Consider the following 130,679-nt stretch of genomic DNA (forward strand, 5'->3'; position numbering starts at 1 on the left):
CTCTCTCTCTAGCAAGAATCGCGTTTTTCAAAACACTTTAACCACAAAGTTTCTTATGTGGTTACATGGCCGTACTGAAAGTCTGAAATACTATATGGAAGATGAGGACCCGATTTTTTAAGGTAAATTTTGTACATGGGATCGGGATGGCAACACTTAGACCCCCGAACTTTATTTTACCATAAAGACTCTCAGAACTTCTATGTTCTTGCATTTTGCCCCTGATCCCCTAAACGGGTTTGACTGTGACCTTAAATTACTAAAATTATCCATTCAAAATTCATGAATTGATATCAACCAAGGACCAAAGTATTGGTATCGGGTATTGTATCGAATGATTCAATATGAATATGTTTTGGAAATACATGAATATAAACGAAAGATATAAAAATACTTGGATAAGTCAAGGTTTAAAATATTGAGCGATATCGATACCTTTTTTTTTTACTTTTTTTTTTATTTTTTTTCAAAACCGGTTAGGGGGCCCAGTTTAAAGCTCTTTCACCCCCTGAATCGGTCAGAACCTTGATACACCCTCTGTAGGGGCGTATCAGGGAGATCTTGGAACGAAACGTATCAATACTTTGAACCTTGGGATAAGCTAGTGAAATGCATGCAAATCACATAAATACATTAATCATACTAACCAAAAGCTGAATTATCTATAAATAAAATATAAACACATGAAAAATGCATATTTCAATAGGTTATATGAAGAGAAATATTACAATAAACAATACTAGGGCTCTAGAACATTCAAACATTGTACAATAATTATCACTCTTTTAATTTTATAATTATAATTTTCAATTTTTATTAATTTTGGGAATATTTATTAATTTAATATTTTATTTCAATAACAACTATTTTTTTAAATAATAAATATGTTTTCATTTTTAACATATAATGTTTTTATTTTACACATAATTGTAAAATAAAACAATTAAATCATTTAAGGTATATAAAATAAATTATATTTAGTTTTCAGTTTTTATTAAATTTTTTGAGAAAATTAAATCTTAAATTATTTGTTTCAGTTTTTATAATTATAATTTTTCTGTTTTTCATTAACTTTGTTGGGAAGTTTTATTTATTTAGTATTTTTATATAATAACTCTATTTTTTCAAATAATAACTATGTTTTCATTTTTAACATATAATTTTGTGTAAAATAAAATATATAAATCATCTAAGGTAGATGAAATATAATATTTTTATAATTTTTAGTTTTTATTAAATTTTTTGAGAAAATTAAATCTTAAATTATTTATTTTAGTTTTTGTAATACTTTTTTCAACTTGTATTAAAGATCAAAAACAATCCAAAAGTACTCAATGTATAATTTTGTCAAAGTAGACACAGATACACCTCCATATCGGTGGATGTGGCCCAATACGGAGGTGTATCATATTGATACACATGACTCGTAGGATACGTATCCAGTTGTAGCGTATTTTGTATCCATAATCATGGATATGAACAGGATACACCCCGTATTAGGAGTATATTCAATACCTTAATCCTTGAATTATCAACGATGAAAATGGCCATTCTAAATAACAAACTCTCCTTTAAGCATTGATCAACCGATCATTTTAAAGGCCTTCTTAAGATGAACTTCTGTTAAAAGAAAGTTAAAAGAGATATATTTGAGAGTAAGGCTTTGTTAAAAATGCAAAATGGTCTCATTAAACTAAGGTGGTTTTAGAAATATTTGAAGAAACATTTTTTAATTACGGCAGGGACAGAGTGCTGAAATCCAAAAGTTAATGGGTCTTTGTTACAAAATAATGATCAAGGAGATCTTAAGATTTTTTTTTTTTTTTTTGTGAAATAAAAGTTAAGAGAAATGCTTGAGAAATAAGATTTAGAAAAGGGTAGACTGTCTATTAGTGCCCTGTACTTTGGAGCTAGCCTCATTTTAGTATCCAATTTCAAAATGTGCTACTATAATATTTGAACTCTCTGAAATTGTCAATTTAGTCCAAAATCATTAACCGGCTTTAAATGGCATGTGAAAGGATATAAATATCTTTCAAGTTTTGAATAGGCAAGAGAAGCATAATTTTGAAAATGCCAAAATAGCCATATTTAAATCCCTTTTCACTATGATTGGGCACATTGTTAGGACATCATTTTATGCCCTAACCTATTTTTCAAAGAACTAGTGATTCCCACCAGATAAGCTGCACAAAAAAGCGTTGCCGGGGAAGAAAGATTTGGACCACCATCATTGTCAGAGGAGATGAGTAATTCTTACCGTCACCAAGGAAGACAATCAAGGTAAAATGGTTTCAAAAATATTAAAAAGTTAGTTTTGGCATATTTTTTAAAACATTTAAGTCACGCATATCATCATATGATACAAATAACTAATGGGCTACTAATGGCAAGTAATGAATTGACAGTTTTTGAGAGTGCAAGAACTACAGTGGCATGTTTTGAAGTTTGGATACTAAAGTAAGACTAGGCTCAAAGTAGTACTAATCTACAATTTACCCTCTAGAAAAAGAAAAATCTAAGGAGGCATTCTACAACATGAATATTTTGTTTTCATCTTTTTTGAAATCATTCTATCAAGAAAAATAAAAATACGTTTTTGAACTCTATTTTTGTTTTGAAAGATAAAAATAAGTTGGTTTTATTTCAAAAAATAATATCTATGTTTAAAACCATCAAAATAATGGTTTATAAAGAAAAAACAAACTTTAAAGTGTAAAAAATATATGATTTATGAAACATGATATTAAATAATCAAATGACAATATATTATTAAACTAGAAAGTGGATAAGGATCAAGAATAACTAAAAAGGGGAGAAATCCCTTCTTTAGGGCGCTGGTTCCCTATTTATAATAGAACCGGGGAACTAAGCTGCTTGCATGAGATATATATATTATAGAATCTTCTTCATATTAACAAATACTTGGTAGACAAATCCAATTGATTTCTCCTCCATGGAAACATGTCCGGGGCACTACTACGAAACCCTTAGACCACCTTCTTGGAAGTCACTCTGAATGTAACTTGTATTCACATGGACACCAGATATATCACTCCTTATGCTATCCACAAATTATTCCCACATCCATACCCATGAAATACCACGGCTGTGTATTGGGAATATCTCCCGTGAATGATAAGAAAGATATTCTCAATGTACAGCTGTAATTACTCATGGGTAGGGATGTGGGAATAAATTATGGGTAACAGATTTGAACCCTACTTTTACTCATGATTTCCCAAGGTGATCATGCGTCTCTCACCCCAAATACACTCCCAAGGGCCAATAGGGGTGCTTATGGTTTGGTTAATTAAACTGTGGGCCTAATTTTGAAACCGGACCAGTATGTCTAATTCTTGGAAAACTGGTAATCGAAGCCAATCGGTTAACCAGTTGATTAGTTCGGTTTATCGTTTTTTTGGTTTTTTTTTAAATTTACAATATATATTATAAAAATATATAAATATATAATAAAAAACTAGAAATATATATATATATATAGAATATTATATTTTAAATAATAAATAATGTATTATGTATATAATGTATATTTATTAATTTATAATATATAGAATATATATATAATATAAATACATATAAAATATATAGAAATATATATATACTGCTTGGTTCGGTTAACCACCAGTTTTCTATATTGGTTAACCGAAAATAAACTAACCAGTTCAATTAACTGAATTTTTTGTTTGGTTTTGGTTCAGTTTTTCTTGCTCACACCTAAGGGCCAAGGCTTTAGTGGGGTGTGAGCCAGGTTCAAAATATCAATGCATGGAGATACACCGGTAGGACGTATTGGCTTGTATCGGTATTCTGTTTTTTTAGTTTCTTTTTTTTTTTTTTGAATCTAATTCAGAGGAGACGGTCTACACCCTGAACCACTCACCGACCCGAAACACCCCCTGTTCCCCTGTAGGGGCATATCAAAAAGGAACCTTGGGTGTGAGGTTTGATTTAGACTTTACAAGATAATGTTGGTAAGATAACGTGATTCTCTTTCTGCGAGGTTTTCTGTTAGTAGAGTCTTGTCATATTGCGCTTGCAAAATAAGTACAGTCTAAAACTGTTAACAGACGTTAAAGTGGCATGTGAAATGACATAAATGCCCTTTTAACGTTATCTAATTTCTTTTACAATGCCCTTTGTGAAAATGATACAAACGACACGTTTTGAAAAGTCTAATTCATTTTATCTTGCGGTTTTTATTTTTCTGCATAACTTGATGCGAATCCTTGATTTCGGACAAAAAAACAGCTGCAATTAACCCGTGTAACTGATATCTAAAACACATGGTTTTCGAACTGTAGTTAATTCGAACGGTTGGACCGTCTGGCCCAAGAATTCTAAACAATCGATTCTGTTTTACTTCAAATCCGGTCTTTAGCTAAAAATCATTAAATCAGTCAATGATTTGTTGATCCAGGCGATTGAACAGTCGATCTATTGACCCATTCAACAGTTTTGATCATTTTTTATTTTTAATATTTTTGTGAGAATAAATCATCTATTCAAACCAAACGATCAAACCATCAACCCAAAAACTGGTGAATCGATTTTTAAAACCATAACACTAGAAATGATTCCAAACAAAAACGCAACTTTGGAGGCTAAAAACAATTAATGGATCACCTCGTATTCGCTATTTCCAAAATCAATATCTATCCTCTCTCTCTGTCTCCGCTGATCCCAGTGGATGAATATCATCCACACTGGAGGTGGGGACGAAGGCTTCTGCATTCCAGATTTCCACCTCTTTAACGCCTTAACGGTAAGTGGTCCAAAGACCTTACAGAAAAACCACCGTCATCTAGTGGGGAACATCATAAGCAGGAAGTGGGGGTGTGACATAGCCTGAAATGCAGATTCAAGTGTTTTGTGTCGTTTGTTTTTAGGGAAAATAACAACAAATCGTGATACATTAACACATCATGCGGTCCTAAGGAGTCTCTCTACATTCGTCTCCCTTGCTATTCTCTCTCTTTGACTTTGTTTTATTTTGTTGACGAAGAAGATGATGAACAGTTTAATTTCACCAATTTATTATTGGAGCCTTAATAAATTTTTATGTTAGAGGAAGGAAGTAGTTTTTTATTTCTCTTTTGTTTCTTGGGTAAAATTTGAAATTTCAGAAATTTAAATCACATCTGATGCATCAGTTAACTGACGATTAATAACGCTAAGTATTAAATTGATAGTTTTCAAAAATTTGGGTACGACAGTAAAACTACCCCAAATTCAGGGTACTAGACTGAAAATTTCCCATTAAAATCCAAAGAAAGCTTAGCATTCTCCTTGGAAAACTTGGCCGTATCTTATCCACTTCTTTAGATGGGCTCTCTGGTAACGCTGCCCCATCATCCTCGTCGTCTTCTCCTGTAGTTCTCTTCCAATAACAGAACAGAAGAAAAGCTGAGCAAAAAATACGAATTAGAGAGAGAGAGAGAGAAGGGAGAGCAATAACTAAACGAAAATGTCTGTGGCTTCATGTTCAATCCCTTGCATCAAAATCTCAAGCTCCTCTTGTTCTTCTTCAACGCCAACAACTTGTTCTTCATCCTCTTCTTCGTCTTCCTCGTTCAGGTTTTCAGCCACTAAACCTTCCGTTACTATAAGGAGTTCCAACGCTGAAGGACCTTTTCGAAGACCCGTCGCTCCTTCTTTGCGACCACCCTCTCCTCCTCTCAAACCCTCCCCTCCATCTCCACCTCCACCTCCATCCCCGTCTCCTGCCCCATCTTCGGCTCCTTCCAAGCCGGTTTCGGTGGCTGGGGTGCCGCAGGCATCGGACCCGAACGTAATTACTATGGAGTTCCAGAGACAGATGGCTAAGGAACTTCAGGAGTACTTTCGGCAGAAGAAGCTTGAAGAAGCAAACCAGGGGCCCTTCTTTGGGTTCATCAGCAAGAATGAAATAGCAAATGGGAGGTAACTTCATTTTGTGATTCAAGTTTACCTCTTGGTTTACTCATCATCCTTATATTCTAATTGCAGTTTGTAATTGGATTGATATATCTTTTTTCTTTCTCTTTTCAAAACATTCTTCTTTGGGTTTGAATTGTAATGGATACAACAGGGGGGGGGGCACTGGGAATTCAACCATTGAATGTTGCTTTAGGTGGGTTCTTTTATTTGGGGTTTTCTTCTCTGTCTCAGATGACCCCAATAATTATTCGTGTCTCCTTGGATAACTAAACGAGTTTCAGGGAATAAAACAATAGATCAAATGTTGATGTTGTAAGGAAAATTCGAGGAAGAGAATTCCCAACCTACCAGTATTAGCTCTTTGACAATGTGCCATCTAAATCATTCGTATTTGCATTGGAACAAAAGTACAGTTAGTCATTAAAAATTGACAAATGTGACTGAAATGCATGAAGCATGCCAATAACTGATTTCTTTATTGGGGACCTAGTGATTTTGCATATGGGATCTCATTCTACCATTAAAAACCAAGAGAGTAACATTTGGATCTATGTCATAATTTTTTCTTCTGTAACAAATGGAACTTGAATATACTTTGGAAGTGTTCTCTTTGAGTTTCTAAACAGACCACCAACGTCCAGTGAGGTGGTAATTTAGGTTGTCATAGAAAGCTTTATGTCACAAATTAAGCTTTAAATATGCACCACATAGAGGATGCCAACATTTTTTTGCACATAACCATTATACCCGCCTTCAAGACATAATTCTAAGACTGGTTCAAGGTTTATCCTCTTAAGCAATGAATAGGCTTTAGAAATAGAAATCAACTAAACCAACAATCTACTGATCACCCTGCAGATAGTGCTATTGCAGGCAATTCTTTTTAGAAGTTCTTTCACTCTGTTTCTTTAAAGATTCCCAAAGGGCAAAAAAAGGGTTGTTTTATTGTATTTCTTTCACTCTATTAAAAGTGTGAACGATAGTGTGAAACTTTTGTTTGGCTAAAATACCCCTATTTTTTATTTTGGTCCCTCTCTAATTGTGAGAGCACAAAATGTGATTTGAACTATTATATTTCTCCTCATTCAATTCCCTTTCATTAAGTTTTATATTTATGTATTAACTTCCACTCTTTCATTGAATTCTTATTAATTAACCATATTAAAGAAAATAAATGTGACAAAGAATAATTGTTTTTATTGAATATAGAAATAAAATACAAATTTAAAACCAACCCAAAATTGGAGTTATTTTCTTGTTTGGTGGCAAGCCAACAACATAGGTTTCAAGGTGCCAAGGCAAACCCAGGCGACAAGGGAGCACTTAGTCGCCTAGGCGCCCGCCTCAGTGTCGGCGTGTCGCCTAGTGTCTCAAACCTTTTCTTCTGTAATATCTTAGAAATAACCATCACCAAGTAAAAGAAGGGGCTGCTCTGTTTTTGTCATAGAAAAAGAAGAAAAAAAAATCAACAAATAAGGAAAAAAAGGGTGGAGCCGCTTTTTTTTGTCTCCAAAAAGGGAGAGAAAAAACGATAAACAATATGAAGGAGAAGGGGTGAAGCCCCTGTTATTGTTTAAAAAAAAAATGCAAGAAAAAACATGAAAATGATGGCCGTTTCAAAAAACAGAGAAAAAAATCAAATGGAGAACAGAAATTTTAAGGAGTGGAGCCCCTGTTTTTGTTCCAAAAAGGAAAGGAAAAGAATCAGAAATTTAAGGAGAGAGTTATTTCTTATCCCGGAAAAAGAAGGCACTGATCTCTATTTCTGTTCTTGAGGAAGAAGAAGAAGTCGAACATACCTGTGTTCGACATGTGTTACTTGTTGCTTTAAGTCTTCACTCTTTTAAGTCTTCGAAAGTTCAAAGTCTTCAAAATCTTTGAACTTCAGTTCTTTATTGCTTGAAAAATCTTGAAGTCTTCGAACTCCACTGAACTTCAGTTTTTTACTACTTTTTTTGGTAAGGAGCTCTGTATCATTTGAACCCTAATATAAAAAGCTCACAAATGCATATTGATTTATGAAGTAACAAAAACGATATTATGGCGTAGCATGGCCTATTCTAATATTATGAGATAAAAATATAAAAATATTATAGTATAGTATAAGGTTTGATATAAAATTGATTGGCGTTTAGGCAAGGCGAGCAATAAAAAGCGCCTAGTCGCCTTCACAACTATGGTCAATAATTCAATCTTTTGGGTCAAATGTGTCAACCCTAATGTCATAATTTAATAATAATAATAATAATAATTAAAAAAGATGAAAACACACAAAAGTATAAAAATACAAAAAAAAGGGTAAAAGACTTAAACATACCTAGAGTTTTCATAAACTGACTTAAACATACCCTGAGTTTTTTAAAACGACTTAAAATATACCTTGTGGGATGACCTGGACTTAAACATACCTCCATCAATGAAATGGTACATGTAGGGTCATTTAAAATTTTAAAAATCCAATTTTACCCTTTTGAGCAGTAAAAAGACTGGTTCAGTTAATACACACACACAAAGGTAGAAATAAGGGGAGAAGTAAGGAAGTAGATTGGGAAAGTTCAACTTGGAAACAAATTTTTGGGGTTGGGGGAGAGACTCTAGAGAGAAATTCAACGGAAATGTTATCACACCAAGCCTTGGGGTTTAGTAAAAAAGTTTGAAGTGGGGAGGAGGGAAAAAATGAAATGGCTCCTCCGTCTTTGTTCTAAACAGACAGGACCCATGCAAGAGATTTTCTTTTTTTTTTTTTTTCAGGACTCATGCAAGAGTTTCTGTGTTTGCTGGGCCCCATCATTAGAGATGTGTGGCTCCAATTCACAGCGGGTAGAGAGTGGATAGGAAAAGTGAGTAGGAAATTCCGAGTGCCCATCATCAATAACTCACACCTTTTCCCAACGCAGATATTATATTCAGGACCAACCAGGCATCATATGGGTCCCACCTAGGTGGAGCCCTCCAGGGAAAAAATCATGATTAGATGACTCTGAACCATCCGATTAGTGCGTTATTTTTTCTGAACTTTACAAGACCTGTAACAAAAGGCACATGCCTGATGAGTTTGAAAAATTTAGGGTATATTTTGAACCATCATATGACTCTGAACCATCTGATTAGAGGCAGTCTGGTACGCTAGTAGTCCACCACCCACATAAGTTTGAAAAATTCAGGGTATATTTTGAAAATTTGAAAGAAAATGAAAGCTAAAAAGTCACAAGGTATATTTAAGTCTTTTTTAAAAATTCAAGGTATGTTTAAGTACATTTGGACACATCTCTAATATCATATACTCATCATATTAAACAAAAACAAGTGTGACAAATAAGAATAATTTTTATAGACATAGAAATATAAAAAAATTGTTAAAAAACTTTGGAAACATATTATTTACTATCGTCATCATAATAATAAAAAATTGCCATGTGTAAAGCAACATGCACACTTACTAGTTCCCCTAAGCGTCCCCTTTGGCCAACCAAAAGGAAATCAATCACACTCCCTTTGACAGATCCCATCAATGGATGAGTGAAAATAATATCCTCTAAAGCATCTAGCAATAAATTAATGAATAAAGGCGGTTGACATTCTGATGTTTTTTGTACAATCTATTAGGGCTTAAGCTGGCTTCTATCAATTTTCTGATCAACTTCAAGGAACTTACTGAAATAAATATCCAAATGAACTCTTCTGCAATTGGGAGAATAATTGGATGTTTTGCAAATGAATAGTGACTGAAAGCTTCAACAAGGATATGGAATAAGCTAAGCTCTAGCGGTCCAGAAAACAGCAGAGATCTCATCAATATTCCTCTGCTACACTATGTCAAACTTTTGAGTTTTAAACACCATAATTTGAAATAGATTCTATATCCTCCTTTTGAAGCTTGTGAATTTGGTAATCTAATGTGCTAGGGGGACAGAATGCTTTCAGAGGATTGTATAGAGGAGAAGTTAGCTAGTTTGTTAGTCATGTCTGGAAACTTCACTATTTAATCTCAGATAAGTTTTCTATTCTAAATTTTCTTTTGGTTCCTGAAGGGTTCCAATTAATCAGTTTTGTCAGAATCTCGATGAAAAACAAGAAGACTTTTCTACTTTTCTGGCTGAAACAATATTATTGAGAAAAAAAAGACAACAATTGATGACTTTCTTCGATTTAGCTGCTCTCTGGGTATAATTATTTACTCTGAAAATTTTTTCTTGATCTCTTTTCAATTTTAGGTCATTTAGGATCCTAAAATGTTATAACTGGTAAGTGGTATTAATTATTGATTTCTTAACCATATTGGGTTATGAACTCTTAACTCTCCTTCATAAATGCTCAAATTCAACAATTCAGTCCACCTTTGTACAGTACCCTCCTTAAATTATACAAAGACTATGTAATTTTTATCCAACATGACTTTAGAAAGCAAGGATTTTCTTCCTCTTCTTATCTTTTTTTTTTTTTTTTCATTTCCTATGTATTGATTTTCACCATCATGCTTGGACTTGATTTGGGATTCAAATGAAATTGGTTTCTGTTTACTGAATGGTTCTTGTGCAGATGGGCAATGTTTGGTTTTGCTGTTGGGCTTCTAACAGAGTATGCAACTGGTTCAGACTTTGTTGATCAAGTAAAGATCCTTCTCTCAAATTTTGGGATAGTAGACCTGGAATGATTCTGCTGATTGGTCTTCATCACCATCATCTCCATCTTTGTGTAATTGTTGTAGTCATATCCAATGTTTCTCCTGTAATTTCTGAATGAATTACTCTATCATTCTCTTCTGAAGACACCATCATAAATTGTATTGTATCTTCAGTATTCATTTTAACTGTAAGAATAAGCTCCCCTACTTTTGTCATCCAACTGTCAGGGTCCTTTGACTTTTTATTTGGGTTTTTCTTTTACATTTTCTCTTCTACTACTTTAATGTGAGGCCTTCTCAGTTGGTCTCTGAGAATATACATTTTTAGTAGCATAAATCTTGAGATATTCTGAGTTTTCTCAATTTTATGGGTTTATCTTGCCATCGGCTGAAATGCTTAAGTAGAATGAAAACCTTTTCACAGTTGACTAGTCTCTGGTAGAAGTTCACAGTCTATCAAGAAATGCACCTTTTACTTTTTTATTTTTTCCCCACACATACTGCCTACCGAAATGCTGTTATATCCTGTCAATCACTAGCACATTATCATATTTGATGATGATGGTTTCCTCAATGGGTAATCTTGAAGTTATCTCTGTAATCTATTGGCATCTTTAGTAGCATGTCTTCATGTAATGGTCATGAACGATTACAGTAAGAAGACTGCTTTCTCCTGAAGTTTGTAAATCCCCCTAAACCCAAACAGTATGCAAAATCCATCTATGCATATCACCCTGTTATTATTTTACCCTTTACTTTCTCAGTGGTACCATAATTGGGAAATCATTGGGAGGCACATAAAAACCAATAATGCTGAACCATGTTAACTCGTGTGTTCTTTTCAATTTGCATTCTTTTCTTCATGCTTTCTTGGTTTTGTCACGAAATGGAAAGTTCAAACTTGGAATTACAAGTGTAATTTTCCATGAATCACGCACCTAATTTAGCTAACATTACTCTTTTGAGAATTACATAATTAGGCCTATTTACGGGCCGGGTTTCGGACCTAACTTTACACTGTATTGGATTTGGGTTTTGGGTTTTGGGTCTGGGCTTCACGTCCAGATCACCATGCAAAAAATCTAATCTATTTATTTTCCTCTCCCCCATAATGAGGATTAATTTTCTTCGAGTTCATCAAACAACTTTTGTTATCATTACAGCGCTTTGATTCTCAAATTCAATTAATTGAATCACATTACTCATTTTTTGTGTAATGGTAAAGTCTCAATCTAAGAAGGGTGAGAATGTAGGTTCTAAGTGCGAGAGTAACCACTTTTATTTTTACGTTGCCGTACCCAAAGTAGGGGTGCAAGGGCGGGCTCAATCCGAGCCCAGGCTGGCCCAGCCCAAAATTTTACATGGGCTGGGCTTAGATTTTTGGTCCTTGGGTGGGTTGGGCCCAAGTCTCACCCTAGCTAATCTGGACCCAGTTCAACCTTATCCCAACCCGAGCTTTTATATATATATGTTAAATTTTATATTGGGTTCATTAAGTAACTTGAGATCAACCTAGGCCTAAATTCAATCTGAGTGCATCAAATTACAGTGTGGATTGGACAGCTTGGATTGAAAATATTGGACTTGACCTTGGGCCTTAGGCCTAAATCTTAGGGTTGGGCCTGGATTGTCCACATAAACCCAACCCCAGTCCGTCCAACTTGCACCCCTAATCCAAATCTAAAAGTGAAAGGAAAATGAAAGTTGGCTAGTTGGGTGAATTGATTTGGTCCATGACAGCTTGATCCCTAGAGAATTAATGACGAGTTGGATTGGACTGACACCTTCCTGTGTTTTTTTATGGGGCAACAAAGCGGGGATAGCTCATCACCCATGCCCATAAGCCATAACCCCCAACCCGGGTGAAGGCGGACCTCCACGATCCATTCCAAGTCTCCGTTACAACCAGCCAAGCCTGCAAATTTTGGGAGAGAATCGAGTCAACGTGACTAGCCAAGAAGGCTGAGGGTCTGGATGTAGTAGGCACGTTAGGTAAGCACAATGAGTGAGCACCCAATAGCTATGTGACACCTGTCCCAGCTAATACGTCTTTCATCCAAACGCTTTTACACGTTAGGTAAATACAATGAGTGAGCACTAATGTGCCTTACATCCAAACGTTTTTGTTCCGTTAGACATGAATTATTTATTATTTTATTATTTCTATCAAAATAATTAAAAATATAAAACAATTAAAAAGGAAAGCGTCATCATCTTTCAGATTTTTGGGTCGTCATCTTTCAGATCAGCAACAGCGTGGATCACTTGACCTGTCAAATGTCTCTCACCAAGTTAGCCCTCTTGGCCTTGGGGTGAGACTGAGTAAGACTGCAACATTATTAGAGCTTGTAACAATGGCAGTTAATCAGAAAAAAAGAACCTCTACAGAGTAAGATTGTATCAGCAAAGTGCGATTCTGCTCTATCCACTACCACTTTGAATATAATCATATGCTCCAAGGATACAAGGACGATTACAGATCGATTTGTTACCCAATCAGTTGCAGAAAAAATGAAGGCCAGTTTGGCAAGTTTTTTTTAGAAGATTTTTTTGTAGCTCTAACAGTCAATAGACGCATTAAGCTTTTGACATAAGATCTGGGCAGCCTGAAGATCGTTTGGCAGACATGCATCTTTCCGTATGTCGTTTTGGGTCTTTCCGTGCAAGATTAAAAAAACACGGGAAGCTTCATTTGGAGCTTCCCGAAATCAGCCCAAAATGGGCTTTCCACGTCTTTTCAACACCTTATCTTTTTGCGGTGAGATCTTTCGCGTACCAAACAGGAATAAACCGAAAGACCACAAGGAAAGACGAAGATGACTTGATAGCGAAATGTTGCTATGGAAAACGAAAACCGGTGTAGGAAGTGTTGGAAAATGGGCTGAAGAACAAGATTGAGATCCAATGGGCAGAGATTTCTGCGATCCAACGGCCTTTAGAAATTGAGTTGAATCGTCCCCCACTCTTCTTCAAGGAAACAAATCCTCAGCCCCGAAAGCATGCTTTGGATTTTACTGGAGGCCAAGCACCAATATTCAGGAGGCACTTTCTCCAATTCCTTGAAGGAACTCTTGAGAAGCACTATGAGAAGATTCTACAATGCGATAATCGTTTGCTCACGTTGAACCAAAGACCATTCCCTGATTTTAACAGTCCTTACTTTTAATCACATCTGTATGGACTTGAAGACTTCTCCCACGAATTCAACGTGCCACAACTGGAAATACCACCCCAATTTCAGTTTTCCCATTTGGGTTTCCAAAGGCCCGATTCAACCCCTTTTCAATCTGTTGAGAATATCCAGCCAATACAGACTACCCGTCAGTGCCTTTTGTTCAACTTCGCCATTGTCGGCTACCCACCCATGTAAGACAAAGGATATAACCATAGCCAGAGTTCTAATTGGGGACAAAAAACAAACATTGTCGAAAGCATTCAGACAAGAAAAATGGATCCATAATGTTCACCTTTCTCTCGACAGGGTTCTCGTCGCCTACTGACTGAATCGGAACAACCTCCTACAGATAACTGGTTACTCAAGGAGGTAGCTGATCAGTTGCTGAATGACTCACAGATAGTGGTGTTCTGCGATGAATTCTCCAACCTTCTGCCGTTTTGGGTTCTCCCACCTCTCGGTTGACAAAAATAATAAAATAATAGATAATTTTTGCGTAAGGCAATAAAAACGTTTGAATGGAAATCGAGTTCAAATCTGACCCCACTAGATTGCCCAACAACGTGTCACAACACATTCTCACTGTGTCACACAGCTATTAGGTGCTCATTCTTTCTCTTTCTGATTACATCCGCATCCGAAGGTTGAACCTGGTTGAACTCATCAACGGCCGACCAATCCAAATTGAAAAAGGCGCGGCAACCATGAGCAAATCCTCTCTGTTTACCTTACTATGATTTGCAGGTTTCTTACAGATTAAAACCAAATCTGAACGCTAGCCTTTCGACTTCTTCATCTGTTCTAGCAGAAAACCTTGTAAATTTGAAAATCCATAATCAGAGTTTTGAAACCTCGCCGTCTTCGCTGCAGAAGTTGATTGACCGGTACAAAAAGTCTCGATTACGCTTTCGAATTCCGATCTCTTCACCAGCTCCAAGTGAAGAACCGTTTTGTGATTCGTTTTCGTGTTCTGAAAAATACGAGTGCCTAATTCGTCAGTGTGAAGGTTCTTCTAATCCTGAAGATGCTGAACGACTCCATTCTCAAATCATCAAGAATGGGTTTGTCAGTAATTTATTCCTGCGTAATACACTCATTAATCTATATGTTCGAACGAGTAATGTGGCATCGGTCCACCGGTTGTTTGGTGAAATGCCGGAGAAAAATGCGGTTAATCGTGGCAACTTCATACTGTTTAATCATATGATGCAGTTACACCATCAATGCTTCCTATCAAACATCTTGTTTTCACCCATAATCCAGGGGGAAGAAATCTTGCATAACTGCCTTATTTGCAAATTGCTCATTGCAACAGAACTCTTTGTTTTCGTGGTTTGAAGGGTAGTTTCCAGAGGTTTGATGCAGCCCCTCTCTGGCTTTCTGAAGTTTTGAAGTCTGATGTTAGCTTCTGTTTCTCTGGTAGTTAGGTGTTTGTTTCCTCTTTTTTCTTTTTCCTCTCTTTTGGTTTTATTGCTAGTTAAACCCATAAAGAGACGCTATAAATATTTTACTTTTTTTGTTGATTTCAAGAAAGAATCTTTGATTGGCTAGCTCAGCTGACCAGATGGGATAAAACAACTAAGTTGTTCCATAAGTAGTAAGTACATTAGTGTCAAAGATAAAGTACAGAAAGTTCATTCAGTTTAGTTGCCAAGGAATTCAGAAGAAGCGTTTCCCCTCGATGACCTTAGCAGGCATTTGCTAGAAAAGTCTTCATTCTTCTCATTCAGAACCTGCATTGCAATGCCATTGCATCCACCATTAGTTTCCAGAATCAAGCTTTCATTTGATAACATCTTTAGGGGAACTAGAGTTGGTGACATCTTTATTGGGCCCTGGCCCATTTTTCTGGGCTGGGCTCAAAATGATCAGCCTATTGCTACTCTCATAGTCCCTTGTGCCTTAATGATTTTTTTTTTTTTCATTTAAAAATTATTGCCAAAGTAGCACTGTGAAAGCAACAAAATTTGACTTTATCCTTAACGTGAGGTGGAGGGTTTTGACTTTATACTTTATAGTTTTTTAATGTTTTATGGTTAAGCTGTGTTTGGTTTGGAAGAAAAGAAAGGGAAAGGAAGTAGGACTGCAAATGGATTGAATTGGATCGGATATAGGTACATCCAAATTTGATTCGTTTATGTTTAAATTTGATCAGATCATATCCTTCAGATATCTAGCAGATTCAAATTGAATTCGGATTACAATCAGATATTAAATGGTATAAATAAATTAGACTAAAAATTATTAAAATAGTATATATTATTAATAAAATGACTTTAATATTCTATTTTATGAACAAAATGAATTGAAAATTACTTGTATACAACTTGCATATATGATAATTTAGTGAAAATACAACTAGGAGTGGCAACGGGACAGGGTGGGGCTAGGTTTTGCCTGCCCTGTACCTGACCGGAATTGAAATTCCCCACCCCATCCTTGCCCTGAACCCTGGTGGGGCTAAAATTCTTAACCCCATCCCCATCCTTGCGGGACTTTGCCCCATCCCACCTTGATCATTCTTATAGTTATAAATTTATTTTTTTATTTTTTTGAAACCTTCCTATACTATATAATATAATATATATTAGCATATATTAACAATTTATATGTATTCCCCATCCCCAACCTCTAAAGTTTCAGGTTTTTCCCAAACCCCAATTAGTGGTCAAATAAAACCCACGGGGACAGGTCAAATTGTCATCTATAAATACAACATTCAAACCAACTTCAAAAATACATATATTATAAATTTTAAGTATATGTGAGCATATATATTTAGATTGAATCGAATTATATTATATTGGATGGGATAGGGATGTATTCATATTTGATCCAATTATAATTGAATCAAATTTGGATTATACTTGTAACCACATACCATTTGCAACCATAAAAGTAGGAATGGCAATAGGGCAAGGCAGGGGCCGGGTCCCTAACCTTGAACTGAAATGCCTCGTCCCAAACCTCAATAGGACAAGAAATCCTAAACCCACCCCTACCCCTGTAGGGAATGGAGACACCCGAATTTGCCTCATCCCGCCCTTGTCATTCATACTTGTATACTTATAATTTTTTTATTTTTGAAACCTATCTAAAGCTATTTTATATTATAATAAAATATAGTATAATAATAATATAATAATCAAAATTTGTCTAAAACTCACCATCACTTTTCAGCATTTCTCTTAAATTCTCCATAACTTTTCAACATTCCAGTAAGTAAATTGATGTTGAACAAACTAACGGGTATTAATAGATTACCATTTTACCCATTTTTATATTTAACTCGTGATGAGGGCAGATTTGACCCTCCAATGACATCATGATACATGGCATCTTAGAATAGTTGGATGACACGCAAATACCACCTAAGCAATGATTTGGAGTCCCAGATTGCGGTTCGTCTTCGTCCCGACTTGGCAGCTTGCCTTTGTCACCAACCTGGTGACCTCGACCACAACTTAGGCCAGCTAGAAGCACCTCATCTAGGGCCAACCCGTAGCACCTCGTCACCGGCCGAAGTGACCTCGACGCGAGGAGCGACTTCTCTCGAGGGCTTGCCAACCTGATTGAGGTCTAGGTGGCGACCTGCAAGACATGCTCGCCGACCAATTCTGCATGCACAAACCCGTCAATATCGGGCATCTCGAAAGTTGGCCCATGTATCGAATGTTCTGGAGGAGACTGAACAAAGCACGAAGACTGGTCTACGTGTACAACTACCTCTGTGGACTCTGTACCAGTTGGGCACAACCTCTCGGAGACGCCAAGCAACGCCTATATAAAGGCCTAACCTCCAACCTGACAGAAGAAGAAAAAAAAAAAATAAGATGTGCGCAACTCAACTGTCATAGCCCTCTAACCTTTTTACTTTCAACTCTCTCGTAGAATCTCCGATTCATTGACTTAAGCATCGGAGTGCCCATCCCAAGTAAAGAAACCCGAGACACTCTAACATTGCCTCCTTGCAGGGCTCTTTGGAAGGATATACAACTCGCCGGTTTATTCAGCTCGGCACCTGAACAACCCAGTTAGATCGGCCTAGTCAACTCGGCATTCGAGTCATTTCCCGACGAGGAAATTCCCCAACTCGACATCTGAATTACCTCTTAGCAAGGAAGCCACCAGCTTAGCATCCAAGTTGCCACCCAGCTAGGAGCTATTGAAACGTTTATTCTCAATTGGCACCGTTTCGAAACAAAAGGCTAAGTTCTCACCCTTAAAAAGCTGAATTCTCAATTCTGGATTGCTATGTTTTCACCTTCTAATTCCTGATTTTATCAAATCAATGACATTTTTGAGTAGTAGCAACATCAAGAACAAGAATCAATTACTGTGGGGCAAGAGCATCCTTTATGAACCTTGAGACCCCCCCTGTGATAATCAGTAGCAACCACGCCGGACTCAGCACTCCCAGTACCCCAGATAAACACGCCGCTACCTCATGTGAACGCCCTTCTCCCCACGATAGAGCAATCAGTAGTAGTTCCCACCGAGATTAAAGTGTGACAGTTTTATGAGATGAAGCATGGATCTCCAGATGTGGGCACGGGAAGAGCAGTTCTATGCATTCATAAATAGCAACAAGACGACCTCGACAACCAGTAGTCCGACTATAGTAACCTCGGAATGAGGCTGCCCCTATAGGTCGAGCCCTTCGTGGTTCCCGCGGGAGTTGACAGCCAACAAACTATGAAGAAGCCCCACCGACCTCAATTCATTCTACGATCATTCTCAACAACAGTTAGCCCGGACAAAGCCTCATCAGCTCTGTTTCGCGAGGTCGCCTCTACAGGTCGAGCCCTTTGTGGCTCCCGCGGGAGTAGGCAGTCAACGGACTGCACGGACGCCCTTGCAGGTCGAGCCTTCTAAGGCTCCCGGGCGAGCTGGTGACCTATAGTTAGTAGAGCTTCCCCCACAAGTTGAGCTCCCTATGGCTTCGGTATGAGTAGACGACCAGCGGATTGATGTAGTGTAGTTGTGGCTCCAAACTACCAGCCAAAGCCAACGATAACATACAAGGGGAGCAAAACATGAACAACTAGCCGGGCAAGCTTCAGTTATCTAGCCCATATTGTCTCCCAGTCAGAACTGCGAAGTTTCACTACTGTTCGAGCTTTGTATGGCTCCTATGAGAGTTGGAAGCGAACTGGATGTGGAACCGGCCTCACAGGTCAAACCCTTTGTGGTTCCCATGAGAGTAGGTGGCCCATGGACAATAGATACACCCCCTCCAAGTGAGCCTCCCATGACTCCAGTAGGAGTAGGCAACCAATGGTTTCAGGAGCAGGTGCAGTACATGAATGCCATGATCTCGCAAACACCTACCCAGAGAACCCAATCCCAAATGACGACATAGAAGCAACCACCTTTAAAGCTACAACAAAATGACTGTCCACCTCGACGGCAACAGGAAGATTGACCTTAAAAGCTCGGCCCACCCGTTTATATAGCTCGGAAGCACACTTAAATCGATCTCAAAGGATGTCAGCCACCGAAAATAAAAATGAAGGGAAGACTAGTTCATTTTCAGCATCATTGTAGAATCGTTGATCTCTTCACAGTCAACCTCTACCTCGGTTTTAGGCTCCACATCGACCTCACCGGCTACTTTGTCGAGAAACATGCTTGAAGGACATTGCTCGAAGTCTACCTGAGTGGAGCGACCTGACGAGGTAGTCACACAGTTAGAACTCCCTCTTGAAGACGGCATGATGAGCTTTGCTCTTGAGGTACTTAATCGGATTGCAGAACCCCTTGATGGTTGCATCCCTAATAAGGTAGATGTCCTCGGGGTACCTACTCCACCTCTCTTTGAGCGGATGAATCCGCTCTCATGTCCTAACAATCAAGACGGCGAGGTCCTGCGTAAGGCTGCAAACACTTGGACTCTTTCGACCTGAGGAGCAAATTGTACCGATGCTTACGACTACGAGTTTATTGAATTAGTCATTCTGGGCCAAAAGGAACAATCTACTCCTTTTGCCGAGCTACTCTCATCTCGGGAGTGGGGGCAATTGATGAGGGTGGATTTGGCGCTCTAATGACATCATGACACATGGCATCTTAGAATAGTTGGATGACATGCAAACACCACCTAAGTGATGATTTGGAGTCCCAGATCGCGGTTTGTCTTTGCCCTGACCTGGCGACCTCGACCACAAATTAGGCCGGCTAGAAGCACCTCGTCCAGGGCCAATTTGTAGCACCTCGTCACTGGCCGAAGTGACCTCGATGCCAGGAGCGACCTCTCTCGAGGGCTTGCCGACTTGATTAAGGTTCAGGTGGCGACCTGTGAGACGTGCTCGCCAACCAATTCTGCATGCACGACCCATCATTACTAGGTCTCTCGAAAGTTGGCCCCCGTACCGAATGTTTTGGAGGAGACCGAGCAAAGCGCGAAGGCTGGTCTACGTGTATGGCTACCTACGTGGACTTCGGACCAGTTGGGCACAACCTCTCGGAGAACTCGGACGCGATGCGTGAAGCCCACGCTAAGCAACACCTATATAAAGGCCTAACCTCCAACCTAACAGAAGAAGAAAAAAAAGAAGATGTGCAACTCAGATCTCACAGCCCTTTTTACTTTCAACTCTCTCACATTGCCTCCTTGCAAAGCTCTTTGGAAGGATATACAACTTACCGGTTTATTCAGCTTGGCACCCGAACGACCTAGTCAGATCGGCCTAGTCAGCTTGGCATCCGAGTCATTTCCCGGTGAGGAAATTCCCCAACTCGACATATGAATCGCCTCTTAGCAAGGAAGCCACCAGCTCGGCATCCAAGCTGCCACCCAGCTGGGAGCTGCCAAAATGCGCATCATCAACCCGTGTTAGTAACTTCGTCATCGTCTTTGTATCACTAGCCTCTGTATCAAATATGCATCTCATCAACAATAAAGCATTTTTGGGCAGAACGCAAATGCTCACTCTCCCCTCTTCTTCCTTGCCAGCTACCTCTTTTGCTTCTCCTTTTCTCTTCAATGTTAATCACATGGACCATCTTTAGATTCTTCTCTTCTCTTCTTCTCCAATTATCAACTCCTCTTTCCACTTCTCCTTACCCTCCTTTAAGGCTAGCAACCATTGCGCAAAAACAGTCCCACAGGAATTTGTTGGCTTCGAAGCTGGGGAAGTCCTTGCCTTTTCTGCCTTTTCCCTTTTGTTAATCAATGTACACGAGCATCGGCAAGGAAGGAAACAATTGAACCCAGCCCTGGCCCCTGAAAGCTCTTAGAGCCTTGCAAATCGACAAAGGATATGAACCCATCTTTGATTTCTCTGCGGTAAGCACTCCTAATGCTACTGCAGATGAACATTGTCCTGGATTTGCACAGTTCTTCTAAAACTCCCATTCCTACATCGCTTTGATCTCGTTCTCATTTTCTTCCCGTGTTTCTTTGTCTTTATGCAAACTTGGCGAGCAACACAATATCCCGGACATTCCAGAACGACATAAAAATCCATACCATAAATACTATTTGAAGGATCATACCTGATACCCAAATCAATATGCTCTTGAATACCGAAACCAAAGCATCCAGTATAGGGGTGATCATTTCAGCTCAGTCCGAGCCCGGGCCCATATCAGGCCTGCAAGTTTTAGGGTTGGGTTTGGGCTTAATACTTTAAGCACAGCCCGACCCACATATATTTAAACTTACACATCTTGTGTATAATGTATACACATGTATACATGTTATTTTACATTATATTATATATTTTATATATAAATATTATAACATGACATGTATAATTTATATTATATGTAATATTTTATATTATATAATACATAAAATAAAAGTTTGTATGCATGTTATGTCATTTAATATAAAAATATTATAGATATGTAATGTTTTATATATGAAAGGCATTGGTCTGGAATCAGGCCCGGCCTAGCCCGGGCCCATGTAGACCTAGGCTAGGGCTTATGTTACAGGCTCGGAACCCTAGGCCGGCCCGAACCCGGGCCTAAGCTATAGCCCTTATCATAAGTGCAAAACCCAGCCTAGCCCATGATCACCCCTACTCACTGAAGTTCCTCCTCAACCGCTCATATTCCTTGACATTCAACCCACTCTCTAGAAGTTGCATCACCTTCTCACCCCTGACTAACATGGAAAAACTTTAGCTGTTGGGGGCCAACAACCCTTCCTATTGAGAGAGTTTCTAGGTTGGTCATGTTACCATAAGAGTGGGTAATTAGTAATTGTCCATTGATTTATTTTGAGTGAAAATAAAAGCATGCCCGTGAATTGGTGAATTGTCGTGAACGTGTCCAACCCAAAAACTCTCTCAACAAGAAAGGATATTGGCTCCCAACAGCCAAAGTTAACCCTGACTAACATGGCATGCAATGATGCAACCCCGAATTCGAGGTGGGTAAGGCAACCTAGTGGGTTGATCATTTACGGAGGGATTGGGAGCAGTGAAATAGAAGTAGGAATGGCAACGAGGTGGGGCAGGGCCGGGTTTTTCCTGCCCTGTACCCAACCCCAAATTCAAATTCCCAGCCCCTTACTCACCCCGAATACCGACAGAGCTAAAAATCCTAATCCCATCCCCATTCCCTACGGATCCCCGACTTTGCCCCGCCCTATCTCGGTGATTCTTACTTCTATACTTATTAATTATTTTTTAAACTTACCTAGAACTATTTTATACTATGTAATATATATAATGTTATATAATATAGTTGGGGTTGGGGCGGGGTCCTCTTCCCAATCCCAGAGTTTCGGTTTTCTCCTAAACCTGACCCAAACCCCGACCAATGGTAAAAAAACCTGCCACGATCAGGGTGGGGCAAGGTGGGGCCCATGGGTTTGAGTCAAATTTCCATCTCTAGATACAAGAAACCCTTGCAAGCACAATTGGTTCTAATTCTTCTAGTTCATGCCATCAATAAAACTGTAAAAAATTAATTCATTCATCATTTAGGGGTATTTTGGTCATATATATTATTTATTTGCTTACATAGATTATTTTTGTTAATGATCCTTAACTATAATATGATGGAAGGTGAGTTTTGGAAAATAAAAACTCTTTGACATGGGGCTCGGATGTTTTGAAAAGTTGTAGTGAGTTTAAGAGAAATCTATACTACTTTAAAAAGCACAAATGACCTCAAGAATATTTCTGGAATTTTTTGAGGACAAAATTTACCCCTATACATTTAAATTTATTGATAAAAAGTGAGGGCAAATAAGGCGATCGGTTATTGATATTAAATGAGTTGAAAAGAGGTAATTTTATGATATTCAATGCATTCAATTCCCTCTCAATAAATCCAATATTTAATTTATTAACTTGCATTCATTTTCAATGAATCTTATATTTAAGTTATTTTTGTTTATTCTCATCATTGAGTTCTATTAATTAAATCCATACTTAATAAATTAATAATTCCAATAACATAACAACTTATACTTTTAAATCCTAGAAAAAATAGAGCTTTCATCTAGGTGGTGGTAAGAAATTAAACCGTTTTGGGTCAAATGGGTTAATCCATGTTGCCACAATTAAATAATAAAATTTTTAAAAAATAGAAATTAAAAATATTGGAAACATTTTTAACATACATATTAAACAATAATAAGTATGATAAATAAGAAATGTTTTTTATTGATGATGGAAGTTGAATGTAAAATTTAAAACCAATTGAAAATAAAAATATTTTCCTATCCTGAGTCATTAAATCCTATATTTAAGATATATTTTTCTCATCATGAAATTCTTGTAATTAAACCCACAACATTAATTTTAATAGTATAAAAATAAATGTTTTGAAAAGTAATTTGAAAACAAAACCATTTTCTTCCCTCCTAGTGGTGGGCAAGAAATTCAATTATTTGGAGTCAAATGGATTAATAAATAATTTCATAATTAAATAATAAAAAATTTAAAATAAATAAGTATGAAATATAATAAGTATTTTTATTAATGATGAAAATGGAATGCCAAATTTAAAATCTACCAAGAAATGAAATAATGTCATAGTCAATTAATATATTTTTTAAAAATAAAAAATACAAAGAATCACAAAAATAATAAAAAAAAAGATAGAGAAATTTTTGGGCACATATATAATGTTATATATTTATAAAAAATAAAATATTGGGTACATCTCTAATATTATACATTCATTATATTGAACAAAAATAAGTATTATACATAAGATTTTTTTTTCAATGATGGAAATGTAATACAAAATTTAATGTCAACCTAGAAATCAAACTATTTTTTTTTTTTGGTGGTGGGTTAGTGGTTTGGGTCAAATGATATCATGGACAAACAAAAATTAAGTGTGATAGGTCAAAATTATTTATATAATGTAAATGAAATATATAATTTAAAGGAAAACTATAGTCAAAGCCGGTTATACATTTAAAATTAGGTTGTAGGTTGGTCCAAAAACCAACAAAACTTTGACAACCGACTCTACATTTCAAATTATAAAAACCCATTCCATGTCATCAGAGCCTTATGTGGTTGTAGACGACATGGGACTCTTAATCCTTGTTGGACACAAAAAAGAGCCTATTCCAAAAATAGGTTTTCAATTTCTCTCCTGCTTCCTCAGTCTCTCGATCTCCCTCAATTATCTCTCACTCTCGCAGTCATCTCTCAATCACTCACTCTCTCAGCTTTGGTATGTAGCCAAATCAAACCTACCCCTCTCTCTCTCTCTCTCTCTCTCTCTCTCTCACACACACACACACACACACACATTCTTCTTTCTCACTCTCCATCTCGGTTAATATCTCTTCTCCCTCAATCTTTCTCCCGCTACCTTTCTTGTTTTGTTTTTTATTTTTTCTTACAAACTTTTATAGTATTAATCAAACCGTATAAAAGAACTAAAGGGACCAACCACTTGTACAATCAAGTTGGTGTAAATTTCATAGCTAGTAGTTTCTTATGAACTTTTATCAAATTGGTGTAATGAATTTTGAACTATACCAAGTTTGATCACATGTTCTTTTATACAATCCGATTAATACCATATAAGTGTGTAAGAAAAAAAAAATAACAAGATAATGAGTGTGAGAGAAACTGAGGGGGAATGATATAAATTACAAGTGAAGGAGATATTAACCGAGAAAGAGAAAAAGAGAGATTGGGAGAGAACGATAGGTAGAGAAAGAATGAGAGAAATTAATAGAGAAAATGCAAATATAAAAATTGAAAACCATTTTTATTTGTTTTCAAATCACACAGTCATTGAGCAGAGAGAGACGACTCTATGAGAGAAAAATGACTCTGCGAGAGAAAAACGACTGTGTGTGTGTGTGAGAGAGAGAGAGAGAGAGGGGGGGAGAAACTAAAAACCATTTTATTATTTTCCAGTCACCTAGCATTAAAGGGCAATTTCAGTATAAGCTTTGTGTTATGTCCAACATGGATCAAGAGCCCCATGTTGGCAATAGCCACATAAGCCTCCAATGACATGGCAAGGTTTTTTTTTTATAATTTGAAAAGTAGAGTCCATTTTCAAAGTTTTGTTGATTTCTAGACTAACCTGTAGCTTAATTTTAAATATATAGTCAATTATGACTATAATTTTCCCTAATTTAAAACTAATTTGAAAACAAAGTTATTTTCTTATATAGATGGTGGGTCAATAATCCAACTTTTCTAAGAAACCCATGATGTCATAATTGAATAATAAATAGTTAATAAAAGATAGAACACCAAAAAATGAAAATGTACAGAATTTTGTCAAGAACATTTTGAGAACATTTCTAATGTTATATTCATCATATTAAATGAAAATAATTGTTAAAATAAAAGTTATTTTTATTTATGATAGAAATGGAACACAAAATATAATAATAATAATAATAATAATAATAATAATAATAATAATAACAGTTATTTGGTATAAGCATTTAAGTTTATTTTTAATTATATTGTTACTTTTGTTAATTTTCAATTTCTATCTTAACTATGATATATCTAAAATTCAAGTAATTAATCTGAAAAAAAAATTCTCACATGCAATGCATGTACTTAATCAGTAGTGCTAAAAAGTGATGGAATAGTGAGTTTTAAACAATTTCCTTATAATAATATAATATAATATATTAATATATATTATGTTGTATAATATAATTGGGGCAGATGGACAAATACCATCCCCCTTCCCCAGAATTTCAAGTTTTCCCAAACGCCCCCCAAACCCCGATCAGTAGTAAAGAAACTGCCCTATCAATAAAAGGGAGGGAAAGGTCTTTTATAGGTTTCTCTATATTTTATTTCTTTCCCTATATTTTATTTCAAACCAAATACAACTATACAACCTAGAAGCGTTACGTTGCTTGCGCCACGGGAGTGAGCGAGACAGCACGACAAAATCCTTTTAAGGGCTGTTACGTCTTCTTATTTTGTGATTTTAGGCTGTCGTGGCGCTCACTCCCCCTGATGTTAGCACAGGTCTTACAAAGAAGCGGCAAATTTGTTTTTGGGAAAATTTTGTTGGAAGCCGCCTTATTTAAAATGAGTGAGTGAACCAGGGGCGGGAGGAGCGGAGCAAATTCTCCAAACATATCCTTTGTGGCTTCTCTTTGCCTTTCACTTTCTTCCCGCCATCCATTCGTCTTTGGAAATTGTAACTTGGAAGCGAGGGATTGTGGGAGTTTGAGATTTTTTTTTTTTTCTGATCCTCTGAACCGCTAAGATCGAGAGAGGTATGCAATCATTTTCTCTAACTGTTTTCTAGGATCCCGCTTAATCGATTTCGAATGCAACTTATTCCATTTTGGTACATCTTGAATTACTTGATTGTAAGTAGCAAGGTTTTGGCCTTTAAGATCACGTTGGTTGAATGAGATTTTTATATACAATTATAAGAAGTAAAAATGGATTCTTCTGCAATTTCGTAAGGTCGAATTTGGTTATGAAGACACTAAAACTAGTATCGGTTGTGAAATGAAGTGAAAACCTGTAAATACAAATGGGCTTTAACATAGATGTGAACGGATGCAACATAGAGGTTGGCGGTTTGCTCTGGTTACTAGAATATTGAATGTACGTGTTAGGTAAATACTTTCTTTTTCCCTGAAACCCTCATCTAAGGAAATTTTTAGGGTTTTCATTAAGTTGTGGTGGTGTATTTAGAAGTGTCAATCTTGGGCTATTCGTTCAGTCTCGTCGCGGCGTCGTCCAAAAAAATGGAATATCGAAGAGGAATTGAAAGTGGATGTAGAAGCCTTAATTTGTTACTTTATTTTAGAGAGTTTTTCTTTTCGTTGTTTTTTTTTTTTTGGGGGGGGGGGGGGGGGTAGAAGGAAAAAGAAATTAGCTTCTAAATGTGACTAAAATTATAGTACTGAAATGTGATCCGACTTTTATGATGAAAACATGATTAAGGTATGAATCGGTAATGGGGTAATGGGGCCGTTACATTAAGATTGCTGTCTGTTTAGGGTTTGCAATTTTAGATTATAGGGAAATGTGGTTACCGGTGTTCAGTTTTTCTTCAAGTCAATTTTTTAAAATATCAGAACCTTAGGGGAGTTCTGTTGATGTAAGTTTTATAGAACCAAAAGAAAATAAATTAGGGAAGGGGTGGGAATTAGATATTTTCTCTTCTTTGTTCTACACAAAGTGTGTGATTGTGCGTGTATTGGAGAACTTGAATTTGGTGAACAATTTGAATCTATTAACTCTTCAATTTTCATGGGTGCTAGTGTCCCAGTATTGATCAGAACTTTCTGGGTTGAAGCCCGGGTTGCTTGTTAGTTGTTAAGTTTATACTAAATAAGTCTTCATTTTGCTTCATTGGTAGAGATAATTCCATTGTCTATAAACTTTTGTGATAGCATGGCACCTTATCTAAGTATTTTGTACAGTTAATTGCCTTTTGTTGGGTCTGTGCACCAGTCAACAACATCAATTTGGTCACAACTACTTATCGATGAGGACAAATTTACTAGAACTTTATCTTAGCATTGAAAGCATCTGCTACTCCTTTTAAGGGGCTTTTCCACATTTCACAACGGTTTTGCTACTTTGTTAGAACTTAGGAGTGAGGTCACCCGACCTGGTCGGGTTGTCTGAAAATGAAACCGAAACCGACCGTGTTAGGCAAAACCAACCTGGTCGGTTTGAGTCGGTTTGAGTGCTTGAGTTGAGGGGCTAAAGGAGTAAGGGCGGTCCAAGTTAGAAGTTACCAAGAAAAGAGAAAGTCAAATTGTGTTAGAAAAAGAAGACTGGAATTTGGAATTTTTAAGAAGGCTTATAATCTAAGTAAAAAAGACACCTAATTGTAATTACCTATTTGGTGTAAAGGACCTTAGAGAATAGGATCCTTTCTTTAAACCTTCCAAAAAAATGCAAGAAGCTATTAATGGCATTCCTTGTCTTGCAATGCTTGCCATTAATGGCATTCCTAAAGAGAAGACTAGAAAGTAGAAACTATAAGTAACTAGAATGTAGAAACTATAAGTAACTAGAAAGTAGAAACTAAGTTAGGTACTAACTACTAAGTACTAACTAGGAACTAAGTTGGTTCGGGTTCGGTTTTCATGTGTGGAAACCGAAACCGAACCGACCATCGGTTTATGCATTTTAGTAACCCGAAACCGATTGACACTAAAGAAAACCTGGCCGACTCGGGTTGGGTCAGACCGGGTTGGTCGGTTTGGGTCTTCTTATGAACAGCCCTATTTCTTGAAGGGGAAGAAGATATTAATCAGTGGTTTTATATTCCACTAGGCTGAACTCTGCCATGAAAACTGCTAGGCAGCAAAAGAATGCAGGTAAAAGTTCATAAAATGATAAAGAACATATCCCAATAGGCAAAATTACTGCAGCCTATGATTTCAGCAATGATTGGCATTATTAACAAAAGCTTCTTCATAATGAAATGATAGACAACAGTAAACACACATTTCTTGAAATAATGCTTTACAAGCCATACCTGCTGTTTATATTAGGGACGGCAATCATCAAAGTTACATAGATGCTGTGTTGGGATATGTTCTTTATGACTCTTGACCATGCTGGGTTTGAATGAGGCAACCCATATCACAGTTTCCTATTGTAATGTTACTAATAAATGATATTCTCATGACTTCTCTATTAGACTTGAACAATTACCATCAGCAACACCAGTTAGAAGAAGTGATTTGTTACAAGTTGAAGGGGCTAGACGAGCTAGGGGTAGACCAAAAAAGGACATGACTAGAAGTAGTAATAAATGATTTAAGCATTAATAATTTAACAGTGGATATAGCTTTAAATAGAACTGATTCACAAAACTGGATTCATGTAGCTGACCCCATATAATTGGGATAAGGAATTGATGACAATGATGATGATGAATTGAACAATTCCTCTTCATTGAATTCTTCCATCAGAAACCTATATGAAGTTCATATAAATTCCAAAAATAAAAAAGGGCAGCCCAGTGCACGGGGTTCCTGCCAATGAGTGTCTGGGGAGGGATACACAGCCTTACCCCACCCTCATATAAATTCTAAAAATAATAAAATAGAATTTGATAAGAATAGTAAAAATGGGATTTTTTTTAATGGCAGAGAGTTTTCATTTCTTTTTTCCCCCTTTCCTAATGTACCTGACCTGCTGATTCTCAAATTTCATGCCCCCTTGATTTTAGAGGCTGGGGTTTGAAGCAGTGTGTGTCTTGAAGGGGAAGAAGATATTGATCAGTGGCTTTATGTTCCACTAGGCTGAGCTCTGATATGAAAACTGCTAGGCAGCAAAAGAATACAGGTGAGGTTTCTGTAAAGAGCAAGGCAGATGCAGGACTTAGTTGCACCAGAATCAAAGCATCTGTGAAGAAAATTGGTGGACGGCGGAAAAAAGCAACAGGTAATATGTGCCATCCAAGTTCTATTCTCCAGTCCTTTCTTCAATTTGGAAGAATTTCCTTGCAATTTTCTCTTTGGTGTATAACTTTCTTCTCAGCACAGTCAGAAATCAGAATATTGGTTTTCTCAATTGAAAGAGTCATTTAAAAAGCCTGTATAACATCTTTTCCATGGATTAGCTCAACTTTGGGTGCATCTTACGTATAAATTAAGATTCTTAAGCTTGCTTATCAAATATCAAGGTGAATACATCAATATATGCCTTTCATTATTCCGTCTTTACTACCTAATTTTGCATGGTCTTTTCATTTTCTAGGGAAAAGTGATGCTAATTTGACTAAAAAGGATGAGCATCTTGTACCTTCCTCAGCCCAAACTATTTGTCAACAGCTTCCAGTGAAGGAAACAGGCAACTCAAATATTGTGACTACAGTTGAGACTGAGCTTGGACAGACACTACAACCTTCTGCAAAGATCAGGCTACAACTTTTCCCCATAGATGAAGGCACTCGCACAGGACTGGAGAAGGTAAAATTAAGAAATCTAAAGCATTTGATCATTTAGAAAGTTTCTTTTCATTATCCATTACATGGTAAGTTTATGAAGGCAAAACTTTGTCATTCTTAATTTCTTATGCACTACTGCAGGATGGTCATAATCCACACTTGGAGCTCACTCTAAGAGCTCGCAAGAAGCTAGTCTCAGTGCTGAATCATCTCCATAACAAGTGGGGCAGTTCAAGTGTTGCTGTGGGGGAGCTTATGCTTTTACCGTACAATGTTCGGCTGGAAAATTTAGCTGGTTACAGAAGATGGACACTGAAAGACAGTGCTATCAGTGCAGCAGATGTATATGAAGCCATCGGCAAACCTCTGATTTTTCGTTTAAGGTATCATTATATGAGGTTTATTCTGGGGTTAAACTTAAAGATTTACCCAACTTAACTTTCTCACTTGGACATTTCTTTCAATCAGGTATGGCTGGTTCTCTGATCTAGAATCTAAAACTCATAACAAGTCTCCTACATCTAACAACATTAGGGGTAGTTCACAATTTGGAGACATACATAAAAGTTTCAGTGAAAATGTGGAGTGTATGAATGGAGATAAACAACCACTTGAGGTAACTAGCTTGAAGCAGAGGCCAATCCCTGCTCCCCATCTGCTAAATGCAACTCTTGATAGGCGTATTCCATTGGATAGAACAGTTCTACTTAATTGCTGTTTTGTAATGTACATGTTTACTACTTGTTCTGATTTATATTTATTCTGCTATATGTAGGATAATCTGCGAGCAAGCAACACTGCTACACCATCATCGCTAGGTTGGGCTGATAGCTTAACTAACATAAGCATGGGGGGTTTGCTGTCTGAAGCCTCTCTACAGGGGAACGTTAATCGATGTGATCCAATGCCAATTGGGGGATCATCTTTGCAGCAGCTTCCATTCAGCTCTGATTCATTTGATGCTGCTATAGCTGCTCATATATATGGTCGATCTCAAGGCTCAATACCATCTTCTCATGTGTCACACTCGTCGATCTTTGATGCAGAAGAAACTTGCCATGCATTTCCATTTCAAAAATTCTGTTCATCAGGAAAAGAGTTTGTGGCTGCATCTAGAAGTGGAGCTTGTAGTCAGGATGCAAGTCTCAAGCCATTCAAATTCCCCACTTTGGTTGAGGTATGCTCTCTGATTCCATTTATTTTTGTTACTATTATTACAACTATGAAATAATTGTGTAAGATCAATTTGCTAGCTTCCAACCAACTGCACTACTACCAAAAAACCCTATTGCATTAAATTGTCAATTTGTCATACAGATTCAAGCACCATTAATCCCAGGAGTTGTATTTGAATTTTGGCCATTCAATTTTTGTTTGTTTATTTTGTTATGGTTAAAATGCATTTGTGTTGGTAGATGTTGGACAGATACCAGATCTTTATACCTTATTGTCCAAAATATAGATTAAATGGATGGTTCGTATTCGGTAGAGATGGGGAGGACAGGACTCACCAATCCTTTGGTAACCTAGTAGATTATAAGAAGGGCATGTCAACCCAGTGGATGACCCTAGCTGTCTGATGTGTCAGTCCTTCTTGGAATGCTAGATATTCTTTCTTGCCATTTAAATTGAGATGATTGCTTGGATGGTTAAAATGGTCAGTTCAATTTCACCTATGAAATATCCTAATCTGGAATTTGTTCACAGTGCACCCTGTTTTGGTACCTGCATACCGTGACTAAACACTATGTTGATAGACATTCTTTGGCATCTCATGGTTTGTTCTTGTTGCACAAGAAGAAATAGTAAACATTATTCTGATTGTAGACATTCCTCAGAGTTTGTTCCCATATTCCTAATTTTCCCATTGGATGTTTTCTTAACAATTAATCAATTAATGAAATCTCTGTTATTGATAAAAAAAATTATTTGCAGGAGGAAGCACAAACTGGAAGCACACAGGATCAGACTGAAGAACCTAAAGCAGATTTACTGCTCCAAAGGCAAGGAGCAGATAATGGTGAAAACAGCCTTGGGATGCCAGACATCAATTGGGTATTTGAACCTTTTCTTTAGATTCCCTTATTCAATAATTTTAGTGGTTAGTTGATATTGTATAGACAGGTAACTTGATTGTTTCCTTTAATAACCTGACGCAGAGTGATTCTTTGTGGTCCCCGGATCTGAGCTTATCATCATCTCGGCAAATCATCAGTGGAGATAGTATCAACTTCAGCAGTTTGTTATCTAGCAGTCTTGATGCATTTCAAAGCCGTTCATTCTTTCTAAGGGATGAAAAAGTTCCTCCTACTTGAGGAAAAAGAAATAGAGACAACACAAGCTTTCTGATGAAAAATCATCGACACTGATGATATGTTAGGTTTTAACAGAACGCATAGCATGATTAAACCTTTGCAGGCAGTACAGTGGTAACTCTAGGAAAAATCATAATTTTTTCAACAGATTTACACTTCACTGTTGCCTAGAAATGCAGTAATTCTTCAGGCAACAGGCAGTGTAACTGTGTAATTTAATGGTTATGGTGAAGATTTGTGGTAATGCTTTTTCGATGGTATATACTTGAAGCAAACACAGTTTGGCACAATAGAAAATGTGTCTAATTGACGTGGAATACTTACTGTAGATTTCTAATGTGTCATATGTGGATATATGTATTGACATGTATCTCTTTTTACTTCTAAAATGTAGATAAAGACACGTCTTCTTTAGCATACATTGTGATATGGGACTAAAACCTGTTCTTTTAAATCTGGTGACATGAATTCACAAGCAAGTGCATATGTAAATATGAGCCCAGATCTGCTGTTAATGTTTCTATTTAATCAACCAATGATAGCTGTTTAAACTCGTGTTACATTTGTCCATTAGTTTGGAAAGAGTACAAATACAAATATGTACAATGTAAATACAAAATTTAGGAATATAAAATAATGCAAAGTATAAGGTTTTGCACTCTACATATTTGTATCTGTACTTTTTCCAAACAGAGTTAGTGTTAATCATGGTTCAAAGTATCGATACGATATGAGTTTCGGTCGTATTGTATTGGTACTTAGAAACAGCTGAAACTTTATTTTTTTTTAGTTTTTTTTTCACATTTTGGTTTTTTGGGAAGCTTTTAGCATGCTTTTTATTATTAAAAAAAATGGGGGTCCGAAACACTTGGAAACAGGCATTTCGGACTGTATCTTTTTCAAAAGATATGATACGGTATGCCCCATATTGAGTGTATCGTATCGATACTTTGAACCATGGTGTTAACCAAGGATCAAAGTACTGGTATCGGGTATTGTATCATATAAGTTAGATACAGACACAGATATAGATATACTTTGGAAATACATGGAAAGTTGGAAACAAATGAAAGATATGGAAATGCCAAGGAAATGCATACAAATCACATGAATATATTAAAAATACTAAACCAAAGCTAGGTTATCTATGAATAAGATATAAACACGAGAAATGCATACTTCAATATGTTATATGAAGAGAAATATTAACAATAATGGGACTCTAGAACATTCAAACATCATACAATAATTATCACTCTTTCAATTATTATTAGTTTTTGAGAATATTAATTAATTTAGTATTTTTATTTAAATAACAATTCTTTTTTAAATAATAAATATGTTTTCATTTTTAACATATAATGCTTTTATTCTACATATAATTGTAAAATAAAACAAATCAATCATTTAAGGTAGATAAATTTTTTTTTTCAATTTTTATTATTTTTTTTGGGGAAATTAAATCTTAAATTATTCATTTCAGTTTTTATAATTATAATTTTCTGTTTTCCATTAATTTTATGGGGAGAATTTATTTATTTAATATTTTATATAATAATTCTATTTTTTTCAAATAATAACTATACTTTCATTTTTAACATATTATTATATATAAAATAAAATATATAAATCATCTAAGGTAGATGACAAATAGTTTGGTCCAAGCAATACAGAAATGATCTGTGTCACCATATATTCACCAATTAGAAGCTACTATTTGTCTACAGGCTACAGCATATTTAACAAATGGCTGATCAGTTGTCTGTCTTGTCATCTGATCTGCTAGCTCCTAAACGACTGTTCTAGTAGACCAAAATAATTGACAACTCTCATCCACATCACAAGTTAGAGCTTAGAGGGAATCAGTACAGTTTCATATTAGATGAATATACTTTCAATATTCTTTGGACTCTCAGGTAGATGTGCCACCGCCGATTCAACTACTATCAGAAATTTAAATTTCCAGTGGAGAAAGCACTTTTGTTTTAGCTAATACTATGCCATTGATGTATACTGCGTCATGCAAGGATAGAAGAAGACGTATCCAGCCAAAGCAGATAACAGTACAGCCAACACCTCTTCCACTTTGTGTTCCAAAAAAGGCTTCGTTTGGGAAGATTGCAAATACCACTTTAGTGACATATTTGCATTCAAAATGAGAGCAAAGTTTTATCTCTAAAATATGGATGTAAATTTTGCACTCAAAGTCGATCAATGTTAAAAAGGTATATCTCAGTCTCGGGATTTGCATTTGCACTTATCACAACTAAAAATCATTTGACAATAAACCAACTTTGCATTTGCATGGACCATAATGCTCTCTACATATTTGTATTTGCTATTGGCGCCCATGATTCAGTTAACTGAACTATGGAACTTTTTTTTTTAAACCGAATCAATAGTACTGGTTTTTGAAAAATCAGTAACCAAAACCAAATCGAAGCCGATTGATTAACCATCGGTTTTTTAGTTTTTTTATTTTCATAATATTATATATAATAAATATAAAATATTTGACTATAAATAATAAATAATATATTAATAATATTATATATGTATGTATGCCAGTCGGTTCAACTAATTGTCATTTTTCTTTCAAAGATACCAAACCAATTGGTTCGGTTAACTGGAATTTTCAGTTCAGTTTTATTGGTTTGATTTGATTTTTCGTTTTTTCATGATCACCCCTAGTATTTGCATTCTATTTGGGCTTTTCCGAAACAGAACTTCAAAGTGAAAATACAAATATGTTGAATGCAAAACCTTGTATTTGCACATTGCGCTGTACATATTTGTATTTGTAATCCTCGCCCAATTGATTGGTGAGCCTTGTCAATCGAACAATCAAGAACTGATTGTCACTAAGATGAAGCTAGGCAACAGAGAAGCGCTAGTTTGGTATGCATATCATATCATCAACTTATAATCACCGGTTTATGTTCACTTGTTCTCAATACTTTTTTTTTTGTCTATTTTGAATTATGAATGACTGAATAATTAGTGAGTGTTGCATGTCATATTGCATAGTATTACTATGCCAAATATTATAGAGTAAGTAAGTACATGTCCAAAACTGAATGTGGCAAACATGTAAATACTTAACGAATGAGTGGTAAAACTAGGAAGGACAGAGTATGAAATGAAGCTACATGAAGAAATCTAGAAATGGCTTCAATAGGTGATAAAATAAGAGAAACTAGCGGGTTTGCAGGGGCTACTGACAGGGTAATGATCTCCTTATGCTTTATATTCAAAATAAATACTTAGAATTGATTTTGTCAAGAGCTAGAAAATAAATGCTTTATATTCAAATAAGGCAAGAGAAGTAAAAAATCAAAATCACAATGTGTTGGTGTTTGTCCTATAATAATTGAATGAAGAAATGCTATATTCCCTTCCATTATAATCAACTTAAAATGTTTGTGACTTTGTATAATTGAAGTCTTCCACCCTTAATCTTGGCAAAAAAGAATGGCTTGTAGAATTGAACCCATTACAAACCATGGCACCTGCAACCATGACAAAATTAGCTGAATTAGTAAAAGCACAAAATCCAAGGAAAGCAAAACTCTCTTTTAGCAGAAACTTTTCAGTATACATAAAAGGACCTAGTTATTATCTCTTCCAACAAAAGTTTAGCAAGTAAATCCTGCTATTCTTTGGTCACTTCTCCCTACATTCTATTTTGAATTTCACTTGTTTCCTCCAAGTATTCTGATTTGGGTTGTGTATCAGATAGGACTTGCTTGAATTTTAATCTTACTGATCTTGTAGAACCACACTATGGGGATGTTTAATATGGCTTTCGTTTATTTAAAAAATGTTTGTACTTAATTTGTCCTCAAAACTTGTCGAGGATTGAAGTATAAGATTGGTAAAACTAAAAATATGATGGATTTAAATAAAATGATATAAACTCTATAACCAACACCATATAACTAATTAGATATAATGCCATCATCAGAAGTCAAAGTACTACAAGTCTTCATTATAAAATGTAAACAATGGATAAAATTAAAAAAAAAAAAAAGCATGAACAATCAATCGATCTACACATTAGATGAGAGACATAAAGATTTGAATAGGTTTTTGTGGTTTTGTGCCCCTATTCTTGCTATAAGATTATTGTTAGTAATATAAACCTATATAAGAAATAAAAGCAACCACCCTGATATAATGCCAAGGTTTACTATTTTAAACACAAGTAAACGATAGAATAATTCCTACATGTTATTCTAAGGATTAAATAACTCCATTAATTTATGACATCTTTCACAAAATCAGATTCATTGCTTCCAGATTCCTCCACTATTTCCATATTCTTTCTAGATAATTTACTTCTAAAATTCAAACTCAAACGAAAGTTTGAGGAAATTACTTCTGACAGTGCACCTTTGTTTCTCTTTTTCTCATTTTCAATGGCTTCATACCCTTTCTCCTTCATGCCCTTGTTTGAATTTTTGGTGTAGCTTTTGCACTCAAAATCTAAAATGCAAAACAAATTATGATAGATTCAAAGAAAAAATGAGAATAAAATACACAAATTAAATAAATAAATTTGGAAAAATTGCAATCTCATTATATGGGGTTGATTGCCTCTTGGAAGCATTTTGACTTTGCCTCCCTACCATGGGATTTTTGTCCTTCTCTACTTCCTTATATAAAAAAATAGAGTTGGGCCAAGTTTTTAAGTTTCTATTATCTTTGGGAAAATTTATGATATCAAAAGGATATGGTATTGGAAGAGCTTTGACCAATCAAAGCACTCCTGTGAATTTTGATGAATGCCATCTAATTGGTCATCTTTTTTTATGATACTTGTTGATTGGTTGTAAGTTTTTCTGGTATCATCTCTTTCAACTATCATAGTTCAACCCTTTTTGGCTTCCTTAGCCTCATGGAAACCCAAGCTTGTCTTAGGTTTTACTTTTCATATTTATCTTGTTGCCATGGTTCTACTTCTGTTTTATTCCCTTGTTTGGTGATTCTTTGCATTGAATACACTATATGAAAAAGGCATAAATATCAAGCAACCATAGAGAAATAGAGGAACCACACAAACCATAGGAAAAAGGCAGACTTTATTCCCAAAATCAGAAAAAAATAAAAAAATTAATGTTGGAAAAAGAAAGAAATAAAAATTTACTATTAACAAATTCTACATTATTGGTCCACAATAATTCTACATTATTGGTTCAATAAATCATTCCCGGAATAATTGAATTTTCCCTCTCTGCAAATTTATCTCAGCAGCCCTCCTAGAAGTTAGAAGCCCCTTTTACTTGTACACATTGGTTTTCTGATGCTTGCAGTATTGTACAAGGGGGCCATGACTTAGCTTTGTTCTTTTGTTTGCTAGATGTTTGAGGTTATCCGGGTCAGTGCTATTGCTGTAACAAATAAATAAAAAAAAAAAGTTCTTAATTTTTCTTTTCACAACTTGAAGTCTTGTTGTGGAGTCGCCAGCGGTTATTTTCTTTGTCGGAAAATTAATAGTGATAAAAAAGAATATAATTCAGAAAACTACATTTGTGAGTATGTGGAGATAAAACAAAAGGATGTAAAGAATTTATGTTGCATGAGCTATGTAATTAATCAATTTCAGTGAAACCAGGGTTCGGGTTATCAAATTTATATAGTGAAAGGTGGGGTTAATAGACTGAAAAGGGAATAGAATGTATCCCAACTCCCAAGATAGCAAATTGGAGCAATCAAGTCATTTACCAATAAATTAACGGTTCGTTTGGTGATCTTTTCACGTGGTTTTTCGGCTTTTTATAAGTCAGACAAACTGATTTTTGGTCTATTTCTGTTTGACTCACGAAAGATTTAACCACCAAAAACCGGAACACCGAAAAATTGCGAAAGCTCATTTTGGGTTGATTTTGGAAAGCTCCAAATGAAGATTTTCACGCTTTATTCTCGTGTAAAAAGACACGGAAAGATGTACATCTACTAAGCGTGCTTCGGACTGCTCAAATCTTCATGCAAAAGGTCAATACGTCTTTTAACTATCAAAACATTATTCTTTCCACTTTTATCAAAACTGATTATTATTTCGCTAGTCATGGACATTGTTCTGTTTCACCTAGTCATGCAACCCAGTTAAGAAAAACAATATTTTTCAAACCACCATTGATTATATAGTCAAATTATTTGGCTTGGAATCTATTCAGGCAATTGGTTCCTTTTTGTTTTAAAACTGGTTTCTAGCCAAAAATTATTGAATTGATCAATGACCCATTGATTTGAATAGTTGAACTGTCAACCATTAGACCCGTTCAATGGTTTTGTCAGAACATGTCATCCGTTCAAACCATCGACCCATAGGCAAGTTTCGGGAGGCCAGTTTCAATAATCATGGATTTTAGGATTTATAGTTTCAATGATCATGAATTTTGGGACACAATAAGAATGGAACTCTCTTCCCTATTTTTCTCAAGTCAAATTAAATCCTTTTTTTTCACACCCACTGAAATTAGAAGTAAGATTACTTGCAGTTCTACAGGTTTCTTCCCACTCTAAACATGTCAATTGATCAAGAGAGGATGGGGTCACGCTCATGTTGATTATTGATACAATGTATCTGGACTAAACATGGCTAAGCGTTACGTACTGAATGATTAGCACCCATACTCCCAGATATCATTAATATTGGCTCAGAAAGCTACAGGTGCTCAGTTTACTTGGGGAAGCAAACTGAAAACTAGGTGGGACCCAATTTAAAGCATGGACTTTCAGATGCAGCCAAAAGAGGCAGACCCATCTCTGCTCTGTTAATGACTGCTGCCTGCAAAGCTTGCAAGGAGTAGTGGCAATTTAATTGAGTAGGGCCACAAAAATTAGGTCATGTCTACGCTGTCCTGAAACTGCAAACATGGTGTTTCACCTTCTCGATGTGGACTGAGAAGGAAACATTCTACTTCACTATTATCTCACCATTGCTGTTCCAGTTGAGTTTGGGTTCAACCTATACAAATCACTGGGTATTGGTGCCATAAACTGGGTTCAAATCCTCACCACAAACCTTCCTAACCCCACTAAACCCAACCTTCTGAACTAGATTTTTCACCAATTCTCCCCTTTTTTGCCTTTTCATTATCTATATGCATTATCCTGCAACAAAGGCATCTTCTGGCCCACCCACACGGAAATTATATTCTCGGATTGGAATCTACTTAAATGTCTATGCCCCACCTTTGTTGTTTGCTTTGTTTGTTGGCGGTATAATTTCATCTGCACCAGTACAAATCTAAACATCTATGCCCCATTTTTGTTTCTTTCTCCATTTGTTTGTAGTGTAGTTTCAGACTCCAGATCTTCAACTGACAATAACTCCATGCATTGGAAATTTCTCTTCATGCATAATAACATATAAGAGCATGAGATGTTTTTTTGTGTAAAATTATAATAACACCTACCCACAAGAACTCTACCCACACCTACACACAAAACACTACCTTCGTTCATTGGAAACATCTCCATAATAATATGTAAAAGCATGAGATGTTCCCCATATATTGCTGCGATCTCATGTGGGTAGGTGTGAGTAGAGTCATCGTGGATAGGAAATCCGGACTCATAATTTCATTTACATTAGTACAAATGCAATGCATGGGAGTACAATTGAGAAGAATGCAAATTCTGGTTTGCGTATGCTTTTCCAGGTTTTATTTTACTTTATATGCAGTGCAATAAAATGAAATAAGGTAAAAAAAAAAAGAAACGAAAATTAATCAGAGTTTATACTCAAATTATTTGCACTCCTATATGCTTTTGCATCAGTGTAAATATTGCACTGCAAACGGTCTTTTATGTCTCATTTGACTCAAATTGGTGGTGAAAAGAGCTCCTAAATGTGAAGGCAGATTTCATATATAAATATTCACAGGTGGATCAAACCCACAAATCTATTTCTGGTTATGGGTGCAAACTTGAAAAAAAAGAAAGAAACAAACAAACAAACAGCTTAGAGCTTACAAACGAGAGTTAAGGATGATAACGAAGCTTACTTGCACCCAGAAAGTCTATTTGATGAACTGAAAAACGAAAAATCACAACTCTCATTACATCCACACCTTACATTTGAACAATCCATTGACTCAAGCACAGCCCAAAATACCAGACCAGCTTTATACGTCTAACTACTCATTTATGGGTAATTGGCCCACCAATTCGATGGTCTAGATGAAGGACTTCATAATCGAACGAGGAATATGAAATTATGAACATATACTTTGATCATCAGTTGGTGCAAAGCTCCAAATTTGAACATTTCATATCATACATCTTTGCTTGATCTCATATGTTCTCCATGCAACACAACGTACATTAATCCAATCAAGCAAACCCATTTGATTACCATGATCATCAAACAAACCCATGAAGGAAGCTGGTGCTGGTGTTCCTGCTTTGGTGCTGCAGAAGAACATGGACGACCAGGAAGAAGACCCGGGTAAGCATCCGGTTTAGGGTTTCTATCTACATACCATAACGGATATCGGTGAACTTGCTCTTGATCCATTTGAAGCTGTTCCTAACAGATGATTTGAGCTTGGCTTCAGTGGTGAACACGTTATATGCTGCCACCCGTTTCTTCCTCTTAAGCTCCGGATCGCTTGAGGTTGAGAACCCATTACCCCTACCACTCGGCCCATTGAAGCTGTATGAGTTGGATCTCTCCTTCAACCCGAACCCGCCGCCCGAGTAAGAGCATGAATAATCTGGGAATGACCTGCACCTCTCCATACTCAAGAGCTATTGGGATTGATATTTTCAGAGCCTCAGATAAGTAGTGAGAGGAAGGAGGTAGTGAGGAACAGATGATATCCTTCTCCCCTTGTCAATATATTTATACAAAGGAGAGATGATGGGCTTGGATTCCATGCAAAACAAGGTGTACTTTAGTTTGGTATCCTTGCATGTTGATGCCACTTGATCAAACATAATGATACCTCGAGATGTGCACTTCAAACAAATCAAGGGGGGGGGGGGGGGGGGGAAAGCGATGTAACCTAAAACTGGGGGAGGAACAGAAACAGACCCATGTGATATGGGCTTTTACCCTTTTCTCATCTCCCACCGTGGCATCATGAGGGCTAAATGGTGGGACCTAGTGAGAGAAGATGCCATTAATGGAGGCTTAAATGGATTCACATGGTGGTGGAGGCCCACGTCAATTGGGTGGCAAGTTGGTAGGACAGACAGGCCTTTTATTTTTGTCTGTAGAAGGATAAGCCCATTTATTTGGGCCGCCGAGTTCTTGTTTAAACAATGCTTTAACTGTGAGCCTAACCGGCTAACCATGTCTAGTCGTGTAATGACTAAGGAGAGCCTGAGCCCCTAAGTGGCGTTCCCCCTTTTCTTCTAGGAAGATGAAGAGTCATCTTTGGCTTTAATTAAACCCTACTAAATTGGCACATTTGTGGGGCCTTGGTGTCTTTTAGGCAACAGTCAGGGGAATATCATATAATCATAACTGCTGCCGTGCTTTAGATATTTTCCAGAAAAATGTTGTCTGGGCCGACCGTGTAGAAACCTTCTCTTGGGCTTGATGGAAAAATGTCATGTAATTGTGATTTGGGTCCTTATTGATTTTTTTTTTTTTTTTTTGTTAACTTAAGAAATGGATTTCGGTTAAGAAAGAACTATCATGGGCAGATGACCTTTGGCCCGTATTATTTTTATGGGCTGTTCTTCTCATATCTTGTTTTGCAATTGCGGGTCTTGGGGCCTTAATCCAAAGGCTTAATTGTTAACAATGCTTATTTTATAGATAATGATCCACATTCCAGAACAATAGATGTTGCTAGAAACATGCACAAAAGTGAGACAGAAGTCATTTTCTCTCACTGGAAATGTGCATCCTCAGGGCAATTTGGGTGGCCCAAAAACAATGCCGTGCTTCTCAAATCTAGAGGATGTACGTGTACCAACCAAGCTATCACAATATTCCTGCTAGACTAGTTGAAGGGCAATTCAGTTGAGGCCAATGGCTTCTCATCATATTTATTCCACAATGGAGAAACCACAACACCGATACTTTTAAGAGGGCATCATTGAGAACTTTTAGGAAGCACCTGGGCCGCAGAAGTGAAGCTGATTTGGTCTCATATCTTAATCTTTACCTCAGTCCACAATTTGCAAGTGACCCTCCACCCTCCACCCTCCACCCTCCAAGCACTTCCCAACCAACTTGGATATAAAGAATGAAACTTATGGATTATCCCATCCCAATCACCACCCTCTATCATAAGATATAAATATAACCATTGGATCCTTCCCAAAATGCTGATGCCACCCATAGTTCAACCAGATGGTTCTGTACTTGTATTAATTACGAACTTTTGGAAAAGGCTGAAGGCCGCCCACTCCATTTGTTTTATTTGAAGATGATATTCTAAATTCTAATTCAACATTGATAGTAGCTGATTGAAGAGCTAGACAAAATTAATACGTATGCATTAGTTTAGTAGGGTTGGTTTGAGTGTTTTATGTTAAATAAGGAGCCATAGGCTCAAATTCTATAAAGTTTCTATTCATGATAGATAACATCGACTTCATTCTTACATTATTTTTTTTAGATGTGATACTCTAATCGAATCATTGCTCTTTTGAACAAGATTCAATCAGAATTCAAATATTAACAAATCAAATTTGAAATCATTTCAATTATAAAATTTTGAGCCTCAAGTACGGGACTGCGTTGGATGGGCGATTTCTGTCAATGGAATATATATAAGCTGACAGAATCTACAGAATAAAGGGATTAAGGATGTATTGAAATTGAAATTGGTAACCTGACTAGTAGGGGAAATGCTGCTTGAAATTCCCAGAGGCGGTGGATGTAGCGTTCTATCTATAATGGACTGCTTCGTTCACCAAACAATTTGGCTTCATGATTTCCAAAAATATATTACAAATTTACGAAAAACATCACATCAATGATGTGAGACAACACCAGAATGGAGGGGTCAGCTTCTACCCACGTCACATTAACAATGAGAATCATGTACCTTGTCTCATCGAGATGATGAGCACCCAAAGAAGTCGGCACCATCCTCCACATCATCGGTTTTAATGCTTCCACTTTGAGCCATGAGTATTCTGTAAACTCTCTTGGAACATACCTCACCCAGTCTCCTATCTTCATTTCCAAGCGGCCCTTCTGTTGTTATGTCCTTGAGAAGGAATTCCTTTTCATGTACCTGTCATTGTGAGGGGAGTTTGAGCAAAATGTTTGTTACCAGATATCAATTTTGACTTTGGGACTAGACAGCATTTTTTATTCTCAACCAGAAAAGTTCTTTTTCTTATTGATACAAAGTAATTTGCAATGTTCTATAACATTTAGTCTCCCACCCATGTGTTTGAAGTCTTTACTGTTTCCTTTCTTTTGGGAGGACCTTTATGACGGGTTGAGGCCAGAAACGCATACAAGTGCACAATTTTGAACTTGTTAACTATCAAAAACCTTGACCACCTGTTCTCTATAAAGTATAAGCCTCCTAGTTTTTGCTCTTTTTTACTGAGTAAACAAGGTAAGGCCTTCTATTTATAGTTCCAGCTACGCCCCTTTCCAGGACGGGTAGTACATTAAGTGAATAGACCATATTATGGGGCCAAGAAATATACAAATCAGTGATGGGTAAATCATTGATATAAAAGACGTGCAGTATGGGGAAAAACACTCACCGATTTACTTGGATCCATATAAACACTAAGAAGGGACTTCATGGTTGGATATTTCTTCCAAATGGCAATTGCAAATCTTGGTTGTACTTTTGGAATAGCTACCAACACTTTCAACCTGAGACAAATGCATGTCAGGCATATAAATGCTATTCCAACGTAACATGAATCTATACAACAAGAAAAAGGATTACAAATGCATATGGTGAGGATGCTCCTGTACAATGATAGTGCTTTATAAGCATGCTATTATTGAGGCACAAGAAAATTTTATTTGTCTCATGTCAGATAGAGTAGATTGTATGTAGATTCTCACTACATGATTCTGACCATTGAATTGGGGCCTCACCAACCAGACAGAGATGATAAAATTTCACTATCAAGGTGATAGCCTCTTCTCTCATCATGTTATAGAGTTAAAAGTATTTTTTATTTTCTCTGGAAGAGAGTACATGGTCCTATATAGGAATAGCTAGTTTTCTACTTAGAAACCTCAAATAGCTTGCTTCAGAATTTGATGTTTCTAAATAGAAAACCTCAAATAGCTTTTTCTTAAAGACAATGCACAATCTCTTCGAGAAAAAAAAGTACATTTTAGACTTCATGTTGGTAAGACCCCTAATGCAATTGTCAGGATCGTGTAGTGAGAATCTACCCATACCCACCCTTCTGTCTTTTTCCTCTCTTTATTCCTTCTCTGTGCCAGCATCTCAACGAAGTCAAGACGTATATGAGGTGTAATATTTTCTTTCTATTTTTGAGATCATCCTTTCAGTTGCTAGATGGCCTGGAAATATTGTTTCTATCTTGATCCTTACCCACTAAGGAGATAGATTTAGCTGAATGCAATAGCTGCTCAGAAGGCTGTGGAACCAATAATAATGCCCCACACCAGTCATAAAATACATGAAACCCACAAAGAACCAATAATAATGCTCCACACCAGTCATAAAATACATGGGACCCACAAATACTAAACCCCACACTGTGGGCCCCATGTGTTTTATCACTGGCATGGGGCGTTTACCATTGGTCCACAGCCCACTAAACAGCTAAAGCATTCAGCAAATCCAGATCCCCCGCTAAGAGGTTTAAAATGCATATGCATTACACTAAAAGAGAAATAATCATTGGAACTTAATCATTGTGAAGAGGAAAAGGGATTAAGGGAATATACTGGATCTGCGTATATCTCTATATTATATCCATAAATGACTTGTTTTTGGTATGCACACAGATTGTTAGTTTGTTACCCTACCACATTACTCCTTTAAGTCAGAAGGATTTGTTTTTAAACACTGCATTTCCTACATGAACCTCAGCAGAGACTTGCTCTCAACTTTTCTCATAAATGGCATACATTTTCAAGTATTTCTTAATCTAATTTTTCTTTCTTGGTAAGAATAGAAATTTCATCAATTAAAGTCCAAATAACGAGCAGTACAAAACAGAATACAACCAGACAACTGTAACAAAGAAACTAACAGAGGTCAGCCGCATAAGAATTGCATCATTCTTAAAATGACAACTTTGGTTATGGACTGTTATTCAAGTTCTAGTGAGTAGTTATCCAAGTTACCGTCTTGTACTTGGAAGTCCTATACGGCTATACAAATAAGAAAAGGTAGTATCTTGCAATTTTTGGTATATCCAAGTGGTGATAAGCATGTTATGCAACAAATAAGTTCTACCTTAACGACGGTTCTGTTAGTATAATACACTTTGCTAGTTTTATTTTTTAATTTTTTATCAATAACAGAATCATTTCATTAATGAAAGATGAAGAAAAGTACAATGGTAGGGGGAGATAAACTCTCTCAACTCACCCAAGGAAAACGAAAGATTACAAATTCGCCCAGAACAACTGATTTCTTCCCACCCCTTGTTTGGCTAGTGCATCTGCGAAAGAATTAGCACACCTCTTTACCCATTGTAATATTACTGTCATATCCAGAGTCAACCACTTAAATACTCTTTTTTCATTCAGGTAGCTCCACATGCTACACTCCTTTTGTAGCCATTCTATTACTAACTTCGAGCCTCCCTCAATAAACTTCCTTAAGTTAAGCTCCTTAGGCTTTTTGGCACCTTCCAAGACTGCCAAAACTTCAGCTCGAAGTGAGTCTCCTTCCCCAACTGGGCCTGAAAACATAGCAATAATCATACCCACCTCATTCCTAAATACCCCTCCAATACCTGAAGGGCCAGGGTTCCCTTCACTGCTACTATCGAAGTTCAGCTTTATAAAGCCGAGAACTGGGCGAGTCCACAATGGTTGTTGGACAGTCTTGTCAGGAGCTGAACAGGCCACTTCCTTCCAATTAGTAGAAATCTGCTGAATTAAAAAATATGAAAGAAAATTAGTTTCTTGAAGAGAGAAGGAAAAGAAGAGAAGAAGAGAAGTTGAAAAGAAAAGAGAGCAATAATCTGGCCACTCCCTTCACTTATTATTTATACTAAAAATAATAGAATAGTACAAAGACAACTATGCTTTTATAGGGCAGAAAAACATAAAACAACATATATAACACTCAAACATAATAAAATTTGGACTCACATAACTATTGTGGCCCCCACCTCCTATCTAACAACTAACATAAAACATCTACTCAGAAAAACATCATAAAACTGATTAATCTTCAGCACTCCCCCTCAAGTTGGGAGTAAATGTCACACATTCCCAACTTGCATAGATCATGTTCAAGCTTGTCCTTTGCCACCCCTTTAGTGAGAACATCAGCCAACTGCAACTCTGAAGAGACATAAGGCAAACAAACTTCTCTGATTGTTACCCTTTCTCTTATAAAGTGTCTATCAACTTCAATGTGTTTTGTCCTATCATGCTGAATTGGATTGTGGGCAATATTGATTGCAGCCTGATTGTCACAGTATAACATCATAGGTTCCTCTACTTTCACCCCAATCTCACTCAAAAGAGATCTAACCCAAAGAAGTTATGAGACACCATGAGCCATGGATCTATACTCAGCCTCTGCACTTGACCTTGCCACAACCGCTTGCTTCTTACTCTTCCAGGAGATCAAGTTTCCACCTACAAAGGTACACACTCCTGATGTAGACCTCCTATCATCTAAGCATCATGCCCAGTTTACATCTATATAGGATTATAGCTTCAGATTCTCATGATTTGATAAAAGAATACCTCTGTAGGGGTGCTTTTTCAGATATGCAAGTATTCTCTCAATAGCTTCCTAGTGTTGAACCCGAGGTGCATGCATGTACTAACTCACAACACTGACAACATAAGAAATATCTGGTCGTGTCATACACAAATACAACAGTCGGCCAACCATTCTTTGATTTCTCCCCACATCCTTTACCAACTCACCATCCACACCATTAATTCTGTGATTTGGATCAATAAGAGTGTCTGTTGGTTTGGTTCCCAGCTTCCCAATCTCTCGCAGTAAGTCAAGTACATACTTTCTCTGTGAAATGAAAATCCCATGCTTGGATCTTGCAACTTCAATCCCCAAGAAGTATTTGAACTCACCAAGATCTTTGATCTCAAATTCTTGCTGCAATGATTTTTTGAGATCATCAATCTCCTCCAGATCATTTCCTGTCACCACTATATCATCCACATACACAATCAAAATTGACACCAAAAATCTCTCCTCTTCACAAAGAGGGTGTGATCAGATTGTCTATGTGTATCCAAAACGGATGAGTGCCCCTCTGAACCTGTCAAACCAAGCCCTAGGTGACTGTTTCAATCCATACAGAGATTTTCTGAGTCTGCACACTCTTCCTTTACCAACATTTTCATAAAAGCCTGCTGGAATGTCCATATATACCTCCTGTAAATCACCATTGAGGAAGGCATTTTTGACATCAAGCTAGAACAAGGGCCATGAATAGGTGGCTGCTAGAGATAAAAGGATACGAACTGAACTCATCTTAGCTACTGGTGCAAAGGTTTCTAGATAATCAACACCATAGGTCTGAGTATACCCTTTTGCTACCAACCTTGCCTTGTACCTCTCTATCTTGCCATTGGCCTTATACTTCACTATGAATACCAATCTACATCCGACTGTCTCCTTGTCTAGGGGAGATCAACTATTTCCCAAGTTTGGTTTTTAACCAAAGCATCCATCTCATCTTGCATGACTATTTTCCACTCAGGTTTGGAGAGTGCCTCAATAACATTCCTGGGTATAGACACAGAATCCAGGGAAGAAAGAAAAGCACGGTAGGAGGGTGATAAGGCACTGTAGGAAAGATGGTGTGAAATGCAGTGGGTTGTACACTTTCTCTTCCCCTTACAAAGTGCAATGAGAAGATCAAGGTCAGTGGAATCAGCTGCAACAATGGTGTTAGGGACAGGAACATTATCATCAGAAAACATAACCTGCTCAAGAGGAATAATTGGAACTGTATTTGCCGAACCTGGAGCTTAAGAAGGACTAACAGAGAGTGGTGTGGGTTGAGGACGTGTGGAGTCAACCATCATCTACCAGCGCTGATAGTTCTGTGAGGTTGCCCGTAGTGGCTCAGGTAATGAAACTGGAGGTGCAGGTGCTAGCTGAACTGATGGAGGCACCAAAGAAACAAGAAGAGGAACAGATTGTGAGTTTTCCTCCCCAAAACTCTCCCCCTGAGGAGAACCACTCGAGAAGAAGGTGGATTCAAAGAAGGTAACATCCATAGTGACAAATTTGCTCCTCGTCACTGTGTCATAACAGAAATACCCCTTTTGGTTCTGAGCATACCCAAGAAAAACACATTTCTTGGCCTTAGGATCCAATTTCTTGGGATGAGGGCCAAGAATGTGAACAAAGGAAATACAGCCAAAAACCCTCAGAGGTATGTGAAATATCTCCCCATCTGGAAAAAGAAGACTAAATGGCACCTTAAACCCCAAAGTCTGTGAAGGAACACGGTTAATCAAATGCACGGCTGTAAGAATTGCATCTCCCTAGAACTGCAAAGGAACTGAAGCGCATACCATAAGACTCCTTGCCACCTCCACAATGTCTGTTTTTCCTCTCAGCAACTCCATTTTGTTGTGGTGTATATGCACGACTACTCTGATTAACTACACCATGTTCTAAGAGATACGTGGTCAGGTCCTTCTCAAAGTACTCTCTAGCATTATCTGATCTAAAAGCCTTAGTTCTCACTCCAAATTGTGTGAGAACCATCTGGTGGAACTGTCATACCAAGTTAGGAACCTCATCATGTGACCTCATCAAATATATCCAAGAATATTGTGTATAATCATCCACAAACAAGAGAAAGTAACGGAATCCTCCCATGAAAGGGATATGATATGGCCCCCATACATCAGTGTGAACAATATTAAAAGCAGTACTTCTTTTATTACTTGGTTTAAAAGACTGTCTACAATGCTTTCCTAACTGACAACTCTCACACTCCAAAGTAAATAATTGAACAGACTCAAACAACTTTGGGAAAAGATATTTCAAAGAACTAAAAGAAAGATGTCCCAAGCGATTGTGCCAAAGCATAATCTGGTTCACTGACTCTGACCCACTACTACTGCTGCTGCTAACATGATGGCCCTAATGTCTCGGAATCTCATCTAGAATGTAGACTCCATTCACCTCACGACCACTCCCAATCATTTTCTTTGACTCCAGATCCTGCAAAACACAATTACCAAGAAAAAAAGTCACGGAACAATTCAAATTTTTTGCCAAAGAACTAACAGACAATAGGTTGGTATGAAGTCTAGGGACATGTAAAACAGAAGACAGAGCTATATCATTGGTCACTCTAACTGTCCCCTTCCCAATAATGGGCATATGTGAACCATCTGCTATAGAGACTCTGTCTCTACCAAAGCACAATTGATAGGAACTGAAAAGGGTAGGGGCATTAGTCATGTTCTCAGATGCTCCTGAGTCTATAATCCAGGTAGGTCCCTCCTTACCTGAAGTGGATGAAAGATTTGTAGTTGCATATGAACTACCTGTATGTGTAAAGGAAGTGATGTAGTTAGCTCTTGCATTCTGCTGTCCATCTGGAAGGCTAAAGCTAGGTGAATTGTTAACAGCTGTTATTTTTCCTATGTATAGTACCGTAGGGGTACTATTGTACTTTTGCTCCTTTTTATTTTAGTTGTTGTCGCCCTAGTATATATATTAAAAGGTTGCGCCACTAGCAACGATCTTTTGAGCTCTCAGTTCTCTCTTCTCTCTTTTCTCTCTTCTTTCACTCTTCTCTCCTGCATAACATGGTATCAGAGCGGGACTACCAGATCTGAAAGGAGAAGTCAAGCGAACAGTTTTTTTTTCTTCGCACCAGATTTCTAGATCTGTCGCTCTCATCTGTTGTTCGGCTAATTGAAGATCTCACACATTGAAGTAACCTTTCTCTCTCTCTCTTACCTTTTTTTTCTGGTCGTGTGCCGGGGTAGAACCTGTACTAGGTTTGCCGAGTGGATGTGAGGTGATCAACACCTCTTTCTTTCCATTTTTGTGGGGTCGACTGATCCCTATGAAATTGTAGGTCGTGAGGACCTTTTTTGTGTGCTGCAACAGCAGCTTTTATGGTGAACTGAAGGTTAGAAAATGACCAGTACTTGTTGTAACAGTAGTTCTGTTGATGCGTATGTCAAGAGATGACCTATATGCACTGTGACAACACTTGTGTTGAACTTGAAAGTCAAGGGATGACCTGTTAGTGCTGTAACAGCACCTATAACAATACTTTAAGGCTGTGTACCCCATTTAAGAGTTGTTTTTGAATCTGAAATCATGAGTGGTGAAGATTCTACTACATCCGGTGTTTCCTCAATGCTAAATGGAATGAGTGGGGGTGTGGACCTATCCTTTCCCATGGCTGTTATCCCTCTTGATGGTTTAAATTATTTAGAGTGGTCAAGAGGGATCAAGTTGTACATCACTGCAAGGGGAAAGATAGGTTATACTAATGGGAGAATCAAAGAACTACATTCTGGGAGTGTTGAATATGACAAATGGAACCAGGAAAACAGCATGGTCATGTCTTGGCTTTTAGTTTCTATGCAACCTCAAATAAGAAGGAATTTAATGTGGCTGAAACGGAAAATGAGATCTGGGAACAAGCCAAATCAACATATTCGGAACTGCGACACTATGCAAAAATCTACCAACTACAGGCAGAATCGTCTACTTGTAAACAAGGGGAGAGGTGTCTATTTGTGTACTACTCAGACTTGACCTCTGTCTGGAAGGAGTTAGATCATTATCAGAGTGTGGACTGGAAGTGTGATGAAGATGCAAAACTGTACAAAAAACTTGTTTCCCAACAGAGAGTATTTGCTTTCTTACATGGTTTGAACCCTACATATGAATCTATCAAAGTCCAGATCCTAGGTAGCAAGGATCTTCCATCAGTTCAGGAAGTTTATGCTCTTGTACAATCAGAAGAAAGCAGAAGGAAATTGATGAACAGTTCTGGAGGAGATGCGGTTGTGTTGATAGCGAAAGGGAGTGTTACTACTGATGGGGGAAATGCTTCTAGAAAGGGAGATCTTCAGAAAAAGATGGATGACAATGACAAATTGTGGTGTACTCATTGCCAGAAACCCCGACACACCTGAAACACATGTTGGGATCTTCATGGGAAGCCGAAATGGGCTCAAGATCTGAATAAGAAGCAAGGTTCAGATATGAATAAAAAGTCATGACAGCAAGGTACAAGAAAACACACTATAACAAACATGGCTACTCGAGAATCAGCCCCCCATTCATACTATGACTCAGACACATTCATCTGGATCTGACCCAAGGGAGGATATTATAATTTCCTTCTGTGACCATTTAGAGCTCTATGGTAGAGCAATTCGTCAGATGGATGCTCCTCCCTCAACTTCATTTGCGTCTACATCAGGTAACTCTGCCACAGCTTTCCATGTTGCTTCTCATAACCCTAACACTCCCTGGATCATTGATTCTGGAGCGTCAAAACACATGACTGGTACGTCCTCCTACTTTCAAACCTATCACCTTCTTTCTAGAAGAGACAAGGTGAGACTAGCTGATGGATCATATACTACCATAGCTGGTCAAGGAACCATTTCTCTCCCTCTCGGCCTTACCCTCTCTGATGTTTTACATGTTCCGAAATTTCCCATTAATTTGTTCTCTGTTAGTAGTATTACTAATTCCTTAAACTGCTCAGTGACCTTTTCCCTTCTTACTGTGTAATCCAGGATCTGGTCTCAGGGAGGACGATTGGTAGAGGATGTAATGGTTGATGGACTTTACATGCTGGAGAATAAGGGTGGTCTTCAAGTTACAGAGTCTAAGAGTCAGTCCTGTAAGAGTCAAGTTTATTTATGGCATTGTCGTATTGGTCATTTATCTTTTGAGAAATTGAAAGTGGTGCTTCCAGAATTGTTTAAGTCAATGTCTGCTTCAGATTTCTCTTGTCAAACTTGTCAATTGAGTAAGCAGTGTAGAACTCATTTTCTTTCAAAAAATAATAAATTTGAATTTCCTTTTAACATTGTTCATTCTGATGTGTGGGGGACCCTGTTACTTTACCATCTGAGAGTGGCTACAAGTATTTTATTACCATTATCGATGATTATTCTAGATATACATGGGTATATCCCATGCGGACCAGGGATGAAGTACCAAAAATTGTCCAAGATTTTTCAGCGGATGGTCTTCACCCAATTTCAAACTGAAATCCAAATTTTTCAGTCAGATAATGCCAAAGAGTATTTTCATAGTGATCTCACGGAATTTTTTGCGTTACGTGGTTCACTTCACCGTAGCTCTTGTGCCCGAACACCACAACAAAATGGTGTTGCTGAAAGAAGGAACCGTCACCTCCTTGAAGTGGCTCGGGGTTTACTACTCCATATGAATGTTCCAAAACGCTTTTGGCTTGAGGTTATCCTTTGTGCTACCTACCTCATCAACCGTATGCCCTCTCGTTGGTTAGAGTGCAAAGCCCCACATCAACTTCTCTTTCCTAAGGCCCCCCTTCTTCCCATTCCTCCTCGTGTGTTTGGTTGTCGTTGCTTTGTCCAAAATTTGTTCCCCACTTGTGGGAAATTGGATCCTCGTGCTATTCCTTTCATATTCTTGGGGTACTCCTTCACTCAGAAGGGATACCGTTGTTTTGATCATGTTTTTCGAAAATTCTATGTTTCTACAGATGTCTCTTTCTTTGAGAGTGAGCCTTTTTTCCCTGTTTCTCCTTAGGGGGAGAGTAGGAATGAGGAGAAACTAGTTCAGCTTCCTCCTCTTCCTGATCCTCCTCCTTTTCGTGTCTTCTTCCATCGTCACAAAGGCCAACCAAATTCAAGAGTTGTGGATAATCAAAAAATTGTACCTCCAGTGCCATTAAACTCTTCGGGGGCGAATCATACTCACTCAGGTATCTTGGTTCCCATTGATGTTCTTGACCCCATTGCAATTGATACCTCTGTTGCTAATGACCTTGACCTTCCTATTGTTCACAGGAAAGGTGTTAGATCGTGCACCACTAAATACCCCATTTCCCACTTTGTTTCCTATGAAAACATTTCACCCTCCTTTCGAGCCTTTCTCACATCCATTAACAGTGTCCCTATCCCTAAGAATGTGGCAGAAGCTCTTTCAGTACCTGAATGGACAGATGCTATGAAGGAAGAAATTAATGCCCTTCATAAAAATGGCACATGGGAACTTTTGCACCCGTTGCCAAGATGGGTGTGTTCACAGTCATAAATGGGTGTTCATAGTCAAACATAGGGCTGATGGCACGGTGGAGAGGTATAAAGCTCGTTTAGTGGCAAAGGGGTTTACACAAGTGTACGGAGTTGATTATGCAGAAACTTTTGCACCCGTTGCCAAGATGAACTCCATTAGAGTTCTATTCTCTCTTGCTACTAATCTTGACTGGGATCTACATCAGCTTGATATCAAGAATGCATTCTTGAATGGTGACCTTGAAGAGGAAGTTTACATGATATGGTTTTCAGGCTCAAGGCAATGAACAAAATGTGTGCAGGTTGAAGAAGTCTTTATACGGGCTGAAACAATCACCGAGAGTCTAGTTCAACAAATTCCATGCAGCGGTTCAGCAGAGAAGATACAAGCAATGTCAATCTGATCACACATTGTTTGTGAAAAGAGAAGGTAAAATTGTTGCTTTGATAGTATATGTTGATGATATAATTATCACTGGCAACTGGAAGGATGAAATCCAAAAGTTGAATTTTCTTGCCACAGTTTGAAGTAAAGGATCTAGGTCCTCTAAGATACTTCCTAGGAATTGAAGTTGCTCGCTCAAAAAGGGGTATCTTCATTTCCCAAAGAAAGTATGTCCTAGATTTACTCCAGGATACAGGAAAAATGGGAGTGAAGCTAGTTGACTCCCCCATTGATCCTAACCATAAATTAGGTGACAGCCAAGGTGAACCTATCAAGGATGTGAAACAGTTTCAGAGACTTATAGGGAGATTGTTATATCTTTCTATGACCCGCCCAGACACTGCTTATGTAGTTGGTGTCCTTAGCTAGTTCATGCATGCCCCTATGACCACTCATCTTGAAGTAGCAGAAAGAATCCTTTGATACCTTAAAAGGTTTCCAGGTGCTGGCTTGTTGTTTCAAAGGCACGGACATTTGAAAGTTGAAGTGTATACTAATGCAGATTGGGCATGATCCCTAAATGACAGAAAGTCAACTAGTGGCTATTGTACCTTCATAGGAGGAAATCTAGTTACCTGGAGAAGCAAAAAGAAAAGTGTGGTGGCTAGATCTAGTGGTGAAGCTGAATATCGAGCAATGGCTCATGGAGTGGCTGAAATTATGCGGATAAAGAATCTGTTGAGTGAGTTGGGTTTTCCAGTGGACAGACCTATGACCCTATTCTGTGATAACAAAGTAGACATAAACATTGCTACTAACCCTATGCTACATGATAGAACTAAACACATCGAAGTCGACAAGCATTTTATCAGAGAGAAAGTTATCACAGGGGAAGTGTGTACTCCCTATGTCAGCTCTGAGGATCAACTTGCAGACATCTTTACAAAAGGACTACACCACTCAAGACATCATGATTTATGTGACAAGTTGGGCATGATTGACATCTATGTCCCAACTTGAGGGGGAGTGTTAATAGCTGTTATTTTTCTTATGTATAGTACCGCAGGGGTACTATTGTACTTTTGCTCCTTTTTATTTTAGTTGTTGTCACCCTAGTATATATATTAAAAGGTTGCACCGCCAGCAGCGACCTTTCGAGCTCTCAGTTCTCTCTTCTCTCTTCTTCTCTCTCTTTTCTCTCTTCTTTCACTCTTCTCTCCTGCATAACATGAATCTTTCTTACTCATAAGTTGTCCAAACCTCTCCAATTCTGTTCTCACTGCTGCTACTACAATGGATTCCCAATCAATTTGGGAAAGAGGGGCTGAAGAGTCTCCTATAGTGGTTACATTTGCATTTCCCTTCTTGTTTCTTATCCAAGCAGGCATAAGATTTGGATGAAGCTTCTAACAAGTGTCATTGGTATGCTTAGGCTTCTTGCAATAATAACACACCAAGTCCTTCTTATCTTCCCTTCTAGTCTCAGTACTCCACCTGTCTCCATTCGGCTTAAGTTTTGTTGTACCAACCATAGCCAACTGGTCAATCCCAAGCTGTCTCAACATTAGATTCCTCCTACTCTCCTCTCTAGAGACAAAGGCATAGGCCTGAGAGAGTATCACACCCTCCCTAGAAAGAATATGTTGCCTAGCAATGTCAAATTCAGGGTTCAGCCCTGCCAAGAACTCAAAAACCCTATTCCTCTCTACCAGTCTGTGATAAGTTGTTACATCATTTACACTTTCCCATACCACAATTTCTAAGTCATCTATTTCCTACCATAGGGTTTTCAGCATGGAGAAATACACAGCAAGAGGTTTTTCTCCTTGTTTCATACTTATCACTTGATTCCTTGATAGGCTCTGGTTTCATTTTGCTTCTTAGAATAGGTTTCAGTCGCTCCATCCCAAATCTCTTTAGCAGTATTAGCCCATAGGAAATTTTTTTGCAATATGAGGTAACATAGAATTACACAGCCAGGACATTACCATGTAATTCTCCTGCACCCATCGGGAAGAGTCTGTATTAGGTTTCTTCTCCTCCCCAATGAGATACCCTAATTTTCCACGGGCACCAATAGACATCTTAGCTGATTATGCCCACTCCAAATAATTTGTACCATCGAGTTTTACTGTAGTAATGATCCCAGACCCAAAAATATCACTACTACCTCCAACACCTAGTCCCACAGCACCGGTAGATTTCATCTTGGTATTCCAACTCTCCGTCTTACTTCAAACAGTTCAACAATAAGAAAAAAAAATAGATTGGAAACCTTAAAAAAAATTAATATCACACACAGAAACCAACCCTTCCGAAAGAAGAAAACCCTAGCTGGAGAGAAATATCTCTCCTCAAAAATGGAGAGAGGGCTGACGAACTAAGGACTCTAATCCATATTAGGGTTGTCCAATGGCTGAAATCCTTAGAGCTATTTACAGATTACACAGTGGATGGCATGTTGAGGAAGTGGAGTGAGATTGCAAACTGTACAGAGGCCAAATTAGTAATGAGTGTACCTTGGACCCCACCACCTGTTGGATTCATAAAATTAAACTTTGATGGGAGTAGTAGGGGGAAACCCGGACAGTCAAGGATTGGGGTGTCTTTAGGGATGAGAATGGGGTCATTTCTGCCTTGTTCTCAGGCCCAATTGGAGTGGGTGACTCTCTTAGAGCTGAGATCTCTGTAGTTATGGAAGGAATCTAGAAAGCTAAGGAGATGAATATCAGAAAGCTTATAATTGAAGGGGACTCAAAGGTAGTGATAAGGTGGTTGAATAAAGATAAAAGTGGTTTATGGAATTACAGCAATGAGAGGAGAAAATTTAAGTGGCTGGTGCGGGAGATGGAAGTGAAGATGAATTGGGTTAAAAGATCAGCTAATTCTTTAGCTGATGGATTTGCTAAACAAGGGGTAGAAAGGGACTCAATGTTTTGGGATAAATTGTAACTTTATTGTTTCTTCCTTTCCTTTTCTTTTCTTTTGAAGGCTTAAGTTGTATTTGGAAGATAAGAGTGTTTCTCTTCCTCTTTGTAATTATTTTAATGATGAGTTAATGAATTTGTTATTGATAAAAAAAAAAATCTCTCTCCTCCCCACACCTCCCAACAGAGAGAAAAGTGAATCGATCACTCCAGGAGGCTCAGAAAATTCTAGAAACCAAACCACCCTCTTTAGAAAATCAAAAGAAAACTAACAATACCTGGGCACCCAAGATCAGATCAAAAACAAAGAGTCCAACTTTTCTAGGACTCTTCCCCGTACTCTAGTTCTTCCTGATTTTGATGCCAAACAATAGATCACCTTCCTGATGACTAAATCCCACCAAAAAATCCAAGAACTGGGCAATCTATAGCAGATCAATCAGCCCTTTACCACTTCATGCAATCGGCTGATCTAGGGCTGCATGAGAATGCTTCAAGAAACCCTAGCCGATGCTCTGATACCAAGTATAAATCTGCTGAGTTAAAAAATATGAAAGAAAAGTAGTTTCTTGAAGAGAGAAGGAAGAGAGAAGGAGAAGAAGAGAAGAGAAGTTGAAAAGAAAAGAGAGCAATAATCTGGCTGCCTCCTTCACTTATTATTTATACTAAAAATAATAGAACAGTACAAAGACAACTATGCCCTTATAGGGCGGCAAAACATAAAACAGCATATATAACACTCAAAAACATAATAAAATTTAGACTCACATAACTAATGTGGTCCCCACCTCCTATCTAACAACTAACATAAAACATCTACTCAGAAAAACATAAAACTAATTAATCTTCAACACAATTGTTCAACAGAGCTGATGTGGATATGTCTTCAAATAACTTCAGAGACTTCACCCATTGTATTACCCTTGTCGTAATTACTTCAATTATTACCTCTCTAGACCTTTCCTTATCAACAAATGTTCTTTGATTTCTTTCCTCCCAAACTACCCAACATACTGCAGATAGATGCCCTAAAAGGCTTTGAACAGCAACCAGTAGTAGGACCAAAAAGGCTTTGAACATCTGGCAAAGGAATCCATCTGACCAAAAAGGCTTTTGGATGGATCCTTGGTGTGGGGATGATGCCCTAAAAGACGTCTTCCTGGCTCTATTTACAGTGGCTGCAGATAGATCAGCATTAATAGGTGACTCTAATGTGGTGGAAAATAATGTGGTTACCTGGTCACCAGCTTTTAGGAGAGATTTCAATGATTGGGAGGTGGACATGGTAAACCTTCAAAGTGAACGGCTGAACCTGCAAACCCAAGACACAAGGTGCCGGAAGTGTTAATCCTTCCTTTGAAGGAGATAAGCACCAAAAAGGCTTCTTCCTTTGAAGGAGATCACCAGTGTTAATCCTTCCCAAGAAGGCTTCCCAACAAAAAGTTCCAACCCTAGGTGGAATCAGTTTACCCCATACTGCTTTAACTGGAAAGGTTTGCCCAACACTATCAGTAGGCATTATTAAAGCTTTAAAGAAGGAAGCACAGGAAAAAATACCAGAAGAAGAGGGGATCCAAATGCGTGAATCCGATTTTGAAGGGTCCAAGCAGAATCCTTGTAAGAAATGAAGAGACAAAAGACTGTTTAGATCTGAGTCCTTGGTTCCCCTTCTGAAACCCAAATCCCAATCAAGCTCAAGACCCTCAGCATGAGAAGAAAGGAAGGTGGAAACCGGTTGTAAGTACATGTTGTTCACCAAGACTGCGATGGCAATGAAGATATGAAACCAAAGCCACAGAAATACCCACGGCAACACACAAGCCAATGAGGACCTGCGATGAGCTCAAAGTCATCACGAACCTGCAATGAGCTAAAAGCCATCACAGACCAGCGACAAACGAGAATACTATTAACTAAAGTCACCCATAACAGGACATCCAATAGGATGAAGTAGGACACATCAAACCAGCCCTGACGTCACCCACGCCACGTTAATATAGGAGACCCGCAAAAGGAAGTAGTATGCGTGTATTATGAGAATCCTCAAACAAAAAGGAAACCTCGTCTTGGAGAGATCTCATGAGACACATGGCAAACCCTTAGCAGTGTCCCCTAGGCAGCCGATACCGAATCAAAGATCCCCTATCAAATGGGAGTCAAATCCCTTTTGGCTCCTTTCCTTTCGGACCTCGGGATCTCTCCCTATAAAAGGAGGCATGAATCATAGCGAACACACGACTCTGTCGACAGAAGTTTGTAGCCTACCCTCGTTCCTAGCCTTCCTTCGTCCTTCAAGGAGACCACCACACTCAACCTTACCACACCACTTAACACCAGTTTATTCTGGTAATCAGACAAAGCAAAGAGAGGGAAAGCAATCTTTCAAGGGTAAGTCTCCCACCCACAAGTGTTCCCAGAGCAAATGTAATACTTGATAAAAGGAAGGTAGGATGGCATGTATTGACTTCCAAGGAGAAGCACTAATAGCTCAAGCCAACACTCCCACATCCCAACCTTCAACCGTCAACCCATGAATACTCAAAATCACCTTGGCCCATAATCTATGTTCTCTATTGGTAGCCTCCACAACCACTTCCCTAGTAGAGCCACATTTCTTTTCTAGAAATTGCCAATTCTTAATCCTCCAAAGTTCAAGCCCTTGGTTACAGTTTTCCAGTTGACCTTTTTCCCTTTCTTTCCTCCCCTAGTAACCATAAAAAAATCTCTAACTATTTTCTCTAGGCTTTTGGAAACCCCACTAGCATTTTGAATACTAATAGAAAATAAATAGGTAAGTTGGTCAACGTCGACTTGATTAGGGTTATCCTCCCTCTCAAAGAAAGGTAGTTCCTCTTCCAAGGAGCTAATCTCTTTGTGACTCTCTCCATCACTGGATTCCAGAAATTGCCATTTCTCAGATTATCTCCCAAAGGAAGGCCCAAGTAATTCATGGGTCAATTTGACACTTCACAACCCAAGATGGCTGCACAATCTGACATCTCCCTAGCATCCATATTCACTCCTACTACACAACTCTTATCAAAATTGATCTTCAAATTTGGCATTTGCTCAAAGAGTTAGACCGCTAACTTCAGATTCCTTACCCAACTAAGATCACCTCCTTCACAAAATAGAATCATGTCATCAGCAAATTGCAAATGTGTGATAGGCACTCTATCCCTTCCCACTCTCCAACCTCTCACCAAGTCCCTAGAATCTGCTTTTTGGATTAATCTCCCCAACACATCAGCTACCAAGGTAAAAAGAAAGGGGGATAGAGGGTCACCTTGCCTGATCCCTCTAATGGCTGGAAAGTGATCAACTACAGTCCCATTCACTGGAATCAAGTAGTGGAAAGTCCTCAAGCAGCCTCAAATCTATTTATACCATTTCTCCCCAAATCCAAAGTTTTTCATGACTTCCACCAAAAAGGACCAATCCACCAAATCGTAGGCCTTCTCCAAATCCAGTTTACAGACTATACCATTTTTCCCATTTCTTTTGAAATCCTCAACACTTTCATTCACAATTAAAATTTGATCAATAATTTATCTGTCTTTTACAAAAACTCCTTGATTTGGGGAGATGATAAAGGGAAGCACAAATCTGATTCTTCAAGACAGCACCTTTGCAATGATTTTGTATAAACTATTAACCAAGCTGATGGGTCTGAATTCTTTTGGGTGGTTGCCTCTACTTTCTCTAGGATCAAAGCAATAGAAGTTGAATTCAGCCCAGGATTAAGTACCCCTCTCCCAAAAAATTCATTGAAGACCCTCAATAAATTCTCTTTTACAACATCCCAACAGTCATGATAGAAAGCCATTGTAAACCCATCCAGTCCTGGTGCTTGTGACAAAGCCACATATTCTCAAAACGAAATGGAGTTGGATCCAGCCCTCTCATGTTCTCCTCAGATAGAGAAATAGGCCAATGATCGGAAGTAACTCTAGGTAGAGCTTTTGACGCCAAATCTCCCCAATGATCCTCCCAATCCAGTGTGAAAAGGAATCTATCAAGTTTAGAACAGATCAGGTTAGCCTGTAGGTTGGACCAAGTAAACATGTAAATAGTATATGAGGATAGGATCAAAGAAGCCATTGTGGATTATACGAATATCTACAAGGAGCTGTGGAAAAGAAGGCTGAGGATGGATGGACTGATTGTTAACAGAATTCTAGATGAGGATGCCACAGATCTGGAAAAACCTTTCATTGAAGAGGAATTTAGGGAAGTCATTTTTCAAATGGAGGGGGATAAACCACTGGGCCAAGATGGACTGATTGTCAACAGAACTTTAGATGAGGATGCAGCAGATTTGGAGAAATCTTTCATTTTTCAAATGGAGGGGGATAAAGCACTAGCACTGGGCTCGGATGGTCTCACAATGATTGGGTTGGAGCTTTCTAAAACAGGATCTGATGAAAGTTTCTGAAGAATTTCATGCCAATGCTTCCATTCAAAGATGCCTTAATTCAACCTTCATCACCCTAGTATCTCAGAAAGAAGATACGTGTGAACTCAAAGGCTTCAGACCTATCAGCTTGTTGGGAAGTGGGAACAATCATTGCCAAGATTTTGGCTTCAAGATTGAAGGGGGGGGGGGGGGGGGGGGAAGCTTTTATGGAAGGGAGGAAAATACTAGATGAGGTCCTTATTGCTAATGAGTTGGTTGACTCAAGTCAAGAAAAAGGGAAGGTAGAAGTGGGATAATCTTTAAGGCTGAAAAGGCTTTTGACCATTACTTGGAGCTTCCTTGACTATATGTTGGCCAGAATGAATTTTACATCCAAGTGGAGCAACTGGATCAATGTATGTGTCACCACACCCACTCCATCTTGTGCGAAATTTAAAAGTTCAATGGGTCTTAGACAAGGAGACTCACTGTCTCCATTTCTCTTTGTTGAAATGTATGGCCATAGAGAGCAGTTTTGTCTTTTGGTAAAGCATTGTATTTCCCCTGTTAAGAATCACTTGACAGGGGCATTTTTGTAAGTTTACACATTCTAAATAGTGGAATAACCGTTCAGGTCGATAGGGGAGAAGAGTTGGATCCGTATCTTCTTCCTAAAGACCTCTTTTCTCTCTCACTTTCTTTCCTCCTTGCTTTCTACTGCACAAGACCTCTCTCTCTCTCAACCTTTTTCCCTTCTTTTCCTTTTCTTTTCTCACCTTTTTCTCAAGTTGTAACACTCTTCAATATAGTCATGGAGGCCTTGAGTAAGCTCAGACATGGGCAGTTGAAGGAGCCAAGGAGGGTACATTCAAGGTTTTGAGCAGTGTTTAGGAAACTGGAATAGGTAGAAAACCACCCAAAACCAGCTGACCAGCCAGTTTAACCGGAGAACCAGTGAACCAATCCCAGTTTCCTAAAACCATTTGGGTCTCAAATATGTGGAATTTTCAAACTGAAAATATCAAGATTTGAACCCTGACCTTTTTTATTGTCTTGTTAGTCGTTACCATTAATGATTAATCCACTTCATTATTTGTGTTATTTATGAATCCTTTACATAACTACATATTGCATTAATGCAAAGAAAATGTGATTTAGGAGTTTTGAACCCTGGTCAATTACTTTAAAAATTAAAGAACTAACCATCTATCCACCATACTCAAATAGAACACTATTTGTACAATACATTATTTATAGTATTTATGTGTCCCGTGGTATATACATGTATATGCCACATCATCACAGTTCGACCTCCAGTTTGACCATGGTTGAACATTTGACCCATGAACCTCTTCCCTTTCCGGTTCTATGTACGGTCTGATTCTCTAAAAATTGGTTTTAAGGCTTGTGATAATATGAAGCAAATTCTTTTGTTTCAATTTGCAAATGACACCATTTTCTTTTGTGATGCTTCAGCAGATCAACCGGTCCATCTGGGTTATTTATTAAGGTGGTTTGAAATGGTTTCAGGGCTTAAAATTAATTTACCAAAAAGTGAAATAATGCTGACATGGGAAGAGAACATGGCTGACCAATTAGCTGGCATTTTGGGCTGCAAAACTGGGAAATAAGCAACCACCTATACTGGCTTACCCCTCGGTGCAAAAAGTAGTTCTAAGAGAATATGGGAAGCAATCATGGAAAGGTTTGATACTATGTGAAAATCAAAATATTTATCAAAAGGTGGAAAACTTACCTTGATTAGAAGTGTTATGTCCTCCCTCCCAATCTACTACCTATCTTTCTTTCAAGTTTCCACCAGTGTTGCAAAACATTTAGAGAGGAAAATGAGGGCATTCCTGTGGGCTGGATGGAGAAACAGATTAAGTTTCACTTAGTGAACTGGAATACTATGTGCCAACCTACAAAATATGAAGGCCTTGGTGTCAGGAATATCAGAAAAATCAACAAGTCTCTTCTTGGCAAATGGTGCTGGAGGTTCTACAGGGCAAGATGAAGCTTATGGAAAATGATTATAGCAGAAAAATACTAACTGACAAGACACAGGTGGGACTCTAGGCCTGGCTTCTCCCCAATGGTGTGTGCAGTCTGGAGCAACATCCAAAAAGTTCTCCTTGAGTTCCAGAAAGGAACCAGTTACAGGGAAAGGCAATCAAATCAGCTTCTAGAAAGACAAATGGTATGGGGAATTTACACTGAGAGAAAAACTCCCCAAGATAAGGATGCCAGTGCTACAGTTGAAGAGTGCTTTGCCTAGTGAATGAAGATATAATTTGGGGCCCACCCTTGAGCTTCTAAATCTCATTCAGGGCATAAAACCTAATATAGTCTGGATGATGACAGGATTTGGTCTTGGGAGAAATCATGCGAGTTCTCAGTGAAACCATTCACTTAATCTCCTATGTAGGAAAAATGCTTTTCCTTGGGCCAGAATTTGGTGCACCCACATTCCATCAAAGATATTTCTTGTTTAGACAGCCACTCATGAAGGGTGTCTGACAACGGACAAATTAATAAGAGAGGGTTGCCCCTATCTGATGCTCTCTCTTCTTTATGCCACGAAGTCCCAGAGTCTTCAAATCATTTCTTCATCCAATACAAGTACTCTTACCAGGTATGGATAATGGCAACTTCCTGCATTGGCCTTCATTTCTGCTTCCTGGATTCACTATTACAGCTTCTGTAAGGATGGACAGTTAAAGGATTAAATAGAAGGGGCAAGCTTCTATGGAATACTTCTCCAGCTGCCATCGCCTGGTTAATTTGAAGGAAAGAAATCATCAGATTTTTGGCAACACATTCACTGACTTGGAGGAAATTAAAAATAACCTTACAGGCTTGTTGTGTTCTTGGTTGGGTGTACAAAGAATATTTGAGGGCATCCCAACTTAGGCCTCATTCGTTTTTCGGTAAACAGGGGCAGGTAAGTTGGTCAGCATGAGAGTTGACCAATTTATCCATGTCCATTTTTCGGTATTAGTGGGTCCCACAGAAAAGAACAAATCCTGAATGCAGCAGTTAGCTGGGTAAGTATTATCCTCCACCCACTTGGATAAATAACTATCCTGCCCATGGGGAAAATTGCTAACATATGATGAGACAACATTGTCCCTTCAACAATGACACTTTCATGGACAAAACAGTCATTGTTTAACATTACCTGGGAAACAAAAGAACACTGGTAAGTGCACTTACCTGGGTAAGTGTTTCCCAGGAAACATTTGCCCAGGTAAGCACGGTAAGTGGTTTCCGGAAAAACAAACAAGGCCTCAATTCTTTTTTTTACAAGTTGGACCTTTTTTGGCTGAATACTCCTTTTGTATATTCCCAATGTACAGGTTCTCATTGTACATGGGCTGATGTATCTCCTTTTTGCATGGTTATATAAATACACTATCTTACTTTTTTGCTTTTTCACAATAAAAATAGAGGAGATAGTGGTATACCACACATCTCAACATCCCAACTACAGAAATACGAGTGTGCCATGAGATGCTAACTCTACTCCTTCAGTTTTAGTTGTTAAGCTATGTATCACTACCACTGTGCTTTACTACACTAAATATAAGGAAATTTTCATATTTTTAGTTTCTCAAATAGTAAGATTTGCTACAAAGATTGCCTACATGGATAATAAGCACAATAGACTACCCTTGAGCAAAGAGTCCTGTTTCTCTATCCAGATGTATAGAATAACAAGCAATTATTCATGTTGCAAGACAATAATTTGCCTAGTTTATCTTCATGGCAGATCCAATTTATTGGTGAGTCTGAACTTAAATTATGGGAGATGTGGCAAGTTATATGGTCCCAGATTATTTTACAGGCCCTGCAGCCCAGAAGTAAGCACTTGCCAATTTAGGAAAACCATGTATTCAAATCGTTTAAAAAGAAAAACAACCAAAAGTACCATGCTATCAACAAAAATGTAGTTCAGAATTACATATGCAGTGTGCGGTGTGGCTATAGCAATGCCAGTATCATGCCATTCCAATATAAGTAGGAGGCTACAGCAATGACAGTATCATGCCATTCCAATATAAGTAGGAGAAACATGTGAAGTATACCTCGAATCAACTCAACAAAGCCTTGTCCTAACTGTATGGGATTAGCTAAAAAAATGCAAAGTACCAGGGTAGCAGTTTCTTACGTCTCAATGCATGGATTAATCAAGATTTGAAGGGGGCTATTGCTTTAATTCAAATTAGGGATGGTCTATCTTCTTTGAGGTAATTTTACAGAAAACTGCACCAAATTAGTTACCATAAAGCAAACTAGTTGCCTGAATTTTGGAGTTTTTTGCCAGCACCACATCACAATGTAAACATTATACATAATATTTGACAGGATGAACCAATAAATAACTACAATAACAACAACAATATAAGTGGTAGTGGATGAATATGAATTTTCTGAACATTCAGTTATCAAAGAAGAGAAGTACACATGATTGATAAAGTTATTAGGTTTGACATTAACAAGAAAAGCAATTAACAGAATAGAGCATATAAAACCAAGCAGCACTGCCATAGATAATCTCATGACTGGTATGAAATAAATAGCTCACAATGAATACATGAAATTTTGACATTTTAATACAATAAAACTTTGAAACTAAGTACTTTTTTATTGATATTGAAACCAAGTACTTTTTTCATAGGCAATCTCATTATCAGTATGAAAAGAATAACTCACCACACATTATTTTTTATTAAGTTCCTATCAATGAAATCCTTGGGGATAAGGGCTCCATTAGCATTTACTGATAGGCGTGTCAACTTCTTTCTGAAATTAAACATCAGATGGAAGAAATTCAATTCAAAAAGTTTATCAACACAGATGCAATAACAAAAGCAAACACAGAAATAATTTCACAGAATAGTTTATATGAAATTCATTTTCATTTCTGGTAAGTCATAGTGGTTTGGGTTCATTAAAAGATAAGCCTATTACAACCAGCTATTCTACTACAGCTCTGTCAATCTGGTCTAATTCCTTGCTTCTTCACTCTTCAAGGTGGTACTGGACTTTGAGTTACCCTGACAAAGAACTAGCCAAGTTATTATATAACTGTTTTTGTTGTCGAGGAGTTCCTCACAAGGTGAGATGTTTGGGATTTTCTTCCTTTGGCACTAGTCTGTGCTATCTGCTCTCAACATGTGGATATAATTAGGCTGAACCTATGTGCTTGTGTTAGTGGTTATGTCTTTCAGAAAGAGAGGAAATAGAGTGATGCAGGAACGAGAAACTTAAAACTGGACTTTTTTTTTGGAAAATAGGTATTTTTGTATTTTAGATAGTAGGTCATTTTACAGGTTGCTTGTGGGTCCAGCCTAGTACTTTATTTGTCATCATAGTTTAGCTGTATTCAGAATTAGTATATGAATCATTATGTGTTCTTTAAGTGTAGGTATGATAGCAGCAATTCTGCAATTTCTGTTCTTGGTATATTTTTAGATGATCCTACATTAGAGAGATAATATCCAAAAATGGTATATTTTTAGATAATAAATACTTGAATGAACAATATGTGAATATTACTAATTTTGATATCAATGTTATTTTACAAACATATAAATCATACTTGTCCATCCTCATGATTACAAAATTTAATCCTCGTTTCCCTCTTCCAAAGTAATCCTTGCTTCCAAGTGTAACATTTACATGCCCACCTTGTCTACATGTATCACAATCACACCAAGGCCTAATAAGGTTCACCCAATTGGTCAGTTCTTAGTAGTGTTCACATTAATTTTTTAAGTTCAAAACTTGAATTAAATGCTAGCATGTCAAGTTACAAACAAAATATCATTCCGCTTGTTCACAAATGTTAAGTAAATGAAACAATTAAATCCCAAAAAAGAAGGGAAAGAAGTGCATGGAATGGTAATCTTAAGATAATTGGTTTTGGAGAAAGAACCATTCAACTAATACACATTCTAATTTCTATAATTGGTTTTCCTATTCTAATGAAAATGAAAGAGGTGCTACTCTTTAAAGAATCAAAACAATGACAGTAAGGGAGTTTATTTAATTATGATATTTATGCATTAGTAATGCTTCAAAATTTCAGCATATGACAGTAAATGATGAGACAGAATAATGGTAACTCTTCACAAGATTTTATTGTAAAAGAGACAAGAAATTGAAACACAGAAAACAAGCTTTCACCAAAGGCAATGATAATTAGAAAAGATCATTGACAAGAATAGCTCCTATTTAAGATACAAGGTCAGAAAATCTAAGTACACACCTAAATTGGCAATTGGCAAGGCTACATGTCAAACCAACAACATGTTCAGCTATCTCAGCTTCATCTATGCATTGCCTGGAATGTACCCTATCAAAGTGTGTGGTTAATTTTGACAGCACCTGGAAAATAGACATATTTCAGATAAATCTACAAAAAAGATAGAAAGTTGAAATCTTCAAAATTTTTGGACATTCAACCTCTTCAACTGGTGGGCGTTTCCAGCAACTATCATTTGAAGGATTCTTGTATTGGCTCTGTTCCCTAAGTCAATGTCAAAACCCCAGGGTTCTAATTATTGCAGCAGTGGTATAGTTTATTACCAAACCAAATTAAATGCAGACCAACATACATAAGATAAACAAACTAGAATCTGAAAATGTTCAGACAAGTTTACAAACAGATATATATAAAAAAAAAAAAAAAAAAAAAAAAACTGTCAAGTTATTCAACACAAAAATAAAGATAAAAATAATGCATGATGGAACACTATCATTGAAGTTGATACATGCATTCTCAATTTGATCCAAAGTTAGGGCTAGAGCTTCTCAATAATAAATTGAATGGTCCAATATCATGTTTTCCAGCTCTAAACACATTAACACAAGGACGTGTATGAAGCAGGCCACCCATTGAAATCATAAACACCATTAACACATATATGCATGAACTACATTGCTTAATTTATATCATATATGACAATTCAGTTAGAAGCCAAAAATGGACCACATGTTTGTCAAGACAACTCTATTCATGAGGCAAATTTCAGCCCAAAGTAGCAGTAATATGTCCACAATAAGCCTTCTTCTTGGGTAACACTTGTATTAGAAGATTAAAACTATGAACAGATAATATTTGTTGTAAAAGCCACAAAGGGAAAGGTAGTGTATGGATTGATGTCAACTAGAGGATTAACACCTTACCAATAAGGGTCAGTCCCCTACCCCATGGACAGTTTTGATCTGTCACATCATCCCTCCAATTAGTAATATTCTCTCCCTTCCTCCCTCCCTATCATCCAAGGTTGTCATGATATCATGTTAGATTAAAGCACAGAAGTATTTACAGCAATGCAAATAAAACAACAGCAAACATTACAAAAGGGGGGAAGGGGGGAGGGGGGGAGAGCAAGAGAATTTTATTAATTGGGTCAAATACAGAGCTTACACAACCTATCTGTCTTTCAATTATTTATGAGAGATTAGATCATCCAAGGCCATGACGATATCATGTTGGATAAAGCACATAAGCACTTAGAGTGGTGCAAATTAAATAACAGCAAACATTACAAAAATAAAAATATAAAGATGTTTTAACTCCTGAGGGGTACCTCTCCAATGGTTATACCTCTTATTGATATAGGCCATTAACTTGTTTGTGAGGTAGCAGACTGTGTAAGATGGGTAAAAATTTTGAACTCTAGAAACATGATCCAGGAAGGATTGATTGATGACCATATTACAGAATTCTTCAGCCTCATAAACAAGTAAAACGTATGGAACTTTTGATCCCTTGGATGAAAGCTGCAACAAATTAACAAAATTAACATCTCCTGCAAAAGAGTGTTCCAAATAATATAATTTGAGCCTGAGATGCATCAGAACTTCAATGAGGTTTCCAAGCAAAACAGGAAACACATAAATAGGATCAAACTCAACAGAAGAAAAGTCCAGTAGCATTTGCATACCAGAAACACTTACTGGAAGTCATTCTGAGACAATATATTAATCCAGGTGATACAAGCCACTCAATCAAAAAGATGAGCAAGAGAATCCTGATTTCATGTCATGCACAAGAGGCACATTCATAAGCCATTTCTTAAACTTTCAAAAGTCAAAACTCTGGAATGTCAATGTGTATCTAAGGTTCAGAATATCTTGCAAATTTTTTGAACTATTTTAGATCCTTTTTTCAGTCAACTTTGTCAATGTAATTGTTGCTTAAGAGCATGTTGGACTCCTCCCACCCACCCACAAAAGTAAATCATAAGATCTAGGCTCCTTGAATTCTTGATTGAATCATTGCACTATCATACTCTCAATTGACACCAGGATAAACTGTGTTTTCACATTATGACATGTGGATATTGGCAATAAGTGCCAAGCAAATATTCTTCTCCAGAATTGAATTGATGACTATACAAAAGTCAACCATGTCAGCCACTCAGCCTGAACTAAAAAGCAATAGCATTTAGTTCACAATCACCTGATCAAATAAGATCCAAGTCAACCAAAGTTGACCCCAAACCCAATTACCACATAGCCCTATTTACAGAAACTGCCAACCAAATTAATTGCTGCATACTGAATCTATAACAACCAGTTTCTGTTATTCCTGCCCTTAAAAATACATATCTACAGAATATCAAGGATACACTAATATTTCAGACGATCAGGTTTAGAAACTAAACAGAAGAGAAAGGCCTGGAAACCCATTATCACCCTGCTAATAAAATTTAAGCTTTACGTTACCTCTGCAATTTGTTCAGGAACATCCATTGTCCATAAAATTGATCTTTCAATTGGATTCTTGGTTATACGGAAAGTGAGACCTTTTTCAGATAACCTAGTAAGGAGATGTCCTGAATGAAGAAAGTAATACATGTAAACAATACTAGATTTGCGGATAAATGGCACGCATATATTCAGATGAACTATCTGTTTCTAAGAAGAATAACAAATAGGAAAATATGTGGCATACCTCCAACAGACCCCAGTTCAACTACTTTAGCGTCAATTTTGGCTACAATAGATTTTACCGCAAGCTTCCCTTTCTCCCACTTCTGCTTTTCTTTTTCCATTTTTTTCCTTTCTGCTGCTTCAGCTTTTAGAGCTTCTTTTTGCAACTTCTCTTGCTGAATATGGAATCTTAATCAGGTCAATGCATCTTACATAAACTAATAGTCCCAAAACAAAGCTATACCGAAAGAACTGACCTCCCTCTTTAGTTTCCTTTCTTCAATTAAGTGATTCCTTTCTTCTTTCATTTGCCTTTTCTTGGCCATTGCTTCTTCCTTCTGATTTTTTTTCTCTGTATTAGTTCCACAGTTTCTCTTTTTCTGCTTTGTTGCATTAAGTGCTTGTTCTGGCATACCATTTTCCTTGTTATGATCAGCATCTACCTACATGGAATGTTTTGAAGTCATTATCATTTGCAGGGTTGAAGGGGGTGATTTCATTTCCTGAGATATACACCATTCATTTCATTCAGATGCAATAAAGCAATAGAAGGACAAAATGTCAAGATTTTCAAGAAGAGTTCAACTTTCAGTCCTGCCATACTCATACAGGAAAAGTGTGACGTACAAGCTCAATGCCCATTGGAGAATGAGCAAAAGTATTAAATTTAAATTCCTGAGTTTGAAAAGTTGTTCGTCTACATACTTATACTGAAAATATATTTACCCTTAGGTAATGGAACTTCAAGACAGATAACAAGTAAGGAGAAAAAGGAAAATAAATAGAATACCATAAGTCACCATAAAAGAATATGATATGTGCAGCTATCGTTTTTTTTTTCACACAAAAAATCATAGAAATTACAAATGGAATTGGCGTGTTGATAACCATTCAAGAGAGAGTACTCAATTTCTAGTCAAATGGATGTTGATGATTCAGGAATACTTGCACTCTATTTCAGTATTAAGACAACCCACGTCTTAGTTTTCTGAATCATCTGAGATCCACTTATTTGCATCTGCAAACAAGTCAGACTTCCATATTCCAGACCTTTTTTTTCCTAATAAATTGCATGACAAGGAAAAGTTTAATGTGATCCACTGTATGGAGTAAAAATTCAATCACAAATCACTCATCTAAGCTTGATAACAATTAGAAGAAAAACCATTCAAGGTCATTGATAATTTTCATTGAATCCATGTTCCATTTTTTATTGGCAATTATGTTTATAAATTTGAGAGGAAGCATCTATATTCTTCAAAGAATCCTGTATTAAGTTCTTAAGAATTACAGTGTTTAAATGTCCTGAACATATTGATGCTTTTAAAATTCTTAAACAGTAGAATCAAATGTCTATTTCTCAATATGTAAATGATGTTTGATAACTAAAGAAATACAATAAGATACCCTTTACTCTGTGATCTAATCGCATCAATGAGACACATGTAAGCTCAACATATACATTCATAAGGCATAAATTAAGGAGAGATACCATACTTTAAAGTACATGCAAATGAAAAGTGTTTGATCATTTGAGTAAGTAATGTTGACAACTCATCTAACACCAAATTTACTAGAGAGATATAACAAACTACCTGACAAACAGTACCTTCAAGATCATAGTTGCGTGGATTTTCCCCATTAACTTGTACTAAATTGGCATTCCCTGGTAGCATAGTTTGTTACTTCCATAAAAATGATGAACAAATATATCTTACTGCAAAAGGCAATTCTTTTTTCCAAATTTATAAACCTTACAACGAAAAGTGTTAGTTTGCTACATAGTTAAAACTTAAAATAATTCAGGTGTAACATTGAAAATATAACTTTTAATCTTAATTAAAAAAAAAAAATTGTCTAGTAACAAGAGTTATTAATCTCCAACACCCAATATCCCTAGATGCCCGCCCTATCATCCAAATAAAAGGAACATACAGTTAATATTATGTGGGAGAAAAATAGTAAAATATAATTACCAAGGGAACATGGAGGTTCCAAGAATGTGGAGTTCATTTCTGGACGCCTTGCTACATCAAAACGTATATCCATGATTTCACTCTCTTTCAAACTTTCTCTCTCACAGCCACTTCCGGACTCGCTATCGGACTCCAAATATATCAAACCGCTAATTCCTGCCAAAAGTACAAACAAAGCCAAACCACTCCCAATTATCAACTTTCTCAACCCGTCACGGGTAGCAAAAATGATGAACAACATTTCATGCTCATCCAGTCACTTCAAGTCAAAGCTAAAAGAACAAATAAACCTACAGAACATCGAAGAACACAAACAACAAACGATAATCACCCAAATTACAGTGAATTTAATAAAAGATACCGATGCATTCAGACCGAACACCTACCAGAAAACTTCTCATCCGAGAACCTGGTTTTGGGATCGGAGAGACCAGCAGTGCACTTGACGATGGAAACCTCGGAGTTGCCATGATTGGACATTGGGGTTTCGGGGACAAACGAGGGTGTGGCAGTATGATTTGGTTTATGAGGGGTGGGATCGTCGTCGATAACGAGAACGGTGGGCAAGCTTGCATTATTGTCTCTTCTCTGTTTCTTGTTGAGGAATCGTACAGGAGAGATAGGCTCGTTATCCTCGTCGGAAATTTCCACTGGGATGGGCTGGTGAGACATTTCTCCAGAACCAGAGAGAGAGAGACTACTCTACAGTACAGTCCCGCCCTTTCTCTCTCCAAGGCTTTCTCTTTGAACTTGGGTTCCGCGCGGGGAACGACCTGGGCTCTGCGATAGAAGCTCAGGAGCCAGACACGCTTTTGCCACAAAACACCACCAAAATTGCTGGTAGCGATGCGGGCGGGTCCAACCAGATCCCGAACCGACCCAGCCTGCAATTTTCAACGGATTGGGCTTGAACTTTAGGATCTCGTCTGGGCTTGGGCCCAAAAGTTGGGCTTTTTCTATTTTGCGGGCCGGGCCCGGGCCTAGCCCTTAGATAGCCCAAGCCCAATCCTACTTTATCCTAGCCTGAGCCTGGTTCACCCATGAACATACAGTAATGCATATACAAATACATATATGCATATTTCTTTTGATAAATAATATTATATAGGGGAGAGAGACAGAGATAACATTTATATTAAATTTTAAAGTGGGGTGATTGATCAACCCAAGTCCGGCCTAGGCTTGAGCCGAACCCGAGTGTATCAAATTTCGATTTAGACCAAGCCCGGATTGAACAATTCAAGCTTGACCTCAGGCCTTGATCGGGCTCTGGCCATAGGCCCAATTCTTAGGGTTGGGCCCAGGTTGAGCTTAAACATTACCCAGCCTACCTAACTTGCACCACTAGCTGCTGGTTACCTATTCCCTAGAATACCAATAGGAATGCACCAACTAGATCCAAAACGTGATAATACAACCCAAGCTTAGGCCTGTCCTTCCCACTCTCTATGGGTGTCAACGGACCAGTTTTGGATTGGTCCCCATCCAAACAAAAATCAATTTGGGCAGATTGGACAGATCAATAAGACATACTGAATTGGACCAACCCAGACTTAATGGTCCAAAGTATTTATTGGATTGGATTGGACCTGGTCCATCCATAATGAATTTATATTGGATTTGATTATATTGAGTCAATATTAAGTCCATTGATAGAAGATAAGAATATAGGTGTCTGTGGACCAGGTTTAGGTTAGAATTAATCTAAATTAAAACAAATTTGGATAGATTGGACTGGTCCAAAATATTCATTGGATTGGATTGGACCTGGTCCATTTGTAATGGACTCACATTGGGCTAGATCAGATTAGACCAGATCCAATCCAATTGACTCTCACTCTCTCTCTAAACACCACCCATATTCCTCTTGGTCGTCTCATGATTAACAACTTAACAAGACACTAAAATCAGCAATGGTATGTTTTCATAGGTCATCTTGTAACGCTGTGTTTGGTTTAAAAAAAAAGGTAGTGAAAGGAAGAGAAAGGTAAGGTACCAATACAAATCTTGTATATGGAGATCCGAATTTCATCCTCACAAAATTTGCTCTCACACCGTCCTCACAACAATTGTGCATTGGAATGACAACGTGAGAACAAATTTTGTGAAGACAAAATCCAAATTATTGTATAGGTTTCCTTGCCTCCCCTACCTTGTTGTATAAGCTTTCCACATTTCCCTTCTTTCCCTAACTCTTCTTTAGGGGTGATCACTTTTAGCTTGGACAAATTTTCAAGCTTATTATATATATATATATAAATACACACACACAAGTAAATGTGCACATGCTTTGCACGTGACAATTCAAATGATAATAACAACAACAATAATTCTATAAACATTGGTGATTTATTGCCTTTCAACTTAAAGACTTGTATCAATTTTTCTTACTCTATAGCATATATCAGTATTTTCAGTTTAATCATTGTGCTATTTGAACCATTACTTTCTAAGAGATTGATCAGACTAATTGAATAGTTACTTTACCAGGATTTTAGGTTCATTTTCCACCAAATTGTTTATTCATAAAAAATCATTGACTTGGCCAATAACATGGTGACCTAGCTAATCAAACAACTGAATCATTTGATTTGTTTAGTAAGGTGATGGAATAGACATTAATTTTATTTTTTCATAAATTTTGTATTCCATTTCCATCATTTAACAAACATGATAGTGGTTTCATTGCTAATGCAATTTTAAATTTTATATTCCATTTATATTATTCATATAAATTCTTCTTATGATGATACCTAAAACCCTTTTTTTTTCAAATTGATTGAATACATAAGTTTTTATACTATTAAAATTGTTATTCATGAATTTAATTAGTGAAATTTAATGATGAGAAACAAAAAATACATTAACATATGATTCAACGAGAGATAATGGAAGTTAACCTTAAATATGAGACTTAATGGGAGACAATATAATGGAATGAAAAATAGTATTTCAAGAGAGGGGTATTTTATTTTAAGTTAAGAAAAAGTCCAAAAGCCTTAAAAATCTATTGCCACTTCTTAGAGATTCCAAGTAATTTGTAATTCATCTACAAATCAACATGTAACTCCAAGTGTATAGAGTAGTTAAATTTGTCCAAATAAATACTCCATGCAATTTCAATTACAACTCATTAAGTTTTGTGATTTATAGATGTCTACTTAGGTGGCGCTTCATAACACATTTCAGACATATGAAGTTTGAAATATATGTTTTTCAGATGCAATGCTTATTTGGTGTTGCATTTGAAATATAATCTGAAAAGTTTTTTTATATCTGAATTTTAAGACTTAGGCCCGTCACTTAATGCACTTAGATATGTTTTAAACGTGGCTTAAAGTAAAAAATACACATACCCCATTCTCTCTCTCTCTCTCTCTCTCTCTCTCTCTCCTGTCTTCCTGCCATCGCCTCTACAACTTGCAGCGGCGGTGTATTCAATCAATTTGAATAAAAAATAATTATTAATTATTTTAATATTTTTTATTAAACATTAATTATTGTTATTAACTAGTAATTTTTAATTATTCCATTAATTTTTAAAATTTATTTTAAGTTTTATTTGTGTAAATTATTAATTATTAACTATTTTAATATTTTTATAGTCATTAATTATTATCTTTAATTTTAATCATTTCATTTATTAATTAGTACTTTTTAATTATTAATTTATTATTTATTATTTGTATTGTTTCAATATTATTTCGAAGTTGAAAATTATTTTTTCATGAGATAATGCGAATTGAAATAAACATTTCCAAATAGTATATTATAGGGGTAAAATAGTAAAATCAATGAATTTCATATGGTAAAGGTTTGATCCAAAACAAACAAACTTATGGATTCAGAACCTTTAAAAAGTAGAAAATCACCTATGCTTCTTTTCAGATTTTAGACAAATAATATCTTTTTAACTTTTCAGATTTCAGATTTATCAAACGCTACCTTAGACACGTTGTGGATTATCAAAAAAAAAAAAAACAGACATGTATAGTTATTTAAGAAGCATAAGAGAATTCCATTTTTATCCTTTTATACAATTCAACAAGAAATAGCAATGGAGGGCACACTTTGTCCTATTCTGATCTCATTTTAAGCTAGACTCATGTGGGTGGTGGTCTCTCTCTCTACCATTGGGTGGTGGGCACACTCTCTCTACTTGGTTTATACCATCGCAAGCCTACTGTAAGCATTCCATATGTTGGTAATAGAAGAATTCTTATCGACACTGAGGGCATTGTGTCGAAGATTGATCAGAATTCATCCCCAAGAACCAATCCATAAACGAGGTCACCAACAACGAAAACATGCAATAGAAGAAGAATAAAACAGAAAGAAGGGTGCTTGGAAGTTGGATGGACACGAAGTTGGACTAGGTCTCGTCGATACTCAAATAACACATAGGGTAGAATGAAAAGGATGTGGTGGGAAATGCTCTAAATTTATACCAGAACTAGAAGAAGCCAAAAAAATAAAAAATAAAATAAAATAAATCTGGATGGAGTTCTAGAACTTTGAATGAAAATGGGTGGTATCGGATGTGGGAGCTGGTTACCAATGATAGATGGGTTATATTAGTTGCATTTGCGTGCCCAACGTTTTTGACATTGAAAGGGTATAACTGGTATTCTAAAAATTAACCAGGGACAATCATGGGAGAAAAAGATTGAATGGGCGCTTATTGTATAAACACTTAAAAAAGTTGGAATTTTGGGCCTATCTAATAAGTACTTATTTTGGGCTTATTTTCCAAACACCAATAAGTGCTTAATGGTGTAGTTCTGACCTAAAATAAGTGCTTATTCAAACAAGTACATATTTTTAAGCACTCCCAAACTTGGCCTAAAATTTGGGCATATTGTTAAATGCTTATTTCCTTTCTGGCCTATCTTGGCCCACCACCCATTTTAAAAATATTTGTACTACTTGTGTTTAAAATAAGTGTTTCATCACTGAACTCTCATAAGTGCTTATTAGAATAAGCACTCTAAAACTCGGCTTAAAGCTATTTTTGGTGATTAAGTGATTTGAGAAATAAGAACTTGTTGTAAAGTTCTTATTTGAAATTTTGAACCACTTAATATTGTTTGGTGACTCATTTGCCAAATCACTTATTGGGTATTTAAAGTACTTATTAGGGTGGGGATGTTTGGTGAACAACTTACCACACAAATGCTTATTTTAGCATAAATGACAATCTTAGCCTCTAATTCACACTTTATAGACATCCTCCAAGAATCCGAACTTAGAGTAGGTGTCACAGGGGCTCCACCAACAAAATTATGGTTTTCCAATCCTACCTTAACATTACGGCCATGGAAAGACTTAACCAGGTGGAAATTCTACAAGTCTGAAGTCTAAATAATGAAAAGAATGTTATGAAATTTGAATGTTTAGTTCTAACAAGTGACAATTAACTATTTTAACTCTACATGTGAGATACATTGTTTTACTTTTAACAAATCAATTAAACAATTTATCTCTATATAATGATGATGATGATAAGTAATATTTCTTAAATAATTATTAATATATTTTTTATAAATAAACATTAATTAATTATATAAATTAATAGTCAATAATATTCCATAATTAATTAATTAAAATAATGAGTTATAAAATAATTTAATGAATAATAAAATAAATATTACTAGATAATAAATAATTAAATAGCATACACAAGGTTTTCAAATTATAACATACATAAAAGGAGAAAGCTTTTGGGCATAATTTTTGGAAAAGCAAAATTGCAGTCATGGGAAAAGAAAAGAATGGATTCAATGTTAAAGCTAGAATTCAAAAATGAAATTGAACGCTTTGGTTGCCTCTGAAAACACATGAAGCAATGAACAGGCACTTAAGTAACTTTACTTTCTTCACAGCTAATCCCATGTTTAAGCCCATAAGCTTTCTTTAAATAGTCTGTTTTGACACCCATTTCAATGTTAAAAAAACCCTTTTTTTTTTCTCTTTTCATGTGGTTCCCAAACACACCCAATAGATCATATGATCAAGGACCATTCAATCTAGTGTGTTTTGAGTTTAAATGGGAAATTATGGGGTGTTTGACATGTTCAAAAAAAAAAAAAAACTCTTCAAAATTTGCTATGTAAATTAGGTACTCAGTTTGCAAAAAAAAAGAAAAAAAAAAGTGGTATTTGATTACAGACCAAACTCAATGTAATCTCCTAAATCAAACTCAATAAATAATTGATTCTAAACAAAATACAATGTAAAGCACAATTGGATTGATTCAACATGAGAGTATAACCAAAATCAGCAATACCTGATAAATTTCAACCATTTGATCAATAAATCAGTTCATATTCAACATTCAAGTGAACAGAAGAAGACATGTACAGTTATTTCTGGTATAGGCAATTTCCAAGGTTGAACCCATTTAATGGTGGGTCCCAATATCTGGTACATTAGACACGTGGTAAGGTGAGAAGAGTAGTACATTAGACACGTGGTAAGGTTGAACCCATTTAATGGTGGGTCCCAATATCTGGTCCCAATCCCCCCTTCCCCAACCAGGACAAATCAACTTCACTCCTATAGGCTATAGTAAACTATCCCATATATAATGCAATTACCTCTGGTGGATGGTGGAGAATCTGGACAGGGTTTTTCCTTCCCTGAGTCCCATATATAATGCAATTATTCAACTGTGATTCAATCAACCTGGTGAACCCATTTGCTACGCGTTAGGGATTGCATTAATGGAGTTTGTCACCATCTGTAGACTGCAAATGTGCAGATGGGTGGTCATTCCATTACCAAGATTCATATGTGAGAAAGGACTGAGGGGGGAAAGAGCATTTCTGTCTCTAGCAGGCTGTGCAGATTACCAACATATACATGTGAGATGTTGCTTCTTTATCTATCCCATGTCGGGGTCCTTAATTTAGGGGAGCAGACAGTGATACATAGATTTGTGCTCTCCCCTCACAGAGCAGAAACAAAAACACAGGTAGGAGATTAAGACCTCAAATCACCCTATATTATTCCTAATCTCTATTATATCATCATCTTCCAAGCCTTCTCTTAACTAATCTTTATCATATTATAATAGCCTAAATCATCATCATCATTATCATCATCATGTGATTGATCATGCAATCAAACACAAGTTCACGCCGGTGTCATGTGAATAAAGGTGGACATGTGTCGGCTTTGATGTGATAATCGATACGACAGTCCGAAAATCAGGTCCATTGGATCATTTATGTGCCCAAACTTGGTCTAGTGACTGTGGTCCTCACCTAGACCCAGAAATTAAAGACAGAACTTTACCTAGACAATGTGTGTTTATTATCATCTGCTTTGATATGTCCTCATGTTCTCACAGTTTGGGTACATAGGCTTGCCCTGTGGCTCTTACTGTTCCTTGCTTAGCAATTCAACTAAAATGATTGATTAAAACATACCTCGTATTTGAATGAAGCCATGATTTAATTTTAATGGCCTGAGGACTTGAGCATGAAACTCCAATTCTTTGCTAATTCAATGAAATGATGGGGTTGTAATATTGTATCTAATCAAACCAAGCTGAATTATAAAAATAAATTATTTGCTGCTTTCTTCTCCTTGAAACCATGATATCAAAGGAATTGGATAGACTGAGATCAACTGGTTCCTGCTAGATAACTTGGTTTGTATATCAAACAAACATATCCTGATATATAATTTATTCCTGGGCTAGTCTTTCATTCTTTGATGAACAACAATTCTTTCTAGTGTTAATCTTAAAATGAGAGGATCAGATGTTTGTCTTTGTAACTTCTTCATGACACATGCACAAAACAATTATTTGTACCATTTCATCTCTTAGGTGGGCCATCTATTGATTGGGTGGTTGAGATGGGTAGGTCATTTGAAGCAATCATGGGGCCCAACTGGTACTGCCACGTTGAGATGTTTGGAATTTATTATTTACAGATAAGCATACAAATACAATTTAGGGAAATTTAGAGTTCAGTCCATCTCAAGGATTTTTATTAGGTTTATGACTTTTATTTATCAACAATTCCACCTATGAATCACTACCCCTTGAATTTTGATTTGTTCTCCCACGTAGGACTGAACAATAAAAATCCATACAATTTACATCATAATGTGGGTGTTCTGGAAATGTAAGGTAGATAAACAAAGGGCTGAACCACCCAAAGAAGGGAAAAGCTAGAAATTGAGGCCCAGGACCATTGGACCAACTTGGTTGGGTCCCTTGTCCATCTGAGCAAGTTGGGCTTTATTTCAGACACTACCCACACCCCAACATGGTTTCATTGTCTTTAAAAGAGGCATCGCCTTTTGTCTTCATTTACATTTATATTTTTGTCCTTAACTCCCTCTACAGGACAGATAATTAAGTCTTAAAAAGTCTTACTTTGTATGAAATGACGAGTTTAGTTTATACACTCATTGAGGGACAAGATGGGCCCGTGGGCCTAAGAATTTGGTGCAGCACATAACGTGTCCCACGTGGCTTCACGTAGCAGAGTCGTCCATCGCCTTTTGCGGCCCAGAGTCCTGGCCCCATCGCTGTCGGCCATCACGGTCCCTTCTTAACTCATTGTTTCCTTCTACGACATCATTCCAACTCTTGGGCCATGCCCACGGCCCAACTTGGCTCGGTTTATTCGCGGATTTTTTTTGTTGGGTGGAGCAGTTCTTGAACCGACCCGTCAACCCAAAAAACCACCATGAGCAGTTACACCACTCTTTCATGTAGCTAACCCGATTCTTACAGGATTACCCTGGAGGACCCAACTAATATTCTATGGTTTGTTCCAAAGGGGTTGAATTTCTCTCACCTAATACATTTTCACACAACAAACAGGCGATTGGCAGATTGATCATGTTTTAAGAGATCTGATGTGCTGATCCAATGGGAGAGATGAACTAATAAGTGGGACCTACAGGAACCCACCTCAGTAATCGTGACAAGTGGCAAGGTCATCTACTCACTACGTGCCAACCCCACAACAGAGTAGCTACTTCCAGATCTCTCTCTCTCTCTATGCAGCCAACACTGAGCGCTCCTCCTACGTGAGAGGAAGTTATGAATAAGCATTTCAACAAATCTTGACACAAGTAGTGTAATCACGTAAAATTGCTACAAGATAAATGTCGCACCACAAATCCATCTACCTACTTCTCGCTCTATCTATATAAGAAGGTATGACCGTGAGCTCATAGACAACAGGATCGACTAGTCCTCTAACAAACCTCCTCTAGTCTCCACAGCACTCTCCCTCAAGAGATATGACGCCTGTGGTGCCATGCAAACGTAGTGCTCTTCTGCTTGTTATCCTCCTTCTCTTCTTCTTCTTCATCTCTATCACAGTCGTCGGAGGTAATAACTAGTCTCTATGAGTTCAGATTATCCGTCAAACTTAGTTCAATTCCGTTCTGAGTTAATCGGTTTTGGTTGGTTGATGCAGCTAGAAGTATGCCGAAGGGTGGTAGTAGTGACGTCGGCCATACTCCTCGTCCGGCGGTGGGTACAGGAAAGACTCAGAGCGATGCATATATGGCCAATGAAGAGTATTTGGAAGGAGCTGCAGACTTGGTGGTAATGGATTACACCCCAGCTCGAAAGAACCCACCCATTCATAACTAATTGTTTCTCCTTCTCTCATCAAGTAATCCAACAAGTAATTAAAGCCTTCCCCCCTTTCTAAGAAGAACTGTGTGAGGGGATGATAGTAATTAGATAGATCTAATTAATAAGATATATAGAGATTAGTGTATGGAGGAATGGTGATAGAAAGTTAATTAGTGGCTTTCGGACAGAAAGTTTATACAGGTTACCTGTAATTAATTTACTGCAACAACGTGTGTGATTGGTTTGTGTGACACATTACGGAAATTCACTTCTATTTATTCTTTACAGAATTCACACTTGAATATATATCTTTCTGGAGAGGATTTGCTCTAAAGAATCATCCAATGTGGTGATAGAGAGAGTGTGTGTCTTATTCCTAGTGGGAAGCTCTAATGGAAGCCGAGATTCTTTCCATTTAATTCTGAGGAATTTCTATAAGTAATTAAGCATCTGTTGTGATGATGGTGATGAGCATTTAATTTTGTGAAATATCAGTTAATATTGAGAATTTTATTTCCTTAGAGTGAGTAGAAATAAAATCTGTTTTCTCTCATTTTTTTTTCTTTCTGCCATTTTAATCTTAAAGAACATGTGGTTTCATAATTAAGAACATTATTCACAACCACACACAAACTTGTTGGACCATATACAACTCATGAGTAATTCTCTAGCTACCCTGTACATATGAGCAATCTCTCTCTGTTTGTCCATCAGTATACAACTCAGTATGTTTGATTCACTGAAGCATTCTTAAATGTAAATCCAGTCTGGTTTGAGCAAGTACTGAACTGATTTTGCAAACTCCTTGTTGGGTGACCTATAAACCCTTGAGCATCGCTTTCAACTTGAAGGGGTTCATATATAGATATTGTCTTTGAAACAAATTAAGTCAACGAATCAGATTGAAATTTCTATCCCAAGTAATGCGCCATGGAATCACTTCAGTCGTCACCAAATGGGTCGTACCCAATTTAAAAGCTAGCCACCCAAACCATTTGTCTGTGATAGAATGGGGCTTTGGTAGAGCATTTTTTTCAATATGGACACATGTGGATGAGAATAGGATATGGTTTGCAAACCAGAGATGTTAGGTAATAGGATAGGAGTTATTTGGTTGATTAGTTGAGATGATAACAATAGTCCTAGTGAATGGTCTAAATAGATTAAGATGATTCCAAAAGAGGAACAATAATTCAAACAAATGGCCAACGTCCCACTTGAAAAAGGAATAAATAAATTTCAATTCCAAATAAAGTGTCACTCTTGCTGTCAAATCGTGTTGTTTGATTTCGTAATTCAAGTTAGAAAGTCAGCTTATAAACTCTAAGTATCGGGGACCCGTGTCATGCACGGGATTTATTAAACGAAAGCTAAATGATAGAAAGGGTAATTTACTAAAATAATTCTTATAGTTTCATGGATTTACTAAAGTGTACCCTATAGTTAGTATTTTACTAAAACACCACTTATAGTTTGCGATGGATTTAATCAATCTTTCATTAGATGACATTGGAAAATGACAATGTTGACCCTACTGTTCATTTAAATAAATTTAATCAAAAGAAAATAAAAATAAAAATACCATTTTTGCCCTTTAAAACACAGGCAATCATTCTATTGGCTATATTTGGTCAATTTTGTTTTTTGTGCAAAAAAAAGTGTTAAGGGTATTTTTTAAATAAAAAATCATGGGCCTAATGACAAAACAAACACTCCTTAACGAAAGGTTGATTAAGTAAATAATTTGTAAAATATATGGGATGTTTTAGTAAAATGAAAACTATAAGGTAGGTTTAAGTAAATATGTAAAACTATAAGGTGTGTTCTAGTAAATGACCATAATAGAACCACATAAGAGTATACAATTGTTTTATATTTTCAACTTTTTGAATAATTAATAATTATTCATATTTTATATACTACTTTTAATAAATTTTTTATAATATAAAAATAACAATAATTAATTTCAGTTAGGCTTATTCATCAAATTGATGAAACCGACCAACCCGATCAACTTGACCTAAGTTGGTCGGTTTTCTAGTATTTTAGGTTAGCTTTGATTAAAAATTTCCCAATTCGACCAAGTTAGATTAGTTTCACTTTGGCCATTTGTAAACTGATCAAAATCGAGCAACCTAACCATGGATATATAATATTTTATATTTTAAATATAATTTCTAATATGGAAAAGTGAGAAATTTCCCATATTTCTTAGTCTAAATTTTTTTATATTATAAATCTAATTTTTAAATTTATTTTTTAATAATTGCACTATAATTTTTAAAATTAATTATAATTTTTAAGTTTAAATCTTTTGAATCGACTGACTAAACCAAAAAATTGACCCAAGCCGATACAACTTGAGTGGGTCAATTTTCACAAAAGGTTAGTTGGTTTCAGTTGACCAACACCCCAACCAGACTAGGTCAATTTGGTTGGCTAAATAGCATACAACCGAACCGAACCAACTAATGAACACATAATTTCAACTAAATGAATAGTCTCATCTCTGATAAATAACAATAGTTTAATCTCCAACAATTATTAAAATTTTATAGTGAAAATAAACAATTATTGAAAATAAGATAATGAAAAAAACACAATAGGTACTAAAAATATATTAACTTATTCAATAAATAGTATAATCTCAAATAGTTTAACCTCTAATAAATATTAATCAATAAGATAAAACAAAAATACAATAAATACAATAAGTACAATATATTAAATTTAAAATTTTCAATAATAATAGTTTAAACTCCAATAATTATTGAAAATTTTCTGTTAAATAACAAAACAAAATAAATTTATACATAATCATTGAAAACACATTTATCACAAAAAGCAATAAATAATTACTGAAATACCATAATATTAATTTTAGTATATACAATTATATAATAAATACAGATTAAGACTTTAAAATTATTATTAATAACTATTTTTTTTGAAAGTTATTTTCTCGTATTATTATTGATATGAGTGAAATTAGTTATTTACAATATTATGTAAAAATATTAAATTATTATTAATTTCAAAATTATGTTATAATTATTTTTCTACTTTTCAAGTGTTTTTTAATTTATTACATAATTTCTTTATTTTAACTATTTAAAATCTAGTTATGTTAAATATTTTTCTATTTAAAATATTTAGTTATTTAAATACTTAAATAATATGTAAAATATTTAAATTTTGAAATATTAATTATTTATTGAATTTAATTATCCATGAAATCATAATTCATACTATTATATAATTTTGTAATATATTAAATTATTATTAATTTCAATATTATGTTATAATTATTTTTTACTTTGAAGATTTTTTAATTTATTACATAAATTCGTTATTTAACTATTTAAAATCTAGTTATGATAAATATTTAGTTAATTAAATATTTAAATAATCTATAAAATATTTATTTATTTATTTATTTGCATTTTATTTATTTAAAGCTATTACATAGTATTAAATATTTGAAAAACATTTAAATTGATAATCCAGAACAACATAATTTAAATTGTTAGTACATAATTTCGTGATATACTTTGTAAAAATATAAAATTACTTTTTGTGTTTTTAATAAATATTTTAAAGTTATTATATAATTTTATTATAATATTTAAATAATTCTTAATTTTTTTTATCTAAACTTTCTTTAGATAGACATAGATAAAAAAGTAGGGGAGAGGATAAATAGGAATTAGAGATAGTTTAGGAGAGAAACTCTCTACTAAATTAGAGATAATTTTGGAGATAAATAAGAATTAGAGATAACTTAGAAGATAAATAGGAATTAGAGATAATTTTGGAGAAAGTGGGGGAGATAGTTTAGAAGAAGTGATTATTTAGGTTATTGGGAAAGTGCATCTCATTGGTTGTTTCAAAAATGACATGGAATAAAAAAATAAAATTCAAAAAAAGGAGAAAATTTCTTGACCGCTTTGTTTTAATGTATGTGTGTGTGTGTGTGTATAGATAGATAGATAGATAGGGAATTGACAAATTCCTACTATGAGGCCATTAATTAGCATTTCCTTAATAATTAGGGAATTGACAAATTCACGTGTCCCTCATCAGCACGTGGGTTCCCATGTAGAATTGTAAATTGTTCAGGGATGACCAAATGAATGGAAAGGTATGAGTTTTTTCATCTATTTCTTTAAACATATACATTAATTATTATAGTGGTACTTAAATGGATTTTTTATCAATAATAATTAATTTTGAATTACTAACATTTTAAAGTTAAATTAAGTTTTATGATACTTAATTATAATTTTAATTTGCTTAAGTTATAGATGAAATGTTAACTAACTTATAAGTAGTTTTATTAATATATTTTTATTAATTAATTATACCTTTAATTTTTGTAAGTTTTAAATTAATTAAGTAGTAAGCTATTTTATTATTTACACTATTTAAAATTTTAATCCAAATTTATATATCTAATCATATTATTATTATTATTATTACTATTATTATTATTATTCAATAACTAATATTATTTGATGTTAATTCCCAAACAAGTCTACATTATACTAACCCAACACCGAATGGCATACAACAACTCTCATAACCATTGAATTAGGGTAAAACATTATCAAGAGGAGAGCATAGTAAAGTGTCTTGGCCAAAATAACCAAAGCACAAGAAAGTGCCAACTTGCCGCGTTCCGTTTTAATATATAGATATAGATGTTTTGCATTCATGGGGAGATGTTTCCAATGTACCGCTGGGTTGTCATGCTCTCAGCGTGCGAAAACACCTTTACCTTGTTACAACATATCCTAACTCCATGTCTCCACATATTGATGAATTAATTTTAACAATTTTAAGTTTCAACTTGGATTTAGGCTTTTATTTTTGGGTGGGGGGCGGGAGATTGAGGTTTTAGTCCATTGAAGAATTCACAAATATGAGCTAAACTAGACCTTGGTTTGTCCCTCTAGTTAATTAATCAATAAAACCATGTCCCATAGGTTTCTTTTTTTTAGCGGGTCCAAATTAATCTACCAATATTGCATTGCAATGAACAAAATAATATAATAAAATAGAAATAAATAAATAAAAGTCAAAGAAGAGTCTCTCATTCATTCATTCCTTATTTTTGATAAATACTTGATCAATTTTTGAAAAAAAATCCCAAAAAAACACAAAAGCAAACAAAATTTGTGTGTTGCTATGAATCATAGTGCATTTTAGAGAGGATGTAGCCCCTTATTGAATTCATCATTTTTCATGCCATGCACTTAGTTTTGTTGGGCCTTGACAAACACAAATGGAAACTCTCTATGCTCAGACACGAAAAGCCATCTTTTCCCACTCTTTGATGATATGCCCACATTCCCACACACAACCTCACATGACTCGCACACGCTAGGGCAATGTGCAATGTGGTACTCTGGGCTATTGTTGCTAATCCGTTCGATCTTGAACCAATTTCTCATAGTTGAGGAACCAGGGTGTCTCGGTTGTCCACCAATTGTAACGTACCTTCTCGTGCTCGACAAAGATGATCCTTTTGATTCTTGAACCTGCCAAACTACAGGAATATCCGAGAATTTGATGTTCACATCTATTGACTCGAGGATAGTTCTTGCCCCAGATGAAGATGGGATATCCACTCCGAGAAGCATCCTCCCAATGGATGGCTATTTGGGGAGTGAGACAATTCTTCCTTCCATTGAAGCTGATGCTGGAGAGAACGATACAGGCGTGCCAAAGTGCATTTCGGAACCATGTTGCCTCACAACTGATGAGTGAGACCTCTCTCTTCTATCGAGTGACACACTGCCTCCACCACCTCGGATGGCTGAGACAATGTAGTAGGGTTGTCATGCTTTGATCTCATTGCCATCTGTATCCAACACTGATTGGTGATGAGACTCGTGAGATGATGCTATGGCCTCAGTTTGGATAACTGATGATAGCACAATCAAGAGAGATGAAATCAAGAACGTAGTCCGAATAGCCGGAGTGAAGATATTGTTTGGTACCTCACTGGGCTACTAGGAGGTTATCTGAGAGTTATTGAGATTTGAGAGAGGAAGAGAGGAACCCTCCCTTTTATAGCTAGGTTGTTTTCTTTTGTCACAACAATTCGTTGAATTCCCTCCTAAACAATGGAATTTTTATAGGAGAAAGTGTTAAGTGATACTAAAATCTCAATTATATAACACACGTGCTTTTATTTTAGCTTTGGTTGAATTTATCCAATTCTAATATATGAGATATTCATGTACCACAAAACAAGTGGCATTATCATTTAGTAGGATGCAGTCAATATGAATTCCTTGTAAAAGGGGGGTGATGAAAAAAAACTAATATAGGACAAGTGCGATAAATGCGTAGATTGATGAACCAACTTGTTGCAAAGAGAGCACTTGTTATACCAGTTAAAATAAGACTCATCATTTTCTAGATACAAAACTAGAGATGGACAAGACTGAAAAAAAAGTGATTAATCCTCATTTTCCAAGCTCACATTTGTTGTGATCGTAGTTTTTGGACAATCTAGATAATCCTCAATAAAATGCAAAAAGTGTTAGCATATGCAATAAATTCAAGGCATCATATCAACTAACATTTATTTCAAGTTTTGGCATGTTCTCATTTTATTGGGGTTTGCATGTCATATGGTTGAAGAAATTGTTTTGTCCCATTAGAGATGGTAGTTGAACAATGCATTATAGGACCATTTTAATTCGATTCATCTAGATTAAATAATACAACAACGAAGGCTTTTATTTAGGATTAGTATTGTTAAGTGAAATTGAAACAATAGTAACACATAAGAGTAGATATTTTTTTTTTATATTTTAAACTTTTAGATAATTAAAAAGTATTTTTTATACACTATTTATAATAATTTTTATAAAACAAATATAATAATAATAATTTATTTAAGCTATTTAATAGTCTAATCTCTATTAAATAATGGTAGTTTATTCTCCAATAATTATTGGGAATTTATAGCAAAAATACATAATTATTGAAAATAAATTTATAATGAAAATACAACAAATAATTACTGAAAATACAATACATAAAATAATTACAAATATACAATAAATACTAAAAATATTTGAAATTTATCAATAAATAGTGTAATCTCCCATAATGCTTTAAATTCTAACAAATATTAATCAATAAATTATAATGAAATTACATAATTACTGAAAATCGATTTATAACAAAAATACAATAAATCCAATGAGTACAATAAATTAAATTTCAAAAAGCTAAATGAGAATACTTTAATCTCTAATAATTATTGAAAATTTACTGTTAAATAATAAAATGAAAATAGATTTATACATAACTATTGTAAATATATTTATCAAACAAACACAATATATAATTGTTGAAAATATAAAAAATATTAATTTTTGTATATATAAATATATAATAGATATAGATAAAGATTTTAAAACTATTATTAATAAATATTCATTTTTTCTGAAAATTATTTTCTAGAATTATTAATTGACATAAGTGAAGTAATTATTTTATTATTAGTATAATAACAATTTTAATTATTATTATATTTTTTAATATTTAATAAAAATATATGTTTTGAAAATTATTACTTATTTTTTTTGTTATTTGGAAGCTTCAATACCTTTAAATTATTTAATGTATTTTTTTCTTATTTAAAATATGATTTAGTTATTAAATTTCTTGATATTTAAAATCATTAACAGTTATTTATTTATTTATTTAAATATCTTGGTCACTGAAACTTTTAAAATATGAATTATTTAGCTAATCAAATAATCCGTAAAATATAAATAATTAGTATTTATAAAATTAATTGTTGTAAAATTATTAATATATTGGTATTAATTTTGTAAAGTATAAAATGATTATTGTTTCGAATATTATGAAATCTATTATAATTATTTTTATATTTTTAAATTTATGACATGATTTCGTTATTTTAATTATAAAAAATTTATTTATGTTTAATATTTCGTTATTTAAATATTTAAAATATTTAAAATGTTTGTTATTTAAATTTTATTTATTTTAAAGTTGTTACATAATATTAAATATATTGTTATATAATATTTTAGCTACTTTTAACATTTTTACTCAAAATATTTAGTTATTGATATATTTGTTTTTTATTTTTATTATTTAAATAACATTTCAAAAATTTTTTAAATGTTTTAAATATTATTTATTTACTAAATTTAATAATCCATAAAATTATAATTTATATTTTTATTACACAATTTCGTTATGAATTTCATATAAATATAAAATTATTAATAAACCACATATTATTAAATCTATTATAATTATGTTTTGTGTTTTTAATAAATATTTTAAAGTTATTTAAATAGTTTTGTTATAACATTTGAAAAATTCTTATATTTTTTAATTCAAACTTTCTTTATATAGGTATTAATATGAAAGTGGGAGGGAGGATAAATACGGATTAAATATAATATACGAGAGAGTAATGGGTGTGTTTTTTTGGAGAAACAATTTATTAAAACAATGTCTTTTTTTTTACAAGAAAGTAGAGAATAGAATAGAAGGGAATTGGAGTGGGACTCTAGTAAAGGGGATAATGATGCCACATGGCTAGACATTAAAAAAGCAACTCTTTGTTTCTTTATCTATTGGTTATTTGTAAAAATGACATGAAATAGAATAAAATCTAAAATTTAAAAAGAGGAGAAAAAAGACAAATTTCCTTATATAAATTAGGTTTGAATTGTTTAAACTAGACCTCCAATTTGAGGGGGAGGGGGGAGGGGTGGAGAAGATTGAGGTATGAGTCCATTGAAAAATTCACAAATATGAGCTAAACTAGACCCTTAGTTTTGCAACAAGTTTTGGCTACATATAAGGGTAAGACCCATGATTCATACTCATACCACAAAAAAAGCGGTTTGTCCCTCTAGTTAATTATTCAATAAAACCATGTCCCACAGGTTTCTTTTTTTTAGTAGGTCCAAATTAATTTACCAATATTGCATTGCAATGAACAAAATAATAAAATAGAAATAAATAAATAAAAGTCAAAGAAGAGTCTCTCGTTCATTCATTCCTTATTTTTCAAAAATACTTGATCAATTTTTGAAAAGAAAATATCCCAAAAAAAACACAAAAGCAAACAAAATTGTGTGTTGCTATGAATCATAGTGCATTTTAGAGAGGATATAGGCCCTTATTGAATTCATCATTTTCCATGCAATGCACTTAGCTTTGCCTAGCCTTGACAAACACAAATGGGAACTCTCTATGCTTAGACACGGAAAGCCATCTTTTCCCACTCTCTGATGATATGCCCACATTCCCACACACAACCTCACATGACTCGCACACGCTAGGGCAATATGCAATGCGGTACTCTGGGCTATTGTTGCTAATCCGCTCAATCTTGAACCAGTTTCTCACAGTTGAGGAACCAGGGTGTCCCGGTTGTCCGCCAATTGTAACGTACCTTCTCGTGCTTGGCGAAGATGATCCTTGTGATTCTTGAACTTGCCAAACTACAGGCATCTCCGAGAATCTAATGTTCACATCTGTCGACTCAAGGATAGTTTTTGCCCCAAATGATGACGGGATTACCACTTCGAGAAGCATCCTCCCAATGGCTCGCTCTTTGGGGAGTGAGACAATTCTTCCTTCCATTGAAGCTGATGCTGGAGAGAATGATACAGGCGTGCCAAAGTGCATTTCGGAACCATGTTGCCTCACAACTGATGAGCGAGACCTCTCTCTTCTATCGAGTGACACACCACCTCCACCACCTCGGATGGCTGAGACAATGTAGTAGGATTGTCCTGCTTGGATCTCATTGCCTTTTGTATCCAACACCGATTGGTGATGAGACTCATGAGATGATGCTTTGGCATCAGATTGGATAACTGATGATAGCACAATCAAGAGAGATGAAATCAAGAACGTAGTCCCCATAGCCGGAGTGAAGATATTGTTGGGTAACTCACTGGGTTACATAAAGGTTATCTGAGATTTGTTGAGATTGGAGAGAGGAAGAGAGGAACCCTCCCTTTTATAGCGAAGTTGTTTTCTTTTGTTGCAACAATCAGTTGAATTTCGTCCTAAAACAATGGAATTTTCATAGGAGAAAGTGTCAAATGGTACTAAAATCTCAATTATTGAAAGTTTTATTTTAAATAACAAAGCAAAATAAATTTATACATAATCATTGAAAACACATTTATCACAAAAAACAATAAATAATTACTGAAATACCATAATATTAATTTTAGTATATATAATTATACAATAAATATAGATTAAGAGTTTAAAATCATTATTAATAACTATTAATTTTTTTGAAAGTTATTTTCTCGTATTATTATTTGATATGAGTGAAATTAGTTATTTACAATATTATGCAAAATAATTAAATTATTATTAATTTCAATATTATGTTATAAATATTTTTCAACATTTTAGGTTTTCTTTTTTTAATTTATTACATAATTTCTTTATTTTAACTATTTAAAATCTAGTTATGTTAAATATTTTTCTATTTAAAATATTTAGTTATTTAAATACTTAAATAATATGTAAAATATTTAAATTTTAAAATATTAATTATTTATTGAATTTAATTATCCATAAAATCATAATTCATACTATTATTACATAATTTTGTAATATATTAAATTATTATTAATTTCAATATTATGTTATAATTATTTTTTTACTTTGAAGATTTTTTAATTTATTACATAAATTCGTTATTTAACTATTTAAAATCTTGTTATGATAAATACTTAGTTAATTAAATATTTAAATAATCTATAAAATATTTAATTTTTTTGTTATTTGCATTTTATTTATTTAAAGCTATTACATATTATTAAATATTTGAAAAACATTTAAATTGATAATCCAGAAAAACATAATTTAAATTGTTAGTACATAATTTCGTGATATACTTTGTAAAAATATAAAATTATTTTTTTTTGTTTTTAATAAATATTTTAAAGTTATTGTATAATTTTATTATAATATTTAAATAATTCTTAAAATTCTTTTATCCAAACTTTCTTTAGATAGACATAGATAAAAAAGTAGGGGAGAGGATAAATAGGGAGATAATTTTGGAGATAAATAGGAATTAGAGATAACTTAGAAGATAAATAGGAATTAGAGATAATTTTGGAGAAAGTGGGGGAGATAGTTTAGAAGAAGTGATTATTTAGGATATTGGGAAAGTGCATCTTATTGGTTGTTTCAAAAATGACATGGAATAAAAAAATAAAATTCAAAAAAAGAGAAAATTTCTTGACCGCTTTGTTTTAATGTATGTGTGTGTGTGTGTATAGATAGATATATAGATAGGGAATTGACAAATTCCCACTATGAGGCCATTAATTAGTATTTCCTTAATAATTAGGGAGTTGACAAATTCATGTGTCCCTCATCAGCATGTGGGTTCCCATGTAGAATTGTAAATTGTTCAGGGATGACCAAATGATTGGGAAGATATGAGTTTTTTCATCTATTTCTTTAAACATATACATTAATTATTATAGTGGTATTTAAATCGATTTTTTATCAATAACAATTAATTTTGAATTATTAACATTTTAAAGTTAAATTGAGTTTTATGATACTTAGTTATAATTTTAATTTGCTTAAGTTATAGATGAATTGTTAATTAACTTAAAAGTAGTTTTATTAATATATTTATATTAATTAATTATACCTTTAATTTTTGTAAGTTTTAAATTAATTAAGTAGTAAGCTATTTTATTATTTACACTATTTAAATATTTTAATCCAAATTTATATATCAAATCATATGATTATTATTATTATTATTATTCAATTACTAATTTTATTTGATGTTAATTATACTAACCCAACACCGAATGGCATACAACAGCTCTCATAACCATTGAATTAGGGTAAAACATTATCAAGAGGAGAGCATAGTAAAGTGTCTTAGCCAAAATAACCAAAGCACAAGAAAGTGCCAACTTGCCGCATTCCGTTTTAATATATAGATATAGATGTTTTGCATTCATGGGGAGATGTTTCCAATGTACCGCTGGGTTGTCATGCTCTCAGCGTGCGAAAACACCTTTACCTTGTTACAACATATCCTAACTCCATGTCTCCACATATTGATGAACTAATTTTAACAATTTTAAGTTTCAACTTGGATTTAGGCTTTTATTTTTGGGTGGGGGGCGGGGGAGATTGAGGTTTTAGTCCATGAAGAATTCACAAATATGAGCTAAACTAGACCTTGGTTTGTCCCTCTAGTTAATTAATCAATAAAACCATGTCCCACAGGTTTCATCTTTTTAGCGGGTCCAAATTAATCTACCAATATTGCATTGCAATGAACAAAATAATAAAATAGAAATAAATAAATAAAAGTCAAAGAAGAGTCTCTCATTCATTCATTCCTTATTTTTTATAAATACTTGATTAATTTTTGAAAAAAAAATCCCAAAAAAACACAAAAGCAAACAAAATTGTTTGTTGCTATGAATCATAGTGCATTTTAGAGAGGATGTAGCCCCTTATTGAATTCATCATTTTTCATGCCATGCACTTAGTTTTGTTGGGCCTTGACAAACACAAATGGAAACTCTCTATGCTCAGAGACGGAAAGCCATCTTTTCCCACTCTTTGATAATATGCCCACATTCCCACACACAACCTCACATGACTCGCACACGCTAGGGCAATGTGGAATGTGGTACTCTAGGCTATTGTTGCTAATCCGTTCGATCTTGAACCAATTTCTCATAGTTGAGGAACTAAGGTGTCCCGGTTGTCCACCAATTGTAACGTACCTTCTCGTGCTCGACAAAGATGATCCTTTTGATTCTTGAACCTACCAAACAACAGGAATCTCCGAGAATTTGATGTTCACATCTATTGACTCAAGGATAGTTCTTGCCCGAGATGATGATGGGATACCCACTCCGAGAAGCATCCTCCCAATGGCTCGCTATTTGGGGAGTGAGACAATTCTTCCTTCCTTTGAAGCTGATGCTGGAAAGAACGATACAGGCGTGCCAAAGTGCATTTCAGAACCATGTTGCCTCATAACTGATGAGTGAGACCTCTCTCTTCTATCGAGTGACACACCGCCTCCACCAATTGCATATGCAATAAATTCAAGGCATCATATCAACTAACATTTATTTCAAGTTTTGGCATGTTCTCATTTTATTGGGGTTTGCATGTCATATGGTTGAAGGAATTGTTTTGTCCCATTAGGGATGGTAGTTGAACAATGCATTATAGGACCATTTTAATTCGATTCATCTAGATTAAATAATACAACAACGAAAGCTTTTATTTAGGATTAGTACTAGCAGGGATCCATGCGATGAACATGCTTTGTTAAGTGAAATTGAAACAATAGAAACACATAATAGTAGATAATTTTTTTTTATATTTTAAACATTTAGATTATTAAAAAGTGTTTTTTATACACTATTTTTGATAATAATAATAATTTATTTCAGCTAATTATTAGTCTAATCTCTATTAAATAACGATAGTTTATTCTCCAATGATTATTGGGAATTTATAGAAAAAATACATAATTATTGAAAATAAATTTATAATGAATACTAAAAATATTTTAAATTTATCAATAAATAGTGTAATCTCCCATAATACTTTAAATTCTAACAAATATTAATCAATAAATTATAATGAAATTACATAATTACTGAAAATAAATTTATAACAAAAACACAATAAATCCAATGAGTACAATAAATTAAATTTCAAAAAGCTAAATGAGAATAGTTTAATCTCTAATAATTATTGAAAATTTACTGTTAAATAATACAATATATAATTGTTGAAATTATAACAAATATTAATTTTTGTATATGTAAATATATAATAGATATAGATAATGATTTTAAAACTATTATTAATAAATATTCATTTTTATGAAAATTATTTTCTAGAATTATTAATTGACATAAGTGAAATAATTGTTTTATTATTAGTATAATAACATATTTAATTATTATTATATTTTTTTATATTTAACAAAAATATATGTTTTGAAAATTATTACTTATTTTTTTTGTTATTTGGAAGCTTTAATACCTTTAAATTATTTAATATCTTTTTTCAATTTTTAAAATATGATTTAATTATTAAATTTCTTGATATTTAAAATCATTAACAGTTATTTATTTATTTATTTATTTAAATATCTTGGTCATTGAAACTTTTAAAATATGAATTATTTAGCTAATCGAATAATCCGTAAAATATAAATAATTAGTATTGATAAAATTAATTGTTGTAAAATTATTAATATATTGGTATTAATTTTGTAAAGTATAAAATGATTATTATATCGAATATTCTGAAATCTATTATAATTAATTTTATATTGTTAAGTTTATGACATGATTTCGTTATTTTAATTATTTAAAATTTATTTATGTTTAATATTTCGTTATTTAAAATATTTAAAATGTTTGTTATTTAAATTTTATTTATTTTAAAGTTGTTACATAATATTAAATATATTGTTATATAATATTTTAGCTACTTTTAACAATTTTATTCAAAATATTTAGTTATTGATATATTTATTTTTTATTTTTATTATTTAAATAACATTTCAATAATTTTTTAAATGTTTTAAATATTATTTATTTACTAAATTTAATAATCCCTAAAATTATAAATTATATTGTTATTCCACAATTTCGTTATGAATTTCATATAAATATAAAATTATTAATAAACTACATATTATTAAATCTATTATAATTATGTTTTGTGTTTTTAATAAATATTTTAAAGTTATTTACATAGTTTTGTTATAACATTTGAAAAATTCTTATATTTTTTAATTCAAACTTTCTTTATATAGGTATTAATATGAAAGTGGGAGGGAGGATAAATACGGATTAAATATAATATACGAGAGAGTAATGGGTGTGTTTTTTTGGAGAAACAAGTTATTAAAACAATGTCTTTTTTTTACAAGAAAGTAGAGAATAGAATAGAAGGGAATTGGAGTGGGACTCTAGTAAAGGGGATAATGATGCCACATGGCTAGACATTAAAAAAGCAACTCTTTGTTTCTTTATCTATTGGTTATTTGTAAAAATGACATGAAATAGAATAAAATCTAAAATTAAAAAAGAGGAGAAAAAAGGCAAATTTCCTTATATAAATTAGGTTTGATTTGTTTAAACTAGACCTCCAATTTGAGGGGGAGGGGGGAGGGGGGGAGAAGATTGAGGTTTGAGTCCATTGAAGAATTCACAAATATGAGATAAACTAGACCCTTAGTTTTGTAACAAGCCTTGGCTACATATAAGGGAAGACCCATGATTCATACTCATACCACAAAAAAAGCGGTTTGTCCCTCTAGTTAATTATTCAATAAAACCATGTCCCACAGGTTTCTTTTTTTTAGCAGGTCCAAATTAATCTACCAATATTGCATTGCAATGAACAAAATAATAAAATAGAAATAAATAAATAAAAGTCAAAGAAGAGTCTCTCGTTCATTCATTCCTTATTTTTCAAAAATACTTGATCAATTTTTGAAAGGAAAATATCCCAAAAAAACACAAAAGCAAACAAAATTGTGTTGCTATGAATCATAGTGCATTTTAGAGAGAATATAGCCCCTTATTGAATTCATCATTTTCCATGCAATGCACTTAGCTTTGCCTAGCCTTGACAAACACAAATGGGAACTCTCTATGCTTAGACACGGAAAGCCATCTTTTCCCACTCTCTGATGATATGCCCACATTCCCACACACAACCTCACATGACTCACACACGCTAGGGCAGTATGCAATGCGGTACTCTGGGCTATTGTTGCTAATCCGCTCGATCTTGAACCAGTTTCTCACAGTTGAGGAACCAGGGTGTCCCGGTTGTCCACCAATTGTAACGTACCTTCTCGTGCCTGGCGAAGATGATCCTTGTGATTCTTGAACTTTCCAAACTACAGGCATCTCCGTGAATCTGATGTTCACATCTGTCGACTCAAGGATAGTTTTTGTCCCAGATGATGATGGGATTCTCATTTCGAGAAGCATCCTCCCAATGGCTCGCTCTTTGGGGAGTGAGACAATTCTTCCTTCCATTGAAGCTGATGCTGGAGAAAATGATACAGGCGTGCCAAAGTGCATTTCGGAACCGTGTTGCCTTACAACTGATGAGCGAGACCTCTCTCTTCTATCGAGTGACACACCACCTCCACCACCTCGGATGGCTGAGACAATGTAGTAGGGTTGTCCTGCTTGGATCTCATTGCCATCTGTATCCAACACTGATTGGTGATGAGACTCATGAGATGATGCTTTGACATCAGATTGGATAACTAATGATAGCACAATCAAGAGAGATGAAATCAAGAACGTAGTCCCCATAGCCGGAGTGAAGATATTGTTGGGTAACTCACTGAGTTATGTAAATGTTATCTGAGATTTGTTGAGATTGGAGAGAGGAAGAGAGGAACCCTCTCTTTTATAGCTAAGTTGTTTTCTTTTGTTACAACAATCCGTTGAATTCCCTCCTAAAACAATGGAATTTTCATAGGAGAAAGTGTCAAGTGATACTAAAATCTCAATTATATAACACACATGCTTTTAATTTAGCTTTAGTTGAATTTTTCCAATTCTGATATATGAGATATTCATGTGCTACAAAACAAGTGGCATTATCATTTGGTAGGATGTAGTCATTATGAATTCTCTGTAAAAGGGAGGGCAATGAAAAAAAATACTAATATAGCACAAGAGACATGGATGTGTAGATTGAATGATTGATCAACCATCTTGTTGCAAAGAGAGCACTTGTTATACCAATTAAAACAAGACTCATCATTTTCTAGCCCTACTGAACTAGAGATGGACAAGACTGAAAAAATTGATTAATCCTCATTTTCCAAGCTCACATTTGTCGTGATTGTATTTTTTAAACAATCTATACAATCCTCATTAAAATGCAAAAAATATTAGCATATGCAATAAATTTAAGGCATCATATCAATTAACTTTTATTTCAAGTTTTGGCATGTTCTCGTTCTACTGGGGTTTGCATGTGACATGGTTGAAAGAAATTTTTTGTCCCATTAGAGATGGTAGTTGAATAATGCATTATAGGATCCTTTTAATTCGACTCATCCAGATTAAATAATACAATAACGAAAGTTTTTGTTTAGGATTAGTACTAGTAGGGACCCATGCAATGAATGTGCTTTGTTAAGCGAAAGTGAAACAAGAGAAACACATAAGAGTAGATAATATTTTTATATTTTAAATTTGTAGATAATTAAAAATTATGTTTTATATACTATTTTTAATAATTTTTATTATTCAATATAATAATAATTAATTTTAGCTAAATTAATAGTCTAATCTCTACTATAATTGTGTTTTGTGTTTTTAATAAAATGATTAATTTTTTATAAGCTCTACTAAAATAAACCAATTTGTAAGACAAGTGCCATGGATGCGTAGATTGATAAACAAATTTATTAATTGCAAAGAGAGCACTTGCTATCCCCGTTAAAATAAGACTCTTCATTATGTCTCCCTATAGAACTAGAGATGGAAAAGACTGAGAAGTGATTAGTCCGCATTTTCTAAGCTCACATTAAATTTATTACATAACTTTGTTATTTTAAATATTTAAAATTTATTTATGTTAAATATTTCATTATTTAAAATATTTAGTTATTTAAATATCTAGAATATTTAATATTTTTGTTATTTAATTTTTATTTGTTTTAAATTGTTACATAATATTAAATATTTTTTTATATAATCATTTAGATATTTTTAACATTTTGTTGTTTGAAATATTTATTTATTGGAATATGTAATTTTTTAAATTTATATTATTTAGAAAACATTCAGATATTTTTTTAAAGGTAAAAAATGTTATTTATTCATTAAATTTAATAATCCATCAAATTATAATATATATTGTTATTACACAATTTTGTTATTAACTTTGTAAAAATATTAAATTATTAATGATATGAAAATAATGCATTTTTTATGGGAAAGTGATGGAGAGAATAGAGGGGGATTGGAGTGGGAATCTAGTAAAGGAGATAGTGATGCCACATGGCTAGACTATAAAAAAACAACTCTCTCTCTTTATCTATTGGTTCATTGGTTGTTTGTAAAAATGACATAAAATAATATATATATATATATATATATATATATATACTAAAATAATCCATCTCTTCGATTTATACCTAACCGGTTCTTTACTTGTTATGGTTCTCTCTGTAGGTGTGAAAGCATCAAAAGGATTAATAGGTTGGCCTGTAATGGTGTCAGATTGAGATCCAAATAGCATATGCTAATCCTTGACATTTCCTTTGATTCCATTCCAATAAATGAGACATACACCAGATACAGTCCAATGTGAGTCCATTACAAATGGATCTGGTCTAATCCAGTTCAATAAATATTTTGGACCAGTCCAAAAACTGTCTAATCTGTTCAAATTCCCTGTTAATTTAGATTGGTTCTAACTCAAACTTAGTCTATTGACACCTAGATTCTTTCCTTGGATCAGATATTGGCTCAATCCAATATAAATTCATTATATATGAATCAAGTCCAATCCAATATATCATATTGGTCTGTTCAGCCTGTCTAAATTAAATGTCTTGTTAATCCATCCATCCAACCCAAAACCGGTCCACTGACACCCCTACATGCGAGGGCTTGCAGAGCGTCACTACTGGCATTTCGAGTTGGGCCCCACACGGGAGCACCAGAAGTTGTATTCGGTGAAAATCTGTTCTGGACATCAGAAACACGGCCCGTCCAGGTGGGTTATCTGGAACATGGGTTGGTGGTTGAATCACCGCACCTCACTTCCATCCCAACACAAAATCCCTCCCAAATGGGCTCTTAACACAAGAATTAGACGTAATGGACTTGGGCTTTGTTTGGACTGTAACTGGGTTGGGCTCCAATATGCTATGAAATGGTTTGATCCAGTACACTGTACACGATTGAAAGGGGTTTTCCTCAACACGGATGCACTAACAGAAAGTCAGAAACACATGAAACCAGGTCTCAGAAATCTTTTCACCCAAACGAAAAGAACTTAACTGACCAAAATCAATATAGAAGCTGTGAAATATAACGGTTTTTTTTTTAATTATTCAACACATACAAGATAAAACTAGATCAGTCAAGACCAATACAGATAAACTACACACAACAACTTCCATGTCTCCTCCCACGAATTCATCAGTTTATATATAATACAATATGAAGCACCGATCGATCCTCATAGCTCTGCGCTATGGTAATCTTCTTCTACCACATCCTCGATCAGGGATGAAAATTTGGTGTTATCAGAGTTGCGCACCGAGCAATTCGCACGAATCTCTCCTTGCGTCCCTGTCAACACGCTCAGCTGCCCCATCTTAGTCATGGCGTTCACGAACTTCTCAAAGAACAGGCTCTGGTCCTCTGCGAAGCTGGTGACGATGGGCCGAGTCCTGGAGTCGGTGTACAAGTCCTGGTCCGACGTGAACAGCCCTTGCCGGTTTATGAGATCGACGTAGTACTTGTTGTCGAACAGGTTCGGAGTTCGAATGTCCAGTTCAGTTGTGTTCACGGTCTCGTTGGTGGGACAAATGCCCTTCAGGCGGTCGGCGAAGGTCTCATCCATGGTGGGATCTTGGGTAGGGTACAGGCGAGGGGTGAACGATGAGCAGTGGCCGATACCGATGGTGTGGCCGCCGGAGAGTGCGACGACGTCGGTGGCGTCGAGGTTCTTGGTGGCTAGGTTTTCTAGAAGGAAGCTGGCATTGCTGGAGGGAGGTGGAAGGTTATTCAGTGTTGCATTGGTTGTGGCAAAATTGAGTCCGTCACGCCTACCCAAGGGTACTTTGTAATCGGGGCCCCCAGACTGCGATCATTAAAAAAAAATCTATTAGACAAGGGCATTACGGTAATTTCAATATAAGTGAATGGCCGTGGGTCGTGATCAGAGCCGTTGGTGTGATTTCATATGTCACTGACTTAGGTCATCAAGAGTAGGTGTGCAAGTAAGGTCGGTTGGTCTCCAACCCTAAGGCTTAAGTCTGAATTGAGTTCGAGATCAAGTCTGATTTTTCTAATCTAAGCCAGTTCACATTTTACATTGTAATTTGATGCATTTAGGTTCAGTTTGAGCTTGAGCTAGATTTGGTTGGTCATTGAACTTATGTAGAGGTGTAAATCAGGCTGTGTGCTGCCTGTGGTCCAGTACGATGGTTTATGGGCTGTGTTAGGCCCAGTACGATCATGCGGGTCATGCTGGGCTTAGGGTTTTAGGTCTATGGGCCGACATGACATAATCATGCATGGGCCGTACTGGGCCTGGGGTTCTAGGTGCATGGGCTAGCCCAATCCACGACAGAACATGACATGACACGCATGGGCCTGGGCTGTGGGCCATACTAGGCCAACCCTCAAACTTTTGACTGGGAAGGGCAACACAGCCCGTAATAGCCTGTGGGCCAGTATGGCACAGCCCACACTTTGCATGAATTTGACTATGGGTCGTGTCATGCTAACCCGGCCCGTCCCACTTTACACCTCTATATGTATGGATTACCTAGGACTAAGCCCAAACCCAGCCCGAGGACAAAAAAATGTACCAATCCATATAAAATTTTAGGCTGAATTAATACGGGCTTGGGTTGAGGGTACCCATTACCCAAATTGCACCCCTAAGAGAGAGAGAGAGAGGGTAGTTACCAGGTAAACGGAATCACGGGCAGCAAGAGCGGTGATATCGGCACAGGAGACGATGTGACCACACTCCTTGTGAACGAGCTCACGGAGTTCGTTGATGATCTGAAATGCCCGGGCCCGCAGGCTCAAGTTGGGTGGGGCCTGCTGTTCGCTCGGACCACTGGCTGAACCGTCCAGCAACACCGAACCATCACATCCCTACACGTGTAAATTTCCAAGGATTAGCACCTGAGGTTATGTTTGATTTGAAAGAAAAGGTAAGGAAAAGAAGGAAAACATAGAGAAACCTAAGGTTTGTAAAGATTTCTCTATCTTTCCCTTCCTTTCCCAATATTTTCCTTCAAACCAAACATAACCTAACAGTCAAAATATAAAAGGTGGAAGTTAATAAGTCCTCTAGCTGATTCTGACAGAACAACAACTGGTCACAAGAATCCTGGGAACTGTGAATCTCTTCCTGATGTTCTCAATGCACGACCGGCTGTTATGATCGGTCGTTGAGACCTTATCCGAATTCGTTTCAGAGGGATTTGGATTCAATCCCACATTTACGGAAATTGGGCTTATCACATAAGACACTACAATTGTACATTGAGAATCTCTCTCTTATGAATGATAATATATAAACTCGGAAGATCCGATCTCATCACAACCATATGGGAAGGGATTTTTATTTCAAATAGTGACATGTTGGCTTCACTGGAGTGTGGTTGAATTGTTTTGCAAGTGGTTATAGATAATGCTTTTTCGATAATATTGAGAGGTCGTAAATAATGTTTTTTTTTGATAATATTAGGCGTTAGGGACAGGAAAAGGAAAAAAAAAAACAGAATATAAGCTCAATGGATAAATTTTGATAGAGAGACAGCACGGTTGATTTAATTTGATATAGGCACATCACGTGTAATTTTATATACCCGTTTTTTGATAGAGATAAGACGGGTCACTAGATGATCATCCTTCCCCTATATACCTCCTCTCTTTTTCCTCTTTATTCTCCCCATTTTTTCTTCCAAATCTCTGAATAGAGCTTGGAATTCATCTTCTTTCTTCTTCTTCTTATTGTCATTATCATTGTGAATAGAGACAAAATTGAAAAAAGTGGCCAATTTTAATTGCAATTTGATTAAGTTAAATAGCAACAATGAAAATCTAATTCCGATTCCTGAAGTAAATTAATAGGCATTGAGAATAGATGATTCCAATTCTAATTCCAATCCCTCCCCGGTTCTCTCTCAAAAAATAAAATAAACAAAAAACAAAAGAAAGAAAGGCCTAAGGCGCATGTTAGAAACTAACCTGAACAAAACAGTCATGGAAGTGAAGACGAAGCAAGCCTGCAGCCTGTCCAATATCATCCTCAAAGATATTCTTGAGATGGTTTCTGATGACGGTTTCCAAGTTGGGACAGCTCGATTTATAGAAACTCCACGAGAGTCCCTTCACCAAGGGAACCGTTGGATGTACTTTTTCATGCCCATAACCATAATTATGCGCCTGAGACGCCCAACAATAAGAACCCAGCAAGAGAGACGAGATCAGGATCGCCGAGACCAAAAAAGAATGCAGAGAAGCTGCTGCAGCCATGGTTGCTTTGATGTTTTGAGAGAGAGAGAGATAGAGTTTGTCCAACAAGGAATGAAGGAAGAGACAGCCGTATTTATAGGCAGCAGACTGTACTCTGTACCTTTGAATTAAATTTCTTGGCAGCTGGGGCTAGCGTGCACCGGAAGGATACCGATGTATTTGATATTTTTGCATCTTTCAGAATTCAGACTTTAGTTCAAAGTCGTCCGTCACTGTGTCGGTGAAGGGTGATTTTTCTATTAGCATAGTTTGTGAACTGTGAAGTGTGAATATTAACCATCAAGAATTCCATTGGTAATGTGGTCGTCACCCGTCACACGCTCCCGTAGAGTTAGACGTTTCTGCAGTTGGTGGAGTTTTATATTTTCAACCTGCTGAACCTTTGGAGCGGTTACGACGTGGGAGGGTGGAGCCTTGGGCGTTGGATTCCTTTTACCGAGTCAAAACTCTAAAGGCTGAGAAACGATGGGAGAGAGATGAGGATCCCTACCTTTCCCTTCCTTTTCCTTCCTTATCCTTTAAATCAAACCTAGCATATGAGGATAGCCATTTTACCACCACAATCGCCATAGGTATTTCGATTTTATGATTTTTATCATACCAAAATGCTATTTTGTTGAATTCATCAAATACAACAGTTTTATATCATAAAAGTTAAAACCCTATTTAGGGGAGTGTTTCCACTTTGCATGGGCCGGGATTTTTCCAATTCGGCTTCGCTCATTCCAGCAGGAATATTTTCGTACTTATATACTTATTCATGAGGAGATATGTTTAATGCAAGGTTGGGAAAAGGTTGTTAGAACGGTGTGGGTATAGTTTTGCCCTATGAAAGCCGATCTCATCCAACCGTACATTAAGAACATTGATCAAATCCCATGTTTTTACATTAAGGGATTCAGGCTATTCCATGTGTATCCTATATGTGGTGTCTAAATAATAACAACAATAATAATAACAATTGATGTCGTGCAATCTGGAAGCTCCCTTGTGTCTGATGACTCGGATTCTAATGTGGATGTTTACTTACCTGGGCCAAGTTATGTTAGGCCAAGCTGATGGGTAGCCGAGCTGATGTATGCTGCAAGAAGAAGAGAATTAGAATGTCCGGGTGTCCTTTTCCCGAGGAGGGCATTTCAATGCTTAAATCAGAAAATGTTTGAGAATTCTACAAGAGCTTGAGAATGTTTACTTGCGCGTACCTTTTCAGGTAGAAGTGAGTGCCTTTTATAGGCACAAAGGGGTTAGAGCCCTCTTGTAATAGGCCTAAGCTCTTTGCGGAGCCGTTTCCGCTTTGTGAGGTAGGATAATGTGTCGGTTGTGAGATCTCCATGCGGGTTATTACCTATCCGAGTAATTCCGAGGCGTGCGACACGATAAGCTGTTTTAACGATTGAGGTATTGACGCTCTTGGTAGTGTACTGTTTTTGACGGTTAGCGAGCTCTCCCTTGTAGGTCGTCTTAGATCCCCACAGCTTGACCGGCTCCTACGACAGATCGCCGTAATCTTACGGGGTCTAATAGTTCGGCCTTACTGAGGTGGAGGTCGGCCTAAACGAGGTGCTCCAAGCTAACTTACCCAACTATTGTAAATATGCAAAATGCTCCATTCTCATGGTTTCCAATGCTTAAATAAAAAAACTTAGTGATATGTTCTTTTTAATACATAAGTAGTGGAGTATGTTTTGGATATGCCAAGGGGTAGTCTAAAACAAATCGGATATATGGCATCACTCTTGAGTCATAATCAATAAATAATTATCATATGAACAGAAAAAGAAAAAATACAATTTGAATAAGAAGTTGATTCGGCAATCCGTGGAACAACGATGCATTTAGAATGAGAATGAATCAATGAGATACCGGAGTGTTCAGAGTTCAGACCAACCATTGAATGGGTCATTCTCTCAGGTCTCACCAAACCAAAGAGATGGACTCCACGAATTTGGAATTTGGATGGAATTAATTGCTGGATTAGCATGTTTATTGTGAAGCATTTCTTGGCCTAGGCCCTAGCTAAAAATAATATATTTATTATCCTTTAAGTGGGTAATTCCGTAATTTACTTATTTATTTGTTTTTGGACAAAACAACCTTTGGGGAACTTGGGGTGAAGGCTGTTTCCATTTTGTACTGATTTCCTTCTCACGTTGACTGTTGCATGCACGATGGGAAGAAAGGGGGAGTTAGAGATGCCAATGGATCGGTTTTGGATTGGACCGTACCAAATCAAAATCAATTTGAACGAACCAATAAGACATTGAATTGGATCAATGGCCCAAAGTATTTATTGAATTGGATTGGATCTGATTCATCTGTAATAGATTTATATGGAATTGGCTTATGTCAAACCAATGTCTTATAGGTGTCAATGGACTAGGTTTGAATTGGAATCAATCAAAATTAAAACCAATTTGAACATATTAGACAATTCATACATTGAATCAAATCGGTCCAAAATGGTCCAAAGTATTCACCGGATTGGATTGGACCTAATCCAAATCCGATACAATTGACACTTGGATAAATTTTAAAATTGTCCGTCACTATTGGATTTGGATTGGATCAGATCAAATCTAATCTATTGACATGTTGACAAGCCTCAACTAGGTTCATATGGTGGAAATTGGAAAAGGATGATTTAATATGTTAAGCAATCTCATCTAAGAGTCTAGACGCAATTTTGTTATCCGTTAGGGGCCTCTTCGCTTCTCAATGGCAGAGTGTCTGTCTTCTCTAGAGCTTGAAGTGTTAGAAATTGGTTGAGGACATCTTGAACCAACATCTAACCTATATTTTGCGTGAATTAATTAATGGCCTGGTTCAAAATGTCAAATGGGCTTGGGACTTCTCTAGAGCTTGAAGTTGCATCTCGGGTTGCCGGAAATATCATTTTATACTGGTTTGGGCTTGGGACTTCAGGCCTGGCCCATTCAAATTTGACGAAAGCCCAATACGATCCCGCCCAAGTTGCATACTTAATTGGCAATATGCAGTATTAGAAGCGGATTGGTATCCAATTCACAACACTTCTCCACTTGCCATTATTAAAGGCAAAGGGAAAACCGAGAACCACCCCGAAATGGGTTGAATATTTCCCTTTCCCTAAGACAAGTAGATGAGTCTAGGGCTCTAGGTGGGCTGATCATTGTCCAGAACTCACTCGTCAATCCAGTGGAGCCCAAGCTCATTAACTCGGGACATGTAATTTGCTCCAATTATAGAACTCGCTAGAAAAGCCATACCAACTCCGAAGTGGGTCTCTTCCAAGCCATACCAACTCCTCTCAGCCATGTTAATTTCCTTTTATTGCTCTATTCATTAAAACTTGAGCCATAACCTACAGACTACAAGCGAAACATGTAGCATCAGTACGTCAACCTCGCGGGATCAACACACAAAAAACAAAGAAGCTCAGAACGCTGCGCTCCTCCCGCCTTGTTCCTCGTCGGTGATAGATGATAGATATGTGCTAGCGGAGTTGCGAGCCGAACAATTGGCACGGATCTCTCCTTGGGTCCCAGTCAACACAATCAGTTGACCCATTTTAAGCATCGCGTACACAAATTTCTCGAAGAACAGGGTCTGGTTCAGTGCAAAGCTAGTAACGATCGGTCGAGTCCTCGAGTCGGTGTACAAATCCTGGTCGGAGGTGAACAGCCCCTGCTGGTTCATGAGATCCACGTAGTACTTGTTGTCGAACACATTCGGACTTCGGATGTCCAAATCGGTCGTGTTGTCGGTCGTGGCCGTGGGACAAGTGAGCTTGAGTTGATTGGCGAAGAACTTGTTCATGGTGGAGTCTTGGCTGGGATACAAGCGATCGGTGAACGATGTGCAGTGGCCAATACCGATGGTGTGGCCGCCGGAGAGCGCGACGACGTCGGTGGCGTTGAGGTTCTTGGTGGCCAATGACGTTAGAATGACGCTGGTATTGCTACTGGGAGCTGGAAGGTTAGCCAGCGTTTCGTTCCTTGTAGCGAAGCCGAGCCCGTCGCGCCTGCCTAATGGAACTTTGTAATCTGGACCCCCAGACTGCAAATAGAGAACAAGTTAGTTTAGCATGGCTGAGAGGAGAGAGAGTGAGAGGGGGGGGGGGGGGGGGGGTGCAAGGTATCGGGAAGAATAGAGGAAAAAGATGAGCCAGTCAGCCAGAGAGATGAGAGGGGCTTTGCTTTGCTGTACCAGGAAAACAGCGTCACGGGCAGCAATAGCGGTGATGTCGGCACAGGAGACGATGCGTCCGCACTTCTCGTGGACCAGGGTGCGGAGCTTGTTGATGATCTCAAAAGCCTCGGCGCGTAGACTTAAGTTGGGTGGTGCGTCCTTCTCGCTCGGGCCACTGGCTGAACCGTCGAGCAACACCGAACCATCGCATCCCTGTAAGATAGTAAAGTTAATTAATCAGCCATTAGAGCGAGAAGAAGAAAAATTATAGTAATTTCTCCATCTGGGTTCTTCTCTGTAAACAATTAAAGCTTCATCTGCGCTAACATGCGCAGATGAAGAAGAAGAGCGACTGAATAGATGGAAATTCGGTATTAATGGCGATTTGTTCGCAGTTGGCATGTTACCTGAACAAAGCAGTCATGGAAGTGAAGACGGAGCAAGCCTGCAGCTTGGCCAATGTCCTTCTTGAAGACCTTCTTGAGCTCGCTTCTGATAATGCTTTCCAGCTTGGGGCAGCTCGATTTGTAGAAAGTCCAAGAGAGTCCCTTCACCAAGGGCGGAGTCTCCTGTGCTTCAGAGACTAAGCTATAAGAACCCAACAAGAGAGACGAGATCAACAGCAAGGAGACGAAGCAAGAGGATGAACAGATGGCCATGGCTGCTGCTCTGGCTGAGAGTGTGCCAGACACAGAAGAGTGAGAGCTCATTTATAGGCAAACAGACAGAAACGCCTCTGAACTAAAATAACTGGATTTATTATCTGGACGGTGAAGACCGTTGGCGTAAAAGAGCATAGAGATCTGTGCTGCATATGACGAGCAAAAGTAGCCACGTGGCGAATTAACATTTCCCATTCATTGTATCTTGCTCAACTTTTGATTTTCAAAGTGAAAAATCTCGTTCATCACTCGTCAACACCTACCAAAAAAGCAATTTCTCGTGTCGTTGGTATTATCTATCATCCAGAGAAATAGATAAAAAGCCGGAAAGCGATTTGTGATTTGTAGTAAATCAGCTCACGATTAACATTAACTGCATAATCCATTACTAATGAACTTCAGCCTCTGGCTGTGGAGTTTGGTCACCACACGGTGCTGTTCTCGGGAGAACAAAAGAAACCACTGTCTACTTGTCTCTAAGACTCAAGGGGATTGCTCCCTTCCCAAATATCTGTTTGGTAGGCCCATTAATCCAAGTTGCAGCATACCAACTTGGAATAAATCTCTGGACTCTGGCCGAGTTGAAACTTGGGAGGGTGGAAATGAAGTAAATCTTTTAATGTAGATAAAACCAAAAAACAAAAAAAAAAGAAACAAATGGAGCCCCGGCTATCAGGGATCAAAATCATTACGAATCAGAGTTGCAATTTTGGACAGAATCCTAAAACTGGAAGGCGGCTGGGAGTCTGGGATTATACATTTAACATTTTCCTATGTAATGAAAAAGAAAAATCAACAGTCCACCCGTATACGAGAGAGAGAGAGAAATCTTAAGAGCTTAGTAAAAATAGACAAATGGAACAAAAAATAAACAAATGAAACCTTAAAGGCCTCTTTAAATAGCAGAGACAATGTTTTAAGCCGAGGTTTATCAAGCTTGCATAGAAACGAATGTTTGACAGAAAACTATATTAGATAGAAACAGAAACTTTAGGGAAAGTAAAAATGTTTTGCAAAATTCGCTATGAATGCTTTCTATTTTTCTCTCCTATCAAACCAAAGACAGTCTGAAGACCTCATTGAATATCATAGAATGTTAGGGATGGCAAAGGGTGAGTTTTTGTAAATTCTAGATTTACCCGCCTCCCTGTACCACCCAATTTATACCCTTTTCAAAATCAGTAGCAATTTCAATTTTCAAAATCCAAATACTCCCCGCACATAAAAATGCAAAACCTTCATTGACCCTACCCTCCTTGTAACTAAACATGTAAAAACACATAAAATATCAATTATCCTTCACATAAAATTCAAAATATTATTACATTCAACACCTATTACATATGTTCATATATATGCCTTCCAACAATATGTTACCCATATCTATGTAGGTTGTGAAATCTAAAACCCATCTCAGCCATCAAAATGCATTTTTTAAGGGAAAAACCCTTTTTCTTGGGAAGAATACCCCACTAGGTAGGGTAGAAGCAGTGTTTTAAAAGGCATAGAAGCAGTGTTTTAAAAACCCTTTTTTCATGAGAAGTGCTAGAGGTGTACGTTTCATGCGCCTCATAGACATCTGATATAAAAAGATAGAAAAAATAAAAAAAGGAAACAAAAGAAAATTAAAGGAAAAGCCCCCGTATTCTTCTTAATTTTTATTAAAAATAAAGAAAAAATGAGACCCCCCCTTCCTCTTCATCCTCCTCCTAACCCCCTCATCTTAAGGAGGCTTACGCCTTTTGCGTTCTGAACTATGCCTCATGCCTCTAGGTAGTAGAACTCTCCACGTCACGCCTCCACATTTTAAAACATTGGGTAGAAATTGCCATTCCTAAGGCTGTGTTTGGTTTGAAAGAAAATGTAGAAAAACCTATATAAGGTTTGGACATGTTTCTCTTCCTTTCTCTTCCTTTCCCTTCCTTTTCCTATATTTTTCTTCAAATCAAACATAGCCTAAGATTCCATTTGAAAGGAGTATAAATACAAATATGTAGAGTGCAAAACCTTGTATTTTATATTATTTTGTATGTATCTGTACTGCACATATTTGTATTTGTATTCTTTCTAAACTGAGCCTAAATAATGTTTTAAAAATGATACCAAATACATAGGTTGAACCAGAATTAGAAGCCTTCATGTTCTAAAATATAAATCGTATGCATAATGGGGACCATAAAGAGTTGAACCAGGGTTGAATTGTAAATAGATTGAAGCGTAAGCATTGTTAATTAATTTAATTAAAGCTGTAAATAGTTTGAATTGTAAGAATTGTTAACTTAATCAAATAAATTATTTATACTTGCACTTTTAATTGAATAGCTGCTGATTATCTAATTTGTAGGGGTCCCTTCTGTTTGCAACACAAATTTCATTTGCATGGCACTTATTAATGGGAGTACAAAAGGGCTGACTAGTGCAAATTCTGGTTTACTTTTCCAAATTTGTACTTTAGCTTGTTCGTTTAAGAGGAAAGAAAATTGATATGGTCCCCATTTTATAACAGAAAAAAATGAAAGTGGGAGGAAAGATGCAAAATTTACATTTTCTATGAATGTAAATGAAACGAAAAGAGATACTTTTGCATCAGATAAGGGTGTAAATAATAACTGCAAATAGATATGTTGCAAGAAAGGAAGGAGCTAGTCTCCTTCTCAACTGCTGTATGTCGTGTGAGTGTTACTTATTTATGGAGATCGAGGAACAGTCCAAACTGGTTGTACTACAAGGTTAATTTGGAAGGGGTATAAATGTAAATATGTAGAGTATAAATATATATAAAATAATACATAATACAAAGTTTTGCATTCTACATATTTGTATTTATACTCCTTCCAAATTGGGCTAAAGATATTGTCCAAAATACAAGAAGATAATATCGGGGCAAATATGAACTTCTATATAGCTTCAAAAGAAATCAGAAATTAGATGGTTAAGAATTCTGCCCACAAGAATTCAAGAGAGGTTGGAGTGATCTCCTGCCTATAAGAATTCTACCCACGTCTATCCATAATACACTATTTTCCGTGAATTGGGAATATATCCCCCTGCATAATACTAAACAGAGGATGAGATGTTCTCCATGTATGATCGCGATAAACATGAATAAGAGATCTGGACTCGGTTGGAGTTCATTCAGACTGCATGAACCCATCTGTTGACGAGCATTTAAGCGAAGTCATGACAAATGTAATGTCGAGGTGTCGTAAAATGGTTTTGACCACCACGTGGCAGCTCGTGATTGGAGGGTCATTTTATCCCTCATCACCTTCTTTGCTTGATCAACTCTTCGATGTCTCTAATCGCAATCTCAACTTTCACCATCTTATCATCGAAGGTGATGCTTTGTCCCTGTCAGTCTCATCTTGGACCCATCCTCTTCTTCTTCTTGGGGCAATCACACTCTAATTACAGATTGTCATGCTATTTTGTCTCAGTTACCACAGATCAGGGAATTCCCCAGCCCATAAAGTTACTAAATATGCCTTTATCTGTGGGCTGGTCTGAATCTTGGACTGGGCCGCTTCACTTTATTCCCTTTGATCTTAGGGCTGATTGTAGTGACACTTCTTTGTTAATTAAATTGACAATGGATCGAATCTTTCCCTGTTGCGTTAAAAACAGTTCATCCCTTATTAGGTGTGTCTGTGTCAGATACAAAACCTTCTTTTTCAAAGGAAGAAAAGTGGACTCCTTCCACGTGGCAAAATTGTTATCTTTTTCCTCCTCCCGTCCGTATTTGTTTGGTAAGATTAGCCATGACCAAAGTAATTATTTATGATAACGGTGATGCTAATACAAAGTGAATCCATGCACATGGCTATGCCCAATCTTAATAATCTATTACCTGATCTTTAGGGTTGGCCGTGTTTATTCTTTTAGTCCATCAAATTATCATGTCTAGATAGGGTGAATTAAATAAAATGGTTACTACTGATGACCACTGATTCAGGCGTGTATTCCAGATAGTTTTTATCAAAAAAAAAAAAAAAAATTCACTACCCAATATTGGTCCCTGCTATTAATGAATATGGGAACAGGTAGATTGGATAAGGTGGATTTACCCTTTTTCTTTTTCAATTGTACCATTCCAAAAAAGACCGTGACTTCTCTCTCTTTTATTTATCTTTGTCTATACGCATTTATTAAGGTCACATTTTCTGCCCGAATAAGATAATGCCCCATCAACCCTCGAAAGCATAAAGTAGGAAAGAATAGTTAAATATTGGAACTTTCGAACAAGTTGCCTAGCTAGTTTCTCTTAGTTATTTATCATGAAATTATTCGGCCCACAAACGGGTACACCCAAAGCCGCCCACATGGTAATTTAGATCAGGGCAGATTCCCCCTCTGGGTATCCTGTCCACAAATTCTATCCACAACACACTACTCCCGTGCTCCGTGTATTAGGAACACCTGCTGTGCATATAAGAGGATGAGATGTTTTTCATATGTGGTTGCAGTATTATATAGGTGAATCTGAGCAAGAGATCTATACCATGGTTTTTAAAATTGAATCAGATCGGATGGTTGGGTTAGAAAAACTAGGAACTGGTCAGGTGATTGGTTCTGTTCTTCTCCAAAGTCAGGATTTCTCAAAAAATCATTGATTTTGGTCAGCAAACTGCTCATTTAGGCGGTTAATTGTTCAAACCGTTCGAACGGTTTTGACCGTTTTTTATTTTTTAAATTTTTTGTTAGAACGGGCCAACTGTTCGGGTTGAAAAGGACTCTGGACCATAATTTATGTCATTGTTATATTACTTAAGGATCAGTTTAGAAGGAGTACAAATACAAATATGTACAATACAAAAACATACAAAATATAAGGTTTTACGCTCTACGTGTTTGCATTTATACTTCTTCCAAATGGAGTCTTAGGCTCAACTTAGAAGAAATACAAATATGTACAATACAAAGCCATACAAAATATAAGGTTTTGCACTCTACATATTTATATTTATAGTCCTTCCAAATGGAGTCTAAAAATCAACTAAACCACCTACCACAATATCAGGGAAGATTTTTTTGGTGGGTTCCGTGTTCTGCTAATTATTGATATTTGTCTAACAAGGTCCAATTATTCTAAGCCACTACTAAAATGATGATCTAAGTTTGAGTACATAATCACTTATCAGAAAGTTGAGTCCATAATCTTCCAACACTTTGTCCAGGCTTCAAAATGGAATGTGCATGTATGTAGAAGTCAGTCACCTACTCTTTCAATTTTAAATCATTACAAACCTGAAGAGGGCTCTTCAATGACATAAATCCCACAGTAAAAAGAGAGGAAGAAGAGATACAGAAAAGAAAAAAAAAAAAAGAAAGGGAGAAGAAATAAATAAGAAGACCCACATTCTATAGTGGCCAAAAGTTTGCATCAGTAGTGGCTGTATCTCTTTCTCAGTGGTTACCTCATGTTTTGTACGGAAAATAATTTATTTCTTTCTTTATATGTGCATGATGACGTTGGAAAAGATGGTTTTAATAAGGATTCTTAAAAAAGTTTGTATTACTATTTTATTAATAGTTATATAATTAGAATTCGACACATGATACTGAAAAAAAAAACTTGTAACTAATCAACTGGCATCGTTAAAGTGGTAACCAACCCAGTGGATTTTCATATAAAATCATAGGGGTTTTGATTGGTTAAAGTCATTTCAGTATCATGTTTTTCAGGCATCATAGATTTCTCGGAAAATGACTATTCAGCACAACCTAAGAATCCTTAGCCCCACTGTACAGTTGGGGTAGGTATCAGTTTGGAAGTCAATACATGCATGGGTATTGGTGTTTTAGAATGGGGTATTTGTTATTTTGAATTGTGTAAGGTTAAGTGGAATTTAGAATTCTACAGTGCTTGAGTGACAGGGTTGTATAATCCATCCATGTTGTGTAGCTTGCCATTATTCATATTCATTCTCAGCAACCATAAGTGTTTGAAGATGGTGGGATTCCTTTCTCTGAAAGAGTTTACTATTTCTGCATGATCACAAGTGCCTGCAAATGCTAGCATTTCATAACAGTCCAGTTCATTGGATCAGTTTTGTAATATTCTGGATTGAATCCAATTTCCATATGAAGCCAAATAGCTCAGGAAAAAGGGCAGTGCATAAATATATGTTCCTGTGTGTCTTCTTCACTAGTACACAAGATACAAGAACTGTGTTCAGTGTGTTGAATGATGCCTCCACTCTCCAGTTCTGAGTTTCTCTCGACTCTCGAGTAGGTAGTCCATTACATTTTAGTTTCCTCATGAAAACCTGGAATTTGGAAGGGCATTTCATTTTCAATATATCCTTCTAAGATGACTTGAGTGTGAATTTTCCAGATTTACTAGGTTTCCAGATAAGCTTGTCTTTTTGTATGCATCACTGCATCTACTGATTGCTGTTTGCACTATGGCCATGGCTGTTTCAGTGTCAAAGAAGGTTTGGGTTTTGGTCATATTCCATTGGTCATTATTAACAACCAGCTCTGAAAAATTCAAATGCACTACTTCTGTTGCTTCTATATTCCTGTTTAGCTCCCACCATGTTAGTACTAATGCCTTCTTCCCCAAGCAGAGCTATTTGCTTTTGCCTTCGTTTGAGCTTGGAACCTGTGAAGTGTTTTGCTTTACTTATTTGGCTCCACTATCTCAAAGAATCATTTTTTAATCTCCATATCTGGCCAGAAAGTAGTGCTTTGTTCATGTCTTCAAGATTCTTCAATCCTATCCCTCCCATGTGTTTGGGTTTACATAATTTTGACCAGGAGACTGCATGTGATTTACTTTTGGTTTCTCACCCATGCCACCAGAATTTTATTTGCCCTTCCTTTAATTTCATGCTAATGCTTTTTGGGAGGACGGATGTGGACATGTTATAGATGGGAATTACCTGAGTTACTTTGCCCTCTCTCAATAAGCCCTAAAACTTTCAAATGTAGTACTCTCCTGTTGCTCCTATTTTCCTGTTTAGTTTCCAGCATGTGAGTACCAATGCCCTCTGCCCATGGGTCACCTATCATGTTTACCTTCCACCATGTGAATAGTACTCATACTTCTTCCCCAAGCAGAGCTATTTGCTTTTAGCTTTGTTTGAGCTAGGAGAAACCTGTGAAGTATTTTGCTTTAATTATTTGGCTCCACCAGCTCTTAGAGTCATTTATTAATCTCCATTTCTGGCTAGCACATAGTGCTTTGTTCATGTCTTCAAGATTCTTCAATCCTAACCCTTCCATGAGTTTAAGTATGCACATTTTTTACCATGATACAGTGTATAATTTGTTTACCAGAAGTTTCTTTGTCCTTCATCTAGTTTCTTGCTAAATACTTTATCTCTTGTTGAGACAGGATCCAACTTGGACTCTACTAATAGAGAGCTGCTGTTATACTATCGCTTGTTACTAGATATTGTACAGAAGACAAACTCTCTCATTGTAATTTGTAAATCTCCATAAATAATACTGATGAATAACACGTCTGAGACCAGAAGTCCTGTATTATTCTTCTCACAATTCTCTCTGCCTTACTGTGTTATTAGATTTTATACTTCGGTATCCATCAAAAAAGGAAAAAAACAAAATCCTCTCTCTTAATATATATGACCAGATTGTTGCGATAAATTATATGCCAAGAACTCACCTGATTAAACATTTAAGATATCTGTCTCTGATAAGTTTCCAGTTTTTTGTTCCTCAGGGAACTAAAAGAGTATGAAAGACAAAATCCTGCAATGAGAGGAAAGTTACCATGTTCAAGCCTTTCCATCCCACTCTTCATAGAACTCTTTCAGGAACTCCTCCATGAACTTGTGCCTCTTCTCAGCTCTTCTCTGACCCGCCTTTGTTTTCATCAAGTCCTTCAGCTTGAGAAGTTTTTCATGAAAATGATTGATTGTAGTCTGCCCATCTTTCTTCGTATACTGACCCTTGGACAAATCCAACCGTGGTTGAATAGCAGGATCATGCAACACTTGGTTCCTACTTCCACCAAAGGTAAAGCAGCGAGCAATACCAACAGCACCAATTGCATCAAGACGGTCAGCATCTTGCACAACTCCAAATTCCACAGAATATTCTCTACCTGGATGCCCTGTAATTTCCTCTTTGAAACCCATTCCCTTTATTAATCTAAGTATCCTCCTCTTCTTTCTCTCTTCTACGCCCATCTCCTCAAGAAACCGCTCCACAATCGTCTCATCAGATGGGTCTTTCACATACTTGTAATCTCCTATATCATGAAGAAGTGCAGCAAGCTCTACAATTTCCATGGTTTCTGAAGAGGAAGACAAGCCCTCTTCGTGGGCCAAAGAGAGAGCGAGATCTCTGACTCTGAAAGCGTGTGAAGCATCGTGAGATGCATCATTCCCTCCCATAGCCGATGCCACCAACTTCTCTGCATCCTTTACAATCGCATTCATCTCTCTTTCTGTATCAGCTACATGCTCATTTGAATCAATAGATTTCCAAAAGAGAATGAAATCTGATGAAATGAAAACCGAGTTATACTTTGATTAAGGAATGGAGTCTTACCTAGTTCTTGTATTCTTCGGCGGCAGACGTTGATTACTGGTCGGATATGCAGCAGCTGCGGCGTGCTTGTAGTTCTAGTGAAAAACAGAGAAAGAGAAGTAAGCATATCTAATATCTTCGAAACCGGATTCAGTCAGTGAGAACCCGTTCCAACAGCCGAATATCTTCCATGAAATAAAGCAGAGAAGTACGAAGATGTTCCCGATGCAAGGCTGTAAAGACTGTTCGAACGCGATCGAATCAACCCCACAGACAACGTCTCACAGCACATCCCAGCCGTATGTTGAAAATATCTCTCGATGATAACATCATTCAAAATATTATCATCGGGAAATATTCTTAATACACGGCGGAAATGTGGACGTTGTCGGGAGTCTTGTGGGGCGCTGATTTGAACTCTGTTCGAAAAGGCTCTCAAAGTTACCGATCTCGATATCTTCACGAGTTACTACACTATGGAAGAATTTAGGGCTTTCAATGGGACGAGTCTACCCGACCAACAGATTGTGTCGATTCCCGTTTTGTTGTTTTCGATTCAGATTCGAACCGACGAACCGATAATATAGTTAATAAAAAATATATAAAATCTTCCTACTTTTTGTTCTTGTAATTTTTTATTTTTGTTATATTTTGTGTATAAGTTATGATGATGCACAATCCGGCCGATCTTACCTGTCAACGATCTTGCCTCTGAACTGAGTGGCAGGGACCTGAAATGGAAGGAGAAGAGAAGCTCCGGGGAGAACCCGGCGTAAGGGCTCCGAAGCTCAAGTTAGAGTCTTTCAAAGGCAAGATAGACCAGATAGCACAAAAGTTAGCATACCTCGTTCCTGGGGGGTAGGAGCCTATTATAACCACCTCGCGCACTCACTTCCAGGTTTCCGTCAGATCGGGCATGATTACTTCTGAACTCTTGCCAGTTCGGATGTCATTTCCTCTGGCCGGACAGAACCGCCACTGCTCCTTTTGTCGGAGCCGCCTCTGCGGCTGGTGACGACGGTTGCAGGTGGCGGTAGCAGGAAGCCGTTTGAAGTGCGGCTGTCAGGCGTCAGATCCCAAATCAGTCAGGTGCGTCGCCCTTGGATACGGATGTCCTTGGTGTCGGGTACGTTTGGTCAGCCTAGTGTTTCGGAAGCGAAGTGTTGGAGTGGCGAGCGAGGTGTCTTGAGTTCGGTTTGGAGTGTTCCGAGCTGCCATGGGCCAGCTCGGGTCAGCTTTGTGAGGCTTGGGGCCCAGTATAGTTCGTGCTCCTTGCAGGGACCTCGGGTTCTCAGTAGGGAGCTCGCTCTTAATAGGGAGCTCGGACTCCCAGTAGGGAGCTTGCTCTTAATAGGGAGCTCGGACTCAGTAGAGCGGTCTGGAGTTCGGGCTCGGTAGCGAGCTTGGACTTACTTCCGATGTTCGCTACGGGCGCTCTACTGTCCCGAGCTGCTTGCCTTTGCCACGTGTCGGGTGATTGTGAGGTCGGGCCAAATTTCCCTTCATCAATTGCCCCCCACTCCCTGCGACAAGGGTCCTGTCTTGGCGCGGGGAGTTCGCAAGGTAGCAGGAGGGTTTTGGTCCGTGCCGAGGGCGCTCGATTTAATTTGACTTTCAAAAAAGGGCGCGCGTTTGGGAGACGTGACGGCAGTCGTTCGAGAGTTGGGCTGTAGACGCTTTTATTGCGAGGAGACGTGCGCCGACACCCCGTCAGTTTCGAGAAGGCGCGTGCTGACACCCGTCCTCTGACAGGACGTGCGCGACGCTCCGTCAGTTTCGGAAAGACGTGCGCTGATTGGTCTCGGGAGACGTGCAGCTCGCGTCCCAGGCTTCTCAGCTCACGTCCCAGGTTCCTTGCTTGTTCGAGCTTTCGTGGTCTGCTTCAGTCTTCTTCCCGGGTGAGTGCTTTTGGAATCCCGTTCCGTTTTCCGATGTCTAGTTCGGAGGGTTCAGACTGTTCAAGCGGGTCTGATGTAGGTTCTATGAATCAGTTTGCGTCCCCCGGTAGTTCAAGTGAGCCCGATGTAGGTCCTGAGGAAGGGGTCGGGCTTGTAGCCCGAGGTGCTTCGGGTAGGTCGGCGCCCACCTCCCGTCGTGGCTGGGTTGTAGATCAGTTCGGCCCTTCGACTATGACGCCTGAGGAACTTCAATCCCTCATAGACTACTACGACTTGCCCGGGGAGCACGGTTACTTCATCCCTACGGGCAGCTTCCCTTGGGAACACGGTCCTAATGAGATCGTGATTTTCCGGGAACAGCTTGCTGCGGGGCTGCGACTGCCCTTTCATCCTCTTCTCGTCGAGGTTCTAAACCACTTCGGTGTGACGGTCGGACAGCTCCACCCGAACTCTATTAGAAATTTAGTGGGGACGATCTCCTTATTTTGTGACGAGAACTTTCCTCTGGATCTGGAGATTTTCTCCTCTATTTTAATGCTGAAAAAACAAGCTGGTCCCCTTCCTGGGCGTAGGCGGGCATACTACCTATCTCCTCGCCCGGGCTTCAAGCTCTTACACGGACTCCCTAATAAGGTCTCGGCGTGGAAGCGGGACTATTTCGGGGTGCGAAGTGCGCTGGGGTGGCCGTTTCAGACCGGTTGGGGGATGGCTGCTCCCGATTCCGGCGTCACACTTGATAAGGAGACGGCGAAGGGCCTCCGGCAATGGGCGTGGCTTGGGCTGGATTGTCAATGGTATCTGACGGAGGCCAAGCTTATTGCTGCGGGCCTGAGTTCAAGTAGGTTCTTTCCCTAGTGATCCTGTCTTGCTCTTCTTTTACGTCTTATTGATGCCGAACTCCTTTTCGCAGGTACGATGGACTCTCGAGGGACCCGAGGTGGGCACTTGTTCCAGGGCATGAAGAGGAGAAAACGGGTGGCTAGGCGAACTCGCGCCGAGCCATCCCAGGGTGCGGAGCCTGAGGTGCAGGATTATCTGGCAAAGGAGCCCGAGATGGTTCCTCCTATGCAGGAGCCGGCGGGGGCTCCTTATGCCGAAACCACACACACGGGGGCTCCCGCATACTCCGAGTCTGCCCATACGCGAGCTGGGCCGTCGGGCTCGGAGGCCCCGGGGGACTTCAGGAGCGTGCTGTCGCCTGTTCATGCTCTTCAACGGAGTAAGGAGGCGATGTTTCCCGAGGAAGTTGCGGCGTGGACCGAGCTCCCTCTGCACCAAGTGGCATGCCGTGCTGTTACTCATGCCATGGTGGTAAGTGCTCCCGTCTTTAGAGTTCGGCTTTCATTCTTCTATTCGTTCCTTTGATCCCGTTTTCCTTTGATAGGTGAACTCTTCCATTCACGCCTTGGCGAACCAGGTGGAGAGATGCTCGAGGCAGGCGCGAGCTGCCGAGGAGGCTGCTCGAACTGTCGAGGAGAATGCTCGTGCTGCTGAGGCTGCTGCTCGCCTCGCGCGGTCTAGGCAGGCGAGGTCTCAGAGAGATGCCGAGGCCATGGGAGTGGTGGTGAAACACAAGGCGGAATTAAAGCTGGACTTGGAGCACCAGGTCGAGTATCTTCAGGAGGATATTAGGGAGAGGACTCAGATCTTCTCTCAAGGCATCGAAGACGCGAAGAAGAAAGCTGTCAGTGATTATATTGCTTCGTCGGATTTCGATGATCTGATGGTGGACTCCTACAGGAGGGGCTTCAAGCTAAGCCGGTGGATGATCCGGAATACGTACCCTGACCTCGATACCAGCGCCATATCCACTTCGCGCATTACTCAAGAGATGGCTAATGCTGCTGATGCCGAACCGGACTCCGAGGGGGAGGCAGGTCCTTCGGGTGTTGTCGAAGTGGCTTCTGATAATGATGAAGTAGCCCCTGGCTTGTAATGGCTTTTTTTTTTTTTTGAATGTACACATCTATCTGAAATGGAATGGCTTTTTGTTCAAGTGCTGGTTGTCTTCGAGCTGCGTTTTTTGCCGAACTGACCATTTCGGTCCAGTTCGTTTTCTACCTAGGCTTCGGGGTGCTTGCCTTGGTGGTTTTATAGGTAGTATCTTCTTAAGTTGACGACGTTCCATGCTCGGGGTACTTGTTTTCCTTCTAGGGTTCCGAGCTCGTATGCTCCCCCACCGAGTGCTTTCATTACTCTGTAGGGTCCTTCCTAGTTTGGTCCAAATTTCCCTACGCCGGGTTCGGGCACCATGACCTTACGGAGAACCAGGTCGCCGACGCGGAAGTTCCTCTTCTTTACTCGGGCGTTGTACTACCGAGCTACCTTTTGTTGGTAGGCCGCAGTTCGGATGTGCGCGAGGTCTCTCACTTCGTCCAGTAGGTCGAGGTTGGTGCGTAACTCGCCCTCGTTTGTCTGTTCGTCGTACGCTTCTAGTCGCAACATAGGCACTTCGATTTCCGCCGGGATCACTGCTTCGGTGCCGTAGGTGAGGTTAAAGGGGGTCTCACTTGTGGCGGTTTTTTCCGTGGTTCGGTGTGCCCATAGAACACTTGGTAGTTCGTCTGCCCACAAACCTTTGGCTCGATCCAATCGCGCTTTCAGTCCGCGGAGGATGGCTCTGTTCATTACTTCTGTTTGGCCATTTTCCTGTGGGTGTACGAGGCTCGTTCTTCGCTGGGTGAGGTTCGTTCTTCGCCTTGCTCCGCGGGCCGCTCCAGATCGAGGTCGCCGACCACCTTGGACTTTCCCTTTAGGGTGGCAACGTAGCACTTGCGGGACTCGAGCTGGTCGCCCCGCACTACCCCCACACCGAAGTCCGTAGGGAACTTCATGGCCAAATAGTAGGTGGAGACTACCGCCCGCAGGATATGCGTGATTGGCCGCCCTATTATGGCATTGTATGGGGAGGGGGTTACGACCACCAGGAAGTCGTGGTTGAGTCTGACTGCACAAGGCCACGTGTCGACTTCCACGGGCACCGTTATTTTTCCAAGGGGCCTGACTTCCTCCCCGCTGAAGCCCACCAGGGGAGTGCTTGAGTGCTTTAGTTCGCTCCTTGGCAGCTGTAGCCGATCAAACGCCGATTTGAAGAGGATGTCCGCCGAGCTGCCCGAATCTACGAGCACGCGCCTAACCTCGAAGTCGCTGATCCTTAGTTTAATGACAAGCGCGTCATCGTGAGGGTAGCGAACTCCTCGCGCGTCGTCTTCTGTGAAGAGGATTGGCTCTTCGGTCTTTGGCCTTTTTGGAGGGTTCCGCTCCTCGAGGACTGCTTCGCGAACTGAAGTCCGAGCTGCCGCCGATGTGCACCCCGCTACCACCGAACCTCCCACAATTACATGGATGGTTCCCCGAGTTGGCCTCTCTGCCGGAGGCTATCGCTGCATCGGTTCGGCAAGCCTGCTGCTAGTCTCCGGGGCGTCCTTTTCGTGCTCGGTTCTTTGGTTGATTTCCTCCTCAATCCTCATGAACTTGTCCGCGAGCTTGAGGAACTCGGCCACGGTCGCGGGCTGGTTAGCTACCATGTGCCACTTGAATTCCTTGTGCGTCACCCCTCTTTTTGCTGCGGCGAGCTGCACCGCGGGGTTTAACCGCGGTATCTCTAAGCATGCCTCGTTGAATCGTTTGATGTAGCCCCGTATGGGTTCTCCTTCCCTTTGGACTACCCTGAAGATGCTTTCCTCAGCTCTGGGGCAACGTTTGCGGGTGACAAAGTGTGCAGTGAAGACTTGCACGAACTGCGCCCAACACTTTATCGATCCGGGGGCCAAGATCCTGTACCAAGTGCGGGCTAGCCCCTTGAGGGTGGTGGTGAAAGCCACGCACATGCATGATTCGCTGGCTCTAGCGAGGTGCATTTGGGACTGGAAAGCGTGCACGTGGTCGTTGGGGTCGAAGGACCCGTCATACTTGTCTAGGGGCGGGAGCTTGAAATCTCTGGGCAAGGGGACTACCAGGAGTTCTGATGCGAGGGGGGAAGGAACTGAGAGAATCGGGGCAACTCCTACCTCGTCCGAGCTCGTCTCGCCGTTGCCTCTGAGCTCTGACAGGATGCGGGTGGCGATTCGTCAACCTCGATGGCGCCTCCGCTGCTGAGTGGGCCTTGTACTGGCGCTGCTGGCCTCCGTGTTGCCGAGCTCGATGGGCCCGGAGTGCTGGTAGTCCGCTGCTGCCAGTGCGCCGAATCGGTTTTCCACCAGTGGGGACTCCGGTTTGGAGCCCCGAGGTGCCGATCTCGCGGGCGATGTTCCCGATCCGCTTGCGAGCCGCGAGGCGGGGATGACTTTTCTTTCTCTCCGGCCTGGGGACGAGGCCTGGCTGTTTGGGGGATTCTGGGGCCTAGAGGCCTTTCCTTGGTGGAGGCGCCCATCTTGCGGAGAGGCCTTGACTGGCTTCGGGGCAGGGTGGCGAGGTGGAAGTAGTGGTTGGTTCGGTGTCAGTTGGGGGAACTGTTGTTGATAGTGGTACTGGGAGAGGTTGTGCAACACTTGGTGCTGGTGAAGCTGGTGTTGCTGGAACTGTTGCATCTGGGCTTGCATTGCCCGCATGCACTGCATTAGGTCGTCCAACCGATTTTGGCTAGCTGCCAAGGGGACGGCGGTTGGTTCAGTGAAGGTAGTCTCGATGGGAAGAGAGAAGGGGATGTTTGCGGTAGGTAGGCTTACAGGCGCCACTGCTTGTGGCATAGTCAGATTGGGGATTCCATCCACCGAGAGGGGGATGGTGAACTGCCCAACACACACCACGGCAACTTGGGGCTGTTCCCCGGTGGTGTTTGTCTCTGTGCAGCGTCCGGCGTTGCTGGATGAGGCCATGAGTATGGAGTTTTTCAAAGAAGAAGAAAAGGGTATGAAAGTTTTGGAGGGAGGCCTTTTGAAGCTTTCCCACAGACGGCGCCAATTGATGATGCACAATCCGGCCGATCTTAGCTGTCAACGATCTTGCCTCTGAACTGAGTGGCAGGGACCTGAAACGGAAGGAGAAGAGAAGCTCCAGGGAGAACCCGGCGTAAGGGCTCCGAAGCTCAAGTTAGAGTCTTTCAAAGGCAAGATAGACCAGATAGCACAAAAGTTAGCATACCTCGTTCCTGGGGGGTAGGAGCCTTTTATAACCACCTCGCGCACTCACTTCCAGGCTTCCGTCAGATCGGGCATGATTACTTTTGAATTCCTGCCAGTTCGGATGTCATTTCCTCTGGCCGGACAGAACCGCCACTGCTCCTTTTGTCGGAGCCGTCTCTGCGGCTGGTGACGACGGTTGCAGGTGGCGGTAGCAGGAAGCCGTTTGAAGTGCAGCAGTCAGGCGTCAGATCCCAAATCAGTCAGGTGCGTCGCCCTTGGATACGGACGTCCTTGGTGTCGGGTACGTTTGGTCAACCTGGTGTTTCGGAAGCGAAGTGTTGGAGTGGCGAGCGCGGTGTCTTGAGTTCGGTTTGGAGTGTTCCGAGCTGCCGTGGGCCAGCTCGGGTCAGCTTTGTGAGGCTTGGGGCCCAATATAGTTCGTGCTCCTTGCAGGGATCTCGGGTTCTCAGTTGGGAGCTTGCTCTTAATAGGGAGCTTGGACTCCCAGTAGGGAGCTTGCTCTTAATAGGGAGCTCGGACTCAGTAGAGCGGTCTGGAGTTCGGGCTCGGTAGCGAGCTTGGACTTGCTTCCGATGTTCGCTTCAGGCGCTCTACTGTCCCGAGTTGCTTGCCTTTGCTACGTGTCAGGCGATTGCGAGGTCGGGCCAAATTTCCCTTCATCAAGTTACATTGTAAAATAACTTTGGTTAAAAATACTTCTTTTATCAATATAATTATATTATCAATAATAATGTTTTAAGATGGTATTATAGTAGGTAATTAAAGATTTCAACAATTATGAATATAATTGGGTTAGACCATATTGTCCCGGTTAATAAATGGACAAGTTTTGGATGTACAATATGAAATCGGTTACTAATTAGTTCGGGATCGGTACAACCTGGTTACCTGACCCATTGCTCCATGAAAATGATATCAAAATAACCTGTGAGGAGGATTAAAATCGTCATTTCACTACCTAAACTATCAAAAGTTGTTTTTTTACCAAACCGTGTTGAATAAGCTATTTTTGGGAGCATGAGTTATCTAATCTATATCAATATAAACTAGCGGAGGGGGCCTCGCATTGCAGGGGCTTGTTCATAAACTATCAGCCTTGAGCTCGATTCAAATTAAAGACTTGAGCTTGAGTTCGAGTTCGGTTACCTTTGATTGCAAGTCTTTCAAACAGTCGAGGTTCCGAGCTGAGGTTTCCCTTAATTGTCGAGGTGCTAAATTGAGGTCTCCCTCAGTTGCTGAAGTGTCGAGTTGACATTTCCCTAGCAGCCGAGGTATCGAGCTAAGGTCTCCCTTAGTTAACAGGGTAATGAACTGAGATCTCCCTTAGTTGTCGAGGTGCTAAGCCGAGATCTCCCTCAGTGACCGAGGTCCCCCTCAGTGGTCGAGGTGTCGTCTATCTCAAGCGTGATTCGAATTAGAGACTTGAGGTTGAGCTCAAAAGTTCGAGCTCTAAGCTGAAATGTGTACGTAAGAAGGCATGAGGGTGAGGGAAATGGAATCTAACAATATTTTTTGCCATTTTTTTTCATAGAAATTACAAGAATGCTACTCTCTCCTACAAACTCTCTCTCTCTATCTTGTTTTTTTTTTTCTTTCAAATTACAAGAATGATACTCTCTCCTACCAACTCTCTCTTTTTTTTTCTTACAAATTACAAGAATGCCATCTCTCTCTCCTTATATCAATATAAATATATTAAGCTGAAATGTATATGTAAGAAGGCCAGAGATAAGGGAAATGGAATCTAAGAGTATTTTTTACCTTTTTTTCATAGAAATTACAAGAATGTCACTCCCTCCTACCAATTCTCTTTTTTTCTTACAAATTACAAGAATGCCATCTCTCTCGTTATAAATTACAAGAATGTCACTCTCTCTCCAACTGAGGGAGACCTCAGCTCGACATCTCGGTTGCTAGGGGACCTGCAATCAAAGGTAGTCGAGTTCGAGCTGAGCCGAGCTCGAACTTTTGAGCTCAAGCTCAAGTCTCTAATTCGAATTGAGCTCAAGCTAGCTGACACCTCAACCACTAAGGGAGACCTTGGCTCAATACCTCGATCACTGAGGGAGATCTCAACTCAGCACCTTGACAACTAAAAGAGACCTCAGCTCTGCACCTTGTCAACTAAGGCTCCATTTGGTTTATGGGATGGGGATGAGAAATATTCCCTTTCCTCTTATTTGGTTTGAGGGAAAAAGAGAGATGGGATGGGAAAGATGTGGGATGACAGATCCCAAAATCATGGAATCGGGGTCACACTAAAACAAAGCGACCCTGGTGGAAAAACTAGGAAATCACTATTACCACTTACCATCACGATGAACAGAGGAGGGAAGGCCGATAAAAGCGAACCAGCGACGATGAAGAGGAAGGAGAGAAACAGTGTGACTCCGCCTCCCTCCCTTTCTTAGCGATGATGAATAGACGGTAGTCCCCTATCTCTATCCCCGGGTTCGTCTTCCTCTTCTCTCTGTCCCCTATCTTTGTCCTTGTCTCTGTCCCGTTCTCCCTTTCTCAGTGCGACTTTGTCTTCCTCTTCTCTCTTCTCCCTCACCGTCTTCTCTCCCTCTGTCTTCTCTCTTCTTCCTCTTCAGACTATGGCGGGCTCAACGGGAGGTTTCGACTCGGATGGAGGGGGTCGAGAGCTGGCGAGAGTGAGCATGTCTTGAGGAAGGACGAACTGGGGAATCGTCTTCATCGTCGTGCCAAGACTCCAACTCTAATTCATCAATAGGTCGGTTAGAGTCGGAGTCTTGGCACGACGATGAAGACGATTCCCCAGAAACGTACAAACCTCAATTTCACAGTCTTCATCGTCCCACCCAGAAACGTACAGACCTCAATTTCGTAATTTTCATCGTCGTCCTACTGAGGTTTGTGCAGACCTCAATTTCACAGTCTTCATCGTCGTCCTACTGAGGTCTGTACATACCTCGATTTCGTAGAGGTCTGTACAGTCTTCATCGTCCTACACAGAAACGATTGCCTGGAGTCGGAGTCTATGTTGTCCTACCCAGAAACGTACAGACCTCAATTTCGCAGCCCAATGTCACCCAGAATCGTCTCTTCTAAATTGCTAGACTATTTTCCTTTTTTTTTCCTTTATTTAGGGTTTTAATGTGAAGGCAACCCATATACTCTGTTTAAAAGTTGATTGATTTCCAAAATTAATGTCAGTTAAAACGATGCAAAGAGCATAAATTTCTCATAAAGCAGGAGTTACAATATTAGTAGAAGAAAAGATATAGGATCATTGTATTTTAATCGGAGAGATATTGGTTGAAACAACCACAATCGAATATATTCTATTTCCCATTCTATTGAAACTGCCACGAATAGCCGTGCCTCTATTCTTGAAGTTCTTGAGGAAGGACAAAGGGAAGTTCCTAAAGGGGTTTTTCGATATGGTGGTGTCTTCTATCTGTAGGGGTAGTTGTGCCTTTATTCGTCTCAAACGAAGGAGGAAGGTGAACAGTGCCATCTTCTACACTTTTCCATCCCATCCCATCCCAATAAAACCAAACACTGAAAAGTTAAATTTTTATATTTTCCCATCCCATCTTTTCCCATCCCACCCAAATCTTCCCACAAACCAAACGGAGCCTAAAAGAGACCTTAGCTCAACACCTTGCCTGTTAGGGAAACCTTAGCTCGACACTTCAGCAGCTAAGGGAGACCTCGATTTGGCACCTCGGCAATTGAGGGAGACCTCAGCTCAGCACCACAGCTGCTTGAGAGACTTGCGATCAAAGGTAGCTGAGCTTGAACTTCCGAGCTTTTGACTCGAGCCAAGCTCAAGCTCGAGCTCAAGTCTCTAATTTGAATCGAGCTCAAGCCTGATATTTTATGAGCGAGCGAGCCCCTGCGACGCAGGAACCTCTCTGCTAGTAAATATATTAAGCTGAAATGTGTATGTAAAAAGGCCTAAGGATGAGGGAAATGGAATCTAACAGTATTTTTTGCCTTTTTTCAACGAAATTACAAGAATGCCACACTCTCTCTCTCTTGCTTTTTTTCTTTCAAATTACAAGAATGTGACGCTCTCTCTCTTGCTTTTTTTTTCTTTCAAATTACAAGAATGCGACTCTCTCTCTCCCTCTCTTTTTCTTGCAAATTACAAGAATGCCATATCTCTCCATCTCTTTATAAATTATAAGAATGCCACACTCTCTCCAACTAAGGGAGACCTCAGCTTGGCATCTCAGTTGCTAGGGGACCTACAATCAAAGGTAGTCGAGTTCGAGCCGAGCCGAGCTCGAACTTTTGAGCTCAAGCTCAAGTCTCTAATTTGAATTGAGCTCGAGCTAGAAGACACTTCGACCACTGGGGGAGACCTCGGCTCAACACCTCGTTCACTAAGGGAGATCTCGGCTCAACACCTTGACAACTAAGGGAGACCTCAGCTCGACACCTTTTCAACTAAAGGAGACCTTAGCTTGACACCTTGCCTGGTAGGAAACCTTAGCTTGACACTTCAGTAGCTAAGGGAGACCTCGATTTGGCACCTCGGCAATTGAAGGAAACCTCGACTCGGCAGCCGAGCTCAAGTCTCTAATTCAAATCGAGCTTGAGCAGCGAGCCCCTGCAACGCAGGGCCCCCTCCGCTAATTTGCTGAATTAAAGTGAAAAGTGATGGGAACCAGTGTTGTAAACTTACTTTTCCGTTGTCCATTGCGATGGAGATGCCACTTCTGGCCTCAAGCTCCGGTAGATGGGAACCAGTGTTGTAAACTTGTAAAAGAAGAAGGGAACTAGTGTGCAAACTGTGATGGTGCTTGGTGACATCAGCGAGGGACAAAATGCCTGGCCTGAGAATTTTCCTCGTTCACAATTGAAGAAACCTAAGGATGAACCAATAGAGATATCTGCCACAATGGAGTTTGGCATTTCCGATTTACGTTGCCATTGATGATTGAATTCCATGAAGACTGAAGAGGACATGGGGGTTCGGCATTTCCTGTAAAATCCCAACTGCATCTTTGATCGAATAGTTACTAAATAGAATATTATTCAAAACCAGATTTCCCTGCCTACTCTATATTGAGTGCATCGAGTTTTTTCACTTCCTATAACACCCAATTGTGCACGGAGCAGACAATGAATCTGGCCTTGTCAAGTCCGAGTGTCCGACCTGTTCGACCCAGGAACCATGGTCAATGCCTTACCAAGGAATTCCATATAAGCATTATATACGTAACCGAAAATCAAGGAATTCCATGAAGAAATATCTGAACGAACAGGTTGTGGGCATCATCAAATTGCTTGCAGTAGAGACAAAAATTCATTGGAAATGAACCCAGAACGTAGAATGTAAAAACAGACCCAGGTGTAGCTCCTGCAATCCATACAAATTATAAAAAAAGAAAAAAAATGTTTTGCAGCCCACAGCCAGATCCCTCAATATCTCTTGGATACCTTGCCATATAGAGTATAGACACAGTCGAATACAATCACATAGGAATGAATGGACAAAATGCCTCGCAGGGGACAAAATGCATGTTATTGGTATTGGACAGGGATGGAAACCTGAGAAGAACTTAAGGTTTTTGCTGCAGAAAGTTTTGAAACAAAACGATGTGGGTAATCTGGGAAGGATAGTTCTGCCGAAGGTGATCACTTTCTCCCTCCTCACTCTCCTATCCTTCTTCATACTTTTAATTGACGATCCATTTGATCAGAAAGAAGCAAAGACCCATCTACCGGAGCTTGAGGCCAGAGATGGCATCCATCATAGTGCATCAATTATCATCATGTGATACAGATAATTGAGGGATTATTAACAGTAAGTACTAAATAAATTGGCACATTAAGTGGCTGTTTGGCATCGTTGCCGTTTCCTGGAGCAACGGCACTACATCAGCGCCACGTAGGAAAAAATGATACGTCAGGAAACCGCCATCTGTTTGAAACCATTTTTCCATAGAAAACGGTGCTCTAAGCCACACCTTGGAAATCGGGAAGGCATGGCTTGGAGCAACACCAAATTTGGCGTTTCCGGGAGCTGCAGCTTGTTGCTGCCAACAGGGCAGTGAT

General features: G+C 37.5%; 8 protein-coding genes and 2 pseudogenes across 13 annotated transcripts; 2 read left to right on the forward strand and 8 right to left on the reverse strand.

Moving 5' to 3' along the window:
- The first annotated feature begins 5,316 nt into the window (after positions 1-5,316).
- LOC104599956 (light-harvesting complex-like protein OHP2, chloroplastic) lies at positions 5,317-10,826 on the forward strand. Its single transcript, XM_010262715.3, has 2 exons — positions 5,317-5,943; positions 10,480-10,826. The coding sequence occupies exons 1-2, from the start codon at positions 5,489-5,491 to the stop codon at positions 10,592-10,594; spliced, it is 570 nt and encodes a 189-aa protein (XP_010261017.1). The 5' UTR covers positions 5,317-5,488; the 3' UTR covers positions 10,595-10,826.
- A 15,334-nt stretch (positions 10,827-26,160) lies between these two features.
- LOC104599955 (TSL-kinase interacting protein 1-like) lies at positions 26,161-32,712 on the forward strand. 2 transcript variants are annotated; one of them, XM_088887268.1, is made up of 8 exons: positions 26,161-26,427; positions 29,361-29,575; positions 29,891-30,102; positions 30,222-30,463; positions 30,549-30,696; positions 30,856-31,257; positions 32,016-32,135; positions 32,240-32,712. In XM_088887268.1, the coding sequence occupies exons 2-8, from the start codon at positions 29,446-29,448 to the stop codon at positions 32,393-32,395; spliced, it is 1,410 nt and encodes a 469-aa protein (XP_088743394.1). In that variant the 5' UTR covers positions 26,161-26,427; positions 29,361-29,445; the 3' UTR covers positions 32,396-32,712. The 2 variants fall into 2 exon arrangements, with proteins under 2 accessions (XP_088743394.1, XP_010261015.1); XM_010262713.3 differs by having other exon boundaries at positions 26,258-26,427; positions 29,433-29,575.
- A 10,447-nt stretch (positions 32,713-43,159) lies between these two features.
- LOC104599954 (crossover junction endonuclease EME1B) lies at positions 43,160-73,212 on the reverse strand. 4 transcript variants are annotated; one of them, XR_016075882.1, is made up of 13 exons: positions 72,782-73,212; positions 72,396-72,551; positions 72,015-72,085; positions 70,677-70,862; positions 70,442-70,595; positions 70,213-70,322; positions 69,089-69,264; positions 67,942-68,005; positions 67,745-67,863; positions 66,187-66,276; positions 45,913-46,418; positions 44,090-44,204; positions 43,160-43,602 (listed from the first exon to the last, which is right to left on the reverse strand). XR_016075882.1 is itself a non-coding variant. In XM_010262709.3 (12 exons), the coding sequence occupies exons 1-12, from the start codon at positions 73,065-73,067 to the stop codon at positions 43,417-43,419; spliced, it is 1,713 nt and encodes a 570-aa protein (XP_010261011.1). In that variant the 5' UTR covers positions 73,068-73,212; the 3' UTR covers positions 43,160-43,416. The 4 variants fall into 4 exon arrangements, 2 of the variants coding, with proteins under 2 accessions (XP_010261011.1, XP_088743107.1); XM_010262709.3 differs by lacking the exon at positions 45,913-46,418; XR_735593.3 differs by lacking the exon at positions 43,160-43,602 and having other exon boundaries at positions 45,913-46,421.
- A 14,040-nt stretch (positions 73,213-87,252) lies between these two features.
- Positions 87,253-88,616, reverse strand: LOC109114868 (kunitz trypsin inhibitor 5-like; annotated as a pseudogene).
- A 2,417-nt stretch (positions 88,617-91,033) lies between these two features.
- LOC148791371 (kunitz trypsin inhibitor 5-like) lies at positions 91,034-92,008 on the reverse strand. Its single transcript, XM_088888754.1, has one exon. It carries the CDS (start codon positions 91,942-91,944, stop codon positions 91,225-91,227), a length of 720 nt encoding a protein of 239 aa, XP_088744880.1. The 5' UTR covers positions 91,945-92,008; the 3' UTR covers positions 91,034-91,224.
- Positions 92,009-94,570: 2,562 nt separating this feature from the next.
- On the reverse strand, positions 94,571-95,364 carry LOC148791372 (kunitz trypsin inhibitor 5-like; annotated as a pseudogene).
- A 2,127-nt stretch (positions 95,365-97,491) lies between these two features.
- Positions 97,492-98,474, reverse strand: LOC148791373 (kunitz trypsin inhibitor 5-like). The gene has a single exon (XM_088888639.1). It carries the CDS (start codon positions 98,397-98,399, stop codon positions 97,680-97,682), a length of 720 nt encoding a protein of 239 aa, XP_088744765.1. The 5' UTR covers positions 98,400-98,474; the 3' UTR covers positions 97,492-97,679.
- Positions 98,475-101,126: 2,652 nt separating this feature from the next.
- On the reverse strand, positions 101,127-104,851 carry LOC104599953 (peroxidase 12-like). The gene is made up of 3 exons (XM_010262708.3): positions 104,049-104,851; positions 102,753-102,947; positions 101,127-101,919 (listed from the first exon to the last, which is right to left on the reverse strand). The coding sequence occupies exons 1-3, from the start codon at positions 104,334-104,336 to the stop codon at positions 101,293-101,295; spliced, it is 1,110 nt and encodes a 369-aa protein (XP_010261010.1). The 5' UTR covers positions 104,337-104,851; the 3' UTR covers positions 101,127-101,292.
- A 2,774-nt stretch (positions 104,852-107,625) lies between these two features.
- LOC104599952 (peroxidase 12-like) lies at positions 107,626-109,228 on the reverse strand. Its single transcript, XM_010262707.3, has 3 exons — positions 108,911-109,228; positions 108,522-108,716; positions 107,626-108,371 (listed from the first exon to the last, which is right to left on the reverse strand). Exons 1-3 carry the CDS (start codon positions 109,211-109,213, stop codon positions 107,751-107,753), a joined length of 1,119 nt encoding a protein of 372 aa, XP_010261009.1. The 5' UTR covers positions 109,214-109,228; the 3' UTR covers positions 107,626-107,750.
- A 7,517-nt stretch (positions 109,229-116,745) lies between these two features.
- LOC104599951 (Metal-dependent phosphohydrolase) lies at positions 116,746-129,779 on the reverse strand. 2 transcript variants are annotated; one of them, XM_010262704.3, is made up of 3 exons: positions 129,304-129,779; positions 117,686-117,759; positions 116,746-117,590 (listed from the first exon to the last, which is right to left on the reverse strand). In XM_010262704.3, the coding sequence occupies exons 1-3, from the start codon at positions 129,621-129,623 to the stop codon at positions 116,908-116,910; spliced, it is 1,077 nt and encodes a 358-aa protein (XP_010261006.2). In that variant the 5' UTR covers positions 129,624-129,779; the 3' UTR covers positions 116,746-116,907. The 2 variants fall into 2 exon arrangements, with proteins under 2 accessions (XP_010261006.2, XP_010261007.1); XM_010262705.3 differs by lacking the exon at positions 129,304-129,779 and having other exon boundaries at positions 116,746-117,581; positions 117,686-118,343.
- Between the last annotated feature and the right edge of the window lie 900 nt (positions 129,780-130,679).

Source organism: Nelumbo nucifera, chromosome 5 (assembly GCF_055504915.1).
Source record: "Nelumbo nucifera cultivar China Antique chromosome 5, China Antique-T2T, whole genome shotgun sequence".
Taxonomy (NCBI): Eukaryota; Viridiplantae; Streptophyta; class Magnoliopsida; order Proteales; family Nelumbonaceae; genus Nelumbo; species Nelumbo nucifera.

Bases quoted from the DNA above. Each gene is read 5' to 3' on its own strand.
- LOC104599956 (XM_010262715.3), top strand. From the start codon at position 5,489: ATGTCTGTGGCTTCATGTTCAATCCCTTGCATCAAAATCTCAAGCTCC. The intron at 5,944-10,479 runs GTAACTTCATTT...GTTCTTGTGCAG, and splicing joins AATGAAATAGCAAATGGGAG to ATGGGCAATGTTTGGTTTTG.
- LOC104599955 (XM_088887268.1), top strand. From the start codon at position 29,446: ATGAAAACTGCTAGGCAGCAAAAGAATACAGGTGAGGTTTCTGTAAAG. The intron at 29,576-29,890 runs GTAATATGTGCC...TTCATTTTCTAG, and splicing joins ACGGCGGAAAAAAGCAACAG to GGAAAAGTGATGCTAATTTG. The intron at 30,103-30,221 runs GTAAAATTAAGA...GCACTACTGCAG, and splicing joins CTCGCACAGGACTGGAGAAG to GATGGTCATAATCCACACTT.
- LOC104599954 (XM_010262709.3), bottom strand. From the start codon at position 73,067: ATGTCTCACCAGCCCATCCCAGTGGAAATTTCCGACGAGGATAACGAG. The intron at 72,552-72,781 runs GTAGGTGTTCGG...TACTTTTGGCAG, and splicing joins CTCGGATGAGAAGTTTTCTG to GAATTAGCGGTTTGATATAT. The intron at 69,265-70,212 runs GTAACGTAAAGC...AATTTGTTGCAG, and splicing joins TTCCTGAACAAATTGCAGAG to CTTTCATCCAAGGGATCAAA.
- LOC148791371 (XM_088888754.1), bottom strand. From the start codon at position 91,944: ATGGGGACTACGTTCTTGATTTCATCTCTCTTGATTGTGCTATCATCA.
- LOC148791373 (XM_088888639.1), bottom strand. From the start codon at position 98,399: ATGGGGACTACGTTCTTGATTTCATCTCTCTTGATTGTGCTATCATTA.
- LOC104599953 (XM_010262708.3), bottom strand. From the start codon at position 104,336: ATGGCTGCAGCAGCTTCTCTGCATTCTTTTTTGGTCTCGGCGATCCTG. The intron at 102,948-104,048 runs GTTAGTTTCTAA...TTACACGTGTAG, and splicing joins TCCATGACTGTTTTGTTCAG to GGATGTGATGGTTCGGTGTT. The intron at 101,920-102,752 runs GTAACTACCCTC...TAATGATCGCAG, and splicing joins CCCGTGATTCCGTTTACCTG to TCTGGGGGCCCCGATTACAA.
- LOC104599952 (XM_010262707.3), bottom strand. From the start codon at position 109,213: ATGAGCTCTCACTCTTCTGTGTCTGGCACACTCTCAGCCAGAGCAGCA. The intron at 108,717-108,910 runs GTAACATGCCAA...ACTATCTTACAG, and splicing joins TCCATGACTGCTTTGTTCAG to GGATGCGATGGTTCGGTGTT. The intron at 108,372-108,521 runs GTACAGCAAAGC...CTCTATTTGCAG, and splicing joins CCCGTGACGCTGTTTTCCTG to TCTGGGGGTCCAGATTACAA.
- LOC104599951 (XM_010262704.3), bottom strand. From the start codon at position 129,623: ATGCAGTTGGGATTTTACAGGAAATGCCGAACCCCCATGTCCTCTTCA. The intron at 117,760-129,303 runs GTAAGTTTACAA...GTTTTTCACTAG, and splicing joins TCGCAATGGACAACGGAAAA to AACTACAAGCACGCCGCAGC. The intron at 117,591-117,685 runs GTAAGACTCCAT...ATGAGCATGTAG, and splicing joins CCGAAGAATACAAGAACTAG to CTGATACAGAAAGAGAGATG.